This window comes from Polypterus senegalus, chromosome 2 (assembly GCF_016835505.1).
Source record: "Polypterus senegalus isolate Bchr_013 chromosome 2, ASM1683550v1, whole genome shotgun sequence".
NCBI lineage: Eukaryota > Metazoa > Chordata > Cladistia > Polypteriformes > Polypteridae > Polypterus > Polypterus senegalus.
The window spans coordinates 85,975,586-86,101,673 of record NC_053155.1 but is presented as its reverse complement, the minus strand read 5'-3'; the positions used below and the strand labels follow the sequence as shown (position 1 = coordinate 86,101,673).

The 126,088-nt window shown below is 38.9% G+C and overlaps 1 protein-coding gene across 2 annotated transcripts; it reads left to right on the top strand.

Annotated features, from left to right (window-relative positions):
* Window positions 1-18,265: 18,265 nt before the first annotated feature.
* gramd1c (GRAM domain containing 1c) lies at window positions 18,266-123,757 on the top strand. Of its 2 annotated transcripts, none has more exons than XM_039744098.1 (18): window positions 18,266-18,418; window positions 31,275-31,379; window positions 64,749-64,833; window positions 68,896-68,999; window positions 74,276-74,371; window positions 77,428-77,508; window positions 91,682-91,800; window positions 94,848-95,016; window positions 99,755-99,893; window positions 104,864-105,004; window positions 106,211-106,329; window positions 108,223-108,365; window positions 109,093-109,196; window positions 115,086-115,268; window positions 115,511-115,580; window positions 120,230-120,349; window positions 121,569-121,674; window positions 122,241-123,757. In XM_039744098.1, the coding sequence occupies exons 2-18, from the start codon at window positions 31,299-31,301 to the stop codon at window positions 122,307-122,309; spliced, it is 1,929 nt and encodes a 642-aa protein (XP_039600032.1). In that variant the 5' UTR covers window positions 18,266-18,418; window positions 31,275-31,298; the 3' UTR covers window positions 122,310-123,757. The 2 variants fall into 2 exon arrangements, with proteins under 2 accessions (XP_039600032.1, XP_039600033.1); XM_039744099.1 differs by lacking the exon at window positions 18,266-18,418 and adding an exon at window positions 22,136-22,309.
* The last annotated feature ends 2,331 nt before the right edge of the window (window positions 123,758-126,088 follow it).

Here is a 126,088-nt window from a genome sequence, read left to right as displayed (position 1 = left end):
AGAAGATCCTGTAGCAAGGGAAAAGTAAAAATAAATGAATTAAAAAGTCAACCAGCTACAGAGAATGGCTTATTTCTTTTTCTTTTTACTATTTTTTACTTTCTTTATGTTTCTTTAGTTGGACTCAGAAGTAATTTGCAGCCAGCATTAAATTGGCATCTCTACCACTCTGTCTACCATCCAACTTCGTTAAAGCTGGCTCAGTTTAGTGTATAAAATAAGAGTTTTTAATTAGAAAAAGAATATAGAAGAATAAAACGGGTAACAAAAGACTTTACACAATCAGCATGTCTACATTTATAGTCTATTGCTAGCTTTCTGTTATTGTGTGCCCACGCCAAATGTTTTCCTTGTACCTCTGTTTCCCATGATTTTTTATTTTTTTCTCCAGCCTTTGGAGTTTTTTTTTTGTTTTTTCTGTCCACCCTGGCCATTGGACCTTATTCTAATTCTATGTTAATTAATGTTGACTTATGTTTATCTTTTATTGTGTCTTCTATTTCTCTATTCATTTTGTAAAGCACTTTGAGCTACATTTTTTTGTATGAATATGTGCTATATAAATAAATGTTGATTGATTGATGATCTAGCTAGAGGATACATAGAAAGTGCATCTCTCCTACAACTAGTGCCAGTATTCAGCTTTGCCTCATCTTAAAACGCCAGGTCTCAATGACTGATCCTGAGCCTTCCTTGTTTAAAGCAGACTCTTTAATGCCATCTGGTGGTCAGGAAGAATAGATATCCACTGCATTTAATTTAGCCTGGTACTCCTGCAGAGTTCTTTTCTGGGACATCATCAGTATGTTGTACGGTTAAAATACCCTAATAGCTCCCTTGTGCTGATACTGCCACCAAATTACAGTTATCAGTTATCAAGTGACCTACACATGCCTTTGGTATATGATAGGAAAGCCCACACCAGCAAGAAATAATGCACATCCTTTAGCTTTATCAAGACCAATGTTATGAAGCAATTATCATCCATTTTTTGAATGACTAACTATGACTATCTTCTTAATTATAGTGGTCTCGGCTTAAGGTTTTGTAGGTTGAAGAATTTTCTGTCAAACTGATAACTGATCTTGATGCCGCAAATAATGTTCATAGATGACGCAGAATAATTCAGTAAATGGCATAAAGGGTCCTACTTGTTTGACTGTTGTTTGGATGGTGAAATGAATCTTTTCCTGCTCATGGAAGGCCCAGGTACAGTCATACAGTCATACATCATGCTAATGATTATGAAGACTATGATAGAACATCTGAGTCTTGATAGGATCTCCTGAATGATGTAGTCGAAGGTCTTTTTTAGGTCAGTAAAAGTCTTGAACAAATTATGTTGACGCTACTGGCATTTCTCTTGGATTTTCCAGGCTGCAAACATCATATCAGCCATTTCATCTGGTTGTTGGGAACACACTGAAGGAGGAAGGATTGTCCACATTAAGTGGGACCATATGATTAACAGGCACATGAGTGGGGAGTTTTACAAGTAATGCCTCCACAGTTTCCTTACTATTTTTGTCTTCCTTCTTGAACATGGTGAAACCTTTGTCATTTCGAATGTCCCATTAAATATGTGTGTGCGTGTATTCAAATTTTTCTAGTGGTCTTTTGAAACTTGCAAATCCCTCACCACAAGTTCTCTAAGGGGGAGCGAATCACACTCCAGACCTTATTGTACTTCATGTGTTTGGAGCAAGAAGGCTCTCTTCTTGGGTTAAGGAGTGTCATAAATATGAGACAGAGTCATTTGAAGGATTGGGGCAGCCATCCGTATAATCTGGTATCCTGGCTGCAAAAGTAATGATTAGCAAATACAGCACTGATGTGCACAAAACCAAGTCCAAAACAGAACTGAGGGACTAGGGAAAAGATGCAGGTTTTTAAAGGAGAAGACAGGAAGTGAGATCATATGGATTGGGCTCATGGTCTTCAGCCATTGGTTCAACTCCGGATGTGACATCACAGGGGCTGGGGCCGGCAAGGTCTTCTTTCATAGGCTCTGTCCTGGAAGTGACGTCAAAAGAGCCAGGTGGGATCTCCCGTGAATGGTCTACAGGAAAGGGAGAAAAAGAGTCAATGCACTCTGCCACATCCCGGCATGCTTCGGAACTGCCCTTACTTAAGCCCTTTAGCTGCCTGCCATGCGCACGTGTGTGACAGGAGTTACTCAGAGATGTGTTTTCTTGGTGCCAAGGAACCTCTCAAAAGGTGTCAACTGTCACTTTGGATTCAAGGTACTGAAGTTACAGGTTTGCATGATGACAGCACCAACTTCTAGGGATATTCCTGGAGAAGACTGGGATCATAAGATCTGGGTCTCTATAAATTCTTTAGTATTTGAAAGAAACTTTGTAAAACTTTGTACCCCTAATCCTTCAATTTGTTCATAATTCTGCGGTTGTTTATCTAGATTAGGAAGGCAAGGCATCAAAGATCTGTAACCCAAGGAAAGTGAACAAAATTTCAGTATCTTCAGAGAGGCCAGCTGGGCATAACACACTCCTGAGTCAGTATACATGACAAAAACCATGAACTTGGACTTCTAAGGGCCTACATGTCTGCCTTTCTGCCCACAGTTATTTTCCTAGTTTGTGCTCAGCAGACTCACACACCTCGCCTCACTTTACTTTGTTTCTCTACAATTTGCTTATGAGTTTGCATGTTTTCTTAAAAAAAGTATTGTGAAGATGATCTTTTGCAGCAAACATATGCAGCAGATGAAATACCATAGAGCACACACTGGATTCTTGGGAAGGAAAAAAGAAAAGTATCGGTTGTGCACTCAACAAGTTAAAATGGGAAATTTAGCCTGAAAAAAAACCAACTGATGATAGGCACCAAGGTGGATTCAGCTTTACAAATAAGAAGATAGGAGCCACGCATGTAAATTTAAAGAGAGAGAACGGGTGGGCTTCAGCACAATCTGAATGCCATTATTGACATATGCACACAATTGAGACTGCAGTCTTTTCAGCTGCCTGTGGGTGACATTAAGATGTAAGTAGTGCAGAATTAGCTGGAAAAATACATAAGTAGAACACAAAATGAGAAAAGGTATCGAGGATGGGACCACTCACTTGTCTTATATTGTATGCCATAATTAAATGCTCATCTCCCTTTCTCGTCTGATTGCTCCCTACAAATAGCATACCATCTGTTGCACAGCAAGCACTTCCACAAAACTATCAGGAGACCCAAAGCACCACTAACTGGAATGCTAGATCAGTGCCCCATAAACACCCATTAACTCCATGTTTTCTGCTGTGAACCTCTGTAATCACACAAGCCAGCACATCTTCAGGGACCATAGCTTTTGACAGTGTCCAGTATGGGTAGCCTGACAGCAGGCTAAGTAATGGTACAAATTCCATCCTTAACTTTGGCCTATGGAACTCATAGCTCTTACCCAACTTGATATTTTCAACATATACTGCATTACCTAAATGTCCTTAACTGCGTGACACTGTTAATGTCATGACTTGCAGCTGTGGTCTCCAGAAGAGCCACTGTTGACTGAGAGTTATGTCAAGGTGCCCACAGTGATTTTCTTCTGCAAACAGTTCCTACTTGTAAGAGTTAGTGAGTAGTTTGTCATCCTGTAGCTTCTGTCTTCTGAATTTATATGAGGGTTCTCAAGATTACAGTTATGCGTCGATTTATGGTCGACTGAGTTGTGGAGATTTGTATTTACAGCCAAGGGCCACAGGAAAATAATAGGGTAATAAAGCTCTAGAAATTGTGAAAATCTGCCACAGTAATACATCATTCGTTATTTAAAATTATTATTTGACAGGGTCTCATATGTTTTTTGACTCTTGGAGGGCCCTTTAAGGTTTGTTTTGATCGGTGCTGCTCCACATGGCTAATTCTTTTTTATGCAGCCCCATACTGCCATCCTTGCACCAGCGTTTCTCAACCTTTATGGATCCACGTCCCGGTCAGAGGCAGCCTTAGGAGTACGCAGGGCCTTGGGTGAGTGTCATATGCGGGGCCGAGAATCATAAGTGTAGGCTATATACTGTACCACCACGCTCACAGGCTTGTCCGCCTCTAATGCTGAACACCTTATTATTGTTAAAAAACATGGTGCCTTATGTAGGTACCATTGGCCATTTGATTACATTACGTATTGTAATTGTTCTTATATTTGTTTAGTGGCCTTTAACCAACTTAATTAATGATTCAGAAACATTTTGCACGCAAAATTAACAAACTAGATAACAGTTTCTGCCGAACCCGCTGTATTCGGCAAATTTATTTAATTACGGAGAACCAGAACACTTATAATAAAACGAACACTTACCAAATAGCTGCTTTGACAGTCACAGACGGAAGTCCACTTTTCTCGCTTTTCGCTGAGCAAAATCGTTGATAAGATCCTCATAGTCCAATGTTGAGACAAGTTCCTTTTTGATTGACGATATGCAAGGACCGAATTCCGAAGCCAAACTGAAGTGCTATAAGCACAAGGCATGCAATAGAAGCTATTTCTTGGAAGCGATGACTCAGAGGCATCCATTACGAACACCCTGCCGAGGACCACTCTTTTCACCCAAAAGCAAGAAACATGATTTCTCACTCTATATTTGGACAAGAAAGAAGAGTCGAGGTAAGGCCATTTGGAGACACCTGCATGGTATTAGCGTCGCCTCCTTTGCTGACCCAGTGTAAATACGAAACTGAAGGGCATACTTATTACGGTATTTTGAAACCAAAAATGTCGTGCTAAGAGCTTTCTTGTTTATAGGTATAGATGCTGGGAAAGGCTTCTAAAGTAAAAAGTCTTTGTTTATGAGTGGTTTCTGAAGAAATCCACCACGTACCGTATTTCAGTCTATAACGGATTTGAATGTTTTGCAGAGGCCCCGCATATTTGTATGATGAGCTGACGGTGACAAAAGAATCTCCTATCACGGGGCCCCCCTCAGGTAAGGGGCCTGCGGCGATTGCCCTAGTCGCCACCCCCAAAGGCCGCCTCTGCCCCAGTTTTGTCTTTTAACATTCATTCACCCCAAAGCAGAAATTGCAAGCCACCCCCTTGGTGAAACAAGCGTAACTGGGGTTCCGACTTGGTGAAATGAGCTCACTTAGAAATGGGGAAACATAACATGCAATACTGCCAATCACTTAGGTGGGCCACTCAGAAACCAATGAAGGCAACCTGAGACCCACTAGAGGCTTGATCCAGTCGTTAAAAAACACTGCCTTACAATGATCTTCTGTGCAGCCACTGAGATGCAAAGTTTGGTTTGTGCTACTCTGTACTGGCAGTTAAAGTATGTGTGCCACACCAGACCAACAGAGCCTCAGTTGCAATGACCTGTACTCTTTGTGACCAACAAACAGCCAAATGGTCAGTTCCAAATGGAGCGAGCAGTGAGTTAGTTCATGACTGTATATACATTTTGATGGACATGCACATGGGTAGTGTCCTTAAGTGGACGGGAGGCCAGCCCTACAATGGCACAAGAAACAGAACCTCAGCCGGAAGACAGGCTGAAGATGCCAGTATGGCTATGGGTACACAGTTGGACCAAGGAAAAATACACTGCCAGAAGGCCAGTGTAATGGAAGGAAAGGGGGAGACAGCTTGACAGGATTGTATGCTCCCATTAAATGCTAGGTGTCAGCCTCCCTAGGTGAAGATATCTGTTAGATGCCCGCAAGGCACGCTGGGAACTGTAGTCCCATAGGATACCATTATCGGGTTCCCTGGGGGCAGGCAGGGGACCTGAAGGGATTAAGAATCCCTACTTTTTGGGACTTCTGATTGACCTGGATGTACTCACAAGTGTGGCATAAAAGAAGCTGCTCGACAAGTTGGAGTAGGGTGGAAAGAGGACAAAGATCACCTGGAGGAGTGGAATGAGAGAGAGTAAGTGAAAGAGACGACTTGCATTGCACTGTATGAGTTTTTCAGAACCATTGAGTAAGGTATTTTGCATAATAAAATGTTTATTTGAACTTGGGACTTGTGTCTATAAGGTGGTGAGTAAGGTCTGGGGTGCTGCAGTGCCTCCTTGTGGTCACAACATACACGCAGGTAGGAAGAGGTAGACATAGGCTTGTATACACTTCACATATTATGACTGCCAGAGTGTCAAATAACACGGCAAGTTCATCAAAATAATCCAAATTTGTCTGAGAACACAAACTTGAGAGATAATGCAAAAAAATAATACACTTGTTGGAAATAAAGGTAAATACATTGATAACTGAGTTTTGAATATTTGTGTCATTTATTAAAATAAATTTCTTAACACTATTTGGAATTGCGTAAGGAAGTGAAACACACAATGGTGAGTAGGAAGTTACATGTCCTTTAAGTCTGTCAGGGCTGATGTTGACTTTTGTCAAAAGGAGGAGTTGACGATGGTAATCAAGTATAAACTGTGACAAAACCAACTGTTATGTTGGACTCTCGTTGCTAGAAAGAAAGTTAGATTCATTGGTTTGACCGAGATTCCATGTGCTCATGTGAGTAGCAAGGCGCACACAGCGGTAAAAATGGCACTGACATCTGGCGAGAGATCAAAGCGAATGCGAAAAGCGAAATACTCCATGGACGACGTGGATGCCTATTATCTCTGAACTGGACTATGACTGGTCAGACTCAGATTTTGATATAAGTGATTGAAAACGAATGTGAGGTTCCAGCTTCAGCTGATCGGTCCCCAGCTAGCTGTGGTACTGGCAATGTTCACCAGGGAGGAATGCCACTTAAAAATCAGATTGTAATGCACTGCGACTGTGACTGCTGCTGCTGTCCCAGCCACACAAAGACAGCCTGGCAGCAAGCCTGCTGCTCATTCTTAGCAAACTGGCAGCCACAGACGTTTTATGTTGATTTCTGTGCGAAGCCATCGTTTTTTTGGAAAACATATTCAGCCCTCAAAGACTTAATGTATGTAAATAGACTGTAACAATTGTTTGTGCTTTACCAAATATCAGCTATTTGAAAGCTGCACGTCACAGAGCCCAGTTTACAGGAATTCAACATAGCTGGAGGAAGTAGTAATTACAGTAGCTGTTTAGTGATGATATTCTATACTCTTGATGTACCACAGTAATCTTCTCCACCATGTCATTTCACACTCACTGTTGAATTAAATGCAGTGGATAAGCGCCGTTGCCTGAAATCATTTTGCTACCACTAGTGCAATGTATGCTGAAATACAAAACCAAAAACCAAATGTTTAGAATTACGTAGAGGCTTAATTGCTAAGCTGAATCTGCACAGTAAAGCACTCTGAAGCATTTCAATTCCTCAAAGCTTTTCTTATTGGAGATATTTTACATTTTAAAGTGAAATCATTGAATGTTTAGGTTTAGAAGGCAATGTACTTGAAGAAGATGTTCATTATTTTAGAATTAAATTGACCAGATGCCAGAATATATGATTTCTGTCCCAGTAAAGCACAAAAAGAACAGCAGGTCTCAAAAAACATACACACAAGAGGCCAGACCTGCCACCTTTACAGGTCTCAGCCCACTGGAATTAAAGGCAGTCTACCTCAAAGTAAAATAGCAGGCTTCCTTTGGCTCAAAAATGGAGCTGAGGCTTTGAAATGTCAAAGATTCAAAATATCCAGAAAGGATTAGAGGGAAACAGTAAAAGCTCTCTTTCTAAAAGATAAAAAAAATGTTTCATGGAATTAAAAAAAAATAAAAGGTAAGGCAGGAAAAAAATGGAAAAAATAGGTTTAAAAGGCAAAAGTAACGGCAAACAAGTAATCATAAACCAGAATCGGTACTTTTAATCAATCATAATAAAGCAAATGGTCTGAAAAACAGGAGAGTAACTGGGGTGTCCTTCAATAAGGGCACGTAAATAAAGGCGAGCTTCAAAAGGGCGAAGTCAATTGGGCGCAGCGAATAAAGGCAAACGCAACAAAATTATTACAGAAAATGTATTATTATTGTTGCTCTTCACATATTCCAGAGCCATTTGAACTAAATTATCTACGAACGCCTTTATTCGCCGCGCTCAATTGAGGTCGCCCTTTTGAAGCTCGCCTTTATTTACACGGGCCTTTATTCGTCGCGCCCAATTGAGGTTGCCCTTTTGAAGCTCGCCTTTTTGTGCGCGCCCTTATTGAATAGAGTCGTAACCGGAGCTTAGCCTTAAATAACAGTTCGGGCATTACCATACTGCATAATCAGGTGGCCTTGCCTCCCTTGGCGCAACATAAAGGAAACAGGGCAGATAAACACACAAAATTGTACAAAAAAGAAAAATAAACAAACAGCATAACATCAAATAAATGAAACACAGATAGATCAACACCAAAAACAAAGTTAATAACACAACACACAAATGAATATTTAAAAAGTAACACAAAAGATCAAATAAACAAGACTTAATCTTGAGCCAAGAACACTACATGGCTGCAGTGTGTTCATGCATATAACAAAGGATGGCAATCCTGCATAAATACAAAACTAAATGCAATCTAATTGAAATGACTAAAGGCCAGCTTCCCTGTAGAGGTTGAATGGTTTTGTGCGGGTTCTCTGGCTACCCGTTTCCCCTTCTCTTTGCACTGATGTGTCAGTAAGATGAGTTCAGAACTCTTAACTGGTTTAGTGTGAATAATTGTGTGTGTGTGTGTGAGTTTACCTTCTGATGGCATCAATCTCAGTCCAGTGTTAGTTCCCACCTAGTGCCCAGTGCTACTGTGATAGTGATCACCTACCTAAAAACCATCAAATCTGGAAAAGAGGTCAGTACCAGGCCAGATGAATATATCACATCAGACGCATAACTTGTGACATGTGTACAAATTGCAGTTTTTAATGAATAACTAAAGAGACAGTTAAAGTATTTTAATCAGCCCTTGAAATACATGGGAGGAAGCTGGCAGCACAAGAGTTAATATATCTGGCCTACAGCCCCTACAAACAAGACAGGGAAACCCCTAGCACAGTCGCACTGTATTTAAGACACAGAGAATCTCTCAACTACTGGCAGCCAGGATCTTTGTGCAGTCATTCCTGTGCAAGAGCCTTTGGCTTAAGAAAATCTAGAATAGACTTAAAAATAAAAACGACAGCACACAATAACCAATGACCCTGGTAAGCAGATGTAAACTTGTGTTTAAGATTTCAGTCACTTTTATTTTTAAATATATCTGTACTGTTATATTCTAATATATTTACTGACAAGTGTGTTCAATGCATTTCAGTTAAATTAATTCAAATGTATAGTCCCAGGTAGGAAATTTGGTTTATCAACAAGTTTTTTGCAGAAAAAAAAACATTAAAAGCAAAGCAGGCAAAAACATAAACATAACTCAGCGCAAATAAATAACATATAGCAGTGAACATAATACTTATAAATGATGAGATATCAAATCAATTGTATAGCATATAAAAAATTAAACCAACACTAAGACACAGCCAATGATTGACAGGAATAATTATTATTCAGCCCCCAGGTTAAACCTGTTGATGTTTTTTAAAGGAAATGTATTTAGAAGATGAATATCAGCCGAACTTGACGCTATGACCAGACACGATGGCAAACATGGGCATTGTGAATGCAGTGGGTGAGGTGCGTCTGAGAGAATACACTCTGCTTTCTGCAGTGCTTGCTTATTCAGTATGTCTTGTTAGATTTCCCTGTCAGACACTTGTGATTTTACTGCTTCCATTCTTCCTATTTGTGTTGCGAATACGTAGATTTTCAAACCAAGTCATATATATTAGACTTCAATATAAAAAGACAGCCTTGTCTTTGTCCTTATTTGCAAACTGCTTTGTCATTTTGATTAATAGTCACTTTTGAGTCCATGAATGTCCCAAGACATTTACAGCTTTCACTCATCTCCTCTACCTGGTCTTTGATGGACACTTCTTCTGAGTGATTGGGGTTTCTTCTGAAATCATTTTATCAGTACTTTGCTTTTTAAAACCTTAATCTGTACAAAAAAGACTCATTGCATCAGTTAACCAAACACTGGACCACAACTCATCTCACTCTAATATGTTAACTTTGAATCGTTTTGTTAAGAGTAGTAGATTCTATACTCATGGCATGTTAGCATTATTTACCCATTTAGACAAATAAGTATTTTTTGCTACTTCACATTAGTGCAAACCTAGCATTCAAAACTTGAAAATGGCTTAGTAATTTATTCACAACTCTGCCACTGCTGCTTTGATCGAGGTGTTGTGTCCAACAGCTTTAATTTAGATATTTACAGTAAGTCATGTGTGATCTTAAAGTGTTTTAGCAATATTTTTATTTTGTCTGACATAAAGAGTTTGAAATAATATTGTGAAGGGCACTTTTAGAATCGGGTCCACCCTGCGTGGAGTTTGCATGTACTCCCCGTGTCTGCTCCGGTTTCCTTCCACAATCCAAAGACATGCAGGTTAGGTGAAAATTGTCCCTAGTATGTGCTTGGGTTGTGGGTGTGTGTGTGCCCTGCGGTGGGCTGGCGCCCTGCCCGGGGTTTGTTCCTGCCTTGCGCCCTGTGCTGGCTGGAATTGGCTCCAGCAGACCCCTGTGAGACTGTGTTAGGATATAGTGGGTTGGACGATGCCTGACTGACTGACTGACTTTTAGAATCAACATCATGACATTTTTTAATCTTAAATAGTACAGTATTGCATAATTCAAGATAATTACCATACATTACATACTTTATTTACTGTTTTCTGTACTTTATATCTTCTGTTTACATCTGCAATGTATTATAAGTCTTGCCATTGCATACAGGGGCAGCATTTTTGAGAAGGCCACTTGAAAGGCAGCAAAGGAAAATAAACAAGGTTTAATTAAAAAAAAATAAGAATATGGAGTTGAAGATTGCAGTACTTAAATACAGGGGATGCAAGAAACGTACTGCCTTGCTGGACCTTCTTATACAGGGGTTTGAACTTCATCTCCTGGGTAGGCTGGCTGGTCCACTTGCCTGCCAGTGTGGTGCCTCTTACAGTCTCTTCCAACCTTCTACCGCTTCTTCTACCACCGCTGAATGTGCCCTTGCATCTCTCTTCACTCCTTTCTCCAAACCAATATGGCCAATGACCACAAACTTTCAAGGGTGAGGTTTCCAGCTATCATTTTCAGGGCGAGGAGTGTCATTTTGTGAGAACTTACCTTTGCAGTTCAGGTTATTATCGATCCACCCATCCATTTTTTTAAACTGCTTATCCAAGGCAATGTTGCTGGAAAGCCGGAGGTAACCACAGCAAGCATTGGACCCAAGGCATTTTCTGCAAGAGTGAACAACTGTATCGAGAGTTAAATTATTCTGGTTACCTGGATATCAATATTTCGTTTAAAAAAAATGGTTCACCACTTATCTAAGCAGTTTTCTCAGTTCTGGCTTATCCGCTGAGTATTTAAAGTGTTAATGGATCAATCAAAATCCAAGATTGAGCTTGTAATTCATCAATCACATAATGGATGAAAACCATTCCTGATAAAACACCCAGGGAGGCCCTGAGATGATTCTATTGTAGGCTGAGAACAGATGGGGTCTTAATCTTCCTCTGTGGTTTAATGAAGGCCGTTCTTTCTTCACATAAATTGCTCCTTACAAAAAGGAGAAATTCATGTCCAGGTGACCAGAATAATTGAACTCTCGACATTCTGCCACTCTGGATGGCTGAGAATATTCACGGAAATTGTGAACCCCAATCTTCTCTGATGGCCACATCCAGGACTTGTATATTCTAGCTGGAATTTCAGAGCCACCTGTTAGCTTAGGAGACTCCTGGTATTATGCCACGATCTAATGTCATCCGTACAAATGTATGCCTCTGGGGTAATTAAGGTTATGGTGGGGCACTCTATTGGTGCAGTGACACTAAGCCAAGTCACTACTGCCAGCACACAATTCACTAGGGCTGGTGTGATACTTTGATACAAGACTTAAAAAGAAAAGTATCGATATGTATTCAATACCATTTTCAATACCACAGATGGGGCAGGGACCCTCACATAACTGAAAATCAAAATTCTTAATAATAAAAAAAATATATATCTCTGTATTATATAAAAAAATCTTGAGTCAAGACATGATTTTCTCTGAGACACTTCAATGTGAGACAAGGAGGACAGCTGCTGTACTGGCTTTTAAATGTTCGAAGTGCAGTGCGACATACAGATCACGCACAATGGCACCAGCAGCAGCAAGCCAGCTGATTGAGCAAAGAGGAGGTAAAAAAAATGTATTTGTTTCCCATTGTATCACCGTTTAAGAGGGGTTTCGGAGGAACACCCGCATTTTCTTAGCCTTTCTTTCAGTCTCCCACTTCACAATGTGAGAGGCTGAGATGCAGAGATACTAGTGTGAAGTGTGCCCCCCTGGGGCTGGTTTATGGAAGGGGGTGGGCAAGCGAAGCGAGCAGGGGGCAAAGCCCCCTAGAATATAAAGATAACTAGATTCCTTTTCACAGAGTGAAAAACACTCTGTGTAGATTAGGATATTAAGCAGTTAATAACATGCCATACAAGAATAGCTGTCTTGCGTAAACATTAACAGTAGTTTAATTATTATTATTTTTATTTACAAAAATATTGTTCTTGAGGTAGTGTACATGTTCAAAAGCCTCTGACGCTGTTGTGCATTCTCAAATCTGTAAAATGTAAGAAGTTCAGTGTTCTGTAACATTAATGTAGCCTAAAGCTGTGCGTTCCTGACTTTTTCCATGGTGACCCCTCCTCAAAGACTGTAAAATTCTGCTCCATTGCCCAACATAATAGGCAGGGAAAGTATCCGAGTCAATGTTTAACAAAGTCAGGGACCAAGCATAGAAAGTGGATGAGTATATTTCTTTTAGTGGTTTGTCTTTTAAATGTCTTTGTGCAGAGTTCTTGGATGTCAAGAAGCAAATCATTATTACTATTGTTGTTTAACTATGCTTTCATCGTATTTGCACAGTGGTGCAGTGGTAGCACTGCTGCCTTGCAGTTAGAAGACCAGGGTTCACTTCCCAAGTCCTCCCTGCGAGGAGTTTGCATGTTCTCCCCGTATCTGTGTGGGTTTCCTCCGGGTGCTCCAGATTCCTCCCACAGTCCAAAGACATGCAGGTTAGGTGCATTGGCGATCCTAAATTGCCACTAGTGTGTGCTGGCACCCTGCCCAGGGTTTGTTTCCTGCCTTGCGCCCTGTGTTGGCTGGGATTGGCTCCAGCTGATCCCCATTGCCCTGTAGTTAGGATATAGTGGGTCGGATAATGGATGCATGCTAATAGAACACAGCATGGGCACCAGTCCAGTTGAAGATAAAATCAAACACTTTCTAAAAATGGCATTTTTCAACACCCATTAATAAAGTTGGCTGTCAGCTATCAAAAGAGGAGTACTTAGCTAAAATGAAAATTAGCACTTGTAGAGTGCAGACTCAAGGAGCAAACAGCAGAGGAAGAGCTTTACTGACAGAAAATGCGGAGAAGGAGAAATAATGTGCAAAGGTGAATGAGCACAAAGGCGCCTTAATGTGCCAGCGCTAAATCAGAATGGGGCACTGAATTCTTTCATGTGAAGGCTGTAGTTTTCAGTGAGGGAGAGGAGATGGAGCTGCTGGTTTGTGTGTGACGTGCGCCAGTCTGCGGCTTTGAATGAAAGCACATCTGATATGGATAGATAGGACTAATACTACGGAAAATGAGTATATAGAATCGCTAAATCTATATTTTGGACAACACTACCATTCCCCAAGGCCCCTTACTGTTCAGCTCCTGCACTGCACAATGGGAATCGTTGTTCAGTTATGTTCTTACTGGGCCCTCCATCACATCTTATTTTGAAAAGCCATTATTTGCATTTGGTAGTGCTAAACCTATGGGTAGAGTTTGTTTAAAAATGTTATTTAAACAATCAACATATGTATTTATTGTACATTTACAATATTTATATATATTAAATCACCAATAACCAATTTACGCTAAAACATTGACTTAACTGCATCTGACAGCCTTGCACGATGATAAGTAGTTGTGAAAATGAAGTCTCTAATGCTTAATGACCCTTCAATGAATATCGGCATTCATAAAAAGAATGGTATTATTAGAGTCCACAATTTAGCAATTATTAAGCCTTTTCAGGTACCTTATTCCCCTCATGCTTTGTTTTTGATTTTAAAATCGTGTTGCTTGTTTTTAAATCTTTACATGGGCTTGCTCCTGCCTATTTATCTGAATTGTGTGTTTTACACCAGCTATCCAGAGTGCTTAGATCTTCTGGTCAGTTGTCTCTTGTTGTCCCTCATACTAAGTGCAAAACTAAGGGGGACAGGGCCTTTGCAGCTGCTGCTCCTCGCCTGTGGAACTCTTTACATAAAGGAGTCGTCTACAATTGAACTGTTCAAAACAAGATTAAAGACTCATTTATATTCACTTGCATTCCGTGACCTTCAGTAATACTGATGGTTTTCTCATTGTGATTATGTAACATTATTTCTATTTTTTATGTATTTTATTTATATTCTTATATTTTATTTCTATTTATGTTATTTGCTTGTTTTCTTTAATTCTACTATTGTAAAGCACTTTGGCCACAGCATTCCTATGTTGTTTTAAATGTGCTATATAAATAAATTTACATTGACATTGACATTGTCATTCTTCCTTACTTCCATGAACCAATGCTGCCATCCACTGTATATTTGTCACTGTATTTACAACAGCTCCCTCTGTATTTCTGAAATAATGCCCTCTGTCGTCTTTGCCATTTCCAGGATATACCTTACAGAACAACAGAGGTGAAATGAATCACTTGTGAACTGTTTTAGTCTGTGCAGTTCCATGATTGTACTGAGGAAATAAAAACTGGGTTAAAAATACTTTTTAGTGATAAAAAATTATCTTTCCATTTTTTTTAATTTTTATATATCAAATTTCACTGAGAACACACCTTCAGAAAGACATTTTCATGTAATTTGCAAAGTACAGAAATGAATGTTAAGGCAGTTCATCTTAAGCAGGTCAAATAAAATGGTCTGGACCAATATAGGAAGCAAATGGCAGGATCTGAACCGGTGATCCTTGGGCTTCAAGTAAGTCGAACTCTTCAACCTATAGACCCCTACTGTTATATCTCAGCCAGTGTTCCTCCCCTGGCTGGGGTTCAACGTCTTGTTTTATGTCCTTTTTGTTCTTTGTTGAGCCAATTATTTATGTTAATGTTACTTTTGTTAATGATCTGCTGCCTTTTCTTTGCCTGTGTTATGTTCCATGTGTTTTGTGGGTGGTCCCCCAAGAGGTGGGGACACCTGCCAATCACTGCTACGGACTATCCTAAGCCCTATAAATCCAGAGGGTCTCCCGCAACTCCTGTAGTTTTGGTGAGCTTTTGAATTTCCTTTCTGCATATTGTGAATTACTGTATTTCTGAATTGTTGGCTCTGACTTTTGACCACTCTTTGAATTCTTGTTTTGTGACTTTGTTTTCATTGGCTTGTTGTACTGTTTTAGGTATCTCCATTTTGTGTCTCTGTGCTCTACAGAGCTTTGTTGGATTTTTTGTGAAGAATAAATCTTAGATAGATAGATAGATAGATAGATAGATAGATAGATAGATAGATAGATAGATAGATAGATAGATAGATAGATAGATAGATAGATAGATAGATAGATAGATAGAACTTTGTTTGCCCCAGGAGGAGGTTAGGAGCATGTGCTGATACAGCAAATTGCCGCACCCACCAATAACAAACCAACTCAGAACCCCAGGTTAGGACCTGAGTGCAGGAGAAACCTCAACACCACACTAATTCAGATGGAATGGAACCAGTGTGAGGTTTGGAGTGCCAATTTCGAGCTCCTCAAATAAATACATACATAGATAGATAAATAAAATACACATATTGTGACAACTCTACGGGGCGTGCCAGCCACCCAACCCGACACAGACAGACACTAGAGGCACACTTTCAAAACCACACTTAATTTCATTTGGTGTCTTCACTTGTGGGCACGTCTTCTCTGTTCCCACAAGTACACAATACAGTCTCCCCACAAACACAATCACAACCTAATCCTTTTCTTTTTCTCCTCAACTCCTCCTCAGCAAGCTTTGTCTCCCTCCCCCCGACTCTGGCTCTCAGAGTGATGGCTGCCACCTGGAAGTGTTGCAGGTGTTTGATGACCTATTTCTGGCAGCACCTTTGGGTGTGGTGAAAAAGCTGCTTTCCAGGGCTCAGTAGCAGCTACAGCACCCCACTGGCAGCACCCATAGATCCCAACAGGGCAGCACCAAACTCCAACTCCCATGAAGCCCTGCAGGAGTCCTAGGCACTGCTGTAACCAAGGGGGGGCTGCCATCTAGCATTCCAGGCAAGTTAATGTCCTGACCAGGCTTACTCCCCAGGTCCTCCAAGAGAAGAGCGTCCTGGTCGGGCAAGGACCCCGGCCATCCATAACAATATATGCACACAAACTATGGTCTGAACACAGAGTAGGATGACTAAAAAGAAATAAAATTTAAAAAGAAAGAAAACCCCTGACTTGGCTGTCGCAGTCACAGTGAGGCATTATACAGGAATATTGTTGTTGGTACAAAGGAGCCCCAGCAGCATTTCTTGATACACTTCTGCTGAGTAATTAATTGTCTGAAAGTCCTCAGTGTTAGTGTGTCAGAGAGAGGATGTGCAGCATTGTTCATAATGGCCCTCAGTTTTGTTTTAATTCTCTATTTTGCTACTGCCTTCAGGGGGTCCAGAATGTGTCCTATAACTGACCTTGCCCTTTCAATTGGCTGGTTGATTCAGTGGACCTCTCTTGAAGTGATCTTATCAGCCCAGCACACCACATTGTAGAAAATTGCACTGGCCATCACAGAGTTATTTTATAAATATTCTATGGGGCCCCTTATATGTCAGCCAGGGTTTTTAACACGGTTTCCCTCTCTAGTGTGCATTTTTGAAAATGCTTTAGGGACTTGTATACTTTGGGACTCCTAGTTGTAACACCTACAAACTTCCATCCATCTATCCATCCTCTTCCGCTTATCCGAGGTCGGGTTGCGGGGGCAGCAGCTTAGGCAGAGAGGCCCAGACTTCCCTCTCCCCGGCCACTTCTTCCAGCTCTTCTGGGAGAATCCCAAGGCGTTCCCAGGCCAGCCGGAGACATAGTCCCTCCAGCGTGTCCTGGGTCTTCTCCGGGGCCTCCTCCCGGTTGGACGTGCCCGGAACACCTCACCAGGGAGGCGTCCAGGAGGCATCCTGATCAGATGCCCGAGCCACCTCATCTGACTCCTCTTGATGCGGAGGAGCAGCTGCTCTACTCTGAGCTCCTTCCGGATGACTGAGCTTCTCACCCTATCTTTAAGGGAAAGCCCAGACACCCTGCGGAGGAAACTCATTTTAGCCACTTGTATTCGCGATCTCGTACTTTCGGTCACTACCCATAGCTCATGACCATAGGTGAGGGTAGGGACGTAGATCGACTGGTAAATTGAGAGCTTTGCCTTACGGCTCAGCTCCTTTTTCACCACGACAGACCGATGCAGAGCCCGCATCACTGCGGATGCCGCACTGATCCGCCTGTCGATCTCACGCTCCATTCTTCCCTCACTCGTGAACAAGTCCCCGAGATACTTGAAGTCCTCCACTTGGGGCAGGATCTCTCCCCCAACCCTGAGAGGGCATTCCACCCTTTTCCGGCTGAGGACCATGGTCTCGGATTTCATCTAGTGTAAAACCTGATTTGAATCTTAATCCACTGTAACCTCTTGTGAGATGTACAAATTACCAGTATTTAATTCACCTGTCAAACTGAGGTTAATGCCCACACAGGTTAAAAAATGTAAAAAAAAAAAGACTGCGGCACCTATAGGTGTATAGCCAAAGTAGTTACAGAAGAGGATATTGTTTTGGCATCCAACAGCAGGGGTATGCTAAACAGTTAACTAGCCCATCACAGAATGTGCAAATATGATTCTGTGGGGTTTGCCACTGTATATAGCTTATTATTGTGGATCTGAGCTTGTCTGAATTACTGGGAAATCAGCTGCAGTTGCATCACAACTTAAGGTGAGGGCTTATTTAAAGCAGGACAGTAACAAAAATAAAATATTAATAATTTAATTAGACGGAAAAAGCAACCCTGTTATTACATGAAACTGGAGGACATTCATCACCTGGGCAACACTGATCCATGGAACAATGTTTGGTGAAAATTTCAAACACGAGAGTAATTGTTACAGTTTACAGCTCCTCCCGGAGCAGCTTTAAGAAGAGTAGCAGACGTCTCTTTTTGGTTTTTGTTTGTTTGTTTTTTAGGGGTGTATCAGAAGGATCATCAGATAAAGCAGGAGTTGGTGAGAATTTTGAACTCAAAAGTAACTGTTGCAGCCTACATCTCCTCCTGGACCAGCTTTTAGAAGAGCAGTAGATGCAGAGATCTTTTTTAGCCTTTAAGGAGTGGATGTCAAGGATCATCAGACAAAGCAAAGGTTTGTAAACACCATGAAATGAGATTGGGAACTAAACTTTTTGTGTCAATAACCTTGAACCTGTTAACTTGGAACTAATTTGATCTGCTAACATGCTAAAGTCTCTCACAAAGCCTATCCATTATTTACACAACGTTCAGGCACATTTAAGATGTTATATAGGATGGCTACTGGATTAATTATATAAATATTAATTTATAAAGTTTGTAATTGTTTCGGCACTCTGGGTTTGAACTCTGTGAAGAGAGCCATACAAAAATAAACTGAACTGAATTGAATGTCACCTTTCACACAGCACATAAACCAGCTGTCTAAACAGACGCTTTGCAACAGTGACCAAGAAGAGAACACCAAAATAAAAAGCAAATACACAAAAAGTTAGCAAATGTGATATCACCAATCAGAATTTTAATAAAAACTGGGGAGCTTTGCCCCCTGCTCGCTTTGCTCGCCAACCCCCTGGCCATGCTACGAGCTAGCCTCTTTGTGGTTCTGCAACTCTCATATGGGGATGTGGATGTACAATTTAAACAGATTTTAATTTTCATGTGAAGTGTTACATTTGCATCCACGTGACATATAACTGCCGGAAATTGCATTTCGTTGCTTCCTCTCTATTAAATAAAACGACTTTTTCGAATGTTTAACTCTGAGATTTGTTAATTTTTATTTTAATTTATTTTAATTTTTTTCATTTTTTTCATTTTTATTACTATTTAATTTAATATTGTTTCTTTGTATCAGTATACTGCTGCTGGATTATGTGAATTTCCCCTTGGGATTAATAAAGTATCTATCTATCTATCTATCTATCTATCTATCTATCTATCTATCTATCTATCTATCTATCTATCTATCTATCTATCTATCTATCTATCTATCTATCTATCTAATTGTCTTTGCAAAAGCTATTCTAATGGGAAACTGTTAACGTTTTAATACGAATGGCAGATCAAGATCTCCTTTGGTGTCTAATGTTATCCGCGGGAGATGTACTACATTACCTTTCTTGGATACATCCTTCTTTCTACAGTAATTCGTGTGATGGAAGACCGGACAGTGTTAACGGTTGTAGATATTCTTTGTGATATTGTAAGTTGATGTTTTCATCTTCCGCACCAACTGTTTCAGGATAGTCTATTGATATTCATTTAACCATTTTGCCATGCTACCGATTGACATTTTTGGCGTAAATTCGTTTGACTTCCTTGTTTCTCGGTGCTAGGATTGCCTGTGTACTCATTTTTTCTGTTGATAACCCTTTGCGATGAAATTCTTCAATAAGATTTGGACATAATATGTCTCCTTTAATTAGGAACTTAAAGTGAGGAAAACGTTAAAATTTATAAGAGCTGAGAGCGCAGGAAGTGTGGCTGACAAAAGCATTCACAAGACTGAGAGGTGACAGTACCGTGGTCTTGTTTGAAAATGTTTGAGAGGAGGGTGTGACTTTTAAAAATATCATGGCAATATTCTCATCTCACGGGACTTGAAAAAATCTTTTCCAAAAAGTCTGGTCTCGTCTCCTAAAATGTCTCATCGCATAAAAAGATTTTTCTGTATAATAGAGAGACATAAACAAAACAAGAAACTATTGCAACCAGTGGCAAGAAAGAAAATGTTAAATTCATAATATTCCACATGGTCCAATATGTCTTTTCACACAAGTGATTTATTTCATTTTAATGTTAATTTACTTTATGTATTGAGATGATGCCTGGAAAGATTTTTATAGTAGTATAAAAAAAAAACAGACGTATTGAATTTCCTTCAACCAACCCTTATTGTAACATCAAAATAGTTAGCTTGATGTTCGACATCTTTGAAGCGTCATATCTCCGAAATGAAAAGAGCAATGTCATTTAAGCCAGTTGTGAAATAAAATCAAATTTTGCCACAAATATTGAAATACTGTTTTACATTATAACTTGTGATACTACATTTTAAATTATTATTATACAGTAGAATGACAACTTGCACATAATCCATGTAATACAGCAGGAAATATCTGCAAATTATTTGGTGGTTAATTTAAAAGTCACAGCTTAATACTACATATGGTAGTTCAAATTTTTTTTTTCTATAAGAACACAAAGGAAATTAGCAAACATTGAAAAGGCAAATTTCTCAGATGGTGTATTTGAGTTTCAACATTGTTGAAGGTAGGAAGGCTGAAGACATTATTTTAAACAGAATCTCTTTTCTGAAAGCTCTTTATCTAATTGATACTGGAACGTCAGTTCATAGCAGGGTCCACACATCCTCACTGAAGCAGGACCACCTTAAACTACTTGTACTTACCAACACGTATTTGGAAATGGGTGAGTTAAACTCACAGCAGGCATGGAGGGAACATGCAAACAACTTCTTCTAAAATGACTCATTTTTCGGTGTTAGTAAGAGGCAGAAATTTTTTAACATTCATCTTTGTCTTACTGCAACAAGAAAAAAAACAGATCCCCCCCGCCCCCCATGCAAAATTCTGAAAACAAAACATTTTAATGTGCCTGAGTCACTTTTTCCGCCGCCATAATCCATTGAGGGTTTAGGCAAAAAATTTGAAATGCAAATATTACAGGTTCAGCAAACCAAGCTTCGGTGCACTTCGCGCAGGCGCCGTTAGACTATTACCAAAACTTGTAGAATTCGGGGAAATTTGTTCTATTACCAAAAGTCTCAGAGTATTCGCGCAGAACAAATGATCGTATTGTTAATTACGGCGCATAGCATTCTAACCCACTCGATCCAATTCACGTGTGTGTGTGTCTGTGTGTGTCTGTGCGTGTGTGCGTGTGTGTGTGTGTGTGTGTGTGTTTGAAACCTATACTACAGATGGCCACAAGCTAGATCAAGAGACCTTTCCCCTCACGTAAAGGTAAACACTGCTTGCTCTTGAGAGACACGTAATAAATCGGTTACCGTAGCGTTACGGTGACGTCATCACCGCCCCAAAGTAAAGCGGCTGTACTTCTGGAGCTACATGAATATTGGTTCAGCTCAGCAGGAGATGCAAATTTTTCTGCGTTTGAAGTTACATTACCTTTGAATGCCCATTTAAGGATCGTGTAGTTTTTATTATTAAACATCTTTAGCATTGTGGGAAAAGCAAGGAGAGTATTCCGACTAAAGAAATATTACCAATATAAAGTTAGCTTGATTACCTTGGTTGAAAACTTGTCGGAGATAACTAGAACATGTCCATCTGTTTTAACTAAACCTACATAAATACAACGCAACGAGCTTTTAATGTGGGTTACGGTGAGAGCTTTTCTTAAAATTTCTGATTCTAATTTTATCCTTTATTTGTATCTAGTTCGCAGAACATCTTAACTGTCCTAACGGCCCTAACTGTAGTTAATCGCACTAACGGGGATGCCCTCGATTGCCACTAACAGGTCTCTCCATTTCGCGCCGTCTTCCTAATGATAGTTTTTGTTTGCACTTCGTAAACCCCATCATTAGGGTCTCAGGTTATTCTCCTACTACGCCTTTAATTAAATTTCACCTCTTTGTACGGTGTGTAACTCTATCTACACTCGGCGGATCCCGTTTCGTTACCTGCTGCCAGCACTCCAGAATGAGTCCCACCAGGATGAGCCGCGGCACTTGAGGGTGGATCGTACCTTTGCCTCTGAGGGAGGATCTTTTCCTTGTTCTTAGGCAGACAACGGTCGCTGTGTATTCCTCTGGAGTCTCTCCTTGTTAATGGGTATACGCTAGAGTTGTCGGTGCCAATCGGTGAACAGATGAGGGTGGAGAGGTAGGGGTGACACTTTTACCTACAAACTCCGAAGGTCGTCAGAAGACCAGAAGACGACTAACGTTAAAATCCACAGCTGCTTGGAGCGCCAGGCATCCCGCACTGTGGTGACTGGTTTGGGGTCCCAACAGGTTAGTGTCTGTTTAACTTTGTCAAGTAAATTCAAGATACAGACAAGGCAGAAATGGGGTCGCCGCGGGGCGAGTGCATGAAGACAAAAGGCCATTGTACATGCAAATAGAACATGCAAGACGGTCTCAGTCACGTGAGAATAGATAGAAGTTATGTTGTGCACGTTGAAGCTGTGACCTGCTTCTTCAGATTTATTTTCATCCACATATTTAAAAGTTCTATACAATAACATACCGGGACACTGCCTGTCACGCCGCAGGCGAAAAGACCCTGCGTTGCGGGAAACATAAAGACGCTTCTTAACTTCGCTTGATGCAGGTGTCCGGCTGTCGATAAAGACGATAAACATTCACTCCTTCTGTTTATTAAAAACAACCTTTTTTATTTAAATAAAACACTCACCATTAAGAACACCAGACCAAAGCAATCTACGTGAAGCGAGGACTGTTTACCATATACTAGGAAGGCAGGTCGAGCTCTTTCTGTTCCAGCTCATAATTCCCAGTAGAGTCCCGTTATAACCTGTTGCGAAATGAGGAGGGAAAAAATCTCAAGGTAGCGCATCGCTTATAGACAAGTCAATGCACACGATCCTCGGAATGGTAATGAAGTTGAAGACACGTACAAATTAACGGCAGACACTGTATTTGCCCTAGCAATATTCCATACACAAAACGTTACGATCCACGTGCTTATTAATAATACATCTGAAGCAATTCCATAAATATTCTCAATAACAAAACTGCATACAGAAAAAACATCACATACAAGCAGGGGCGCAGCTAGGAGCAGATTTTAGGGTGGGCGTTTGTAAAAGTGGGTGTTCTAGTTTTTAGTAAGATATACAAGGGTACTTTTCCAAAACATACAGTGGTGTGAAAAACTCTTTGCCCCCTTCCTGATTTCTTATTCTTTTGCATGTTTGTCACACAAAATGTTTCTGATCATCAAACACATTTAACCATTAGTCAAATATAACACAAGTAAACACAAAATGCAGTTTTTAAATGATGGTTTTTATTATTTAGGGAGAAAAAAAAATCCAAACCTACATGGCCCTGTGTGAAAAACATGCAAAAGAATAAGAAATCAGGAAGGGGGCAAATAGTAGTCCAGATACAAAATCTGTAAAGAGGACAGACGTCGGGGCTTTAAATTGAAGTAGTCTATGATTTCGTCACGTTTTTGATTTTCTGCAAGATCGTGTTCAGATGATAAGACAGTCAAGTTGCTGAGACGAACTAATGACACTGAAGATCTCAAATGCGTCTTGATCCTATTTATGGATGAATAAACTCCCTCAACACTGCAAGATGCACTTGGAAGTGTGGCCATTACTCGCAACAAATTATTAACATTAAAGTTAAGGAGAGCACCTCCTAAAAGAGATAACAATTTTTGCTGTCTTGTTTCCACTCTTCTGTTAATTTGTTGGACAAACGCTGCGCATTCTGCATCCTGGATATTTATTCCATATAGCGAAACGAGGCCTTCTGAAAAACCTTGATATTTCCGTTTGTTATATGTCAAAAACAATCCCTCAAAATAAAATTAAAAAAACTATCTCTTGATGCTCGTTGAAAATGCTCAAGCAACTTAAGGTTCTGTTTACTGTCTAATGACTACTACCAATCTGGTTACACATACACCTTGACACGTTTTGGTGTCTGTCAAAATTGACATTTACAAATACAATTATGTATAAAAGTCCTCATAATTGAATTTATTATATGTACCAGTTGAGATGGACTATTTTGTTTTCTTCACGAGTTACACTTTTAGTAATTTATCATGCTGCCTCGCAGTAAGGAGACCTAGGTTTGCTTCCCGGGTCCTCCCCTGCGTGGAGTTTGCATGTTCTCCCCGTGTCTGCCTGGGTTTCCTCCGGGTGCTCCGGTTTCCTCCCACAGTCCAAAGACATGCAGCTTAGGTGCATTGGCGATCCTAAATTGTCCCTAGTGTGTGTGTGCCCTGCGGTGGGCTGGCGCCCTGCCCGGGGTTTGTTCCTGCCTTGCGCCCTCTGCTGGCTGGGATTGGCTCCAGCAGACCTGCGTGACCCAGTAGTTAGGATATGGTGGGTTGGAGACTGACTGACTAATTTATCATCCCCCTCAACATTTATTTTGAGGGCAACTTGCTGAAATTTCAAAATCCATCAAAGTGCAGTTCAGTGCATTTTAGCCATTTGCAAAGCATTTGTACAAAGCTATACTGTATAATAAATAATAAGCTAAAGCAAATAAAAAATAAATATTCATAAATGTGTCTTGAATATCTTTAGCAAGTAAATTTACTTGGGCAACACTTTAAAATGGGGGCCACCATTTGCTGACCTCTTTTGTTACTGCTCTGCTATGTTAAAATGGACACTTTTTTGTCCTAGTCCTACCATACACCAAAGGTTACTTATCTGTGTTTATGTTAGATCAGTTCCATAAGACCTTTACAAATGCTCCAAAGTTCAAAGCTGTGCACACTGCATTAACTGGGTGGACTTTAAATTGCCCAATACACATGACACTATAAAATAGCTGGCATCTTTAGTGCATCTATAAATCCTACACTGGTATGTAACAAGTGTACCAAGTTTGAATTATGTTATAATACGCGACTATTAGTTGTACTACAGCAAGCCATTTTAGCCATTCTAAAGTGACCTATCACTCTGAAACCCATGTCATCCAACTCAGGGTCACAGGTGGCTGGAGTCTATCCCTGCAGCACCGAATGCAAGGCAGGAACTGGCCATGGACAATACAAAAGTCAGTAGCAGGGTCCACTTATGCACACAACAGGGCTAATTTGGAACTGGCAAATATGCTAACGTACAGAAAAATTGAAATATTTAAAAGAAAACCCATGGAAACATGGAAAGAACATGCAAACTCCACATTATACCAATAGCAATATGTCTGCATAATGACACACTGTGACTGTGACTACCAAGTCAGAACATTTCTCTCTTTTTAATTTTCTTGTTTTATAGTCATCCTGGTGTGTGTTCTGACCAAAGTGTGTGTGTATATATATTTTTTTTTTTCTATGTATGTATGTATTCATTTAAAGAGCTTCTGGAAAAAAAAAAAAATCCCCTGGGGACAAAGTAGTACTAGGATGTCGTACTGTGTTATCCATTATGAATGTAGTGATGCCTGAAGAAGGAAGGGGCCTGAGTTGCCTCGAATGCTTGCATATTGTAATCTTTTTAGTTAGCCAATAAAATGTGTCATTTTGCTTGACTTCTCACTACCCTGGGGACAAATAAAGTTCTATCTATCTATCTGTTATATAGTGCCTTATCTATCTATCTATCTATCTATCTATCTATCTATCTATCTATCTATCTATCTATCTATCTATCTATCTATCTATCTATCTATCTATCTACAATGAGGGAAGAGAGTTTCTTATTCTAAAGTGTTGCCAATATTCATTTATTAAAGCTCAAACCACTGTGCTGTAACTAAATTAATTTAGCTTTACCAAACCATCCTCTCCTTAACAATATTTTAAGAAATAATTAAAATAAAACTAAAGTTGGAGTTGGATTAGGACTGTTGGATGAAGTGTCAATCCATTTTAATTGTGACCATTGTCACCATAACGGTGACAACTTAGAGTGTAAAATACAACACAAATATTTCTTTATTTCCTATGTCGCATTTATTATTATTTTAGTAATTAATAATTTTTGGTATTTTAGTATTACCCACTGATGATGATGTTAATAATAATAATAATAATAATAATTATTATTATTATAATTGTTTGCACATCCTAACATTTCTAGCATCCTGAAATCAGTATGTATGGATTTTGCACTTTCCACCTACATCACCAAAGTCATTCTGGTGATGGTTGTGATAGGTGGTCCCAAATAAGCCCAAATGGGTGTGTGGGCTCTGAGGTGGGCTTGGAACCCTGTCCATTTTGTTTCCTGCCTTCTGCCCAGTGCTTCTAAGTGAACTGTGACCCTAAATTAGATTTAGTAGGTGTGAGAGTGTTTTTATTAATTAGTTTATGATGATTATTAATATTATTATTACTAGAGGGCTTCGCCCCCTGCTCGCTTCACTCACCAACCCCCGTGTTTGGTTTTCCAAATACACACTTTTAAGATTTTTTTTTCTTTGAACTTCTGTAAAAACAATATTTATAATCTTGCGAGTCCCATGGTGCTGAATCTTTTTAATGAGGTCAGTGAGACATGTGTTTAATGACTTTGTACCATAATTCAGGATAGGTTTCTCTGTTTGGAATTTCAGCACAGACAAAACGAGCTACATCATCAGCAGTTAATATTTTTTTTTACAAAGTAACCAACAACTGCATATGAGGTAAACTTCGTTTTTGAAATTCAAGATTTAAGATTCTTTATTTGTCACAAGCATAGTTATACAGGACAACACGCAGTAAAATGCATACGGATCCGCTTATCAAAAAACTGTACAAAGTTAGAAGAATATCAGTTAGATTAACAAAAAGTCATAGATTGAAAGACACCAGTATAGTAGAACATAATAAATAAGTAAAATTATGTGAATAAAGTAGAATTAAGTGTTAAGGTGCAATAGTGTAGTGATTATTGTGCAAAACCAAAGTTAGACGGGTGCATAGTTAAATGAAGCAGTTTGTTTGTTTGCGCTACTGCGATTTTTACTTTCTTTTTTTATATTTTCTAATTTTCCTACTTTCATATTCTTTATCTTTCTGCACATGTGTATCGTGCCAACGTTTTTTTTTTCTGAGCCTTTCTAATTTTACTGCTTTGATAATCTCCAACCTGCTCTGCATGTGTTTAGCGCCAATGTTTGTAAACGTCTTTATGAAGTTCTACTTTGTCTTTACTCTGTCTTTTAATTCTGAGCCGGATTGGACGTGCTTTTTTTTCCAATTACACTTGTTCCAGACTGATAATTACTTTCCTTATTTCTGAATTTGCACCTCGATTATTCTTTTTTGCTCTTTTTTCTCTTATATATATATAGCAAAATACCCGCGCTTCGCAGCGAAGTCGTGTGTTAAAGAAGTTATGAAAAGAAAAGGAAACATTTTAAAAATAACGTAACATGATTGTCAAAGTAATTGTTTTGTGTATTTGGCGGCAGCGTCACGAAGTTGTTTTCGGTAGCTGCATCAGAAAATGTACCACGTCTGACACGCCTCCTTTTTACTGTTTTCTCACAGCTTGGATTGCTGCTCTCATAATGGGTTTGAGTCTACACATATATATATATATATATATATATATATACATACATACATACATATATACATATATATACACATACATATCTACATATACACTTATATATATACAAACCCATCTACATTATATATACACACACATACATACAAACATACACACAGGTATATATGTGTATATATATATGTATGTGTCTATATGTGTGTCTATAGTACAGGTACATTGAGCCCTACTGGAGTGGTTGCGGGTAAACCACATTTTAAAGACGGTGTAACACAACAGGTAAGTAGTACTAACAGCAGCTAAAATGTATATGGATGATCTCTCGGTAGTAGATCCCTTTTGAAAGGCGCTACACGACGGCTGTGGTATAGAAATTACATTTTCCATGTGAACGTCCAAATTTCTGCCTCTGGTAATGTGCCTTACCGGCATTACCAGCAATTAAAGAAAATTAGTTTTGTGTCCTCTGCAGTGTTAAGAGAGAAAGGGTTTGGTTTGGGATAAAAGGAAAAAAGGTGTAAAGAAAGGAAAGTTGCCTTTTTCTTTTATATAGTATAGAGAGATCTGTTCGCTGACGTTATGATCGCCTTTTGGGGACAGTCGCGGTGGGTCTTGTGTAGACTGGTGAGACGTCCCTGCCATTAATCGGCTGTGATGGCACTGTCAGTCCTCCACTCCTGTGCGTGTCTTCATAATTCGAGCTGACAACCTCATAATCGTATACTGCAAAAAGAAAGTGCTGCCTTAATATTAGTTTGCCACGGTGTAGAAAAGGGGTCCCGTGTTTGCACTTGTCTGGGCTATAGCTCAGGGGGAGGAGGAAAAAAATTAAAAGTGCTCACTTTGACTTAAGGCAGAAGCGCAGTCAGCGTCTCAAAGGCCGGCACAGCTATGCACGCGCGCTGGCTGCTCGACTTTTGCAGGGCAGGAGACGCCACTTTTTGCAGACTCGTTCACGTGATCAAAAGTCTCAGCGCTCTTTGGAGGTCATTCATATATATATATGTAGCAAAATACCTGCACTTCACAGTGGAGAAGTAGTGTGTTAAAGAAGTAATGAAAAAGAAAAGGAAACATTTTAATAATAACGTAACATGATTGGCATTGTCATTGTCATGAGTTTTGCTGTCATATATATATACATATATACACACACACATAAACATATATATACACATATACACACATATATACAATATATATACATACACATCCACATATATATACATATATATATATATATATATGCACAAAACCACGCTTTTATCAAGGCTTTCGTCGGGTAGTCTTTTGAAATGAAATTTTCCTCCAATCAGTCGTAGCAACGCGTTTTCTTCCGACTGTTACATTTTTGTAGCTCTGATGTGTGCATCAATGTAAACGGTGTACCAGGAAATCATGCATTGACAGAAGTTCCCCTTTGCTTGGAATGCAAAGTGTGATTAAATGCTATTTTTAACGCGTTATGGAGCACATGCATCAAAGCTTCTCAGCTGTGCTTGTGCTAAGAAAAGGAAACATTTTTAAAATAACGTAACATGATTGTCGATGTAACCTTTTGTAAGTAGTGCCTGGAGGATTTAGAGTGTGGAGAAACTGTAGAGAGAGGTTTACACCGTGCTTTGTTTCCGAAGTAGCTGCACTCATGAATATGGTTGTATGTGTGACTCGCTCGCTTCTAATTGTTTCGCTGCCTTCTCAATTGTATAGTGCATGTTTTCTTCAGCGCTTTTTGGAGCTCCTCCTTGTTTTCTACGTACTGCGTTGACAGTCAGTTCACGTGATTACGTGGGAGGCATGATGATGTCACACGAAACTCTGCCCCCCACGGCCATTGAGCTGAACTCCATTACATTATATGGAGAAAAATAGGTTCCAGTTATTACCATTATTTACCATTCGAAATGAAACCTGCCCAACTTTTGTAAGTAAGCTGTAAGGAATGAGCCTGCCAAATTTCAGCCTTCTACCTACATGGGAAGTTGGAGAATTAGTGATGAGTCAGTCAGTCAGCCAGTCAGTCAGTGAGTGAGTGAGTGAGCGAGTGAGTCAGTGAGGGCTTTGCCTTTTATTAGTATAGATTGATTGTAAGTAGGGCGTGTCTTGCAAGAATCCCATGTTCCACATCATCGCGAGACGGACCTGGCACAAAGTCTCATGTTTAAGGTCCCCGGTGAGACGCTCTGCGGCCATGGGTCTCTTTTCTCCGCGCTTTTCTTTCTTCTTCGTTTAGTTGTCGACATACCCTATTCATTTCATGTCTACCCAATTCATTTCTACCGTATTTACCTTATACACTTTATATGCACTGAGAGTCCTGGAGCTGTGTGTGCTGCGTGACTGCCTTTACTCTACTGATTTGCTTTTTCTGCCCGTGGTCTTATTTGTTGATATTGCTTGTAAATAGGGCGTGTCTTGCAAGAATCTCGTTCTATGTTCCCGTGAGACGCACCGTGGCAAGTCTCTTTCGTCTCGCGGGTCTTTTAAATGTCTTCCGAGAAGATCACGTATCGTAGCTTTGCTTTTACTTTCCAGGACAGGATTTCTTTTTATAATAGAGAGATTATTATTATTATTACTATCATCAATGGGCACTAATGCTGGCCTATCTTTCTAGTGTTTTGGTTCAGAATTCTGACCCACTCATTGGCTTGATGGAGTTTGCATGTTCTTCTTGTCGGTATGTAGATTTGTCTTGTCTTATTCCAGTTTTTCTCCCTCATCTCAAAGACACGCATAGTAACTATTGACCGTGCTTTAGTGGGTCCTTAGAGCCAGTGAAGTTCTGTTCCAGTGCTGTTTTGTGGTTTGCCACCCATTGCTGCTCTCATAGGCTCCAGCTCCCCACATCTCTGAATTCACTTAAGTGTCTTTGAGAAGATTTGGCTATCCATCCAAACTTGAAAGATGTGTGCACTGGGTTAACTAGAGACTTTAAATGACCTCATATGAGAGACTTAGTTTTGTGCAGAAATGTTTCCTTAAACATAGGCTACTAAGTATATGTTTCCCTAAACATTCCCTAAGTATAAAACATACTAGCTGTATCTAAGATGGGTTGAAATCTAAGTAATCAAGGTAGACCTGATGTTTTTTATTTGATACACGAGCTGTCCATTTGGTCTGGTGTAATAATTTATACCTGATCCCTTTCCCTCGTGATGACCTTTTCTTCTTCGGATAGAGCCGCCTATTTTGGTCACTTCCTCTCACCATTGCTCATTGAAGTGACCACTCTAATAGTCAAAGTGTTTTGCTGGGAAAATGTGGGTGTGGTCGCTAATGCATTGGCTTGGTTTAGTGACCATAGCCTAGCCATGTCAGGGCTTTAGTTTCTCAGCATTTGTCGATTTCACCCATCCATTGCTTATTACGTAAAATCATTAGAATTATAACTATAAACTTGTTCAGGTGGCCTGGTACAAGAAATTTCACAACCATGCTACTGTTTCGTCTGACAACAGAACAAGATGAGATCAGTTTTCTTATTTGGTCTTTTTATCATCATATTGGATTTTTGACCCTTTTTCTACATGTTTTGCCTATTTAGAAATTAAAATTTGACTTTTTCATCTTCAAATGTGATACGGGTGCAAAAATAAATCAAAACATTTTATAGTGGTCCGGGGCATAGGAATTGTAATAACACAGAAGAAAAACTTTAAAAACTACAGTTAAAATGGAATCAAGAGTAATATTGTCTCTGCAGGCAATTCTGTCCATGTAATGCTTTCATTTTATGTAACCATCTGCAGGATACGGGTGTCGAAGGCGATTCAATGGCTCAGGTTCACAAACAGGGGGTGACTGCAAATGGTATGGTGGACCAGCGGCAGAATGAAGAAGAGCAGCCATTTGAGGTGAGAATTATCTCCTTTGCAAAGAGTTTATTTTGCAGTTATCTAGTCATCCAGTGCTTCCTATTTGTATTCAGAAACCTAATCTACAATAAGACTAGAATAGAGTGCAGGGTTATTTAGAAAGACCAAAAAAGATCATCTATAAGTGTGAAAGTTTGCCAAATACAGTTATGTTTCATTCCTCATTTTTGTCAGTTATTTTTAGTTTGCAGAAAATGTTAGAAACTATTCTCAGAATGAGAAGTTATGTTATAAAGGAAATGGGCTTTTCATCAGTATGGATGAAGTTGAGACCCAGCAAAGAGGAAAGCACATCATTGTTTGCTGCTGCCAATGTGCGCATGCTTAGAGGATAACTTGAACAGAAGAATCAGCCTCAGCAGAGACAGTGAAAAGTAATTAAACCCCCAAATTCAGCCTGAACTTGATGGTCTGGGGCAGCAGTCTGACCACAGCAGTCGTGTTGATCTCTGTCACAGTGTTAAGTATCAACTGCTGGTCCATTAGTGTGAGTCTAAGTAGCCTTCAGAAGGTTTATAAAGTAGGGTATGTCATTTCCTGTGGTGGGCTGGCACTCTGCCCTAGGTTTGTTTCCTGCCTTGCGCCCTGTGTTGGCTGGGATTGGCTTCAGCAGACCCCCGTGACCCTGTGTTAAGATATAGCGGGTTGGATAATGGATGGATGGATGGTATGTTATTTCACCTTTAGAAAATGTGTGTTAAGGGAGGAGAATATGGTTTCCTCTATTTAAAGCAGAGAGCCATGCAGCTCAGGGTTTCCTTCTAGATGGGCAAGACTGAAGAAGCTCATCAGATATGGGGTCTCCAGTAGTACATTGTTTTCCTTTTTTATTTAATTATATAGTAGTTAACACATTTTATTCAGTATTAATTGTGTGTTGTTTCTTTTTGCACATGTTTGGCTATTTGGTCTTTACAATGCTCCATGAAAAGCATCATTTGAAACAGGCTGAGTTATGCAGTTACTCTATTTGAAAGTTTGTCTGTCAGATGCTTTAAGGTCATCAGTCATATGGTCACAGTACATAGAGCCTGGGCACACTGGGCTCCTCAATCACAAACTAAAAATGTGCTCTGATTGCATTCACCAACACCTCCACTGAGGGGCACTATGTGCAAGTTGTGACTTTTGGAGCTTCATTTCACCAAAAACGTGTTACTGCAGAACGCATTACCTATGATGTGAGTTTCATAAGATCCACAACATCACGTAACACCTACAACATCAGTCATGAAGTGGCCATTGCGTGTCAATAAAGTCTAGGTACAGACCTCCAGAGCTCCGAGTCTACGTACAGACCTCCAGAGCTCTGCTCGCTTGAGGAGTTTGCTGATGTTACATTATATGCTGTGATACACCATGGTTAAGATTAAGGTTGTCAGATGGTTAACTGACCCAAATAATGATGACTGTTGAGTAAATCAACTGACATAAATGTGTTGTTAAGGATGACATCACAGGGCATTTTATGATTATCGTTGTGTGCATTCTGTGATGTTGTGGGTGACGTATGACTGACGTCATAGGTATTGTGGGCTGCAGTTGGACCCATCTTGATTTCACTCTGCACATCGTACTACAAATTTTTGGTAACACTAGTTTAGGTACCACAAAAATAGATTTCTTGCCCATTTTATTTTCTATTACTAGGGGGCTTCGCTCGCCCACCCCTGTGTTTAGTTTGGCAGATATACAATTTAAAGAGATTGTTATTTTTATGGGAATTGTTACATATGCATTATTTTCACTTTTACTTTAAAAACTTTTGTAAAAACAATACTTGTCCTTTATTTCCGGCCCAGAGCGTGGTTCCACCTTTTTCTCGCAGGATGTATAACGCTGCTGCTCGCGTTGTTGAGGGGTTGTGTGCGGGGTCGTGGCTGAACGCATGCTAAGGAGATGCCGTCGGATCATCTGCTTTTTTTCTGCTGCTGGCGAGCTTCATGTTCTGCTTGTCGCATATCGTTGTTTTAAAAGCTGGGAGCACATGAAGCGTGTCTGCCAAAAGCAATCCAACAAGTGCTAGGTTAGATGTCCGTGGACTTGTTTTAAATGATGACCCACTGCTTTGTCTCGCATGACACTGTAAAAAGAATACTTCTCCTTTATTTCCGGCCCTGGGCGTGGTTAAATGTCTTTCTCGCAGAACGTATAACGCTGCTCGCATTGTGAAGGGGGCAGCATCGATCATTTTAAAGCCTGTACAGCCGCTGTCCTTTTAGCCACTTCATGTCTCTGCTGCTCTCTTCTCCGTGATCATAAATATACATCTGACCGAATTGTGTTTTCTTTGAAATTAAACTTGTCGTTGTTTTAATTGTTGCGGCACCACAGATTCTCATAGCGTATGGTCCATTATTGTGTAAATCTACATTTTGTGCATTGAATGATGTGAAGGTGAAAAGACTTTGTATTCTGCTCTTTGCCTTTTATTCCTGACCTCGCTTTGTCCTGCTATTTTTTCAATTTCCTTTTGTTTGCGCTAATGCGATCTTTACTATCTGTTTTTTGATACTGTTGCAACTGATGCAATAAAGTGTCACAAAAGTTTAACTTGGACAATCGCCGACTTCATAACCCCAAACACAACTTTCTAGCACCCTCTCCAATCCCTCATCCCCTGCGTCTCGCCCCTCCTGTTACCGCATCAATCAATACCCCGCTATCAGTCTTCCGTGCTGTACTCCACCCTCCCTCAATCGGACCTAACAGTCACTTAAAACAGAAAAGGCTTCAGCCTGGCTGGGACGCTACAATACTTTCGAATTTTACTACTTTCATATTCTTTACCTTTTTCTGCATGTGTATCGCGCCATCGTTTGTTTGAGCCTTTCAAATGTCACTGCTTTCATAATCTCTTATCTGCCTTTTTTCTCTCCAATGCTTTTGGGTCACTTTTCTCCATGCTGCTCTTTCTTCTTTGCTTAATCGTTGACGTTTCATCTAGAACGTATCATCCTTATACGCTTTATATGTGCTGAGAGCACAGGATCTGTGTGTGCTACGTGCCTTTACACGACTGAATGTTTTGCTGGCTGTGCTCCCTTATTTGATATTGTTTGTGTCTCGTGGGTCTTTTAAGTGTCTTCTGAGAAGATCACGTCTCGTCGCTCTGCTTTTCCTTTCCAGGATTTATTTTTATAATAGAGAGATGTATTGGGTCTTGTAGAACACTTGTAAGAACATCAGTAGATAGGTGATTCATCTCTGAAATGTGACCTACTAACACAACTTCACTTTGGTTGGTCTCAGGTGGCTTAACTGAGACATGTTTCTCTTGACATTACATATTGAGTATAAGACCCATTACTCCTTCACATTAACAAGTAAATCTACTGTCAAGTCAATATGCTATACTGCACAGATGCAAATAACTGATGTTATGAAGACCAAAATAAGCCTTTGTTAAGATCTTGTTACATAAGAGGAAATGAGACATAGGTGTGTTTTTGCAGTACCTGAACTAAAGTGTTACCAGATTTTTTTTTATAAAACAGCTTCAGTATGCACGCCGGGCTGCTGGAATTACTGGAATACCTTGCTATATCCCTACAACCAATGTACACTGAGAAGAAAAGCCTTAACTGATGCTATACTAGATTATGCTTGCTACATTCAAGTCCTTTTTTTAAGGAGGACACAATATTGATGTTTTAGTGCAATGTTTGTTGGTACCATATAAGACTCTTCTAACATAACACAACATTCTCAAGCCCACCTTGTTAATTTAAGCGTCACAGCAAGCCAAAGTCTGCCCATTCGCACACACTCCCACAATACCAATTTAGAATCACCAGTTCACCAATCTAGTATCAAAGGATTAAAAATAATGTTCTGTATCTATCATGGTAAATTGGGACCCCAAACCCACAAAGTGAAGTGGGGTGAAGAGGGATGATAGCTGTATAGCTACTATATACTATAGGATCTGAGAATGGGTTGCAAATGACCTGTGTCCATGGTTGTTTCCTGCCTTACTTTCAGTGATGCTGGGAAATACTGTTGCCCACTAATACCCCAAAATGGACAAGTGGGTATGAATGAATGAATTAATGAATTTATAAATAAGAAAAGTTTTAATATATATGTATTCATAACCTACTTTGTAATTAAATCCTAGGATCTGTATGTGTGTCCAAAGTCCCTTGGAACAATCTGTTTGGTCAGTTTGGCTTTGGTGTGATTGGTCAGTTTGGCTTTGGTGATGTGATCGAAAAGAGAAATTCGAGTGTGAGACACACAAGGAGGAGAAAAGGCATAGGAGGCATGCTGAGAGAATCACCTTGAAAGATGGGAGATATAAAACTGGAGAGGAGGAGGAGAGAAAGGCGTCTCAAAAATAATGACAGTCTGAGAAGCAGACTATATGGGTACACTCAAGAGATTTGAGTTGGGGTGCCAGTGAAGAGAGGTTCAGAAACACGCGGATACAGAGGAAAGGTGCTGAAGGTACATATAGGGAATGAGATAGCAAATATTTTTAAATTATTCTATTACTAGACATTAAGCCCGTTAAAATAACGGGTGCTAGAACAGTAGTGCATATACATTTGTATGAACAGTCTATATTAAATGGCAAGGGACCTTGTATGTGACTGTAATATGTGTCATTTTTATTGTGTGCCTTTAATTTTTTCTCTCAGTAAAACTGGTTTGTATTTCCGTAAAATGCCTGTAATTTTGTCTGACAGTAATACAGTGGAACCTCGGTGAACCGAAGTAATTTCCCCCATAGGATTGTATGTAAATACAATTAATCCGTTCCGGACCGTATGAACTGTATGTAAATATATATTTTTTTAAGTTTTAAGCACAAATATAGTTAACTATACCATAGAAAGCACAACGTAAGAGTAAACTAAATGTAAAAACATTAAATAACACTAAGAAAACCTTGAACAACTGAGAAAACTAACACTGCAAGAATTTGCGCTATAGCCTTATGACCCGCTCGCTAAAAACTCTTTTTTTAATGATTTTTAAGCACAGGGAAAAAAATGAACATTTGAAAAATCTGTCATTTAATAAACAACCAAGAAAAGTAACATTGCAACAATGCACGCGTGCGCCTGTGTGTGTATGTCTCACTCGCGGGCCTGCGTGTGTGTCTCTTAAGCTTGCGCCTCTATGTCTGTGTGTGTGTCTGTCTGTCTCTCGCCTGTGTGTGTGTGTGTCTGTCTGTCTGTCTGTCGCACGTGCCTGTGTGCGTGTCTCGCGTATGCGTGTGTGAGTGTGACGCGCGCGTGCCTGTGTGTGTGTGTGAGACGCACACGCGCCTGTGTGTGTGTGTGTGTGTGACTCGCGCGCGCCTGTGTGTGTGTCTGTCACTCTCCTGCACAGGAAATGCACAGGAAGAGACTGAACACGTGCTGTGTGGCCCCGCACATGCGCACTTCTCCAGAAGACACACACACGGACACCGCACGCCTGTGTGTGTACGTGACTTGTGCGCCGCTGTGTGTGTGTGTGTGTGTGTGTGACTCGCGCGCGCCTGTGTGTGTATCTGCCTCTTTCTCTGCACAGGGAATGCACAGGAAGAGACTGAACACGTGCTGTGTGGCCCCGCGCATGCACACTTCACCAGAAGAGACACACACACGGACACCTGGACGCACACAAGGGTTTTATTAAAGAGGATTTGTCTTCAACATGTAACATGCTAGTAGGTTATAAATGAAGGATTCTTGTTAAACCAGTGAATGTGTAATCCAAGCTATTTTTAAAAAATGTACATACTGTTCTTGCAGCTTGCAACAGTACTTAGTAGCAGCAGTTATTGTAATGGTATTGTAACATGTTTATTATATGTAATAACATTATATTAAGTCTGAAAGGCAACTGATATTAGTCCTATATGAGCGTGGAAGTGCGAGTAGGTGGCATCCTAACCAGGGATGGTTTCTGCAATGCACATAATACTGCTATTTTCAAAAAAGAGTAACTCAATGTTATGAAAAATCTGGACATACTAATATAGCATGTACTGTAGCTAAAATAATTAGAGACCTCAGCGTTATGAACAAAATGAAATGCATAGGTACTATAATTAGAATCCTAGGTTCAAATTTGCATACTGTAGGAGTTTGCCTGCTGTTCTTATGTCTCCATAGTTGTTTTCCTGATTTAGGATTAAAGTAATTGGCCACTGCTAATGAGTTGTGTACGAGTGATGCTGGGTGTCTGTGTAAATGTATTTGTAGCACATCCGGGATTTACGCCTTCCCTCCTCCCTGCACTGCTGAGATTGACTTTGGTTCCTGCATCCCTGAAGTCAGTCATGCAAGTTGGAAGGTCTGATGGATGATGTATTTTTGATTGAGGCTGAGAAGCACAGGACCCATCCATCCATTTTCCAACCCGCTGAATGCGAACACAGGGTCACGAGGGTCTGCTGGAGCCAATCCCAGCCAACACAGGGCACAAGGCAGGAATCAGTCCTGGGCAGGGTGCCAACCCACCGCAGGACACACACAAACAGACCCACACACCAAGTACACAGACCATTAGATGAAATATTGCCTTTCATGTGATTTGTAAGTGTGCCAGCTGACATTTATTTTGAAAGGTGTTCATTATAAACCACAAAATAGAGAAAAGCTAAAGTTAAAATGTATATAGGAGATCCATATATACAGGATGGTATGGTGGTGCAATGGTGAGTGCTGAGCTCAAAACTTGTCCTGTGCACTTTTAAAAATCAAGGTGCCAGATTGGGTCTTGTGAGTGATGCCTTAGGAGAACTAATTTTGGTTCCCAAAAAGACCCATCCACATGAGATCTCTTTATTTATTTAGACTAGGGTGATACAATGGGAAACACATAGCTTTTTTTACCTTCTCCTTGCTCGATCAGCTGCTGGCTTGCTGCTGTTGCCGTGTAATGTTATCTGCATTTCGCGCGGCGCACTTTTGTCATATCACCTATGTCCATATATTTGATCTCTTTTCGCTTTTACCTTTTCATCAATATCACATTGAATTTTTATTCCGTGTTTGGAATTACATTGTGACAATGGCAACATATAACTGCCCGTGAGTGAATATTGTTTCTTTCTCTCTACAAGAAATGTATCTGACATAACCACGCAGGACTTTTCCATATCTCTTTGCATAAGCTCTTGTCATCTCGCGGGACGAGAAAGTGTCTCTGAGACAATCATGTCTCGTCTCCTTCCAAGATTTTTTTTATAATAGAGAGATAAGTAACAGGCTCCATAAAGAAAATAACCATGAATAGATGGTAACATATTTGTGAAATACCAATGGGTTATGATTTTAAAAGGACTCTTACTGCCTACAATAACACTGGCCAACTCCATGTTTTCTTAATCTGTTAACATCCTGCTAGGTAGCTTAGCATACATTAAAGACTTCATATGCAGATAACCTTTCCTACAATGAAACAGTGCTTTGTCAACCAATGATTCTATTGTGCTGGATCAGTCAGGACCACAATAAGATATGATTCTTGCCTGGTGCCTAACACAGATGGGATTCGTTCCATTGGAACAATCATGTTCAGAATATTAATTAATGAATGGCTGAAATGTTAAAAGGACATTAAATATCAAGAATCAAGCAGAGTCTGCAACAACTGTAATAGGCTAACATTACACTTTATCATGCATTCTTGAAGAAGTCTGTTCTCTGAATTGTTGTCTGGCCATTACTCTAAAGGTGTTTGATCTCTCTTATAGCTAGGGATTAGAGAAACTGAGAAGCAATGTCTTGTGTAGGTGAGCATATTAATGAAAATGATGCTGGCTGGTAATCCTTATTATTTTCCTCTCATTTCCATTCATTCCTGCTTATGAAAGACAGTATATCTATTAAAGATCCAAATATTTACAAATTGAGAGGCTGCAATTCCAATTTAATTCAAATGGGAGGATGTCCAAGTGATAACTGAAAGTAATCCCACTCATCCCCAGCTCAACTAGAAAGAAAGAGATTCCAGTGTCACAGATTTGCTATCACGGGATGCTGAAGTAACTGCACCTCACTTAAAAATAGAAATTGTCAGTTGGTCTGGTGAAGCAATGGAACAATGTGCTCTCTGAAATATTTTCTGATTAAGCTGATGAAATCAGACATTAAAATAGATTACTTTTAAGTTTTGCTTCACTGGGTTCTGTTAATTACCCAGTAGAGTGGAATTGTTGCCAGACAAAATAAGAGATTTTCTGAGATGCCAGTTTGGGGCCAGCCACTCTAGGCTCCATTACAATGCGGACACTGCACATTCAACTTTGATTACACATGCAGCCCAAAACATAAATGAATGTCATATTTCGACTCTAAAACTGACTTCAGTTATATTACATAGCAATAGGCAACCTTTCATAATTAGCACCTTCACAAAGGTTTTAACAGACCAGTTCAAGATTAAACGCAGGCATACCCATGAGTGCCTTGTGTTTAAAGGATATTTTTAGCTACAGTATATAATAAAGAATTGAATCTGGATTTGAATTCAAAAGCCAGGGGATTTTTACTAATAATGAGATAGGCAGTGAGTGCTGCAAACATGATGGGTGCTTACACCTAGATGTCAATTGTTATTTGCCTCGATTTTTTAAATGTTCGTAGCCCATGCAGCAAGCCAGCAGCTGATCCCGCGAAGACGTACTGAGAGAGTGTGTTTCTTTTGCATTGAAAAACTGTTTAAGAGGAGGTTTCTGAAGGACCGGCACCCTGAAGTGGCAGCAGTTGCAGTCTGTTATTTGAAAGAAAGCATTGTACATTACTTTGCAGTGTAACAGAGTTAGGAGCTCTCATGTGAGGTGTATCTTTAACGAAGATCCAGTCGTGAATGACGACCTCAGTGCTGATATTTATGTCGGAGTTGAAGAGGAAGAGGTGGAGCAGTAATCGTCTTTGGCAGAAGTGACGTCATCAGTCCTCTGGCTGGTTCTCCTCCATTCCATTGCAAATGGAAACTTGATTAGTCACGGTAATAAATTCAGACAGATACATAACAAACACTGTGCAGACTACCAATATACTTACTCCCTAAACAAATGGAAATTTTTATGTGAACCAACTTTGAGCTAATATTGTTACCTGAGTTTCTGAGTAGTAATGCTTCACTACTACCTTTTCTTAGTTTGATCAGACAACATGGCCTCTATTGGGGTTGATGGTGTTTCACCAGAAATCATACATTCAGCAATCTATCAAACAAATATTATATATTATAGCATTAAGTACAGTTTCAAATCTTGAAGTACTGTCTGATTTAATAACTAATAGTCTGAGTTCACTAATTTTAACTTGCACCTGCCACAGTTGTGTACTGGACCCTCACACACTATGACTTCTCTATTGTCTTTCCCTTTCTAAAAATAATCTTTGCCACTTACACCATTAAACTGTGTTGACTTGTTACTTCTAAAGGAAAGAGGTTAATGGCCACAACAACACAGAAACTCAAATAGAGCTTTAAAGATATAATACCACAGGTTTCTATCACACTTTTTAGAAGATCCTGTTACTTCTGTAATTCAACATCCTCTTAACTTTCCCGAATCACAAAAAGTGAACTAAGTTAAATTCATTATTAGCATGTTTTTTGCAGCGAGCTATCTTTCTTTTATATGGAACAACAGGAACATTTCAGCAGGGCAGCTTGTTTCTGAGTGAGACAGTAGGAGAAGAGTGTGGTTTGTGGAATGTGCACTCCACCTAACCTATAGGGCAAAATATTCTGTACTCCTGGGGGTAACCAAAAGGCAGGCCACAAGAGCAACAGTTGTAAAATCAACCAGAAGTTAAGAGAGGAAAACATCTGAAACATACAGAGGTTAATAAGTCATCTTCTTCTTCTTTCGGCTGCTCCCGTTAGGGGTTGCCACAGCGGATCATCTTCTTCCATATCTTTCTGTCCTCTGCATCTTGTTCTGTTACACCCATCACCTGCATGTCCTCTCTAGCCACATCCATAAACCTTCACTTAGGCCTTCCTCTTTTCCTCTTTCCTGGCAGCTCTATCCTTAGCATCCTTCTCCCAATATAGCCAGCAGATCTCCTCTGCACATGTCCAAACCAAAGCAATCTCGCCTCTCTGACTTTTTCTCCCAACCTCAACCGTCCAACTTGAGCTGACCCTCTAATGTACTCATTTCTAATCCTATCCATCCTCGTCACATCCAATGCAAATCTTAGCATCTTTAACTCTGCCACCTCCAGCTCTGTCTCCTGCTTTCTGGTCAGTTCCACCGTCTCCAACCCATATAACATAGCTGGTCTCACTACCGTCCTGTAGACCTTCCCTTTCACTCTTGCTAATACCCGTCTGTCACAAATCACTCCTGACACTCTTCTCCACCCATTCCACTCTGCCTGCACTCTCTTTTTCACCTCTCTTCCACAATCCCCATTACTCTGTACTGTTGATCCCAAGTATTTAAACCCATCCACCTTCGCCATCTCTACTCCCTGCATCCTCACCATTCCACTGACCTCCATCTCATTTACACACATGTATTCTGTCTTGTTCCTACTGACTTTCATTCCTCTCCTCTCTAGAGCATATCTCCACCTCTCCAGGGTCTCCTCAACCTGCTCCCTACTATCGTTACAGATCACAATGTCATCAGCAAACATCATAGTCCACGGGGACTCCTGTCTAATCTCGTCTGTCAGCCTGTCCATCACCATTGAAAGGGCTCAGAGTCGATCCCTGATGTAATCCCACCTCCACCTTAAATGCATCCATCACTCCTACCGCAGACCTCACCACTATCACACTTCCCTTGTACATATCCTGTACAACTCTTACATACTCCTCTGCCACTTCCGACTTCCTCATACAATACCACAGCTCCTCTCGAGGCACCCTGTCATATGCTTTCTCCAGGTCCACAAAGACGCAATGCAACTCCTTCTGGCCTTCTCTAAACTTCTCCATCAACATCCTCAGAACAAACATTGCATCTGTGGTGCTCTTTCTTGGCATGAAACCATACTGCTGCTCACTAATCATTACCTCACTTCTTAACCTAGCCTCCACTACTCTTTCCCATAACTTCATGCTGTGGCTCATCAATTTTATTGCCCTGCAATTACTGCAGTCCTGCACATCCCCCTTATTCTTAAATATCGGCACCAGTACACTTCTTCGCCACTCCTCAGGCATCCTCTCACTTTCCAAGATTCCATTAAACAATCTGGTTAAAAACTCCACTGCCATCTCTCCTAAACACCTCCATGTTTCCATAGATATGTCATCTGGACCAATGGCCTTTCCATTTTTCATCCTCTTCATAGATGTCCTTACTTCCTCCTTGCTAATCCGTTGCACTTCCTGATTCACCATCTCCACATCATCCAACCTCTTCTCTCTCTCGTTCTCTTCATCCATCAGCCTCTCAAAGTACTCTTTCCATCTGCTAAACACACTCTCCTTGCTTGTGAGTACGTTTCCATCTTTATCCTTTATCACCCTAACCTGCTACACATCTTTCCCAGCTCGGTACCTCTGTCTAGCCAATCGGTACAGGTCCTTTTCTCCCTCCTTAGTGTCCAGCCTCTCATACAACTCATCATATGCCTTTTCTTTTGCCTTTGCCACCTCTCTCTTCACTTTGTGCCTTATCTCATCTCCAACGTCATCCTACAGACCACCATCCTATGCTGTTTAACTATACTTTCCCCTGCCACCACTTTGCAGTCTTCAATCTCCTTCTGATCAACTCTTCTGCATAGGATGTAATCTACCTGCGTGCATCTTCCTCCACTCTTGTACGTAACCCTATGTTCCTCCCTCTTCTTAAAATACGTATTCATCACAGCCATGTCCATCCTTTTGGCAAAATCCACTATCCTCTGACCTCCTTCATTCCTCCCCTTGACACCATACCTACCCATCACCTCCTCATCTCCACGGTTCCCTTCACCAACATGTCCATTGAAATCCGCTCCAATCACCACTTTCTGTCCCTTGGGTACACTGTTCATCACTTCATCCAACTCACTCCAAAAATCTTCTTTTTCACCCATTGCACACCCAACTTGCTGGGCATTTGCACTAACAGCATTCATCATCACACCTCCAATTTCCAGCTTCATAATCATTACTCTGCCTGACACTCTTTTCACCTCCATAACACGCTTGACATACTGTTCCTTCTGAATAACTCCTACCCCATTTCTCCTCCCATCCACACCATGATTGAACAATTTGAATCCACCTCTGATTTACCTGCCCTTACTCCCCTTCCATTTAGTCTCTTGCATGAAAATATATCAACCTTCCTTCTCTCCATAATATCAGCTAACTCTCTCCCCTTACCAGTCATACTGCCAACATTCAAAGTTCCTACCTTCAGTTCCACTCTCTTTACTTTCCTCCTCTCCTCCTGCTTCCGGATACATCTCCCCCCTCTTCTTCTCCTTCTTCTTCTTTGGCCAACAGTAGTCCAATTTCCGCCAGCACACTGTTGGCTAACAGTACTGGTGGTGGTCTTTGTTAACCCAGTGCTCGATCAATCCGGTATGGAAATTTGTATTGTTGTCCACATATTGATTTGGCAAATTTGCACCTTAATAGGGAGTTGCATGTTTTTTTTATGACAAAATTTGGTTTGTCTACTGGATTTGGTATTGCTATGTATTATTTTACCCTTTAAGAGGTCAATAAGTCTTAAAAGGGTAAAAAAATACACAGCGACACCAAATCTAGTAGGCAAACCAAACTTCATTATTAAAAAAAACATACAACACCCTATTAAGAGGTTTGAAATAACAACACTTGAATTTTCATTACCCATTAAACAACAGTAATGTGATGAAGTCATGGTGTGAATGCATTTCTAGGATTCTTCAAACTCTGAATGAGGCACTGCCTCCAAAACTAGGCCTCAATGCTCCAGTGAGGTGTAGAATCCTGAATTAGCCTGGCCCCAAACTAGAGAGTAGACTTCATGGCCTGAATGGGCCAAATGATGCCTAAAGTAAGAAAAGAAAAAGAAAACAGAGATCTGTAAAACTCCCTGGCCCAAGAAATGAAATAATTATGCTTTTAATATGTGAACGTGTATTTATTAAACAAGATTTAAAAATAAGCCAAATGGAAAACTTAAAGGTAAACAACTCCAGTCTGTGAACCAGCATTTGTATTTTCAAACCAGAGCGATAAATCAAAAAAGAGGGCTTACAAGAAACAAAGTCAAAATTCAAGAAAGAGACGAACAGAGGTTTTTACAAGTGACACAACGCTAGCTATATCGCTAAGATATGAGATACTGTATGTAGTCCTCAGGGTGGTCCCACAGCTGCAGACAAGGGACATCACAATAAAATAACTAGCAGAAGCATCATAAAAAATATTTTTTCACGAGAAAGCTACTTAATGGATTTAGATCTGATTTTTTTCTATAATTTACTTGAACATTCCAGTTGATTTTGTTCACTTGTGGTACTGATTTATTTGCATGATACTGACGGAGATACAGCGGGCCGAAGGGAGCTGGGCCTTGGGAAGTATCTTACATCCGCTTAGCTGGCGAATGAGAGAACTACTTAACAGATTTAGATTGGGCTTTTTTCTATAATTTTCTTGAACATTCCAGTTGATTTTGCGACTTCTCTCATCGCGTTAAGAATCATAGTTCACTTGCAGGAGCGATATATTCACGCTAATCCGAGACGGAGGCTGCAGGCCAAGGGGAGAGGGAAGTGTGACATCAGTAGTAGGGAACCGGGCAGGGCCCTCCTCACTGTCCTGTTTCACTTCTGCATGAGCAGAGCTGCGGGGCACGGCTAGTTGGAAATAAAACAGCCATTATCTGAAGAAGCACAAGACGTTTAAGGCTGTGTTCACACTGCTGCTAAATCCTATATTCTGATTATATACTGATTTTTTCCTTAAATTAATTTTTTATTTGGCTGGTTAAATTAATTTTGCTCATCCGAACCTGATTTGAGTACGGATGTCTATCCTGAATTCGCTCCACATGCACAAAATGAATAAATCAATTTTGTCAGAGAGATGCTGGTTGCCACATTACTTTATGTTGTTTCAGTGCAGAACATCTGTGAATTCATACAGTATGCTTGTGATGGCAAGGAAGAGAAACAGGAAACAAAAGATCAGAGCTGTTGGTTTGTGTGCACATTTACTTACTGCTGATGTTCTATACATTGAAGCAAGTGGCCCAAATGACTGGTGAGAGTTTGAAGGGACAGGTTTGGTTGCAAAAAATGTGTTACATGAGCAGTGTAAATGCTTTCTGAAAAGTTTTCATTCTGTATCTTTTTTGCTAAGCACACTTCTCCAAAATCATCAGATCTATATTACATATGAGTGAACGACTGGGAATGCAGCCACAATGTTGTTGTCTTTTCGTTTCAAATATCAAAAACAATTGGTTGTATGCAGTGGTTTAACAATGGCGCAGTTGCTATCAACAACACAGTGGTGTTCATGAAAAGCAGTAGCAATCTGAAATGACAAAAAATACAATAATAATTACACAGATTAAAAATACCAAATCAGGGCTCTTCAAACTCATATCATAGCTATCAATGTTAAAAAATAGCAGTAAAAATACTGAAAAAACCCTTTAACACAGTAAATCCAGACCTATACTAATGGGATTCCAAGAAATCTTCACCACTTTCCCACATTTTTTTTTTGTTGTCAGTCCCTAGAAAAACAGTACAGTACATTGGTGTTCTGCTGTATTTCAAACTCGCCAGTCAGTAACTATTCAAACAAATGTTTTTTGATCATAAAATGTGGTCTGATCTCCTTGTATAGACAAACACAATACACTTAAGCTAATAACACGCAAACAATTAATCTTTTATGTCTTTATTGAACGTACCCATCAAACATTCATACAAGTCTTATATTTCTTTTCAATATGCGGAATGATGTTTACTTCTTTCCAGTTTTCATTCAGTGTTCTACTGTGCTTCTCTTTGAATACAGGCCACAGTCAAATTTTGTGACATCATAAATTTTTGCCAAAATGTAAAGATATATGGGAAAATGCAAAAACAGAAAATCTGCAGTGTGCATCTATCACATGACCTCTTAAGCTGTAATATGGATTATATTAAACCTATTAAACCAAATCATGAAATTGTTCATTGAAAATGAAAAATCCTGACTAATGAAAAGTTAGAAGTCATATTATAATGACACCCACCTACTGAAAAGGCATGAGAAGGGACATGTATGACCTGTTTATAGCATTTTAAGACAGCAACTGTGAACACTTGTACTTTATACGTCTGTGTGTATGTGATACTGTATATATACATATGTGTATGTGTGTGTATATAGAGTGGCAAAAAATATATGTGAACTCTTTGGAATTACCTGGTTTTCTGAATTAACTGGTCATAAAATGTGATCTGACATCACATGAGTATAGACAAACACAATATGCTTAAGCTAATAACACAGAAATATAATCTTTCATGTCTTTATTGAACATACCCATCAAACATTCACTGTACACTATGGAAAAAAGTAAGTGAACCCTTGGTTTAAATAACTAATCAAACCTCCTTTGGCAGCAATAACCTCAAACAAGCAATAACAGTAGTCGTAATCAGACCTGCACAATGTAAACGAGGAATTCTGGATCATTCTTCCTTATGCCAGGCATACACTGTACAATTTTTAGAAATCGCTGGCAAGTGATTGCTCAAAATGCACCATAGAGGCACTATATAAATAAAATGTATTATTATTATTACCAGTAACGGCGCACTGCACGATAACGTGCAGTGAATACACTTGATTTGAACATTCCTAGTTTTCCTCCTCTTTCTCTGTATGTTTAGCATTCATTTGCTCAGAGTTTGATGCGCTTGCTGCTTCCTGAGCGGCTCTTCTTTTCTCCACCCTAGCAGCCCACTTCTTCTCTTCTTTCGTCTGTATCTTTTCGCATTAAAACTGATTAAGTCAGTGTTTGTGTTGCAATTACTTAGTACATTTTCCTTAATTTTTCACTTAAGGTGGCACTTTAGTCTTCAGTCTGCATCAAGAATGATTTAAGATATGAAGAGGTTGGGGAAGTGACGGCGAAGGTGGAAGGGAATGACAATGGCGCCCATACACATGCGCCACATGGCCGCCCTGCTGCCCACTGCCGAGAGTTGATTGTACAATAAAATAAAATAAAAATAAAAAGAGTAATAAAAATCATCACCCTGAATGTGGACAGTAGAGGTCACGTAGTATACGTGTACCAAATTTCAGGTCAATAGGTCTAATAGTTTGCTAGCAACAGGTGATTTAAAATCCCGGACAGACAAATGAACAGCCACTGTGGCGTATTATATAGGAAGATTACAGAGTTGCCAGTAGAGTTGGCCATGTCTCAGCTTCTTACATCATTGCTGGTCTTACCACTGTCTTTAAAGCCTTATCTTTAACCTTCACCTTAATTCTTTAATCACACAATACTCCTGATACCTTCTTACAAGTACTCTCTCCACATATACTCTATGGGTTTTCTTTGCATCTAATTTTCCAATTTGGACTACCACTGATCCTAGATATTTAAATGTATCTACTCTTTTCAATAGCTCTCATTGCAGAAATACTTTTTATGTTATTTGTACCTGGATCTGGGACTCACAGGTTACTCTTTGCATCTTTATTAATAAGCTCATGGTCATCTACAATGGAAAGAGGTGGGCAAGGAGAAAATGTATCTTCTGTCAAATTCACCAAAATTCTTGATTTGTATGATGTACAGTAATTTCCGGTGATGATACTCGGTGGTAGTATTTCACCAGTTCTGTTTTCTACTGATGGATTAAACATAGATGTTATCTTAGGTATAATTTGGCAAAGGTTTGTTGTGCCAAACAATTGCTTGCTTTGAACAGCAATTAATTGCTTTCTTATTCTTATCATGATGTAGCTCTTCATTGCCTACATGCTAGCTTTTGCAGATCTCAGCTATTATTACACCCACCTGTTAACCCATCTGTTACCTGTAAAATCACATGGCACGATGAGGCATAGCAGCTTCTAACGGTTTTGTTTAACCTAAAGAACAAACAAAGATTTTTTCTTTTTTCAAAAATTAAATATATTTTTCTGGCTGACTTTGCAGAAGTCTGAAGAGGGGGCCCTTTGGATCTACAGGTCCCCTTGCCTCTGTGAGGGCTGTGGGGCATCCACTGTGCCACTGCATTAAAGTAGTACTGTGACATTAAAACTTTAAGAGAAGCTACTCTCATTTAATGAATCAGTAACGTAATTTAAATATTCAGAACAAAACTAATGTAAATGTCTTTAGGGCAAATAAGTGAAGTACTTGCTGAGAATGAACAAACACATCTTCCTCAAACTATCATGAATTATTGTGTTCAGAGAGACTGTAAATGAAGGCTAGAAGAATAGAAATGTTGTACGTGAAATGTACATGGGGTTACTATTGAACTGGGAAAGAAACATTTTGAGTCTGTCTACATTTTTTCTTTCAAATCAAAGCTTCTGCAACTACATAATAAATGAACACCATGATTTTTAATATCTCAATTTTACAGGAGGCTTAATCATAAATTACAGTTTGTCTGTTAAGGAAATGCGCCATTATCATTTATTCCAGGTTGCTCATACAGTATGTGTTGCTTATGAGGCACCTGCTTTTCAATGTCTATGAAAGTACAGAAATGAAATGCAAGAGCAGGAGCCTCACACTTTTGTCAAGAAGGACATCTTCACCTAAACCTCTACTTATTATCTGTTGGCTGTTAAGGACTGTATCATTATCTTAATTGCATACTGTACATTAGTGCTTCTCAGAACTGCAAACAATTCTTTTGAAACCAGATAGTCTTCTGCAGGAAACAAAAGCTGTCTTCGCTTCATGTATACAAAACTTATCACTGAAAACTGATCCCTAAGTTCTAGCAGCAATGCACTTGTTTAATTGAATTGTACAAAAGTTTCACTTCAGTCCTAAATGCATGGTCACTTGTCTAAAAACTGCAACTTTATAGCTTCTTCTTTACCTGAAAATCCTGTGATATCACACTAAAACCTCTACATTCCCCTTCAAATGAAACCTTCTGGTGTACTCGGGAACAGCTTCAAACCCAAAGCATAACTAAACAAATCAAAATCTTCAAAAAGTGATTATTGGGAGACAAAATATGGAATACAAGAAAGGGTGTAATGAAAGGACTTAAACACAGGGTGAACACAAATGAAAAGAACCGTGCATTAGCCTTTTCCTACTTTCCAGACCTCTTGTTAAACATCCTGGCCTTTTCTCCCTTCTCCTCATTCTTGCAGATTTGGGTGTGACTGACGATCCTAATGTGATGTGGGAGACTTTCCGTGACAAGACCTTGAAGGTTGCTGAGGGTTGTGTTGGTGTTGCCGGTGTTCCCAGAAGGAAGTGTTTCATCTTGCAGGGCACCCTGGATATCATCGAGTGGAGTCGCAGCACACAGCTCAATGGCAAGTCTGGTCTGTACCGGGAACTGAGAAGGACGGCTCGTGGGCTCTGAGAGCAGATAAAGAGGTGTTTGTTAGAGGAATCTGTGAGCAAGTGACACACCATCTATGGTCTAGCGACCCACGTCCTGCTTACAGAGGAATCGAAGCATTACGCACATCTGAATCTGTTCCTCGGAGAGTCACAGTCAGGGCGGCTGATGGAACGGTCCTTACGGATGACACTGCAGTTGTGACCCGCTGGGCTGGCTACTTTGAGCAGTCGTTCAAAGCTGATCCTCCGGCTAGGACATTGGATATCTCTGGGTTTATGGTTCTTGAGGCTGATCCTCCAATTAGCTGTGAACCACCCAATCTCACTGAGATGGACAGGTGGTGAACCAGCTGAGGGGAGGAAAGGCTGCAGGGATCTGTAGCATCCGGGGTGAACTTCTCCAGGCTGGTGGTAAGGCTGTCCTCCAGGCATTGCAAGCAATCTTTGCTTCCATTTAGGAAACTGGCATCATCCCAACTGACTGGAAAATGGGACTTGTCATCCCTATCTGGAAAGGGAAGGGTGATCGCCTGTATTGCGGCAACTGCAGGGGGATAACACTGCTCTTGGTGCCGGGTAAGGTCCTTGATAGGGTCATCCTCAATAGGATCTGTGATCACTTGCTCACCCACCAGCCACCGGAACAGTCTGGTTTTATGCCTAAGACGTCTACCATCAACTGCATCCTGGCACTGAAGGTTCTCATGGAGCACAATTGTGAATACTGTCAGAGTTTCTTTGCAGCCTTTGTCGATTTTCATAAAGTGTTCAACTCAGCTGATTGAACTGCCCTGTGGGACATCCTGAGGGTTTGCGGGATCCCCTCGATGTTACTAGATATCATTGCTGGCCTGTACACTGGTACTGTGAGTGCTGTGCAGAGTGGAGGCAGAACCTCTGAATTTTTCCCAGTTGATTCTGGGGTTCGTCAGGGCTGTGTTCTTGCACCTACTCTGTTCAGTGCTTGTATGGACTGGGTGTTGGACAAGGTCATGGAGTCCAGCGGCTATGGGGCATCTGTTGTTGAAGAAAGATTCACGGATCTTGACTTTGCTGACAATGCTGTGATCTTTGCAGAGTCAATGGAGGCTCTGATAGGGGTGCTCGAGAGTCAAGACACTGGGCTTGCGAGTGTCTTGGATAAAAACCAAGATCCAAGCCTTTAATGACCTCTTGAACACAGCCATCAGCAGTGTGTCTGTTTTCGGATAGAGTGTCGACCTTTTTGAAAGGTTTACTTACCTTGGCAGTCAGTAGATGGATTGGGAGAGCATGGGGGATCATGAGGTTGCTGAAAAGGTAAGTGTGGCGCTCCCGATATCTATGCAAAAGAACGAAAGGTCCAAGTCTTTAGAGTCCTGGTGCTTCCTGTCTCGCTAAATGGTTGCGAGACATGGACGCCATCCAGTGACCTGAGACGAAGACTGGACTCCTTTGGTACTATGTCTCTCCGGAAAATCCTTGGGTACTGCTGGTTTGACTTAGTGTCAAATGAGAGGTTGCTTATGGAGTCCTGAATGAGGCACATTACCTGCATTGTGAGGGAGCGCCAGTTACGGCACTACGGCCATGTGGCGCATTTCCCCGAGGGTGATCCAGCTCGTAAGATCCTCATTGTTGGGGACCTGAGTGGCTGGACCAGGCCAAGGGGTCACCCACGTAACACCTGGCTGCAGTAGATAGAGGGTCATTTCCAGAGGGTGGGATTGGACTGCATGTCTGCCTGGGGGGTTGCCAACCGGGATCCCGAGTCGTTTCGTCGTGTAGTGGGTGCGGCAATGCACTGTACCAGTGCATGCTCCCCAACTTGACTTGACTCCATTCTGCCATGTGAACCATTGTCAGTCATCCTCTTAAAGTTTGATCCAGAAGTAGTTCCAATTTCAGACTACTGTCTCCAAGAAGCACTTCCAAATCAGCCAAACGCCCAGGAAAATATGTAGAAGGAATCCTGGGATTTCCCTTCAAAGGCCCCAAGAATTCCTTCCAGTAGGACTTTCTTCCAGACCTGTAAGTCCCAGGTAACCCAAAGGAGTCAGTAACTTTACAGCACTGGCCTGCTGTTGCCATCTCTTTAATCTGTAAGACTAATGGTTGGTCCAGTTAGAGAGTACAGTCCTTATTTAGATATACATACAGTCCAGAGAGTGCTTCATACCCTCTTCTGGATGAATTTTTTGTATTTCATCCAGTGTATGGTGTGGAGCACACCTCAAATGGAACAAACAGATCAGTGCAGTGGTCTCCATCATCCTGTTTCCACTTACAATGCATGTATACAGTTGCAAGAAAGTATATTTACCCTTTGAAAATAACCATATTTATATATACATCTGTCTTAAAATGGGGTCTAATCTTCATCTTAGTTACAATAATAAACAGTCTGTTAACTAATAAGTTACAAATTATTGTATTGTTATTGTACATATTGAATACATCATTTACAGTGTTGGTTGGAAAAATCATGTGAACCTTTATGCTAATGACATCATCAACAGCTGACTGGAGCCAGGAGATGACAAACCTGGAGTCCAATCAACAGGACAAACCAACTTGGCATCCCGGTTGGCAACCCCCGAGGGTGACCTGTGGTCCAGTCTCACCCTCTGGAAATGACCCTCTATCTACCGCAGCCAGGTGTTACAATGAGGACCCTATGAGCTGGATCACCCTCGGGGAAATGCGCCACATGACTGTAGTGCTGTAACTGACGCTCCCTCACAATGCAGGTAATGTGCCTCATTTGGGACTCCCATGAGCAACCAATCATTCGACACAAAATACCAGTTGTTCACAGTTGCTGTCTTAAAATGCTATAAACAGGTCAAGTGATGTCTGATGCCTTTCCAGTAGGTAGGTTATTATTATGATATGAATTCCACATTTTCATTGGTCAGGATTTTTCAACTTTAAGAATTTCATGTTTGGGGTGAAGGTTTAATGAAATCAATATTACAACTTTAATTTAAACAAGGTGACAGGTGCACACTCCAGAATTTCTGGTTTTGCATTTTCCCATTTATTTTTACATCTTGGCAAATTTTATGATATGACAGTGATTTTCACTGTGGCCTGTATTCTGTGAGAAGCACAGTAAAACACTGAAGAAATACTAGAAAGAGCTAAACATCATTCTTCTTATTGAAAATAGATATACGACTTGTAATGGGTGATATAGTGGACAGGACAGGCAGTTGTAGTTAAATAAAGGTGGCGCAGGACAAGAGCAGAGACCAAAAAGGTCTGATAAACAGAAAGAGATAAGTGCTGGCTGTCCAGGCAGAAGGAAAGACACCAAAAGAAATGGTATATATGCAGCATGACCAGGGAAGGCATTAGTCAGATGAACTAACTTGATAGATAGAGAAGTGAATCCTGGGTGAGTACAGTTTTGTTTTTTCTTAATGTTACTAGAAGGCAGGAGTCCCATTCATTACTTGATTGTCCTCTAAGAAAACTAATGAGACTAAGGAGAGAACTCTAAATGTGATGGACTTTTTTTAGGTTCATCCAAGCCTTATATCAAATTTTCTCCGATTGTTAAGATCTTAGAGACTGTAAATCTTTGGTGATCTTAACAGAACATGACAGAGAATGTGAAGATACAGATTAAAACAGTACATTAGCGATAATAAAAAAATAAATTGTGATTCAATTTCATGGAAAAAGGGGAAGAATAAATTGGCCAATCCCATTATCTCCTTTCGTTATCAATTCTCTCACTTTCGCCTTTCCCTGATACGTTAATGAAACATTATATGAATTGTTATCCTCTCTTTTAAACCAGAAAGAGGAAATTTCATCCTGTTTGTAGTACTAACAGATGGGATGTGGTGAATTAGTCATAAAATACACCCCTTTGCGTTAACCCTTTACATGCTGCACAAGACGTTAAGGTGAGGCGCTTAATTATTACTAATAATTACTTCAAGGGGATGGGGGCTATTATAAGCTTTTGGTTGTAATTTTGCTGTTCCTCAGTGACCTGCGAATGTCTGTAATTGAGCTGCTTTTTTAATTTAGTGTATTGATGCTTTCTGGTGAACCAGGTATATTTAGAAAGAATAGGTTTCACAATTATGATTTTGAGCTTTCTAAGGATTTGAAAATTTTAGGCAGCCCTGACCTGTTTGAGAGGGATGTCTGTCTATATGTTGTAAGTCTGTGAAGTGAGAAAATGAATCACTTCAAGCGAATGAAACTTGCCACAGTGGTTATCATTATAAAATTCTAGATGCCTATTGATCAGAGCAAAATATTCCCAGTAGATTTTATTTTTCTGAGGTAATGATTTTGTATTTTTGGCATATTTTTGCACCAAATGCAACATAGCTGGGGAAAAGGAATACAAGTGATCCCTCTTTTATCGCGGGGGTTTGGTTCCGGAACCCCCGCGAAAGGTGAAAATCCGCAAAGTAAAAACCATATTTTCATATGGTTATTTTTATATATTTTAAGCCCTTATAAACTCTCCCACACTCTTATTAACATTTCCCGCACTGTTATACAGCATAAACCCTTTGTATTGTCTTTGATATTAGGTAAGATTCACTGAAATTATGTATGTAAACACACTGTTTATATACAGTAAAACCTAAATATTAAAGATATCGAGTGTCTCCAATATCACATATATTACAACCATTATGATTGACAGATCGTTTTGGAGCCATAATGAAGGGCTTGACTATGCTGAAAGATAAACACCAAAAGAGCACAAAAGTAAACTCTTTACACAGCGAATAGTGATGGGTCGTTCTTGAACGATGTGACTTGGGAAGAACGAACTTCCTATAGTTTCTGTATTGGAATTGATTCACCTATTTCGAGTCTTCGGGTTTTTTGAGTCGTTCGTTCATCGCGTGACAGCCCCATAAGCGTAACCTATGCAGTCTGAGCCGGAAAGAGAATTGAACGAAATGACTCGAAAAATGATTCGTTCATTTTGCTTAACGAGACTCAAAGGTCCGAGTCGGTAAAATGATTCCAACTTTCCATCATTACAGCGAAACACGTTGATGCTGAATGAGCGAGCCGAGACTTCCTGGTTAACACAGCGCAATCGAATTCGGCTCCGTCGCTGAGCCAATCAGCACACAGGAACGTAACTGCATGCTCTGATTGAGTAGCTTCTCAGCCATCCGCCAATAGCGTCTCTTGTATGAAATCAATGGGCAAAGCAACTGAGGAAGCATGTACCAGAAGTAAAAAGACCCATTCTCCACAGAAACCTGCGAAGCAGCGAAAAATCCGCGTTATATATTTAGACATGCTTACATTTAGGAGGTCACTGTGCACTGGAGAGATTCCAAATGACTGGAAAATGGCAAATATCATCCCTTTATATAAAAAGCAACTATAGGCCAGTAAGCTTAACATGTATCACAGAAAAATTAATGGAAGGAATTATTAAGGATAAGATTGAGCAACACATGGCAAGGACAGGAGTTATTCTGAACAGTCAGCATGGGTTCAGAAGAGGGAGGTCGTGTTTTACTAACATGTTGGAATTCTATGAGGTTGCAACAAAAGCATACGATCAAAGTGGAGCTTATAATAATATTAATCTGGACTTTCAGAAAGCATTTGATAAGGTGCCACATGAGAGGTTGGGCATCAAATTAAAAAAAGTGGGAGTTCAGGGTTATGTTTTTAGATGGGTGCAGAATTGGCTCAGACACAGGAAGCAGAGGGTGATGGTGCGAGGAACCTCATCAGAACTGGCCGATGTTAAGAGTGGTGTTCCACAGGGGTCAGTGCTAGGGCCGTTGCTATTTTTAATATATATAAATGATTTAGATAGGAATATAAGTAACAAGCTGCTTAAATTTGCAGATGATACCAAGATAGGTGGATTAGCAGATAATTTGGAGTCCGTTATATAATTACAGAAGGACTTGGATAGCATACAGGCTTGGGCAGATTTGTGGCAGATGAAATTTAATGTCAGTAAATGTAAAGTATTACACATAGGAAGTAAAAATATTAGGTTTGAATACACAATGGGCGGTCAGAAAATCGAGAGTACACCTTATGAGAAGGATTTAGGAGTCATAGTGGACTCAATGCTATCAACTTCCAAACAGTGTTCAGAAGCCATTAAGAAGGCTAACAGAATGTTAGGATATATAGCACGATCTGTGGAGTACAAGTCCAAGGAGGTTATGCTCAACCTTTATAATGCACTGGTGAGGCCTCATCTTGAGTACTGTGTGCAGTTTTGGTCTCCAGGCTACATAAAGGACATAGCAGCGCTAGAAAAAGTCCAGAGAAGAGCGACTAGGCTGATTCCAGGGCTACAGGGGTTGAATTATGAGGAAAGATTAAAAGAGCTGAGCCTTTACAATTTAAGCAAAAGAAGATTAAGAGGTGACATGATTGAAGTGTTTAAAATTATGAAGGGAATTAGTACAGTGGATCAAGACTTGTATTTTAAAATGAGTTCATCAAGAACACGGGGACAAAGTTGGAAACTTAAGGGTAAATTTCGCACAAACATTAGGAAGTTTTTCTTTACACAAAGAACGATAGACACTTGGAATAAGCTACCAAGTAGTGTGGTAGACAGTAAGACGTTAGGGACTTTCAAAACTCGACTTGATGTTTTCTTGGAGGAAACAAGTGGATAGAACTGGCGAGCTTTGTTGGGCTGAATGGCCTGTTCTCGTCTAGATTGTTCTAATGTTCTAATATAACATCCGCGACAGAGTGAAGCCACAAAAGTCGAAGCGTGATATAGCGAGGGATTACTGTATACATTTTATCAATAAGGTTTGATTCTACCATATCATTTTACATAATAAAATATTGGCCTGCAATATTGTACTGCTAAAATTGCATTAAAGCATTAAATCTTTAAGTAGGGAACATCAGCTCCAATTTTTAACACCAAAGTGCATGTTCACCCAGCTTCAGAACGTTGTATTTTAATCCCAGCCTGATCACATTCTGTGTGGAATTAGTCACTTTTCCCTGAAAATATCTTTATTTTCTTTTTTTCTCAGGGAGCTCAGGTTTTACTCCCCATACACTAAACACTTGGGTTAAGTTACGCCGATGTCACTTTGTATGATGTTTCGTTGTGGGCCATGTCGGTTCCCCTGATGGTTAACAGCATGTTGCCCTGATTTACAAAGGGTTAACAGCTGCAGGGAGTTCAGCAGCAATCTCTGCTCTTAAATTCCTTTTTTTCCGTTTTGTTATGGTATGTAAAATATGAGACCTCAGACGAGCTTCTCATGTATTCGTGAGGCTCAAAACACGTGTGTTTCTTATTCCTCATTGTTAATTTTATTCATTATACCTCCGGATGAGCATTCATTAGTTGCACCTCTTCAACCAACTAGTTAGTTGCAGTCATTAGGTATGTGACATTAGACGATAGACTTGACAGGAGTGCACTGGCAGCTGCATCTGACTGTCTAAGATTATGAAAATGAAGGCTACAACTTAAAAAGTCGTCTAATGAGACACAGCCAATAATTGATCACAGTATGGGTGACTGCATATTATGATGGAATGTCTCCCCATCTGTAACTTGCCAACTCATGTTGGATCCCATGTTGTTCCCAGGCCATCTGGCAGATATAATCCTCTCAGCGGGCACTGGGTCTTCGTTGGGGTCTCCTCTCAGCTGGTCATACCTGTAAAACCTCCACAGGGAGGTGTCCAGTAGGCACCCACTTATGGTTTGGTGCTTGTAGGCAATGCTTTGTCCCAATTCCTTCTCTGACACAATTGGAAGGACGTCCAACACACTTTTTCTTTCTTTGTTCAGAGGCTGCTGTCCTTCTTCATTCTAGTTGCATCTTGTGGTTGTGGACTCTCCTGCAGTTTGATTTTGAGGTTTCACACACAGTTGTCTACTTTTGCCATCATAAAAATGTTTTGATGATCAGTCAACTCCTGTCTTCAGCAAGACGAATGTATTGCTTTATGTGCAGCCCCTCTTGCTTGTGCACCTTGCTTGATTTTAACAAGATTTGTACTTTCCACGGCACCCTCATCCATCTCCATTATAGATGGTTGTCCATTATTAATGCCCAGCACTAGGCTACCATTCATAGTAAAAGGGATCACCCCAGCCTTTCTTATGGCCACATTTTAGTTAACAAGGGGTCCTGTTATGGAACAGACATCATGTTCAGGCTGTGAACACTGAAATCATATAAAATAACACAGATCTTGTGCTTGCAGTGCGTTATAAAGGAAATCGTGGACATTTTGCCAACCTTTTGGTTGACAATTGGTGCAAAGTTTTGCCCACTGAAGTTAAGAGTTGTTGAGTTATTTATCGTTGTTCATTGACCAAATTCTTACTGTAAATGGTACATCATGGAGACATCTTTGCATGTCATTTGCCTGTGATTTTTAAGTCTTATCAGATGAGACACAGAAACTGCATTCCAAAAAGAGGGTGGCCCTGTAAGGAAAATTAACACTTTAGCTGAAGTTAAGAGAGTTTGGCAGCTGCTTCTTAAGCAAAGCAAACTGGGTAATGCCAGTCTGTCCTACATTATTGTAGCCTCTGAACTGAGCATGTGGTACCTTTTTGGAGGACAAAGCAAGCTTCTCCACTAAAAGCTAAATATATTATTTGGATTGAGAAAATGTTACATTAGCAAGTCTATTACCTGTATTACCTGTATGCATGGAGGCTGTGCTGTAGGCTATGCCTTTCAAAACAAGTTTATATTTCTGTGTTGTACTGTGCCGCAGGCACATGCCTAAACGCTAGTAGTCGGTGTTAGTAGCACGTAAGAAAAATGAACAATCCATTAAAGTGCAGGCAGTTTATGCCCTCCAGGATCACTGCTCAATCTTGCTGCACATTTCTGTATTTGTCCCTCACATTTTTCCACTTTTTCAATCTTAAAGACAAACAAAAATGCGTTTCAGGAAATGTATAGTTACCAAACAGACCAAAAGCGAGTTTGTAGGAGTTTGTGTAGGGGTTTTGAGGAGGTGTGTGTCAGGTTATGTCGTAGGTATGAGATTGGCTAAGTGTGTGACGACATACCTACAGCGTAGGCTTGACACAGAAGTATAAATCAGCCTTAATAAATGGCGGAATTCTGATAGGGAGCATCAAGACTGAAACCGTTGTATTTCTGGCTTTGTCACCCCTTCATCCTAAGCATCAAACTACATCTACGAGAAATGCAGGAAACTGAGCTTGAGCATCAGCTGTAGGATTCAAGGTGCTCAATGCCCAGGGCTTAGTTAAGGGGCACATTAATGGGTGTGTGATGCAACATTAATTGCAAGTGTCATAATCCCTCCTTTTCCATGTTACATCTGCAATCTTTGTGCTTAATATTTTGAAAACAGGCTCTATTCAGTTCTGTTTACACCAATGTTATATGTATGTTTTTGTGTAGTTTATATGTTATACTTGGAAGTTTCAAGCTTTCATCTTAGCTTACATTTTAAATGTGTTGCTTTTGGTTTATATTTCTGCCAAGCCATTTTGGTTGCACATTGTCATGTTCTCCTTATCACATCATTTGGATCTGTGAAGTCACTGTCCAGTATAGTATGCCTTGGTGGATATTCCTTACAACAAATCCAAGTAGGCCCTATCATTAGGCTTCTCTAGCATTGACTTCCATTTCGTTCTCTTGTACTTCTTTCTTGATTTTGCACCTTTGGTTTTATGCAGTTCGATTTTTTGACTTCTCTGTTTTGATCACTAACTCGGTCCTGGCCTGTTCTCTCAGCTCACTGATTTTCTCACATTTCTACCTTTTTGTTCAGATACATCTTGGGCACCTTATATCATAAACAATGCCTAACTACACGCTTTCATTTTTTTCCCCAGAATCTGCTTAATCGGAATTTTTAGAGAGCCACGGGGGGACTAAAGCCAATTCTAGAAGTTCTGAGCACAAAGCAGGAACTAATCCCAGAAGCAATGTAATTAATAACTGGACATACTCACTCAAATATTCACACACACCCATCTGTCTATACATTTCTCAATCTGTTTATCCAATTCAGGGTCATGGAAGGTTGGTGTCTATCCTGGAAACCTTTTATGGGAACGAATGCTGGACAGGATGTTATTCACACACCCACTCTTACTTGTATCGGTCCAGTTTGGAGTTATTAGTCAAACTGTCCTGCATATTTTGACGATATGGAAAGAAACCAGAATATCCGGTGAAAATCTATTTTGAACACTGAGACTAGGCCATAATTTGAATTCAGGATTCAGGAGCTTACAGATGAGATGGCAGCAGGAAACACTGAGTCACTGACCCATTCTGGAATACAATTTTATTACATTTTTTTTAACGTACCATCACATTTGCAAGTAAACAGTATCTGTTTTCTGTATGTATTGCTGTTTTAATTCCTTGTAAAGCTGCTTTGTACAGCATTGTTTTTCAAAGGAGCTATATATTAAACTAACTTGAACTGTTTGTTCGACTGAGTTTGATCGGTTCTGCCATTTTTCCATGATTAGCTAAGTTTGTAATTATGGTGCATAACAGGCCTTATCTTTATTGCATTTTGTCACTCGCCTCAAGGTTGAGCAACATTAACAAATGGCAGTCTCTGCACAAATCCTTTCTGACCCTGTTTATGATTTATGGGTAAACTCTCACTCTGTTGGCTGGACCTCTGAAAAAACTCATCTTTGACAGCACAACGTTGATGGCAGAGTCAGCGTTAAACTCCATAGGTGTGTACCTTTGACTGCTTTTCAACTGCATGTGTGTACTTTGGTTTCTGATAACTATAGGAAAGAGGAATCAGCCTGAGGCAAAAAGGTGGGATTTAAGCTGAGAGTCACAGAAGATGCAATGATTTTAAGCTACCAAACATGAAGAGCTTTGGGTTTTGCTGCTCAGCTCCTTCTGCTGAAACTGGCTGTAAGAGCCAGCATTGTGAAGATAAAATCTTGTCCCTTGTGCTGCAGGTCATTGATGACAGACAGGGTCTTTGTTGCCTAAATCTAGGGATGTTAGCTTGTCCCATTTTCCATTCATACACGTATTCCCAGTTATACTCAGTCCTTAATTAAGGATGTATGTCTACTTCACCTATTGATCGCAACATAGGGGTCATCAGCTTTCATCCTGCAGGGGCTTCAAGTTTTCACTGCCATCATTCTGCTGATCGGAGACTCATTCCTTCTTTCAGCTGAACAGTTTGATTAATTTGGCATTTTGTTTTGTAGCTTCTGCACAGCTCTTAATCTTTATGTTATATGGCATCTTTTGGAACAGTCACAGATCTCTTTACAAAGTAAATACAGGTCACAATTATGTGTACAAATTTAATAAATTTGTATTCAAATTATTGTGGACAAATTTGTTGGTACCCCTTCACAAGAAAAGAAGAACCCACAATTATCTCTGAAATAACTGACAAAAGTAATTGGTACCTATCATTGTTTCTTCTGTATTTAACAAGAATCAGACATTGCTTTAGAGTTTTATTTCAGCAGAATATTTTCAAATAATAACATAAATGAAAAGGGCATGGACAAAAATGATGCAATCCTTTAGTTAATATGTTGTTTTACAACCTTCAGAAGCAATCACTGTACACAAGCGATTCCTGGAGCTCTCAGTGAGACTTCTGCACCTGTCAACAGGTAGTCTGGCCCACTGTTCCTGAGCAAACTCCTCCATCTGTGTCAGGTTTGAAGGGGGCCTTCTCCAGGCTGAATTTTTCAGTTCATTCCATAGATGTTTGATTCAAATCAGAACTCATAGAAGGCCATTTCAGAATAATCCAGTGTTTTCCTCTTAGCTATTCTTGGGTGCTTTTAGCTGTGAGTTTTGAGGCATTATCCTGCTGGAGGACAGAGTTTTCTGATGCTAGTCAGTAAGTTACGCTCCAGACTCTCTTGATAGTCTTATGATTTCATTGTTCCCTGCACAGACTCAAGGCACCCCATGCCAGATGCAGCAAAGCAGCCCCAAAACATAACCATGCCTCCTCCATGTTTCACAGTAGGTATGGTGTTCGTCTGTGGACATAAAGCTGTGACTTGCCAAAAAGCTCCAGTGTTCTATTTTCTGTCTAAAGGACATTCTCCCAGAAGCAGAAGACTTGTCAATATGCATTTTAGTAAATTCCAGTCTGGCTTTTTCATGTTTTTCTTTCAACAGTGAAAGTGACAGATGGTGTGATCAAACACTGATAGACCTTGACCTTGGAGTTCAGCTTGTATTTCTTTGGAAGTTGTCTTTGGCCTTTTGTCTACTAGTCTTACTATCCTGTCCATTCTGGAGTCAATTTTCCTCTTTCTGTCCAAGGTGGTTGGCTACAGTCCCATGAACCTTAAACTTCTTAATAATAATTGCAACTGTTGTCACAGGAACATCAAGCTGCATGGAGATGGTCTTATAGCCTTTGCCTTTAACATGCCTGTCTATAATTTTCTTTCTGATCTCTTCAGACCACTCCTTTCCTTTCTCTGGACCATTTTTAGTGTGGACGCACACTGATACCAAACAGCAGAGTGACTACTTTTCTCCATTTAGGCTCAATGACTGATGGAACAATTGGAGACATGTGTAACATGAATTCAAGAGACCAGTTAGTTTGAAAAATTACTGTAATCCAATTATTTATGATCTTTTTCGGGGATACCAGTAACTATGTTCAGGCCATTTTAGAATATCTTTGTAGAATAAGCAAAACATGATCCCTTTTCATACTTGCTTTGCTTTGCTTGATGACATATCAAAGACATGCAGGTATACATAGGACAATTGCTTTTAATTTAATCACATTTCAGGAAGCATAAGGCACTTTTTCAAAGAAGGTGGTACCAGCAAATTTGTCCAAGCCTATTCCATGTCACACCATTGTGACATTTTGACAATGTTGTTCCTTTAAGAACCTCTGTTCACTGGATAAGTTTTTTTGTTCTTTATTTCGCATTAAACAATTTCTCATATTAGGAATTTGTTACTTTTCACATACCCCTTGGGGTCAGAGCGCAGGGTCAGCCATTTTACAGCGCCCCTGGAGCAATTGAAGGTTAAGGGCCTTGCTCAAGGGCCCAGCAGAGTAGGATCTCTTTTTCAGTGACAGGGATTTGAACCAGCAACCTTTGGGATACCAGCGCAGGTCCTTAGCCTCAGAGCCACCACTCCGACTTTCTGTCCTTCTTTTGTGCTTCTTGTTACTTTTCTTCTTGGAGCTATGGAGGAGAAAAGAGATGTTATTGTTGGTGTTGGCGTCCTCTCTTACCCCAGTGGAGTATTGCATACCTTACCTGAGCCTGGAAGGTGATCCTCAGGCATCCATGCATGACAAAATATATATTGTCCTGACTTGTCATTGAGCTTAATTTAATTTCACTTAGTTTCACTTCCACTACTCCCTTTTTCTCTTTAAAATGCAGGCCTCTTTTTTTAAATTTGGTCATGTTCCCCCAAGACTTGCCATAATTCTGAGAGGTTTTTAGGTTCTTGCCCTACCCTTCAAAAAATCCATCTTTTTCAGTGAACCTGTTAAAACTGGTGCTCACCGTTTATTTCCCCCATCTTATCACAACTGGATTTTAAGACCCTGGGTGGCCTCTTTGACAGCTCTGCTCTGTTAATGTTATTATATCCAAGGTGTGAGATATGGCCGGCCATTCATCCCGGCCAGTACCTCCAGGCCACCAGATGGAGCCCCTCCTTGCAGCATAGATGTGCCCCGAATGCCAGCAGGGAAATATGGACCGTGGAATTATAATGTACAGCCCTGCTAGGTACCAAGGGGGCCGCCAGGAGTCGCTGCAGGGAGGCCCAGGTCCCATATAGCCCGGAAGTATTTCCAAGTCATGGGAACGGAAGAAATTATATACTTCCGGGCTGAAGAAAAAGAGAAGTTTTTACCTGACCCGGAAGTGCTGGATGATCACATGGACTGAGGGCTCGGAAGCACTTCCGGGTCGAGAACTATAAAGGACTGTGGGAAATCCCAGACAATTGAGCTGAGTTGGGAGGCAGGGTGGCTAAGCGTCTGGGAGTGGAGGATTGGATTATTGTATTGTTTATTGAGTATTTGGGAGTGGAGGGTGCTTTGTGCACATTATTATTATAATAAATCAATTATTTTGACTTTTATCTGGTGTCTGACATGGTGTCTGAGGGTTCAAGAGAGCGAGAGAGCCCTTAATCTATCACAGAGGTCATCCCCTTACTATCCAACTTTTTTTTCTTCTGATTTCAATTAAGATCAGTCCTGAAGCATGTGATGGACAAAGTCCTCCCTTTTCCCTTTCTTGTCACCTCTCAAAAATGCTGTTTCCAATGTTACACTATTCTAACCAAAGCTTTTTATCGCCCACTCACTCCTGAACTACCTTCTGCTTCCCTATTATCTAAGAATATCTCATTGGCCTCTAGGAATCCTAACCATCATATAGCATATGCTGATATATACAGTATGTTTAATTTCCTGCTACTATAGAGCTAATATATCGTACATCACTAAAGGTGAGCATTTTGCTTTTTGTTAATGTGGGGCGATGAAAACTGTTTAAAAGAGAGAGCAAGAATCCAGATAGAGTTCTTTGGGTAGACATCTACTTGAGTGTTTAATTACAATGATACAAAGTCCAGCACAGAGAGAGTGGCAGAGAAACAATTGCTTCTTGTTTTTAACTTAAATAGTCTGTGTCTTAACTAGTTTATACATTTTCTCAGTTCTTTTGGGATGTCTATGCCACTTTACACACCTCCCCACCATCATGTGTAATGAATCCAACAGCTACTTGTACTGCTTGTTGCTGTTGCTGTAAGAAAATCTTACTATAATGCCCTAAATGGTTAGGTTGTTAAACTTTAAACATTTTATGATGGTGTACAAATTACTGCGTATACTTTATGACTGTGTTTGACACATTTGTATGTTATATTTTACAGGTTTCCATTGGCACCTACAAACAGAGAAATGATGAGTTTAAAAAACTCTTTCGGCTCATTCCAGAGTGTGAGAAGCTAATCGTTGGTAAGCAGCCTCACCCAATACATGCCATCTCACCACAGGGATGACATGACTTTATTCCCTTAGTCATTCTAAATACTGTAAATTCTCCACAACAGCCTGTAGACATATTATATTCCATGGATTCTGGGTGTCCTCTTTCCAGCCATTGACATGTGAATCTAAATGGCAGTCATTGTGGACTAGTGTTTGGCTTATTATTACACATTGTTGTTTTCTAAAGTTACATTAACACAAGCTCAGCAGCAGGAAGAACTGTGGGCCATATTCGTTGCCACCAGGCAGAGTGATGTGTGACCATAGGTGGTCTAATGTGTGTTGGTGAAGATGTTACAGGGATGTGTTAATGTGCCTTCCAGCTTTAACCTTTGTGTTAATTTCTACTCTTAAAATTGCATCTGAGACTGAGGTGAAACTGAAACCTTATTTGCTATTCTTGTCTCCTCAGATCTTGTGGATGTGATTTATAGTTGTTAGCACTTTAAAGGGGTGAACTCTTTTTTCTAATTGCTGAACTATACTGGTATGTGTATGCATGAGTATAGAATTGTGAAGTGTAACATGAGAGTGTGTGTGTACATATCATTTACTGTTTGCTCATGCATGTCAGTCTGTGGCTGCATACAGTATATTATACAGTGTATGTACATGTGTGTGCCTTGAGTACACCTTGAGTATGTGCACAACTGTGTTCATCTATGCTTGTGTTTACTTAGGTTCAGCAATAGCTGAGTATAAATATATGTGTATATGCATTCATGTATGTGTTTTCCTACCACATCATCAAAGTTTTTTCATAGGTGATTACAAATTGGCCCCACTCGAATGAGAGCATGGATTTGACCACAAGTGGGTCCTGTGATGGACCGGTGTCTTTTCCAGGGTCATGTTGAACCTGGGTTGAATTAAGCCATTTTAAGAATGTCTCATTCATGTACTGTATGTTTATGCACAGTATATGTGGGCATTTATATATACATAGCTTATATACTGTAAGTCAACTCAGCGTAACAAATTGCCAGGAGGCCATCGTAAAGGAAGAACTGGGGGAGCAGATGTGCACAAGGCACTGCCTCCCCTGGAGAGCTAGAAGCCAGCTCCTTGGGAGTTGGAGTTTGGCACAGCCCTGTTGGGTTCCGTCAGGGCTACTAGGTGGAGCTGCAGAGTCGTAATTTGGGCTTCCACCACCCCTGGGAGTGCTGACGGACCACCTAAAGAGCTCCCAGTTGCAGCATAAAATGGACCACCTCACTTCATTCTAAGAGCCAGAGTTGGGAGGGAGAGGACAATGCTTGCCAGAGGAGTGAGGGTGGCAGAAGACAGAGAGAAAGGAAGAGAAGAAAAGTGCTGAGTGTTTTATTATTGTGCTTAATGTGACTGTGCTTATTGCTGTGGGAAACTCTTGCTTGAGGAGTTTCCCAAATAAAAAGCCTTTGTGTGTGCTGGACTTGTACCTTGCACCTGCTTGTGTTAGGTTTGGCGAGCTGGTGCACTCCTTGGTGGCCACTCTATATATTTTTTTATTAGGTACACTGGTTCAGCTGATTGTTATTGCAAACATCAGCCAATTACATGCCAGCAACTCAATGCGTTTAGGCATGTAGACATTGTCAAGACGATCTGCTTAAGTTAACATGGCATGGTTGTTGGTGCCAGTTGGGCTAGTCTTTGTATTTCAGAAACTGCTAATCCACTGGGATTCACACACACACACACACACACACACACACACACACTCCTTTGGCATTCAGAACATAATTCATTCAAATGATCATGGAATCTACATGATGCTACATACATTCTGGAATGCAGGACCATTCTAGAAATGATTGTGTTACACAATTGCTGCAACCTCCATGACTACATTGTCTGTATAAAGAGCACTTTTCACCTTATTTCAATCATTCCAATAAGGTTGCGATCCGGACACTATGCAGATCACTGAAGCAATGAAAACTTGCTGTCATGTTCCCAGGACCATTTAGGAATGACACATGCCTTGTGACATGGTGAATTATTGTGCAGGAAGTGATCATCTGAGGGTGGAAAAACTGTAGTCATGAAGGAATAAACCTGGTCCATAAGGATATTAGAATACACCTTGCAATTCAGATATTCTTCAGTGGCAATCAGGGTCCCTAATGTATGCCAAGAAAATATTTCTCACACTCATGTTGCTTGTACCAAATTTTGATACTTTCATCATTATGGTATAAATGGAACCTGGTCCAACCAAGCAACTTTCTCCATGCTACAATGTTTCATTTTTGATGCTATCATACCCATTGTAGATGCTCCTTCTTGGCTTTTGCTAACAGCACCATCACCTGACATGGTATTTGCTATTGTAACCCAAAGTTTGATAATTGTTGCATTCTGTGATCATATTCTGAACAACGAAGTTGAATTTGGATGTTATTTACCTGTCTGCTTCTGCAAATCTTGCTATTCTCCTTTAACACCTCTGATCCATAAGCTGTTTTTCTACCACAGAATCCCCTGTCACTGGTAGTTTTTGCTCTTCACGCCATTCTTGGTAAACTTTAAAATTGTTTAATGTGAAGAACTCATAACAAAGCAATTTGGAAGATGCTAAAACTATCATGCCTAGTTCCAAGTCAATAAGGCCACTCATTTGGTTCATTCCCACACTCACCTTGACAGTATCTTGATGCTAGAAATGCTGGTCTGCCTGATTTACACCTCACATCAACATCAAGTAACATGTTGTTTTTTATTATTCATCCATTGCATAATGAAGAGGACCACTCAAGTCAATTGATGTGCACAGTCACTTATGTAAAAGTGAGGAAAAGTTGAACTTCATTAACCTTACTCCTTAACCAGTAGCAAGACACAGTCAAAAATGGCTGGAGTTGGAATCAGATGCAGTGGATGATCATGACACCCTTGGTGCCTCGTCATGCTCTAAGCACTTCACAATTCCTTGCTTAGTGTAATTTCCTGCCTGTTGAAACAACTTAAGGTTTCTTCCATGCCACCTGCCAGGTGCAGACTTCATATGCTTAGGTTGTCAATCCCATGATTCACTAAGGGTAGGTGACCCGTCAGTTCCCATCACCTGGTTTAGCCTGCGCATCATGTGGCCACTACCTCATGCTCACAGCAACTTGTAGCCATGGGTGACAGCTGGGCACCAAATGGGAACAAATGGTAGAGGAGTTACTTCCAACAGAGCATGATGTGTCTCTCCTACCAGAGGTACTATGCCTCCCTGACATCCCATACACCCCCACAAATGACATATGACATGTTGAAATGTGCAATTTCTGTGACGGTTTTGAGTGTACCTAATAAAGTAACAAGGTTTGTATATGTGTTTGTTGGCAGTATGATGATACAGAGTCCTCTCTCTTATATCGTAGGCCTGATCACTACTTGCATGACATCTGTACATTCTCCTTATATCTACACACATTTTCCTCTATAAATTGAGGTTTACCCATACATGAAATAGACCTGTGGGTTGTTTTAATCAGTAAATATAAATTAGTTGGGTCCCCAACTTGTATCCAGGCAGCATCTCCCATCCGTGGCCCTTAACTGAAAAACTGGGTTAGAAAATGAATGAATGAATGCATGTACAGTATGTATGCATAAAAGTGAGTGTCCAGTAAGCATACCACAAATGTGAGGTTGGACATAATAAGTTGTGTGTGAGAATTTATTTTTCTGTGTGTGTATAAATTTGCACATATGTGTACAAAGTATTTATTGTATGTGTATGAATGTATTTGCATAGGTATAGTTATGTATATGTGTGTGGTTGTGTGTACACTTGCAATTTACTGACCTGGATAATAAAGGACATCAAAATGTTATATGTATTCAATATTTATACTGTATATGCCCTTTTTCAGTATGCAGTGGTAGATTTTACATGTATACTAGTAGAGGCCACTAGCGCTTACTTTCTTGTCTCTGTGGCTACTCTTTCTACATGCAACTAAACCTACTGTATGACAGGAGCACTGGTCTGGCTGCGACATGTAATGCCCGCGAGGTACCACCTGTTGACTCTAGGTGGATGTTTTATTTTTGTAGACTATGCCTGCGCTCTCCAGAGAGACATCTTGATGCAGGGACGGCTCTACCTCTCCGAGAACTGGCTATGTTTCCACAGCAACTTCCTTCTGTGGGAGACAACGGTAAGAAGATGAGAGCACAAGGAACATTAGCTAAGTAGACACTTTGACATTCTGCCAAGTGTGCTAGTTGGTACATATACTGTATGTGCCATTATTTACATAAATACTTACCTCACTGACACTAAGTGGATGAAGCTGGTGGTTTCTCATAAACATGATAGGAGGCTAAGAAATCTGAGACAGTCAGTAGGAGAATGCTAAAGGTCGTTAATAATATGCTATAATAATAAATCAACATGAAGCCATGAAGCAAAAATCTGGCCCTTTAGACTACTATACATTTTCAGAGGGTTAATAAAGTTTTGTTCATGTTTACCTTGACCTAGGTACTGCACATATAAGGGTCTACCCATAAAATTACTATACCGGGCCCCATAAGTACAGACTTGCCCACCAACGAAATAGACCCATACCAGCAAGAATGACCTTTATCTGCATAAGACACTTAAGTCGGGTCTCTCAGATTATTTATATGGACACCAGCCTAAAGTAAGACTGAACATTGTACGTGTCAAGCATATAAATGTGTGTGCGTCAATGCCTCTGTTCTGCCGAAGTGTTTTTGTAAAATGTTGAAGGAGCCACATTCCAGCAAATGAACAACAGTGCTTCTGAGGTTATTACCTTGGAGATTCTGATCTCCAGTGAGGTAACACCAAGGTCTAGTGATCTGGCCAATAATAACTACTTATCACATGTGTTCCACTGTCAACAATGTCACAGACAAGGCCGGACATTTTATACATTGCAGTTTCAGACAGATTTGTTTAGACAGTGCTGAGCAAAAGGAGTAAATAAAGCCAAATACTTAAGCTATCTTACGGCCTGACTGAGCAGGTGAATGCATGGAATGACTGACCTACTTCGGCACTTGAGCATCTCCACCATCGCTTTTTGTATTTGAATAAGTAATTTCCTTCGTTTAACCATTTACATTTCCTGCTTATGGCCTCTCAGAAGGACAAAAGCTTATTCATTCACCTGTTTTCTGAATATACCTTTTTCAGTATCGGTTTACAAGATGCTGGAGAGTATTTAGGAACATTCAAGTGCAAGGAAGGAAGAATGTAGGGATGGAGCAACGGAAAATAACAGGATATACTAAACTCACTCTCATTTGTCCAATTTATAGTTACCCTTTTAAATATAAAGATTTGGAAGGAACCTGTAATAACCAGAGACAGGAGGAAAAATCTAATTGTGGAACAAAAATAACACTTTATGTACCCAACCTGGGCTGGAATATATCAGCAAAATCTGATCTACCAGGCTGCAGGATAGCTTTTACCCCCAAGCTGTCAGACTCCTTAACACCATGCTGCCCTCTGGGATCTTCCACATGGCCTCAACTACCTCTAAAACAACTATTATCATACACTGATAATTTCTGTATTATCTAAATCTATTATTTATTTATTATATTACATATCTATTGACTATATTTATGTATCTAGATTGCAAATACCATACATTGCATCAATGTTCATATTGCTAACTACACGTTAATATTGCTGCTACTTCTTTGTCTTGTCTTTGCACAATGTCTTATCTTGTCTGTGTTAAAATTTTGAATTTTAATTTTAATTCTATTTTTTAATTATTTTTAATTTATTTTTTGTACTTCATGTTGTTACACTGTGGACCCTGAGCTTCACAATTTCATCTATCTGTATACTTGTTTATGGCTGAGATAAGACAATGAGACAATAAAGTTCGCTTTGGCTTTGAAAAATAACTGCTGCAGCACTGTCTTTACAAAAAAGACACACAGGTACCTCTCTGCTTAACACAATCATAAGGAAGAGTTAGGCGGACAGTTGGCCGAGGTCTCCGGGATTGTAACTTTGTTTAATCTCCTTCATGTCAATTGACTATACTTCATCAATAAATTAAGGGACAGATTATTACTGGTTTCTAATTATATTTAATCAGTTTTTACTGTGTTCTGTGTGCTTTAAAAAATCTGTATTTATATGTGTACCAGTTCTGTATTTAGTTATTAGTATAATCTGCTCTTGTATTTTGAATGAGAATTGTTCACAACGCTGTGCGCCTGCACTCAGTGAACGGCGCTATATATAATAATAAGTTGTAGTTGTATTCTTGTTTATTCTGCCTCAATTCTCTTTTGAAACTGTTTTCCCTCAATGGGTTATAAAAACTAATAGCAGCCACAGGACCAATATCAGTGATAACTAAGAAAATAACGTCAGTTCATAAACTCGACAGAGAGCACCAGTCAGTATATATGCAAGCATTTGTAGCTAAAGCAATGTAAATCAGTTTAAACTCAAAATTAAGACGTGTGACTATCAGAGGGCACTTGACCACAATAAACAAACTGGGTGTAAACGTGATAATGGCCGAATACCCAGAGCTGGTTAGAAACAGACAGCAGTCACATTTAACATTAGAGGAAATGCAAATGTGTTTCTATCCACATACAACAATCAAGTTAGTGGAGAAGACAAAAAGAATTATGAAGAGCTGTGGTAGCAGTCAGGTAAAGCTGCAGAATGTTGGCTAGCTTTAAAAAGTGACCGGGAGTGGTAGTTTAGGTGGAAAGCTGAGCAACAGTTTTATTCATTAGACTGTCATGCTGAAACACAGTTATAGAAGTGTGGCATGTCTCCCTTGTTTCACTTTTTTCATGGGTCATTGCAAGCAGCGGCGGCATTAGCTATGCTATATGTGGCCAGACTGTGCAATAACCACTGCGCTGATTCTTGGGATTTTGATTCTGCCAGCTCAATATTAGATCAGTGGCATAACCTGTCTGCTCTTTTCTGGTGATTTAGTGAATATCAAAACAGCCTTATTGTTACAAGCCACTATTTTTTCAAAGTGCCCACATGAAACAATGTTTTGGTATTAAAAGGTAGAACTACTCCCCATGACTGCTCCCCAGTTTGACATGAATTGAACTCGTAACTTTGTAGTTGCAGGTCCAATTCCTTGAGTCGTACACTATGTTGCAGCTGGAGCTATGCCACACTGCTGACAGGTAGAAATTGAAATAGAAGACATAGTGTCCCCAGCAGTATGGTCTTTCAGGAGCCAATGGTGTGAGACTTCCATACTGCCAATGATAGTTTTCCCTATCCCTTGCCGGAGAAACATCCTGACATACCTAAATCTTTTTTTCTTAGCTCTGTTCCTTGTAGAAGTGTTCTTCACTATTTTTTTGAAATGTAATCAGAAAATCATGTTTTTCATGAATATCGGCCCTATAAGACAACGTTGGTTTGATCTCATACTTCCAGGGATTTCCAGTCCTGCTTGGATTATTTTGTTCTATCCATCAGACATCCAAATTTGCAGTGCCCGTGAAAACCAGAACATTAAATGGTGACACCCACACAATTACAGAAAATGTTGGAAAAATAACCTTACAAAAAGGCTCCATTTGGCCATCATATCAGTAAAATTATAAACAAACAATAAATTAAGATGAAAAAAATATGTATGTATTCATTCCTGACACACTACCCAGCAAAGCCAAATGAATGCTATCACCTACAGTTGTATGAGCCTGATTGCTCAAGTATGTAATCAGATTTCTGACAGTAATGAAGCCACGCTACTCCTTTTTGTGCTTTTAAAGCACTTTTAACATTTGTTTTGTTTTTTTGTTTTTGGACCACTTTTGCCTAGCCCTCTGCTTGAGATCCATGTTACAAATTTCTCCTATTTTCCTATATTCCCATTATAAAAATACAAGTGTCTGTGTGTCTGTGTATATATGTGTACAGTTGCTATGTCATTCCAACAAGATGGCACATCACAAATATTTAAATAGACAGATTTTGTAGTAATAAAATGCATTTAGCTTGTTATTCCAACAGATGGTGCATCACAAATATTAAAAGCTTTTAAATCCGATACCAAAAGGCATATGGCAGATACATGTGCATTGCATATATTTTTCCAACAGGTGGTGCCTCTCAAACATTTGCAGTAATGCATTTTATTACTATAAATGTTTGTGATGTGCCATCTGTTGGAATAACAAATGAAATGCATTTTATTGCTACATGCATTACCAAATATATTCCGATAGATGGTGCACTGCAAACGTTAATGCTGAAGTCTATATTGATTACCCTCCACTTAATCTGTAATGTGATGTTTTATTTGCATATTGGCAAGATTTTTGCATCCTTCAGTTATCAATATCACATTCTCCAACCTGCCTTTAAGTATTGTAACCAATGAACTGCATCTTCTTGCATTACCACAGGGCCTCCCTACTTATTTAAACCTATAGACTCATCCAAAGGGAAAGACTGAAAATCTAGTATGGAATGTCCACTAAGGGTTACACGACAGGGTTGCAAGACCTAAAGCTATCCTGCTACAGCCTCCACCTGGATTTTCTCCATACAGACATACTCACAGGCTATTATCATTTCTTCAGTAACATCTTCACTGCAAATTTTACATTTACAAAGACATGCCTGATCTCCTGTAAGAAGCTCAGTTAAACTTTTAGCAAACTGTGCCTGGTGATCTGTAAAGTCCTCCATGTCCCCCATTGTGTAGTATCCCATATAGCCTCAATTTTGGAAGATATACATGACTTCATTCAAGGCAGTGTCTCCTTTGTTATCTGGTGACCCTCGTTAACAGTCTGTTCTGCTGTGAGGCCTCCAATCTCTTTGTACAATGTCCCATATAGTTTATGTGTTGAAATGTCAAGTGTACAATCTTTGACTACCACCCACTAATGGCTTTCAATCTCAACCGAATATCAGGGAACATAATTCCCTGGCTTGACACACTCCATACAGAATCTTTGGCAAGTGACTTAAGATGTCCCTTCTTTGGCCAAATGTTTTGCATTTTTCAGTGGACTGTCCTTTCCCAGAAATACTAGTTGTAGTTACATGTGGTTACATGACATGATCAATTCTGAATTCTGTCTAGGTTTATCTGCATTGATCTAGTTGCCACCAAACAGTTGGTGACATGTTTACCAATGTGAAGCCATCCATTTACGAGTTTCTAATGAATCTTGGTGAGAGCTGAAATACAGGACTTTACGTTTGAAATACCATTAATTAGTTTTTTTCATGTAATTGCTGTACAAAAAATTGTACTGTATTTTTATGTTGCTGCATTTTTAAAGAGGATGGTGCCATCCTGAACTCTGCTTGGCAGATGATGCCCAGACTAGGAGTACCTCATGGCAGCCTTTCAATTTGAAAGTGTGACAGTTTCTCTCTAAGTCTTGAGTTATGTTTATGCTGAGACTTCTGTTTTCTATCACCTTTCAGCTCACAGTTGCTCTTAGTGATGTCATTTCTATGACGCGGGAGAAGACTGCAAGGCTCATTCCCAATGCCATTCAGATTGTAACAAGCAATGAGAAGGTGGGTGTCATTGAGCAGAGATAATCAGTCATTCAAAATCCTTGATGGTTACTCCTGGCTGTGCAGAATTCTATGTGTTGTATGACCAATAACATTTAAAAAATTGTTTCTATTAAACATTTTATATCATGCAATGTACTACTAAATTATCAGCAAATTGATTATCTTGAAGTAAAGGACCCCTTTCTAGATCATAATGAATCAACTGAGGGGGACTTTTAAAAAGAGTTACCAGGAAAAGGTGAGTTTTGGACAGGCTACACTAGATCACTTATCTCGGGTGAGTCTCTGGATTCTCCTGGAATTCAAAGGTATTTAGCTGTGGCACACTAAAAGTATGACAATCTAGAGAATCTAAGTGGCTTTCTGGTTTTAGATGGATGTTTCTCTATTCAACTGGAAGATTTCACTGTACTCTATACGCATGACAGTAGAACTACTACTACTATTATCTTCAGTAATAGCATTCTGAAAGGCTGCATTAAAATCCAAAACTTTTTCATTATGGTTCTGATGGCCTTGTATGGCTGCTTATTTTGTTTCTACACAATGCTGTAGATGGAGATCATATCCTAGATCCTGCCTAGATTAAAGTCATTACCTGTCGCCCTGGATTTCATTATACAACAGCATGTAAGCTGCACATAGGAACTGACAAGGCCTCAGATTTGAACCTAAAATCCTGGAGTTGCGAAGTACTAGCTCCAAATACTGTGCCACTGTACTGCATCCATTCTATAATAATCACAACAATAATAATAGTAATAATAATAATAGGCACTGAACAGTACACTATTGGGTCAGGTCAGGTCAGGTTGGGGAGCATGCACTGGTACAGCACATTACAGCACTCACCACATGACGAAACAGCTTGGGATCATGTTTGGCAGCCCCCCAGGCAGACACGCCGTCTAGTGTCCCCCAAACCCCCGCCACACTGGGAAAGAGGATCCTGTCCGCTATATCACTCTTGGGGAATTGCGCCACATGGCTGTAGTGCCGTAACGGATGCTCCCTCATAAGGCAGATAATGTGCTTCATTCGGAGCTTCAACACAAAGTCATACCAGCGGTACCCAAGGATTCTCCGAAGAGACACAGTACCAAAGGTGTCCAGTCTTCGTCTCAGGTCACTGGATAGCATCCATGTCTCTCAACCATATAGCAAGACGGAAAGCAACAGGACAGGACTCTAAAGACTTGGACCTTCATCCTTTTGCATAGATATTGGGAGCGCCACACACCCCTTTCCAGTGACCTCATAACCCCCCATGCTCTCCCAATCTGTCTACTGACGTTATAGGAAGAGTAACCAGAGACATGAAGGTCAATGCCGAGTTAAGCAAGCCTCTCGATAAGGTCAACTCTCTGTCCGCAGACAGACACACTGCTGACGGCTGTGCCTAAGAGGTCATTAAAGGCCTGGATCTTATCAATACAATACAAAACAATGCAATTTATTTTTTTGGCCCAAAATCACACAAGGAGTGCTGCAGTAAGCTTTAAGAGGCTCTGCCATTTGACAGCCCCCAACCTTGACTCTCTAAGAAGACAAGGAAATACTCCAAAAAAATCCTTATAGGGAAAAAAAATGGAAGAAACCTTGGGAAAGCCAGTTCAAAGAGAGACCCCTTTCCAGGTAGGTTGGGCGTGCAGTTTATGTCAAAAAAAAGGGGGGGTAAATACAATACAATACACAGAACAGAACACAAGTAATCCTTAATACAATACAATAGTATAATAGAAATATTATAAGTACAGAGCAGAATTCAACAGTAGATGATATCACATAATAGGATTGGTCATCAAGCTGCCCCCCAGCCCCCAACATTGGCCATTCCACAGCTGAGTCAGCATTGGGACAGCCAATCCGATGAAAGGACCCCTCTACCCTACGATTCCTGTGATCCTCAATCATAGATAAGTTTTCCTTAGGCAGGCAAAACAACTTGGCAGTAGGGCAGTGGCAGCAAGTGCCACATCTGAGTACCGAGAAGAGAATTAGGATAGTTGTGGGTTAGTAAGTAATTATAACTATCATATTATGTTTTAGTGCTAATGACTAACATCAGAGATGCAGTATGTACAGTTAATCAGCAGCTTTAGTCAGGATATGCTATATCTCTCTTAACATATCTATGCTGAATCAGCTTTAAAAATTGCAGTAAAGAATTTCCTAGTATGCATTTATACAGATGTTCTTACAAATATCTTAAGTGTTTTTGTTACTCTGTCTTGGTAACATTATTAAAAACTGACCGACCTGACTGCAATGGACTTGCCTTGTATTAAGGTTGCTAGGGTAGACTGTGGCTCCATTTAACTCTGTAATGAAAAATTTGGATTATGGAAGTAAATAGATGGATGGACAATTGATGTGGCTACCCATAGGTTGCATCTTAACGTAGCCATGGCAACGGTGCATCTAGCTTTTGTGAGGCTTTCAGTGGCATTTAGCCCAGTGCCTGCAGAGTAACTTCGGGCTGTAGTACTCACATTGGTTTGTTCAGAAATTAATGCCAATAATATTCACACTAATTAAATTGATTTCCTTGTTGTCTCACTGGAACTCCTCAAAGGCAGGTGGTTCAAAGCTTTAAAGTGAAATGTCCAGATTGCATGTGACTTTGTGCTGGGGTGGACTAATGTTCCATTTAGGACTATTATGTTTCTTGGAGCCCATGCTGTTGGGATAGACTCTGTCCCCCTGCAACTATGAGCTAAATAAAATGGGTTTTAAAGTGTATGGATGAATGAATGGATGGATGGAGGAAGGAAAGACTGATAAATCCTTTAACATAAAAAAGTCGATATTATCTCAGTGGTATCCTATAAGCTGTGCATTTATACTATAAGTTAAACTCCTTTTAGCTGCATTTATGTATTTTTGTGTTCTTCCTTTATTTGTCTACAGCTCTCGCCTGCTGTAACATTTGTGTCACTGTACTTCTAATGCATACTTCCCAGGATGAGCAAAATAAAAATGCTTGTCTACAATATGTGCACTGTAAGTTATTTCACAATGATAACCTGACTTTGGAATGCTTTTCATTGTAGTATTTCTTCACATCCTTTGCTGCAAGAGAAAGAAGCTATCTGAACATCTTCAGGATGTGGCAGAACACACTACTAGATAAGGTGAGTACAATGCAAATAGCAGACCAGAATGGTCCATTTGTGATATGCTGCTCTCTCACAACTCTCACAACAACAGTGGGTGGCAGTGGACTGTTTGCTGGCATAATGGGCAGTGGATGATAAATTGGCGAGCAAAAGGTACATCATAAATGTGTAAGGAAAATCTCTCCATGTACAATCTTTGCCTTAGACATGGGTTCACACAGTTTAGATTGACAGAAGTGTAATTAGGGTCTGGCATATTATTCTTGAGTCCCTCTTCCTTTGTGGATAGGATATCTCAGTGGGATGTACTTAAGATAGACCAAAGATTTTACAGTAGGGGGTGATGCAGTAGGGACTGGCAGTTGTCAGCACCATTAGACAGATGTATAAGGTTACCTGACCAGGAGATCTATAAAAGATAGGAACTTGGCACAATAAGATTTTTCCCATGTCTCTATGGGGTTTTTTAGGTTTTGTGCTCTGTGAGGACAGCATTTGCTCCAGCTCTAAATTTTCTTACAGTCTGATTCAAAAAATGAAATAATGGATGGATATATTGGCCAGAATATTGATTTTCATTTACAGTAAATTGGATGTGAGAACCCTGTCATTTCTGCATTATTTTTCTTTTTCACTATTTTACACTTTTTTTTAATGGTTGCTTGATACACTCTACATTAGATCTGGGTCATGTTTTGATGTCACTAAGAGAGGAGTTTACAGTTTAAGTGATGGTCATTACACACATCATTTGTCCAGTGAAAAAAAAACCTTTGTGAGGGGCCATCCATCCATATTCTTCATTCAACCTCTTCATTTAATTTGAGGCTTGGAAACGTGAAGCCTGCTCGGGCTGCATTAGGTGCAAGACAGGGACTAGTTTTGGGTGGGGCATCATTCTATCACACAGCACACTTACACACACACACACAAACACCCTAACTCACATTGAAATATGGAGGGTAAATTCAAAGTTTCAACAGAAAGCCCCTTATAGATATGGGGAGAAAATGCATGACTGGTACCAACAGTGACCAGGCTAACCACTGTACTGAATCTTTGTGCCATCCATTTTATGTTAATGGGAGCTGGACTTGTGTTACATTTTGGATTAATACCGAACTGGATAATTAGATAAAGTTGCAATGGTTTGTGTGAAAGTTGGTATAGACTTACTGGAACTAAAGTTGCTTCACGGCACAATGTGTACAGTACAAGTCCGAGGAGACTATGATCAAGCTTTATAAAGTTGTGGTGAGGCTTCATCTGTGCACAGTGTTCATCTCCAGGCTATACAAAGGACATAGCAGTGCCAGAAGAAGTTCAGGGAAAAGTGACTAGACTATTCCAGGGCTACAGGGGATGAATTATAAGGAATGATTTAAAGAGCTGGGACTTTTCAGTTTAATCAAAAGTAGATTAAAAGGTGACATGACTGAAGTGTTTAACAGTTGATGGGAATTAGTACAGTGGATCAAGACTATTATTTTAAAATTAGTTCATCAAGAACACAGTAGGAAAGTTGTTAAGGGTAAATTTCACACAAATATTAAGAAGTATTTCTTTACACAGAGACACTTGGAATAAGCTAGCAAGTAGTATTGTAGATAGTAGGACTTTGGGGACTTTCAAAATTAGACTTGATGTTATTTTAGAAAAAGTGGAAAGGACTGGCGAGCTTTGTTGGGCTGAATGGCCTGTTCTTGTCTTGATTATTCTAATGTTTTAGTATCCTAATGACAACACCAAGAAAACTTTAATAGAGCAAGTCATAGACAATACTGAGTCAAACATTGTGCAGATTTTGTACCCCATCATAACTTTCCCATAAATTTAATTAGCTTATTTTAAGCTAAGAAAACAATGTCCATCCACTTAAAATATTTAATCAACTTTCCCTTCAGCAGTGGGCACATGAAAGCCAACAACTCATTACAAATCTTGTAGGATAAAGATAGTAATTGAACTCTACAGCTACTTTATGCACATAGTTCAAAGGGGGCAATAGGGTTTTAATATTTCCTGTAGTTATAGTCGGGATTAATCTGAGGAGAGATGCTGTACAACACCATCCCTTTTTAAACAAATAAGCAGCAATGCAACTCCCTCTTACCATCCTTTTGGAAAGAATGCATGCCCTTTGTGATCAAGTTCACCTCATCTATGTATCATGTATCTTTCTGTCTGCCATCTATTTTCTAACTTGCTTTCCCAGGTTAGGGTCACAGGGACTGGTGTATGTTCCAGCAGCAATAGTTGGAGTGCAACTCCAATCCAGGGGACACTCATGCACATGCCCATGCTTCCATTATTTACTCCCATTTTCATTTGAGTTACATTTTAAGCAAGTTTAATTAAATGCCACGTCAGGTATGAAGTCACTCCACCTTCTTAATTATCATCTTGGCACACCCAACTGTAGAATGACTCTAAAATCTCAGGGATGTGCCTTCACTCCCCTGTTACTCCCATATCCCTCCCAAAATGTCTAAAGACATATCTTTGGACTTGCCAATCCAATGAAATTTCAACAGAAATGCTTTGCTCCGTGTGGTGACTACTTGTAATTGGCTAAGGTCATCAGCATTTAATATGTGGGCGAGGAGCAGAACAGCAAGATTTGATGAGGACCGTGTGGCAACATCAGTGCTTTCTTAATAATCAAAATGCAGCAACAGCAGTATACAATTGAAGCTTCTCTGCTTTCATAGGTGTGTTGAATCAAATCAAAGCTGACTCAATTATGCTTACAAGGCTCCAAGAGTTTTGAGCTTACTTGGTTGACAGCAGTTTACAATTATTACTGAAGATGAAGCCTCTGAGTCCAGTACATTACTTTTATACATACTCAAGGACTGAACTTTACCTAATCCCATATGCTGCATCCATTGGGAAGTAATATGAAGCCATAATCAATTAAAACTTCATATTGCTGAGGAAAAAGATGATTCCCTCTAAAGTCTTTATGTAGGTCCAACTCTTCAGACATCATGAAAGGATAATCACTCCCACCCATGTACAGCACCATTGACAAGAAATCATCTCACCACTCAACTGAGTGTAAAAGTCAACGCATTTGAATGAGTTGTGACAACTCGATCCACATTTTGCAAACCTGCAACACTGGATTTGCTACATGCAGTTAAGAGTCTGCATAGAATGAGAAAAAAAGAAAGTTGAAAAGCTAGTTTGACTAATTGAGAAGGTGACATTTAGTGTGGGCTACAGCCTTTCCGTAGGAATGAAAAGGTATCAGTTTACTCTTTAAATAAACTGCCCTGTGTGATTTATTTTGGCATCAATAGTTCTAGCTTTGTTTTGCAGTATATAGTATGTTTTTAAAATTCTGTGTTGGTCTGTGTGATGGAGAATGGACTATATAATTAATATAGCCCTTGTTTAGCAGCTCAACACAACAGATGCATGCAATTGCTCGAGAAGCATCATACTGATGCTAGCCACTGTTGGTATCCCTTGTTTAGCCTTTTAAGTGTAGCAGGTAGTAGAAAACTGTTCATTACAGTGGTAAAGCCTACTAGTACATGATACTGTATATAACACACACATCTGTAAATAGTGTAGAAAATTGAAATCACTAATAATAATAATAAATTTTATTTATATTGCGCTTTATATTTAACAATCTCAAAGTGCTACAAAATAAGAATTAAAAACAAACAAGATAATCTATATAAATAATTTAACAAAATGCCTTTCTAAAAAGATAAGTTTTTAGGTTTCGTTTAAAAGCATCAGTTGACTGTTGGGCTCTCAGGCAATCAGGGAGAGAATTCCACAGCCTCGGCACCACTGAAGAAAAGGCCCTATCATCCATACTGCTAAGCTTAGTTCTGGGAACTTTAAGAATGTTAGTATGCACTACTGTACTCAAAGACTCATAATTGTGGGAGAGCCTAGCTTTTTCATTAATCATTTTTGTAATAGAAAGAAAATACTGTTTTCCATTTTAAATATATACTAGGGGGCTGTGCCCCATACTCGCTTTGCTCGCCCACCCCACAACCCCCACCCCCGGTGGCACACTTAACGCTAGCCACTTCGCGTCTCTGCTGCTCACGTTGTGAAGGGGGGGAGGGGGGGCGTGATGATCATTTAAAAGCCTGCACAGCAGCTGTCCTTTTGTCTCACTTTCATGTCTCGTTGGACGTTAATGTGTGTCCGTGAAATTGTTTGTAAGTAGGGCGTGACATGCAAGAAGTCTCGTGGGACTTCAAAGTGTTTCGTTTCTCTGAGATGATCACATCTTGACCGAAGATTTTTATATATATATAAAATATATATATATATTTTTATATGATGTATATATATATCCATCCATATTCTAACCTGCTGAATCCGAACACAGGGTCACGGGGATCTGCTGGAGCCAATCCCAGCCAACACAGGGCACAAGGCAGGAACCTTGTTTTCTACAGGGAGGGACAATCCGGATCCGCGTCCGTGGCAGGAGCACGCCGGGCCACGGGCTGTCGGCAGCGCGATGGTGGCAGCAGAGGAGGCTGCGAAATCGGAGCCGCTGCGGCTCGAAGAATCGCCACAGCTGCGAAGCTACGAGGAGGCACGTCACCGCACCCAGAACAGGGGAGACAAGATGGCCGCGGGCCGGATGTCCCGCCCGCTGACAGGCACGGGATTGGCCGGTGTGTCTTGTGTGCCCGCCAATGATTGGATGGAGGCGGGACCAAGGAATGCCAGTCTCATGCCTAGGAGAGACCCGATTGGGCCAGAGGGAGTGGCCCAAAAGAGGCAGACGATGAGTGGGGCTGATCGACAGGTAAACCCACTGCCGTCTGCCTCTCTGTTTCCGCCAGCGTGAGACGGAGGATCAGTGCGACGCTGGAGCCTTTGGCAAACAGGACACCGCGGGGAAGGTAGGTTGTGCCGTTCCCGTAAAGCATAAAGGAGGATCTGCCGAACATGGCCGCGAGGAGGACCGGCATCAAGTAAGCAATCCCCCCACAGCGGACGTGACGGTGCAGACGGTCTGCAAGGCGAGGAGAGCGAGAACGCAGAGGCTGGCAGGATCGGGGCTGATGAGTACCCTGGGTCCTAGCACCCTGCGCTCCAAGCCCGCAGCAGTCTCCTGTCGCTCTGCATGGACGCAGACGGGGCTGGATTTAAACTTTCGCCATGTTCAGATCCAGACCGTCAGGGCGCCCAAGAGAAGGAGGAACCGAGGAGTGAATGCCGGTTCCTCCAATAGGAAGGGACGCGGCGCTGGGTGCGCGCGTCTGGTGAAGGGCTGTCCTCTGCGGAGGCAGAGGGAATCCCCTGGGCGGCTGGGCGAGCCGCCTGTGAGAGAGGTCCCACTGACATCGGAAGGACGGGCATGGAACCTGTGGCGGAGGAGCCAAACAGGCAAGTCGTGGGCTGTCGGTGGGGGGGAAGAGCACTGCCGGTATAGAGACCGACAGGACGCTCGGGGTGAGTGTCCTGGCAGTGCTTCTGGCCCTCCCTTTTCTCTTTTTACAGGCCAGAAGCCCCGATGAGCGTTGGAGCCGACGTCGGAGGGGTTGCCGAAAAAAGGGTGTCCCAGGGGGCCGTGTTGGACCCTGGGAATGTAGTAGGACCCTCTCTGGGGACGTGCTGCCTTTTCGGGGAGTGTCGCTCGGACCCACAGAATATCCTGTACGGGACCCGGCCGGGACGCCCAGGAGAACCCCAGGAGGGCTTGTGCCTCCTCCAGATCGTGAGGGGGCGTCCATCCTGGTTATGTAGGGGGCCTCGGGTAAAGGGCTTGGAAGCCCAGCCTTGTAGGGACCCGTGGCCACCGCCAGGCGGCGCCCCAATGCCTGCATATCCCTGGAGCCCAGCACTTCCGCCGCACCAGGAAGTGCTAGGGGGAAGACGACAGGGGACACCCGAATGGCTTCCGGGTGCGCAGCCGGCACTTCCACCACACTGGGGTGTGGCTCGAACTGATTGTCGGGAAGCAGCTGGAGCCCATCCGGGTTCCCATATAAGGGGCCGTCTCCCTCCAGTCAGCAGTGGATGTCGGGTGGAAGAGGACAGAGCTGGAGAGAGGACGGGAGGCGGCCAAAAGAGAGGCATTAGACTTGTGAGGCCTGGACATTTGGGGGAACGGTGCAAGAGGCACTGGGGGTGCACGTGAGCACTATTTGTAAATAATTTGTGTAAATAAACGTTGTGTGGTGAAACTATGTTGTCCGTCTGCCTGTGTCCGGGTCCCAGTTCACAATATATATATATATATATATATATATATATATATATATATATATATATATATATATATATATATATATATATATATATATATTATATAGACACAAACATATACAGGTACACAAATATATTTATATACTTATTTCAAAGTATGTATGAGATGTATTTATATCATTTATAATGTACATACTGTACATGTGATGTCTGCCTTCTGTTGCTGAGTATGCCATTAACAGTCTCTAGCATTTGATTAATATAATATTTGATTAATATGGCCTTATACTGTGATAGTTTCCACTGTGGTGCTTTGTTTTTTTTGCTGGTTGCATTTTTGTTATGAACTATGTCTTCAATCTAGAGCTTAATAAACATCACTGCAATTCATTTAATTCAAATTAAATTGACATCAATAGTTTGGTCATGAACTAGGAGTCCCAAGCACTAAAGAGTTCCAAAGCACTTCCAATAATGCAAATTAGAGGGGAGTATCACCATCAAACCCCAGGTAGTAAGAAGGGCAAGGAGCAAAACTTTATAAAAGAAAAGATTTATTCTTCACAAAACAGTATAAAAATCACAATGAAGCTCCATGGTACACAAAGGCAAAATGGAATTGCCTATAACACAAAGGCAATCCAAATCAAACAAGTCCCAGTGCAGATTCCAAAAGCAATGTCAAAAAACAGAACAGAAAGTCGAAAAATTACCCATGCTTCTTCGGAAACCACCTACCAAACACATACCGTGTTTCCCTGAAAATAAGACCTACTCCAAAAATAAGCCCTAGTCAAGATCTTCAGCTGAAAAGTAAGGCGTCTAAGGCCAGGTTTATACTTCACGCGATGTGACGCGTGTGCCTGAAACATCCATTAAATTACGAGGACATCTTGCCACAATATCTCTAAAAAAGGATGTTTAATGATTACATCAATCAATTCGGGGATGCGCCCATTCCAGAAGCATTGGCGCAAGACAGAAACAAAATCCCTGGACAGGGCATCAGCTAATTGCAACGTGAACCCACCCATACACATACACTGGCGTCATTGTAGCTTCACCAAACATGCGAACTCCAGGCAGGGATCAGAAGGGACGCGACTCCGAGATGGTATGTGAGACTTTTAAAATGTATCATGTCATTACTTTAGGGTATATGCAATGTTTGAATATCAAAGCAACGTGAATACATTTGTATGTCGCCATTTTGCTTCACCACATCGAACCATTCATCAAACATTGAAGCACGCACATCGATCCTGGAGGACCCGGTCTTATTTTCAGGGATAACAAAGGCAGTTTTTATACATAGACCAAACCATACATAAAGAATGATGCATATAAACGGCATAAATTAAAGACTCAAAAATGAACGAAAGAGACATAAAACATGAATTTGAAACCCAGCCGGGGAGAATAAAATAAAAATAAACCATGGAATTAAGACTGGCTTTACTTTATTGTCTAAATGCCAATCTTAAGATCTGGTTTGGATAATGGGTCTATTTTTTAAACCACTTGGTCCAGTTCAGGCTGAGAGGGGTCTAATTTGGCAACATCAGACAAAAGGAAGGAACAAGCTCTAGATGCAGTGCCAGGCCATCACTGGGCACACTCACACTAACATCCATAATAAAGCCAACATAAAGGCGTTAGTTAACCTGATCTATACATCTTTGGAATATGAAAAGAAATGTTGATTATCTGGAGAGAAACTGTGCACACAAGTGGAAAATGTGACAACAGAAAGTACCCAGAAGAATATTTGAACCCAGACCTTTGTTAAGCAGCAGCAATAACTACTGAGCAGCTCTGAAGGACAGTGGCAGAGGATCTCCAGAGTATGACACATTGGTATGGGGCACAATGTACATCCTGCCTTCACCCTGTTTTTGATGTCAGGATCCACTCTGACCCGTTATGTGTTTCATCGGAAGGTGTGGAGGTCACTAAGCACCTCCGCTCTAATTTCTTTCTAGCCCTAAAGCGATTTTCAGTTAGTGATGTGTACTAGGGCTCCTAGGACTCTCACAGATGGGTTTAAAACAGGCTACATCCATCCAGTAATGTGAAAGTAAATTATAAGTGGCAAATTTAGGAAAACATACTCCTGTGGGAAATCAATACTGAAGAAAACAGTACAAATCTCTATTTTTTTTTCAGGGGTCACGTTCCAAACTGAAATAAAGAATTAAATATTTGCCTCTTTTTTGAGCTATCAAAGTGCACATTATATGTGCGTGTTTTTTAGATTGAAGGAAGTTTTTCACGCCTTACCTAGCCATTCCCATCCCTTTAAGGCCTCATGCCTTAGCAGACAGCATGATACTTTTGTGTTCTTAATGCACTTTAAATGTCAACCCCCTGTAACTGAGGAATGCAAGAAGTCATACGGAAACAGTGGAGAACGTCTGTGTGACTTATACTTGTATATACCAGGCTTGAAAGCAAATTGTGAATGTGAAAGAAAGAGCCATAAACAGCATCACTTAATTAGGTTCAAACTGATACACTACTCAATATTGAGAAAAGACTAAGCTTTCTGTGGTGATTGGTCTATTTATTTCTAATGGGTTCCTCTAGTGACTACTGACTTGTTCCTACTAGTCTCTATATAAAGATAAATTGAACAAGTTATCTTCCGCTTTTCAGTATCTATAATCAATGAACAGTGGGGCATTTTCACTGTAGTGCCTTTTACAATGCAGCTTTTAACCAGTATAAGCCAGAATCACAGCAAATGTCAGCAGTACGGTGCACAAATTTCAGCCATAATAATTAAACCACACTCTTAAAATAATGGTTCTTCTCTGGTACTTTACTGGGTTGTGTGGTTCCTCCTAAGAACTTTACTTGACAGAGAACCATTTCATTCTAGGTAGGGCCATTTGCCTATAAAACAACTTTTTAAAATCCCAAAGAACCAAAATATGTGAACAAAATAAGACATCTTTAAGGTATGATAGGATACTAAAAGCTAAAGAAAATCTGAACTTAGTCTTTGTCATTGTATGCAAAAACAGTCCTTTTAAAATCAGGAACCCATTTGTATTTCACAAATATTTTATCATCTGTTTATAGTGATTTATGGAGCCTATTATGGCCCCACATAAATAAAGGTTCTTTATGGAACCTTCACAAGAATGGCTCTTTTGGCATTGCTCTAAAAAACCACTCTGGTACCTTTATTTTTAAAAGTTCACAGGGCATTTTTAAAAATCATTTTGCAAATAAGATGCTGTAGACAAAATATTCACCAGTTCATGCCAGAGCCAGCGCCAGTTTCAGCAGCATTGTTCATTAAGCAGAAGCATTTCTGGACTCTATCATGCACACTTAACATGCCAGGCTCAGCCCTAGCTGAAACCATAATAGTTTTGCCTCATTCACCGAGTAAATGCTTACAATCATTACTCAATCAGATTCAGAAGCCAATCAGAATCAAATCAATGCTAGTGGAGACTTAAAATGATCACCTGGGTCTGCTGAGAAAACAGACACACAATCCCAGAGGGACCTGAATAGCAGTTGTATCCTAAAAAAGAAGCTGTATAGGCAGAGGATCAATTCCTGGTCAAGTGTCTCCCGACAGTGACAGATCCAGGCCAATCACCAGCTTACTGAACAAAGCCTGGTTTTTAAGAAAAGTCCAACACAATAAAAGTTATTGCCTAGAAAACCTAGCTTATTTTCCTTTAAATGAAATAGCATACAAATAAATAAATGTAACTTGTTTTCTGAACTCATTTTTTGGCACAGTCTTTTAAGGCGCTAGATTCAGTATGGTACCAGAGCCAGGGCGTCTCCATTGATGACATGCCAACTTCTTCTAAATCAGTCTGGAATTGCCAGTCGACTACAGCATATTTTCTTGTGTTGCCAAATAGGAGTGCTGGGACTAAATTTAGCCAAACACCATACATAGGGCACCCCAGTCAGGAAACAAATCTTACCACACTAAAGTTAATATTAAATGTGTTACTGTACTGATTCATATTTACAATAGAGTATTATAAAAATGTGCATAAAAAGGGTATGGCAATGTCTTAGGGAGAAGCTCCAGTTCCTTCAATCCTGATTTGGATACTGTTGATACAGATTACAGATGGACTGATAAGACAAGTATGCTTTACAGATTTGAACAAACACCAGAATTGGTTGCCATGTATGCCCAAGACTGATCATAATAACAAGGTAAAAACGAGGCGACCTACAATAGGTGTCACTCGTGTTAATATGTATGAACCACTGGCTGGAATCATATATAAATTGAAATCTTTGTTAACGTAAGACTCTAACGAACAATGAGAAAGACTGAAGGTGTTACCCAGTCGTTAAAAGTCCCAAGAGAAGTTACCGATTACTCGGCTCAGTGCGATGTGCACACTTTCACCGTGTCCAGTGGCCGACGTGAACAGCGACGCATTCGTTAAGCTCCACCTGTTCGAGTGGCATTGAAAACAAGGAAACGGCCAGAAGGTGCGCAGCACTCCGCTGTCACGATCGCAATGGCAAAGGTCGTATTTTGCTGATGAAAAGATACGAGTGTAATTTCCTGGCATACATGGATACTTTACCTAGAGGTTAATTGAAGGTAATGATATCTCCGCACATTTCGGCTGACTTCGAGCAACTTTTAAATAAGTGCAGCGATATGAAACGCACTTGGCTCTTTAAACCGCGACTCGGCTAGACTCGCCCTCAGGTCCAGACTCGGGTGGACTCGGCTTGGCTTCGGTCCTCTGCTCCACGCTACATAAAGTCCACAACGAGCTGACAAAAATGACCTCGCTGTCTTTTTAAGAGTTGCCTGGGCGGGGCGCAGGGAGACAAGGGTCAGGTGTCTCGTTGCGAAACAGGTTTGGAGAGTCGCATTTGTGTTGCAGGACGGTGTCATTCGGAAGGTGAGTGTCAAGCAGGTGTTACAACCTAAGGTAGACGTCTTCGTCGTCGTCGTTGTTGTTATGTTTTAGTGTTCGACCTCGAGAGTGAGAAGCTTGGAGAGAATATGTTATAGCTTGGTGGGGCGGGAATGGTCAATCAAGACTGTCCAGAGAATAACTGGGGTGCCAGTTGCTCTTCTGTGTAGTGAGGTGTAGTATCGGTAAGTGAATGAACTGATTGTTGCTTTTCAATTGTCAAGATAGAGTGGTGGAAAAATCAATGAATTGTTCTGCAAATTTTTCTCTCAGTTCAATGGCATAGTATTATTGGTTAATTTGCTAAACTTGCCATCCAGTCCAGTGCGTTATGCTGCCGGGAGCAAGTGAGCTGCTTCGACGTCGGTTGGTGTTGCTCTCTATTCACCCTACACTTCTCAAGTTTAGAAACAGAAGTCTAATTGCATTTCTGTTCTTTCAAGTAATTTTGTGCACAGGGCTGTGAGTGGGCTTCGCTACTGTTCTTCTAAACTGTTTCCGAGCGGCATCAACTTTTATTGTGTCGTATATTTTCTGCGTTAGTATAGTCGGGTTAATGATATAAATCATTGTTGGAATATTAGGGGGCACAGTCGATACCTTATACTTTCAGAGACCTGAGCTCATACGTACGTACGTACACAAATGTAAAAAGTTCGATTTTGATGACTAAATTGTGGTTACAGGGTAGCATAGTGTAAGCTAAACGGAAATCGCCGCCTCCGCACAAATCCAGTTTAAGTCCCTTGTTCTGGTGATGCGCCTGTAGAGTTTGCAGGATACCTTCATGTTCATTTCCACATTGGCCCTGCAGTTCTGCTCCGTGCCAAGTGGAGCTGAATAGGGTAATTGAATGAAATAGCTTTTAGAGTGTAATGTTATTTTAAAATGTGATTACAGATATCAGTAATTTGAATGTTTAACAGTCCTAGGCAATGGTTTCTGTTTGTGTAGATATTGCACATTCTCCCTTTGTGTCTATGAGTTTTCCTCCCATATCCCAAAGATAAACATTTTAAATTAATTGGCAAGTTTGAACTGACCCAGAATGAATGATTTTGTTCCATGAAGGACTGGTGCCCCATGCATATTGGTTTCCAGTTTCTGCCCAGGGCTGTTGGGATAGGTGCCATGCTCCCTTGCACTGGGCCATGTGTATTGTCTAATTGATGCATGTGTGATTGCCACTTTGCTAGTATAAGCTGATTTAAAAATTTTATGCCATTCATAAATCTTTCCAGTCTTTTTCTACAGAACAAGTTTTGGTTATGTGTTGTATTAAAAAAAAAAAAAGTTTAACGCAGGAGGCCAAGACATTTATGGATTCATCATATGTATTTTGGTTTTCAACTGCCAACCAAAAATTATTGGGATTATAGGTAAAAATAAAACGTGGTGTTAATATCAGCCCCAACTCCTGCGATGAGTGGAATGGATGGACAGAATAGGATTTTAATGAAATGGTGTGAACCTTTATCTCTCATTGAAGTGCCTCAGTGTAAATGGAAGCGAGTAAGTTGGTGAAGTGGACTGTTGATCAAATTCTCTTCCAATGTCTTATACAGCTGGGAATTAGGTATTCTGCTCTTGAATTGCATCTTGTGGCTCCCTGCTGTTTTACTGGATTTAATAATCCAGTCTACTGCTGTCGCTCCCCAGTCAAGTAAATGGATGAGCTAGAAAGTTAATGTAATGTGCACCTGTCTTTCTCCTTCTGTGAATGATCTACTGGTGAGCGGCTTTTGTGTACTGGGATGTGAATTAGTTTCACTGCTGCTGAACTCGCTGCTGTACTGTGAAGCAAGTGAAATGGCATCTGTTTTTATTGTCGATAGGCTTTTCAGTCTAGTGGCTAAGATACTGGACTTTTGTTACCGCTTGCTTCAATCTCTGCCTTTGACTTGCTGTGTGAAACCAGGCAGGTTACTTGCCAGTGTTGCATTTGTAGAAAGAAAAAAAAAATGAAATGAACAGCTGTATTGTGCTTCTGTCCTTGTAATGCACACATTGTGATGACATTTGCTTTGGAAAAGTGATATATAAAATAGAGCCTTGTGTGGGTTTTTTTTTTTTTGCTTTTTTTTTGTATAAATGAGTTAATAAACCTGGTTTAGTGTGGTTTCTCTAAAAAAAAAAAAATGTCATCTGCTATACCTGATTTTCTGCTTCTACTCTTATTTAGAGAGATTAGTACAAAGCAAATGAAACAATATATTGCCTTTGCTAATTTAAGGAATATGAAATGTAAATATGATTTCCTTATACAGTATATGGCTCTAAATCATAGAAATCAGACGCAGTAAATGTTCAAATTTAGATTAGTACAAAAAGAAATTGATGCATATCAAAAGGTTTGCTTTAAATTGTCAAAAGAGGGAATGCAAGGAAGCCTAAGCTACGCTTGAAAATGTTAGTTGATAACAGGAGAGAGGAAAACAAAGACCGTTTGACACATTTCCAGGACATAATTAAACTTTGGTGCGGACCAAGGACTCCTGGAATTGTCAAGTCAGAAATTATGACTTAAGCCTGAGCTGCTCAGCCCTTCCCAGGGTTGCCTAAGAGATGTCATGGTACACTCTTGTACATAATTGCAGTCAACTCATATGATACTTTGAACACTGTATCTGTCACACCATATATGCCTTTGGTCCTCCACTACTCTGGTGTCTTGTTCCATAGGCCAGTCATGATAACTTGCTTGAAACAGAAGTTTGGCCAGATGCATACCAAGAAAAAAAAAGTCCATGGGAAAGGGTTTATATAGTTTTCTCTGGAAGATCATCACAGTTTTTTGTTGGTTATTTATCTTTTTTATTTCTGTGCTTTGATGACCCATGTCAGAACTGTTCATTATGGGTAGCTGCTGCAAAGCATCCCGAGGCTGATTTAAGTGCCATGACTGATTGGGCATTCCTTGATCTGGGTTAGCATACTAGGAAGTGAACACCTGGTTTATTGCTGTCACACTCTATGAATCAAATTTGACAACTAGATAGTGAATATGTTGGTGTTATGAAAATGATTATAACTGCAACACTGTTTCCCCTTATTTCTATTTGCAGCAGCTCACTAAGCAGGAGTTTTGGCAGACAGTGCAGCAGAATTATGGGAGTGATTTGGATTTGAACATAGAAGACATGGAACCTGTCCAAATGCCCACAGATTCAATCATTCGTTCTGGGTAAAGCATATCTGTTTTTTTCTGTTGCATAAAAACATTTACACATGTAAATGCAGTAGTTTGAAAAGGAAAATAGATTTTTTTTTTCATATTGATAATGGAAAGTTAGTTGGGAAATTAATATATGATGTGTATCATTATTTTTTATAAGCTGTCTTTCTTGGACAAAATGATATTCTTCCAGTCTCCATCTACTTAAATTGTGCTCATGTTATCACTGAAATCAGTGAGTCACTTTTGAACATTGCCTTTTACATTAGATAAAAAGAAAGTGTTAACTTGCACCCTTTTCATGAAAGTAAATTTAAATGGTATATACAACACATTTCTAGAGTTCATTCTATTCATAGCCATAATGCTGCTGGCCAGTAATAGGGTAGACTGTAAACAGACACATTCTAGCCTTATATTGTAATAGCCAGCTGTAGCAGTAGTGGGATTTTCCGCTACATTGTGCTCATTTGAAAGTTGTTCTGTATGATCTGCAGTCTCACTTCAGATGTGTGATTAGTTTACCCAACCAGTCCGCATATAATGTTTTCAAATATGAGTAAAGTGAGTGCAATTGTTAAAAAGGAGAGTTTCATGATGTTTAAAGTCTAACTTTTTCCAACTGGCATGTGGCAGAGTTTTTGAGCCATGCAAGTGTTAGTACCAGTCCAGTCCTTCTTTGGAGATAATGCTACAAATGTTGGAAAGCTTAAAAAAAAAAAAATGACAATTGTACTTGAGAAGTGCTTGCATCCAGATAGGGCTGCCAACCTAACACCTGCTTGTGTTTCAAGCCCTGAAACTGCAAGAAGATGTTATCTGTCTTCACACTGCAAACATTGCCCTTTAACCTGTGAAGTATCAGTATTTGTATGTGTGCTAAACACACATACAATATGCATATATCCTTCTGAATAAAAGATCAATTCTTCTTTCAGCCTTTCTGTCCAGCTACCTTATTTACCCTGTCTGTCTTCCCGCTGTAACAATCTGTGTTTGTTTTAATTTGCACTGGAAAAATTCTTAATGAAAGGTTCTGTATAAAGTTTAACTGATTGGTTCAAAGGGCTATGGCTTCCTAACACAGTTCAAAATTTAACCCCCAAAATCTGAATTGATTTGTTTTTAATTTTTTTTCTCTCCATTCAATATACATACCTAAATTTTCTGTTTAAGAATTGGAGGCTGCAGTATACCCAGAGAGCTTCAAGTACAAGAAAGTCATGAATGGGGAATTCGTCCAAGGCAGGACACACACATGCACACATAGACTATCAAAACATCCAATTAACCAAACGTTCACATCTTGGGATAGAGGAGTAAATCCATATTACCAGGAGAAACACCCATGCAAATATATGGAAGATATGCAAATCTATACTGACAGTGACCAGGCCTAGTATTTAAACCTAACCTAATGCAGCTGTGAGGCAGCAGCTCAAACCACTGCACTGCCACATCACTACTAGATCGAATGCTAATGGTAATACAAGATGATGTGGGAGTGTGTTGGAGTGTATAACTCCCAAAATAAAGTGCATGCTGAAAATAATGAATGCCTCTTTCAGTCAAGTCCAGGTTAGATTAGCTTAATACTTAACCTTTTTTGTGGTCTTAATTGTGATGCATACCTATAGAGTGACTGATGTTTCATTGGCTGCGGTGGGTTGGCACTCTGCCCGGGATTGGCTCCAGCAGACCCCCTTGACCCTGTGTTTGGATTCAGCAGGTTGGAATATGGATGGATGGATGGATGGATGTTTCATTGGGGTATTTCCCTTTTGTGCCCATATTTTTTCTGTAAAATTATTCATGTAGTGTTAGGTGACTTCAGAGTACAAACATCTTTTAAAAAAGGATAATGTATTTTATTTATCACATATTATGAAAATGTGTTTTTTACCATATATAGTTTGTTTATAAATAGTATTGAACAAAATCAACTGACAAAATATTGTGAATTGTGGGATTTGAAGATTACTGTTTATCTAAGCTTTGATTTCATATGTTTGTTTTTTTGTTATAAGATTTACCCAATCCGATTGTGTACCACAGATATTATCGCAATAAAGCCCACAGGTAGAGCACTGGGCCACCGCAAGCTACCAGAACAGTTTTTGTGCCATTTGACATTGATTCTATAAGAGTGTGTACTTATATTAGAAATAATGGGTGCAAAATTTTATCAGTTGGTGGTTTTTTATTTTTTTTATTTTCTTTTATTAGGTCTGGCAGATATATTACCTTAATGTGGAAGAAATGAGTATAAGTCTCCCTTTTAGCAACTGAATAAAAAATGTACTTGATTGATTCATGTGTACAAATGAATACTGTAGCAGTAGCACATGACTAGCATTAAAAGTTCTGCCGAGGCAGTCTCCACATATACTTTTCCTGTCAGAACAAGGGATATACAGATTAGGTATTCCCTAATTTATAACCAGTCAAAAGGTTTTCTAATTGCATAACTTTCAATGACAGTTTCTCCTTACCAGAGTAATACAAATTTTTAAAATGTCTTTTTGTTTTAGGAGAACTGAACATCATTATCAGTATACAAAAGGTAGATGATCTCCAATAAAAGTTACAAGAGCTGTTTTATTCTTGTCTTATCTTGTAGAAATCCTATAAATGTTTAGTTTTCTAAAACACATTACATGCCACATAAAGGTCACAGCAGTGATGTATGCAGTATGATGCACCTCTGAATAATGTTATAGGGAGCACAGAATGAAGTTGTGTTAACCAGAATATGAAGAACATTGGAATAAAGACCAAATTTTACCTTGGCAAAGGAGAAGTCCCTTTCTGTAGAGGGAGCAGTGTTATTTTCAGTCTAACAATGAAACCATAATTCCAGCAGAAGTTAGTTTAGTGTTTTCAAAAAGTGCTGAGCATGATTAGGTAAAATTAATGCTACGGGAAGTTTATTAATTTACTTTGAAGATGGAAAGTGCAACTACATTTTTTTTTTTCCAAAATGATTACAGAACAAGGGTGAGACTCTTTAAAAAGGCAATGTGCATCTGACTCGGTTCTCTTCTTTTATGGTTTAGGTGTGTAGGAGAACTTGGCAGCAGTGAAGTACCAAAGAGGATGGAGAGAAGGTTCAGTTTAAAGACTCCAGTGGTAGAAACGCCCTCTTCAGAGAGCCCTCCAATGGGTGATGGAGAGTTATCTCTGCCCTCATCGCCAGTTGTGATCAACGGAAACTCATTAACAGTGGTAACACGTTTTCTTATGTTTTAGTTTTTATTTACTTATTTGTTTATCTTATGAACTTTTTATTAAGTGTGTTTTACCTTAAAGAGCATCTCCAAGCAGTACATGTTTCAGTGCAGACTCAATACAATCATTGTGTATATCTGTAGATGTCAAAACCTAGAGAAAAAGGGCATAATTTATTCTGCACCTTGCCTCAAAGTGAGCACTACTATATTAATCCGAAGAGACATTGATAAAAAAAAAACTGCATATCAAATCAGTTGTTAAAAACCTAAAACAGTTTTACTAATAGCAACCATACCTAATAATAATATTAGTTATGTATTACAGTGATATATATAACTTTTCAAATGTTTACAAGATGTTGGATGAATGGTTCAGGTTTGAAGTACTGGTATTGTCAGAACCAGTTTGGCTTTTGCCAGATAATGAATGGATAGATGAGATGATCCCTGTCCACTTATTAGTCTGCAGAGAAAATCTGGTACTTCACTAATTCTGTTATAAAGGAATCCATCTAAAACTAACTACTTCTAATCAAATTCACGTGGTGTAACCAAAAGACAGAATGAATGCTTCTAATTATTACATTGTGTGACAACGCATATTGTCCTACAATGTCTTATTATACTGTATGCAGGCAGTGCCTCTATACTTTTCTGCCTAGCAAAAACTAGAAAAGAAAAATATACTTGGATACTTTTAGATTTTAGAATATTTACATATACATAATGAAATATTTTAAGGACATCCTTGATCAAGTAGAGAAGTGCAGCCAAACCAGGTAAATGATGACTTGTGTGTGTAATAATTCTTATAACTGAGCCATTATTATATTGTGCTTAGACATGACAAGCACATTAAACCTCAAATGTGACAAATGTGATCTACAGATTATCATCCCTTTTAAGAGGGCCAATTGTGCGTATTTGCGCTGAAGAACTTTTTTTGGTTTCTCATCAATTTATATAGTTGTCATTTCAACATATATATGTTGTCATTTCTTAAAGGACTGGCCGACACTGGTCAAGAGAATCTCATTAAAGCTTCAGGTCCATCATGCATGCTTTGCTGGGTGTCATTAACTGACTGATGAGGTGCCATATTTATTTTTCATATGGTGTAGGTGTACGTCTATAACTCATCACATGTTTTACCAACATAAAAAGGCAATTTGCAGTAGTGTCTGTTTTTTTTCTAACATAATTGGAGAAAATATACTGTACTTGTGTTACAGTAAGGGCATCTAGGGACAATTTCTTTTTTCTTCCAAGAAATATATGATTTAATGAGGAATAGAAGTTGACTTTTTATTTTCTATTGATCAAGATACTACTGCTTAAAAATTCACTTGCCAAAAAATTAAGGGAACACTAAATCACATATCAGATCTTGACGAACAAAATATTCAAATGGAAGATATTTACTAAGTAATACTGTTTAATTCGTTGATAATAAAATGATGCAACAATGGTCAATGGAAACCAAAATCGCCTACCTATTGAGGGCATCAAAAATGTAAATCATAGACTGATCCAGCTTGCGTGAGTTTCATCACAGCAACTCCTAATGTGACTCAGTAATGTGTATGGCCTCCATGTGCCTGTCTGGGTATGATCCTGAGGAGATGGTGGCTGTTGTATTGGGGCATCTCCTCATAGACCTGGATCAGGGCATCAATGAGCTCCTGCACAATCTGTGGCTCTGCTTGGCAGCATCGGATGCACTGATACATAATGTCCTAGTTGGTCTCAGTTGGATTTAGGTCTGCCTTCGACATTCAGGAACTGCCTACACATTTCATTCCAGCACCTAACAGCAGTCAGGGTACCGTTACCTAGCATGTGAAGGTCTGTGTGACCCTCCAAGGTATACCACCCCAGGTCATCACTAAACCAACCATCAAACTGGTCATGCTTGATGATGTTGCAGACTGCATAATGTTCAGCATGGTGACTCCATATGCTTAGTGTGAACCTGTTCTCATCCATGAAGAGAACAGGGCAACAATGATGGAGCAGCCAAGTGTGTATTCTCCGGTAAATGCCAGTTGAGCTGCACAGTAATGGGCTGTGAGCAAAGTTCCCATTCGAGAACATCAGGCTCTCATGCCACCCTCTTGGAGTCTGTTTTGAATAGTTTGGTCAGAAACATGCACAACAATAGCCAGCTGGAGGTCATTTTGTAGGGCTCTGGCAGTGTTTCTCCTGTTCCTCCTCGCACAAAGGAGCAGATGCAGGTCCTATTGCTGGGTTGATGCCCTTCTATGGCACTGTCCAGCTCTCCTTGTGTAATGGCCTGTCTCCTGTTGTCTCCTTAATGCTCATCAGACTGTGCTGGTAGACGCAGCAAACCTCCTTGTGATAGCACATATGGATCCTGGAGGAACTGGACTACCTGTGCAACCTGAATCAGCTGGAGGTACTGCCTCATGCCACCATTGGTGACAAGGACACTAGTAAAATGCAAACCTAGAGAAGAATCCGTCAGAAAGGACAAGGAGAGAGCACTAGTCTATGACTACCACCTGCAAAACCATTCCCTTTTTGGGGGTTGTCTTGCTGTTGTCTCTCCAGGGCACCTGTCACAGTCACTTTCATTTGCAGCAGAGCATGTGAAGTTGATTTACAGTAGTTTATGCTTCCTAACTGGACAAATTGATATCACTGTAGTTTAACTGAGTTGGTGTTAGACTATGATGATTAAATGTTCTCTTAATTTTTTTTGAGCAGTATACTGTATATATGTTGTGATTTATTTGCCATTTTCCATTTAAGAACAAATAACCTGGTGGTCTCTGTCTCTGTGCAAATTCAGGAATTGATCTTTTGTATGTCCTACAAATTAACTATTTGCTAACGTGATTTTTCAATGCAACAGACAATCTAAATCACTTTCTAGTACAAGTTAAAAGAATACCTCAAATATGGAAGTCTGCAGATTCAGGCAATTCAAATGAATAGTATGCAGAAGACAGCAAGGAATATTGTTTTGCTAATAATATAATCTGAAAAAGCTTTATATACAATTTGCACTTTATTTTATCTGACAATGCTGCATGGAGTATTAATAGGAAGACTTCTCTGCCTGGCATCTAGTGCACCCAGCATGATCGGTCTTTAGAGCTCCATTTTCTGACATTCACACCTTGGCAATGTGGCTCACCTGTAATTGAAGATCCTTTTTAACTAAGAATTAATGTACCTGCTTAGTGACACCCATCCAGGTTTCTGTTGCTTTCTGGAGTTGCACTTGCAAAATAGTCGGAAGGCATTAAGGATTAGATCTGTGTACAACCTAGGTTTAACCAGACCAGTTACAGGTATTTAGGTAATCCTCACAGTGATAAGGGCATTTTTTTTATCTACTGACTTGGGATCACAAAGTGGAGAGTAGGAGATGGAAAGGGCAAAGAGCCAGAGTGAGGCTTAAAGTAATGTGCAAAGGTTTCAGAACTGGCTTGTCTCCATATACTGTAGCAAAGAATGTTTGATAATTGCCATATATATTGCATCAGATGGTGTGTCACAGGGAGTATGGGTACTGTGGTGTTTTGTGTATTACAGAGAACTAGCATAAACAAATTATTCCAGATGCTATTTTAATGCTGGATGGATTTCATTTGATACAATCAGGCAGAGTGGGGGGAAAAAGCAGAAGTGGGGACTAGACATCTGTGTGAGTGAGCAATGATGAAAAAGCGAGCACATTACTATTAAATCTGAAATGAGTAATCGAGGCATTGAAATACTGACCATTAGAATTCATAAATGTTACTGCCTTGGGGGACAAATAATATCAAAATGATTATTGTTAACATCCCCCCCACTCAAAATATGGGGAATATTAAAAAAAATGACTCTGTCTGTTACCAACACTCTAATGATGAATCATTCCATCTCTAGAATGGTGGTGACTTGAACCAGGGGAGCTTTGGAAGGAACAATCAAAGACCTCCATCAGCATGTGTTATGTTCCATTTGTGGACTCAACATGCTGGGCCTGCTTTATTTAAATGTTAATTGCTTTTAAATGTAAATATATGGCACAGCTAGGAAGATCTGACCACATCTTCGTCTCTCCTACAATATTGTTATTAGACAGCAAAAACTTTTATCAAAACTGGAAGTTTGGGGAGTTTTTTTGTTGTTATAATATTTATTTTATTGAGCTACTCTAAAATCTTAATTTCCCCTTCAGGACAAATAAAGCATTGTCTGTCCGTCCATTGAATCATCCATCCACTGAGTGTGTTTTTTTGTTTTTTGAGGTCCTGAGCCACCGGTCAGTGCACTCTACGAGAGTTTCTGAGTAACCTAATTGCACAGATAGCTGGCTGGCAAATGCAGTGTATTTCATGCAGTATTTTCCACTGCTAAAAAAAAATCCTAGGGTGTCAGTGTAAATTGTTTTTTGTCTTCATGTCCTTGGGTTATCGGATGTAATTGTTACCTTGTACATAATCTTTGCATTTACCTATAACCACTGGTAGTAATTCTGTATTCTGTGTCTAGAAAACAGCCATGCTGGGTAGATGAAGCTTCTTGGGCTCATCTCTAGATTTCTTGGTGTAGCACTTTATTGCTAGTTAATAAACATTTACTGATGGGATTATTACTGTACACTCCAGCAGTCCAATGTGAACAGCTTAGTGTAGCTTTTTTTATCTTATGTATTTTTGAAAGCCATGCTTTTCAGCACATCTCCCCAAAATGTTGAGCAGAATTTATTTGTTTAGGAGAACCGCAGGAGCCCTTTGCCTTTATCGGGGAGGAGCTCTCCTGAAAGGATGAACAAGACACCTGTATTTCCACTAGATATGAATGGAAATGAAGACGTGCATTCTGAAAAAAGTGGGTCTGATATTGGGGAAGAAGGTGAGCAGAACCATTTACTTTTTCTTATTCATACCATAAAATGATTGCGTTAATGGAATTAAGCAATTTCTTTTTTAGAGATTCCTCTGCTGCTTATAGTTCCGAACTTGATGAGAGGCCACTTTAGAATGATGTTAATATAACCCAATTTTTTTTTCTGGATTTAAGGTTTGCTTCAGTGATCCTTTGCTCAAGTAGTATTTTTAATTTCTAATTTACAGTGAAGTAATTTTATTCTATAACTTTCGTGAAAGATGTGAAGGCTAGCCTCAGTTATCCTCATCATAATATGGACTTTTTTATGATATAGTAGCAACAGGCTTCTAGTGTGTGTGTGTGTGTGTGTGTGTGTTTTTTTTTTTTTTATATATATATATAAGTGCACTTGAATTTTGTATCATTTTCCAAAGTATTAAATGTCTTACCTGCTCCTACTTAAATACATTATTATTCACTATAAAACTAATCATTTCATGTACTTCAGAAGTCTTTCTGGCAGTAAAAGGAATAAGGCTGCTGTTCCCACACACCAGGCCACTTAAGAAATGACAGTGAAGTTCATTACTTGTCACTGAACTATTAAAAAAAAATGAATTAATGAAATTCCAGTCTAACATACTGGGGAAAATGCAGCCTTCACAAAGAATTTAACCCAACTAGGAATTAATCACACCGAGTCTGTCTGTTAATTTCTTCTACCATTTGCATTTGTGGCAGTGGTGAGCTTATTGAAAGATTTTTTTGAATTTGTGGGGTGGCCAGGACACTATATATAGTGCTATGGTGTACTAACTATGAATCTTATTCTCTGAAATAGTTAATGAAAAAATCATATATTGTTTTGAAATATTCTGTTTCTACTGATAGTAGAAATGAAAATACTTTTCTAAGATAATTTTAGTTTCCCATCCTGGATAAAAACCTCTGTACTGTTTTTTTCATTTACCATAATTGTCTTAAATAAGGAACCATTTTCTCTGTAAAATGAGTAAAAACAGCATGACAAAACTAACCACCTTGGTCAAAGGATTTCGAAACTACAGTGCATTGTGAAGTCTTGCATAAATGATGAAATAGGGCAACTTCTTCTTTTTCTTTTTTTGGCAATTGTTTTTCTTAGGGTAAGATACAGTGGTGCCTCGGTATACATCCTTAATCTGTTCCAGATCCTTTGACTTGTACCAAACAGGACGTATACCAAACAAATTTTTCCCATAAGAAATAAAGGGCAAATGATTAATCCGTTCCCATGAAAAAAAATCCTATTGTCATTGGCATATTATACATTGATGGGGTTGTATAAAATAATTTAAACACTGCTTAATACTAAAATACTGTACATAAATATGAAAGCAATTAGATGAAATAAATGAAAATTTAACCTCACTTTACTTTTTAATAACGTCTTTGTTTTTCACAATCGTAGATACCATCGTTCTTGGCATAAGGTATGCAGCAGCCATGTCCCGGATACTCATGCCACCTTCATACTTTTCAACAATCAATTTAAATTTACGTGAAAAAACACAAAATCACGTGAAAATTCACAGAGTTATAGCATGGGTTTTTCACTGAATGCTAGCAACTGTCGTACTGATGCTTGTGGGCAGTTGTGGCTTTGTCTCGAGAGAGGTAAACAAGGGTAGCGCGCGGTGTTCTAGCACTCGAGTCGTATTCCAAACAAAGATCGTATGCCAAGCAAAATTTTTCACGTCCAAACAGGACGTATACCAATTTAGACTTATTCCAAAGCGGACGTATACCGAGGTACCACTGTATTCCTTTCTAATTTTAAATTTAATACACTTAATGCTTTGATTATAACTAATTTGTGGTGTCATGTTGGTGTAGTGGTTAGGGCTGCTGCTTCATATATTCAAATCCAAGTCCGCATTCTGGACTCGTATTGTTTGCCATTATAAACTTGGCACTGTGCCTATGTTGGTTTTTTTTTGTGTACTCCAATTTTATAACCACATTCATAAAGATGTGCAGATTAGGCTAACAGACAACAACAAATCCGTGCCATTGAGTATGTATGTGTTTGAGTGTGCCTCATATTGGATCTATTGCAGCAATTCTAGGCTCCTCCTTCTGTCATCCTGAAGAGAATTAAGTGGATTTGAGAATGTATATAGGACATACTAATATTTGGGTTACGCTTTTATAATAACTCAATAATTTTAAAATACCCATGTAAATAAACCTTTTACAGTTTACAATTGACAGTTACTGAGTGCTAAATGCACCGATGCTTTATAAGAATATATTCTTATCATCTGGCTCCTAGAGATGTGTATTTTTTAATAAACCTAATTTTGCTTCAGCCAGATTTTATAAATTTTAAAAAGGATATTTCCAAATTGCATTACATTTTTCACGGGCATACTTGCCAATTAAAAACAAAATGTTATTGTGTTCCCAGCATTTTGGTGTATACATGCATGTAGAGCTGTGCTAATTCGCTTCTCATCTCTGCTTTCCTTTTGGCATCTACATTGGGGTACAAGGCTCCAGTCATTTAAAGTGATCTCTGGATTGTGCTTGTTATCTTAGATATGCTAACTTGTTTACCACCATTTTGAAGTAAATGTCAAGGATGATCGGCATTTAATTTCTGTTCTATTTGGTAATCGTTTTGAAAGTGTTGATCCACACCAATTACAGTTTTGTGCAAATATTTAGTTTCCTTTTGTCAATTGACATGTTTTGTTGTTTTTATTTTTTTTTAATTTAACCAAATTTTATTTCACAAATTTAACAGATTGGAAAACATAAAATGAGGCACATGCAAAGGTTTGGATACTTTTCAGTTGGTCCATGAGTGATTTTCTGTTGGGTCTCAGAACGTCATTGACTTACTAGGTCTTAATTACGTTGTAGATTAGATTAGATAAACTTTATTAATCCCATGGTGAAATTCCGATGTACTGTATACATTAGCAGAAACACTAAAAAAAAACAAGGATATGTATTCACAGGAAAAATAATACAGCCAATCTATCAATCGATAAGTAAGTAAGAATAAATAAATATATAAATAATTATATTATTATTATATATTTCAAAATGGCATTTGAAAATGAACTTAACAAGTGGCCTGGGAGGCAGCATCGAATTGCCTGATAGCAGTGGGCAGAAAAGACCCCAAGAGGCACTTCTTAGCACACTGTGGTAGAATGAGCCTGTGGCTAAAAGTGCTCCAAAGGAGTGCCTCCTGGAGGGGATGAAGAGGATTTTTCATGATGGCATCCAATTTTGTCTCCGTTCTCTTGTCTAGATCACCTAGTGATAGAGCAGGCTTTCATGATACATTTGTTCAGGAATTGTGTTTCTTTTCACCTCAGGTTACTTCCCCAGGAGACAGCAGTGTAGAACACCACATGGGCTACTATGGAGTGATAGACAGTTTCCAGCAGTTTGCTACACACATCAAAAGACCCGAGTCTCCTTGTCAAGTACAGTCGTCTTTTGCTCTTCTTGTACAGAGCAACTTGTGTTGTCAGACCAGTCTAGTTTGTTGTTTGTAGCTTTGCATCACTTCCACATCCTCCACCTGGATGGTTACTTGGCTCCGCCTAAAGTCCACCACCAGCCCTTTTGTCATACTGATGTTGGCAGTTGCCCTTGTACCACAAGGCGAAGTCCTCCAGAAACTTGTCTCCATTATTAATGCAGCCTATGATGGACGTGTCACCTAATAATTTCTGTAGATTGTGGAGCATGAACAGGAAGGGAGACAGGACAGTTGCCCGAGGTGCTCCATTACTACACACCCCCATTTCTGACACACAGTCCGTCTGCCTCACAAAGTGCTTTCTATTGATCAGGTAGTCTGTGATCCAGGAAATTGTGGGAGCATCAAGATTCAAAACCATAATCTTTTTCCTCAGTCATGAGCTTTTTCCATAGTTGATAAGGCAGAATGGTGTTAAAAGCACTGGAAAAGTCAAAACATTGTCCTGAATGTGGTGCTGGCTTTGTCCAAGTGGGAGTAGGCTCTGTGGAGCAGGTAAATGAGAGCATCATCCACATCTATGTGTTTGCTGGGCAAACTGCAGAGGATCCAGATGTTCTGAAACCAAGGGTCATAGCTGTTTAAGGACCAGCCTCTCAAAGGCCTTCATGATGTATGAAGTAAGAGCAACTACTCTGAAGTCCTTGGGTTCAGATGAAGACAATTCCAGAGCTTAATTATTTCAGAACTTTTAACTACCTGCCTATTCGACCCACTCCGGGTGTTGTGCTTCTCTAAGCAGCTGTCTGAGGTTGTCAAAATAAAGATAAATGAAGTTTACAAAGCAGGGGAAGGTTAGGAAAAGTATTTAAATGCTTTCTGTAGTGAAAATGTAGTTAAGAAATAAAGTTTAAGGAGAATTGCAGAATTCGAGACAAAATCCGGAAAACCAAGGAAAATCTGTAATCGAATTATTTGTAGACTGGTCAGTTATACAAAGAAAAACAGTTGTATTCATTTCAAAGAACGCACATCATGGTTCACAGTAATGCAGTTCACTATGAAAGTATTGAGTGCACAAATATGATAAACATGGAAGAGTAATTGGAAGGAGACATTAAATATAATTTCATCACAAAAGTCAAAGTCTGCAAAATAATACTTTGATAAGCCAAAGGTGTTTGGGAACCATATGTTGTTGTCTGCTGAAGCAAAAAAACCCTTTATTACAGTCAATAGTTAACAAAGACATTGCTGGAAAAAATGAGAAGCATTTGAAAAGAATAATACCTTGCTAACTGTTAAGTATGTTGTGCATGTGTTAGTCTTTGGTGTAGTGTGGCAGCCATTGGCACAGGAAATTTTGCATGTTGAGGGAAGAATTATTAATTAATTTTTTTGACCAGTATGTGGCAGTTGGGTGTGTGTGTGTATGTATATATATATATATATATATATATATATATATATATATTTTTTTTTTTTTTTCATTTTTTTGTTTTTGCATGAGAAGTAGAGCGACTTTCTGCAGAAACGATACAAGGACGACTATATGTCAACCGGGTATTCCACATCAGTGCCTCCAAGATGTTTGAGTTGCTGTTCACAGACTCGGAATTTGTACAGCAGTTCATGGATGCAAGGCGGATTTTAGGTAAGGTAGACCAGCGGGTTTTCTTATGACTTTGCCTGCTTCTCGGAGTGCACAATCAACACAGAGTGCTTTTTTCTTTTTCTATATTTGACAGCTTTATTAATTTCTAGATTCTGCTTTTTATCACCCAATGTTGTTCATTTTCTTTTGGTGCCACTTCTTGAAAGGAATATGCTAAAGGGGATCTTTTCTGAAAATTATACAAATATATTTTGAAAACCTCTATTAATGTAGGAACCTGGTAAAAATATAGTATGTATGGACAAATGGAAACCTGTAAACTCTCGCAAATTCATATTTTTAGGTATATGCTTAGGCAGTTTTTGATTAAAATTTGATAAGCGGGCCTGAAAATGTGGATAGTGACATACTTTGGCTCAACTTTTGAGGCCAAATAAAATATCCCTTTGCACTACAGAATATTTCTAATTTGGTAGAAACCACAAAACTAGATTTGACAGCTGTTCAGGCATCACATGGCTGAGGTGAGGTAGCTTCAGTTTGAATAAGAAACATATTTGAAACACTAGACAATTCCGAGTGGATTTCAAGATACAAAACTGCTACATCTCTCACAGGAAAAGTGAAGAGATATAGAATTTTGTAATGCACCTGTGTTATGACTATGATTAAAATAAAAAAAAAGAAAACTAAATATAAGTGAAATCTTTTGGCAACTACAATGAACAATCTGAAAGTAAATAACAATTAGGGAAAAATGTTGACATTTTTTGCAAGTTTATAGAGAACTGATTAGTAATCTTCTAAGTATTTAAGAGTTGCATGTGTCATAGCATTTAGTAAAATCTATTGTTTTAAATTTCATGCCCTGTATGAGTTTAATAAAATTACTGCTTATGAATACATATCTTTTCACTTTGATTAACAATGGACTGTTCTATTTAAGATGTTGTTTTCACTGGCTGGTTTGTCATGTTTAACGGTTCAAGCCACTAGAAAAAGACTTCCTAAATTCCTTGACATATTTAGGTAATGGTGTGTGTGGTGTGCACTTTTTCTTTTCATACTTCATCATATCTTCATTGTTAACTACCTAAAATAGCCTGCATTTCCAGTTGCTCAAACAGTAAATATAAAATCCCAAAGGTATCAATGAGAACGTTAGAATACATTCTGTTTGTTTTACCTATTACTGTACTTTGAGTGGAGTAATTTGAGATGACATTGCATTTAACCACCTTACAGGTATGGTATCTACTCCGTGGATAAAAGAGGCATCTGGGGGCTGGCGGAGAAAACTAAATTATACAATAACAATTAACAATCCACTCATCGGCAAGTTCACCACAGCAACAGAGACACAGGTATGGGCCAAATGGCTAGAATTAGTCCTCAACATTCTGATTCATTCTGCCTATTATGTTATTGGAATGGTCCATCACTCTGCAAAGCCTCATGACACATAACTGGCTTTCATGTTAAGAAGGTTAATGAATTTAAATTTTTAGTCCGTACTGCCCAGGTACCGCTATAGAAACACCACCAGCCCAACAAAATATACAAAACACAGATATTTTGTAGTAAATGGTACTCTATAGTGAGAAAGATGACTGCACCACTAGGAACTTAATATATTTTTATTGAGAAATCTCTAATAGGTGGGGTACCTTCCCTGTTTACTCGTTTTCTAATATGCAAATGCAAGTTGGATATCTTTCAAGTCAAACATTATTTCTTCACAATCATGGCATATATTAATTGGCTTCATAAAATTGTGTTATAAAGTGAAGTACTTTTTTTATAAAATATAAAGATACATTGTATGAACTTACTGCTTACAATTGGGTCAAAGGGTGCTTGGGTCCATTGATGAATATGAAATACTTAAAACCTCACCAAATACCTCCACTTTGAAGCAACAAGGTTGGTTGTGAAGAAACAACTTTGACTTGAAAAATCTTAAACTTATACGTTAAATGCTTTTCTTCCTTCCAAATTCTTGTTGCATGAACTTCCTGCTGTCTGTTTTTGCCATTATATCTTGGTCCAGTGGTCTCTCACAAAGTATTGTTGTCACCTGGCAACACTGCCTTCTGGCTTCTCTGGGATTTTTCATAGCTGTTACCCAAGTGTGGCATTGGCTCATTGTATTCGGCTTGGTATCCAGCAACAAATATCTCAAGTTTAGAAGTGGAAACATACAAGTTACACTGCTAAATTACTCCACTACCCCAAAGAAGTCACTTAAAATACCTGTGCTTTAAATTAAAGTATATATATAAATATGCTGTATTGTTTAACTGAATCTTTCAGTTGTGTTCAACTGTGTTGGTAGCTTGTTTGATTTAGGGCTCACTGCTAGTGCACTGTGAAAGCTCACTCCAGAAGCCGTCCGCATATAGTAATCTGTACTATCATAGAAAAATACCCTGCACTGAATCTGAGGGATTTTTCACATTGAAAGTTATCATATAAAATTATTTATTATGTATTTAGGCTGTTTATAGAAAGGTAAATAGTGTTGTTCAGGTAGGACATGGCATTGCAGAAATAAAAGAAGAAACTGCTGACTTGCTGTGATTTAATTTGTCTTTGCCTTGTAACATGTATGGGAATTATTTCATATCTAAACATAAGTGAAGGTGGAAATAATTGAAGTGGAATTTTTCTTATGCTTTAACTCCATCTGCAGGAGTTCATGGCTTGAATATTTCTCACACAGAAGACAGGGTGGTCACATTTGACTTGACTGATAAGCTTCAATGCCTTGAAAACCTCAGTTATGAATTTGTAAAACTGATGATAAAATATAATAAAAGTTATATCAGTAGAAACGTGGATGTATTTTTGACATTCCAAAGGTCTTTAAATTAAACAATAACTATGATGTTGCTTTTCCAAAATCCTGTATTTCCTAATGTTACTGTCTTCACTGCCCAGATATATGCAAGATTGTGTGGTGTTTTTTGGTAGTGCTCTGGGCAAGGGATTCTGTGTAAAATACCGATTTGATAGTCAAGGACTTGTTTAGTTGTATATTCATATGGAATTTTACATATTTGCATTTAAATTTTGTAAAGAATTTGGCTGTGTGCTATATAATGTGTTTCTAATGTTGTTCACAGGATGTTGCCTGCCACACAAAAAAAAAAAAAAATTTGGGCAAGAAAATTTTGTGGAATGCTTTTGCTGGAAAGAAAAAATTCTTCTTTAAATATATATTGTAATTTTTCAGAATTTCATTTTTTTTTTCCTAGGTCATGCATAAAGAAAGCAAAGATGGACTGTTTTACCTTATTGATGCAGAAGTGATCACACATGATGTGCCTTACCATGATTACTTCTATACTGTCAACAGGTTCTGTATTGCTCGTACGTCAAAGCACAAGTGTAGATTAAGGTATGTACACAAACTTTGTTTGTTCTGGTGATAGAACTCTATCTAGTCATCTAGTTAGCATTTCTGAAAAAGTATGTAAAGTAAGCTTGGCTGCACCTGTTCATAATGTTATGAAAAAGTGGTCTAGCTTTTTCCCCACTTACACTGAGCAGAATCTTTTTAAAATGATTGGAGACAATGGTCTGCTTCCCTTCAGTGCATTTACTTAGCTGAAATATTTAGCCATGCTCACAATATATTAAATGAATTGTTCATTGAACATAGGGACTGACATGATATCACTGTGGTATGTAGTTCAGTTGTACCCACTTGTCCATGGTGTTTTGCTGAATTTTAAAGAGTGTTAAAAAAGTCTGTATTTAAAGTCAAAGCGAAATCATGTGGTGAATTTATGGTTACTTGAAGATGGTCTGCAGTATTGAATTTAGGATTCAGTCAAAGGTATAAATTACTTTCTACTTGACAGTGAGAATAGTTGAAATTTATTGGACATTGAATTACTGCCATCTTGTGGATAGTAATGAATCTTTCAGTCTCTTGATGTTTAGATTTAAGTAGAGACAAGACTAATTCAACAGTGCTAAAGAGGGGATGCATAATTGTAGATATTTTAGCCTTTTGTTTTCTTCAGTATTTTCAGTATTAAAATTTTTGAGCAGTTAGGGTTATAATTTATGAACTTTATCCATTTATAATTTCATATATCCTCACATGCAATCAATTATAGGATTTCAACGGATGTCAAGTACAACAAACAGCCCTGGGGTCTGATTAAAGCAGCCATTGAAAAGAACTCGTGGAGTGGCCTAGAAAACTATTTCAAGCAATTAGGTAAGTGGATTTCGGCAGCTCTTCCAAGATCCAAATGTAAGTGGTAGTACCTTAACAGACAACTAAATTACTTAATGTAGATCTTGGCTAATCATCGCATAATGCACAAAAAATGGGTAAATGGGGAAAATGCCATAAGGAAATACTGTAAAACTCATCAGCAAGCACACAAGATCAAAAATGGATAGAAGTGGGTTGGGTATAACATGTGTCAATGGAATCATAAATTGCTCACTAATTATGCTCTCTTTAGGACATTGAATGCTGGATAATTTTTCGCAGGATGCTACAGTTATAGGTCTTTTCATATATGATAAATAATGAACTCCATCAAAACTAATTAAAAATGTATTAGAAAGCAATTGTTTTATTATCAACAGTATCTCTGTCAAAAATGTAAAAAAACCAAAAAGTGAATTCCTTTATTTTCAACAGTAACATGACAAAGTCTGCATTTGAGCAAGAAAATTTGGAGTATGGCACTATGCAGAGGGCAGGCTTGGAAGCACATGCACATAGTACATGTATTTGATCGTTGTTGTCTGTTTGCACTGGTAGCAAAATGTCCACGTACTGCTGTCCTGAAAATTGTGACGAGTTGGACACCTTGTAACGAAGAAACGCCTTTGGGGGCAACTATCCAGATCAGTGCCTGATCAAACATGTGCTGCATCATCCAATTGGTTGTCACTATCTCAATGATTGAAATTATCAAAATATTCATTTTGCATAAAATCTAGTTGTTTCAAAACATTAGCAGCTTTATATCTTTTTTGCTACAACATAACTACTTTCTATTCATAGCACTATTTTCCACAACCTTATTTTACCAATTAAAAAAAAATGTATGGCTACTACTAGATGTCAGCACTATAGCAGGTTACTGACACACATATCATAGGGGTCATATTTTCTATCATAGTAACCTTTCATAATACCAGACACAGATGACAATATACAGTATTCTTGTCCAGGACCCAGAGGATTAAATGTGGATTTAGCAGATAGATTCCTATAGTGCCTGAAGGACTTAAGAATGTTATGGAAAAAAGACATAGGTTTATTCTTCCTATAAAATTTTGAAAGTTTTAAAAGAATTGTAAAGCTATGTAGGTACAAATGATAGAGCATCCTCCCATGTTCAGAAATATTATTAGACTCTCACCCGATTCGATTGTTGAAACTTTGGTGGTGACCAAGTTGTCCTTGCTTGTGGTTTGGAACAACATGTGTCACACGTAGTTGTGCCTCCTAAAAAAGAAAATGAGACAAAAGCAGCAACCTGTCCGTCAAACGAAGGGGATATCATAATAAGTGAGCACATATAATACTAGCGTGAATGTCTAGGTGCATGTGAAGTTTGATTTTAACCATTTATAAACTTAGCCAGAGGTATAATTTCGTTCATCCCTGGAGATTTTGTTTTTGTTTTTGGTCATTGAGTTCCTTCTCTAATGTTGTTTGAGTTTTATGTTCTTTGAGAATATAGTGAACCTCCACAGTTCTGTTTGTCATTGTTTTGCCTGACAAAATCTGCACTTTTAATGTTGGACGTTTCACTAGCAAAGTAAGTAACATTAGATCAAGTGAGCACTTGTTTAAGGTTGCACACAATTTGAAACCAAAGTGCAAATTATCAGTGAACGAGGTAGGACCCTTCTGAATGCAAGGCCATCTGGGTATTCTATTTTTTAAAATAACTTGGACTTAACGGGTGCATTGAATCTCACTCACTGTTTGCAATGTAAAACCATTTGCTAGTAAATTTATTAGTAGTGAGTGATCTATGAGTGCTGTATGTGTAGAAAATGAGACAGAAGCAGCAACCTGTCCGTCAAACGAAGGGGATATCGTAAAAAGTTAGCACATATAATACTAGCATGAATGTCTAGTACCCAGTGGTTCTTTTATCCTGTCTTCTGAGTAGCAAAAAGTATCTGTACTCTTCAAAGGTATATTGCCATTAAGATGGAAGCAATTGTGATTTGAATGAACTGGTGAAACGTTAAAACAAATAGTTTAGTATCATTATAAGTAACAGATCAATAATGAAAATGACTAAAAGAAAAACATTTCAATCTACAGATAAGGAGTGCAATTACACAGTTACAAATAATCGGAATTGTTAAATATGTTTGCTAGTGCCAGCAATCTCCAAAAAAGGTTTAATCAAGTAGACAGAAATCCACAATTTCCCAATCATGATATGCTGCACTTCAGAATATTCAGGTAAAACACAGTTGATCTTTGATAAATGTTTCTCATTGTTGTTTACATATTGATCTGTTACTTATGTTGTATATAAGGTTGAACTCCTTGTGTTTGTGTTCGTCTGAGAGGTTTAAAAATTATAATCCTACATTAGCTGTAGTAAATATTCTTAGATGATTATTCTTATGTCACATAACAAAAAACCTTTTAGATAATTTTAAACAATGTTAGGAACAGGATCAGAGTTTCAAATAATGATTGGAAATTAACCTTGAGATGCACTTGTCAATCTGTGCCAGATAGTACCGTATATACTCATGTATAAGTCGGGGCTTGAAACCCGAAAAATCAATCATAAAATCAAACACCGACTTATATGCCAGTTCAAAAATACGACACTTTTTTTTTTTAAACATCATCTTGGTTCCTCCAATCTCGCACCAGTTTCTTAGACATATCGAATTTTGTTGCAGCCGCGCAGTTACTATTTTCTTTCACTTCAATGACTTTTAATTTAAAACCAGCTTCATATTTTCGTGGATCGACAGCTCCATCGTATTTAAGGGATGATCTTACGATAAAGGTGTGTGAGATACACAAAACAGTGCAAACGTTGCTTTGGAATAGTTGGGTATTACAGTGTGGTCACGTAGGCAAATACATAGGAAAAAAGGCAGTGTGCTCCATGGTTACTCTCTCAGGTGGGCGTTAGCATATCATAATCTCTTGATCAATAGCGTGACTTTTCGATTTTATACGACCGACATTATAAAATATTGGAAATTATATGGTAAAATCAAGCCCCGACTTATCTACGGGAGAACTTAAACGTGAGTATATACGGTAATTTAATTTAGGTCAAAAGTTGCGCATATCAAGCATTTGGAGGGTGAAAGTTCAAGCTTAAAATTATTGTGATATGCAGACAATATAATGAGATTCTTGATTGTGTGCCTGTCCCTGACTTTTACAGATTATTGAAAGTAGTATAAAACAAAAATTTTACATTAAAACTTTTTGAAACTTGCTAATCAGGAAAGGGGTTCTGGGACTCCACTGCACTACGGTGAGAAAAAATCATAATTTCCAAATGTAGAATATTTGAAACCATAGCAAATATTTCTAGAGGAGGGCAGGTGGCACAAATTACCCCAAAGGCACAGCTACAGTGCATTCAAGAAGTCACTGAGGCTACCAGTGGACCACATAAAGAACTGCAAGCCTCTCAAGCTTCAGTTAAGACCAGTTTCCATGACGCCACAATAAGAAAGAGACTGAGGAATGGGATTCATGGGAGAGTTTGGAGTTGGAAATCCCTGCTATCCAAGAGTAGTATCAGCATAGCATTTGCAAAGAAAGACCTGGATGGATCCCTAAGCCTTTTAGAGTAATGTTTTTTGAACAGACAAGTCAAAAGTAGAACTCTTTGAGCAACACAGGTCCCACTATATATTGTGTAAATCAAATGCAATGGTAAAAGCAGCATACCTACAGTTAAATATAGGAGTTGTACCATAATGATGTGGGGATGCTTTGATGCCTCAGGATCTGAAAGACTTCCCAGTACTGAAGGAACAATTGAGGGACATTACACCCACATTTCAAGCAGGAAGGAATATGTTAATTTAGACCAAGAACAAAAGTTCTATTTTTAGTGTCCGAGAAATATGCAGATACTTTGTGCAGTGATATTTAGAAAAGCCTGAGTTTCAACACTAAACAAATTATTGAAAAGAATGAGTGAAAGAGGTTTGAAGCTTTGCATTTTTGGTTTAAAGGGAAAAAGGCAGATTTGGGTCAGTTAATTTTATAATCCAAGACAACTCTCAGAAGACCTGAACCTCCATGGGAGCATTTTAAAAAAAAAATCTGAAGCATAGTCTGAAAGAACATGTAACTGTTGTGAACTAAGACTTGAGCAATAAGTCCAGAATTTCTAATATGCACAGTCAGTGCACTGTTTGAAAGTTAAACTGAAGGGGTTGGAAGAGGAGGTCGGGAAAGTACAGTCCTAGCCTTGTATCTCTTTGAACTGGGAAGGGGCACAACACATGATTTTTTCATTATGTTTTAATAGTACAGTGATTGGTTTTAACTTAAAACTGGAGATTAGGTGCTGGCTGTAGATTGATTATTAAACATGTTGGATGGGTGCTGGGATGGATATCTCAAAATGTGAAATGGAGGTCAAGCGATATTCTATCAAGCTCCAGGATTCTCCCTTCTTCATTATTACAGGGAGACTATAAGCAGGGGAAATCAAAAACACTACATTAAACGACTATAAAGAGAAATACATTGTAGTAGAAAATTACAATACATGGCATATTAAACAAAGCCGTATATATATGAGATAAAAATATAAGTAATAATAAGCCATTTATACAAATAAATACCATGAAAGGGCAAACAAAGATAAATGTTTATGGGATAAAAATAACTTGTAGAATAATAACAAAACATAGTGTCCACACAATAAATAAACAGCTACAATTGTAAATAATAATAAGCTTCGTGCGTAAACAAAAAAAGTGAGACTATTTAAAATAAAGTTTTAAAATTAAGCTCCAAAAAAATATATAAGCTAATAATGGGAAAAATTCATAAACTGTAAAATTATAATTTTTAGGAATGTCCCCACATTTAGCTATACTCTCAATTTTCTATAAATAATTTTCTACCAAGATTTGCTCTCATGTTGTTCTTCCACTTGACACTGTCAACTGTTACATATTTTTTAGTTGTTCTTTTTTGAGCTCCAACAACTGCTTTGTCATTCACATATTTTCTTGACATTACATAAAATAAAAACCTCATTATGAGTATATGGTTCAAAATGTAATTGTGTTTGTACATTTTTCTTTGTTTTTTATCATGCCCTGAGGAAGAGGTTCACCCACTTGAAATGTATGAGTTGTTAATTAATTTAGACATTTTGGATTATGTGCTTTGATTTTTCAAACACTTATTATTACAGTCGTGGCCAAATGTTTTGAGAATGACACAAGTATTGGTTTTCACAACGTTTGCTGTGAAAGAAGGGCCAACACTGCAAATATTATAAACTTAATATAATTGTCAATAAAAGCCTTTAAAACTTATGAAATGCTTGTAATTATACTTCAGTATACCATAGAAACATCTGACAAAAAGATCTAAAAACACTGAAGCAGCAAACTTTTTGTGAAAACTAATACTTGTATCATTCTCAAAACTTTTGGCCACGACTGTACTTCTCAGGACTTGTGCTTTGAATTTTCCTTCCTTTTTGGTGACAACTGTAGTCTAGCAACATTAGATTTAAACAAAGTATTTTTACTTTTAGTAAAAGGAAAAACAGATGAGCTGGCATGCAGGAGCAGGGAATTAAATAGTCTCATTCCATTAGCAAATAACTCATTTAATTGGTTCCTATATTGAATTTGACTGCAGGAAAGAAAATCTTACAGATAAAGATGGAAATGTTTTTTGTTTGAGCCAGCCACATCAGGTAAAAAAGTAATTCTGTTTTCTGCCATCCTAGCTCTCATTGCATTTGTTTTGAGATGGTGAGACTGCAAGCCTACTGTGCAATGATGAAAAAAGTTAGATCTTTTTTACATGTCAAACAGTGAAAATTACAATGTGTGAAATGCTTAAAAGGTGTTCTTGCCTATATTTCCCACTGACTTTTTGAAGAGTCCAGGTTGCTTGCTGAAGAGGCAGGTGTAAGCCAGGTGCCCAATGATGCCAGTAAACCAGGATCATTGCGAAGAAGACGAAGGACATGCAGCCGGTCCCTAACAGAGCATCTCTCTAGACAGTCAGACAAAGCTCTGTTGGCTGGAGATGTGAATGCTGACAGTGGGACAGAATATTCACGTAAGTACTATGGTATGTGCATTTAAACGCGTGGCTATGTTTATTTTATTTGTATGCGGTTTCTAGCTGGTAATGTGTATGTTTTTGCTTTGTTTATTCTAAAGCTAAATATCTTTAAAACTACTTTGAATTTACAGTCTTTTCTCAGATATTTTTATTGGTTAATATCTCCTAATAATGCATTCATACTGAATTCTTGATGGTACATTGCAGCATTTTTAGCCTGTGTTTTTACTTCACAGGGGTTCATGGACGGTTTCAGAAGTCACACAATTGGAACCTGACTTGGATTGTTCTAATAATGAGCTTTTTGTAAGTTTGTTTTCATTATTTGAATAAAAAAATCTTTATTATAGTTCTGCAATGGATTAGTGTCCTTAAAGTTTGTGCTTGTGTGTTATGCAAAGTGCTGCTATTGTAGACTCTGGCCTCTGTGATCCTGAAATTAATGAAAAGACATTTCATAATACAGGGTGCCCATAATGAATGTAGCAGCTTCAACACATATTGAAGGTTTTGCTAAATGGTGATAACACATTTTTGCTTTGCAATAGGAAGCGCATAAATTTAATTATGACAAAAAAATAATGTCCCTCCACCATCTCCCATTTTTAAAAATGAATGGCATCGAAAGCAATAGCAAAGATTTGTAAGGCATGAGACAATCTGTTAGTCATATATAAGTGTCATTTTTTGGGACTAGATTATGAAGTGAATGCATCTGGGAGAAAGAACCGGATAAAAGTCTAAATTGTGTTTAGTTAAAGAAGGTTATTAATCAATTATTCATTATTTTATATAGCACCATTTACAGTGGTGATTAATGTAAACCCAATTTACTGTACATAGTGTAGTGCTGTCCATGCATTTCTTACAGCTGGAGTTTAGTTTGAACATTAAGGCTGGTGGTTATTGATACACTAGCTTAGCTAGTCCGGTTCAACATGCATTTTATAAAATTTTTTCATTAGGATATGGCTTTGTTTTTATTTTTTAATGGTGAATCCTGTTGGTTTATGGTGGCTTTATTATTCATTTTTTTCTTTAATATGTAAAATTTTATCTTTATTTTTTTACAGTCCCATCTTGAAAACGTAATTGGAAAGTTGATTTGAATCAGTATCTGGCAATTCAAATTTAAAATTGAATTTCCTTGTGCAGATAGTGCCCTATATGAGGCAGTACTGCTACTGCAGACTTTAAGTTATGAAAATTAGCTTTAGTGGCATTATTAAAATGCTTACAATCAAAACACAATTTGACAGAACTTGCTCTGCCAAATCTGTAGAATAAGTTAAACTATAGGGTTTTGCCAAGAAACACTTGCTTATAAACTGTTTCTTGTACCGCCTTTTCATTATTCATTTTCCTGCTGTCTTGTTATAGCAGAAAGTGAAATAGCTTGCCTGGTTGTTTCCGAAACACCTATAGCTCTTGTGTTCTGTTGCGACTTACATAGTTAGCACAAACATCAATAATATTAGTCCTTCAGTTGTCTGGTTGCATCTTTGATATAACAAAGTATTCACAATGTTGAACTGACTGGTTATGAGTATATTATACTGTATATACAGTATGCATTCTTTGCTGCATTGGATGTATTTTAGTGAGGGGTTTTTTTTTTTTTATAAATCTGAATAATTGTACTTCGGCTACAGCTTATTTTATGCCCTGTGTACAAATAAAGTAGTCAAAGAGAACATAGATACACTCCTGTTCTGCTGAAAACTTTATATAAATTAGCTAGAAACTACATATTGGCAGAAGTAACTAAAATGAGCTTTTCCAAGAAAGGTAACCAGCTGTCAATTTGGTTGTTGTAAAATCTGTTTTAAAAGTATTAGTTTGACTTGCTGAATTTTATAACAAACAGAGGTGTTTAAAGTAGCATAAAAATGCTTCAGAAACTCCAGTCGTAGTAGTAGTATTAGACTTGCAGCTTAATACTGCAGACAAGACTGACACTGGTTCTGTGCATATGCAAGCAAGGTGAAACCTGTAGAATGCAAACGGGAGTGGGATTTAAAAATTCCAGATCGCTTAAAGGCTTAACACAGTAAAATACATTTTGATATTTTAAGAACATTTTTTAGCACTGTGGCTTCTAAACATATTTTTAGGTGCTTATATACAGTACATAAAATAGGAGAATATAACACATGGGAAATTTAATTAACCATTTCTGTTCTTCTCTGATTTAGTCAGTCATGCTTTATTTAGACCTCTTATAGTGAACACTGACTTAACAGTTTACAGATCAGCTTCACATCCATGATTGTACCTGTTTGTCTTCATTTAAGTATACTGAAGAGAGAGATTTTTATTGTTTTGCAGCTGAAGTAGAAATTAGTTTAGATTTTAATGTTCAAGGCTGGACATTGTATATTGGAATATAACTTTATAGGTTTATGGGGCTACAGTGAAAGTTATATTTAATTGTACAAAAGGAAAATAAAATGCTAGATATAATGCCTTAGAGTGGGTTTTTCAAGATATAATGAACGATCTTCTGGAGGAGTTCTGTAAGTCAGTTATATGTTTGCCTTTTCAGTGTGATACAGGCACGCACTTATTGTCTATCTATTGTGGTAAGTAATATGTTAGGGTATTCTGAATTGTTGAATTTTTGTAGAATGTGGTTCCTGTAAGTCATTCTGTAAAAGGCAAGCAGCCAACATAATCTGGCCATTTGAGTGGCTGCATGTTTACAATAGCTGATAGCTTTCAGAAACCTAGAAATTGTATTTTAAACCGGATGGAGTCTTTAAGGTGTTTTCATTTGTAGCAGTTGTTTCGAACTCTGTAGCGATTCTCCCCAACAGTCTTGTTTGTGTAGATAAATGTGAACATACCTGTGGCACTATGTTGCAGATCAAAACAACTAGACCGAGACCCTTTGAAATGATGGTGCGGTAACAAGTGAAACTTGGAGTAGTCCTGCTACACCATTGCTGCCAGTAATTCATCAATGTCAACATAAACATACATACACACACATACATACAAATGTCACATGGAACAACTTGCTCAAGTACTAATAATCATAACAAACCTAGTACCAGATTCAGAGCCTTTCTGTTTATCTACTGTAATTATATTAGATAGAAGCTGACAAAAGTTAAATTTTACTTGTGATTGGATCAGTTGACCCATGTACAGAGGTTGTGATAAATGAATAGCAGTACCCTCTGTGACCAAAGATCAACACCCATAATCGTGCACTGCAAAGGATGATGCAGACACTGGAGAAGCATTAACTTTGATACTATGTGGTAAGCATTAATGAAACATTCCAAATGAACATATTAATAAATATTTGCAGGCCTAAAGACCATAGACATGCACATTAAAATAAACTAAATAGAGGTTATGTTTGTATAGTAGGCTGTTAGAGAGTAAGTACGCAACATCATACAGTAAAATAAAACTTGACTGATGCTTTCACTGACTAAATGAAATTGAAGCAAATCACTGTATGCTGTCAGTAGCAGTTGCCATCTTCTGTAGAGTGACCTAGATGAATCACATGCAAAGTAGTACATAATTTTCATGTCCTCTTCTAGTTACTAGATGATTGGCATAATTCTGTTCACAGAGCTGTGTTTGTTATATATGCAGCAGTGCACAAACATGGCTGTTGTTGACCCTCCATGATGATATTTCCTGCGAAAAAAAATTTTGCCCAATGAAAGAAGTCAACAACATGCCCACAGGGTGTTATTTTGTTGGGTTATAGTTCACTTGAAAGTTTATTATGTGAAACATGACCAAACTAACTGGAGATTGGAACAAAGTAACTGATCATCTCTCTTGATTCAGAACAAATAAAAATGGACTGAGTGTGAAAATGCCTTAATTCCAACTTTTAGGAAAACTAATATATGGCTACATATTGGCATATTTAATGCCCGAATAGAAACGTTTACTTTTGTACAATGATTAGATTTATTAAATATTAACCACAGCCTGTTCTAATCACACATGGATTGCTGGATAAATTTTGTCCCTTTTTATTTACATTGCTGCAGATAAAGTTTATGCCATATGAGATGTAACTCTGGATGATATTGATGCATTTATATTGTAACATTTTATATTCAGAGGAGAAAAATGTATACATGAAATGTATTTTAGAAAGTTGTATAATGGTAAAAATAAAGAAATTTAGCACTTTAGAATGTCTTGATTAAGGTAAAAACTTCAAGAGCTCTGACACTTAGATGCATATCATAAAATGAACAGATTATGCTCAAAAATCCACATAACGTAACAGTTATCAGAGAACTTAAAAGCTGCATAACAAAATATAAGGATAATTGTTAATCTTTCCTGTTTTGGCTAAACACAAATTGAACTGCTTGCATCTATTGCTACAGCTTTACGCTTCAAAGAGGAAACAGATTTCATTTAGGTGCCGAGAGAGAGTTTTTGGTTGGGTTGACTTGTGTTATACCTGGTGAAAACTGTTTGCAGAGGAAAAGTACAAATAAAAGATTATGTCACACAAATATAAAATTTACGCCAAGAGAACAAATTACAACTATTACTATAATCATTATACAACTATTTCTTCAGCAAGAATTTTGAACTCCAGCCATATGGAGTGATAACCCAGAGTTCACTAGGATCCCAAGCAGTACTAGAGTTTTAAAAACTGTATAGCAGTTATTGATTCCATTAATTTTGATACTTAAAAATGTAAATCTACTGCCTTATAGCAAAAAAAAAAAAAAAAGAAACTTAAACAAGGAATTTCTACTATTTGACAGAATAGAATCTGCATTCTTTCTTTGTAATATTTTAAATAGACTGTCCTGTCAGTACAGGACTCTATGATGTATTTTCTCTTTCCTCATGGTTTTTCTTACACAAGGATAATAACAGTCTATTTATAGAATGCTTTCACCCATGGATGTCAGTTTTATTCTTATTTCAGATTTATTTATTTATTTAATTTGCAGTCTAATAGTCTTGACGGTGCTGAATGTGAGTCTATTTCTTAAACTGTGGGCCATAGAAGATGTTGCACAGCGTCTTCATAGCACCAACAGATACAGAGGCTCAGAGGGATCAAATCTGAAGTAAGTCTAGTAGAAGAACCTAGTATATTGTTGAATGATTTTAGTTTATTCAAAGGCAAAATCCTGTTAATAAGCCAAACAGTTTCTAATTGTCCCATACTCCGCAGACTTTCCAAAAAAAGGTAGAGGTTGTCCTCTCCGTTCAGGATAGGGCATTGGCTTCATCTTATTATATAGCAAACGTTTACTCGGTGCATAACCTAGACCAGGATGAAAGTCTGAAAATAAGTAGATCCATTTGCTCTTCAACAGCTTATGTTGTACTGAGTCAACTCTAAATCTGCCTATAGCCTTTTGAAAGACCTTTATTATGTAGCTGAAGTATTCAAAAGAGTTTTAAAATGTTTTATTTGAAGGGAATAGTTAGCCAAAAAAAATCTGTCCTATTAAATGTGGTGTCTTTTGTCTCATTGAAACATTAGTTAACCAAGTAAGAGACCAGACAGTTAAAAACTAGCAATTATATTGTCTAAAGTTTCTTTTCAATGACGTCATTATGCATTAAAAGTAGTGCATCATGTAGACAAGATAACAAAGCTAAACTCAGTTGAGCCTGAAGGTCAATATGTGTTTAGAAAGGTGGGAAACAATAGCCTTTGTAGTAGGGAGTGATGCAGCAACTGCTGAGAATTAATTTTGGGCAGCCTTATCTAGTCATGAAATTAATTAAATGTTTAAGTAGGTGAATTATTGGTGGTAAATTAGCTTTTTTTCTTTAAACATGAATCACCTGGGTACTTTATATTATGAATCAAATGAAGATTCCTTAACCCTACACCCAGTATTACTTGGTGAGGCTTTTCATTTAACAATTGCATTATAGTGGACGCACTGTATTTATAGTTCTCACTATAAGATGCACTATACAGTATTCCGAATGTCTGAAAATTAACTCTGTATTTAAATATTCACGTTTCTGTAACTTGTTTCAGTTCAATTTTAGATTTAAAACATTAAATTCTTGTATGTACTTTGTTTATTCCACATTTCAACACAAAATTGTGTCTTTTAAATTTTGAAAGAAAATCAAATGTAATTAATAAGCTTCAATTAAACTACAGGAGTATTTTGTGTAACATTTATGTTCAGACCAAGAAATAATGAACAATGTTTTAAATAAGCATTTGACTAACTGACAGGCTGGGTGGTAGTGTTCTAGATAATGTCCTGTTTTGAATATTTATGATGGAAATAATAACCCATAACTGCCTGTTTGCAGCCTAACACCAGAAATCCCATCAAAACAATTGCCACTACAGAAGAGCAAAGAAGAAATCAGTAAATTAAAGGGAGCACTTCAAGAATCTATCCAGCTACTTGAGCAGGTAAGGCAGAGAGGGTTTCTGTGTTTTCACCACACTGCTATCAAGTGTCAGTGTTGAGACTTAATGCTATATTCAGGCCAGACAGAATGAAGTATTTGTAAATGCTTTAACAATTGTCTCCCCTGCATCCATTCAGTTAAGACCAGACAGTGCAACATAAATTGTGAATGTTAAACTATCAATCGTATAAAACAAATTTTATATGGGGAATCTTATAGTATACATTTTTTTTTCTTTTGTCCTCCTATGTTTGGTCAACACCTTTATCCAAGGCAGTTTTATTAAGTTTAGAACAAAGTAGTTTTTTTTTTTTGATTGTTTTTTTTTTTTTATAATTTGAGCACAGGCAGGTTATGTGACTTGCTCATTTTTACAAAGTGAGCTAGAGGCAAGATTTAAATTGGCTACTTTGAGTTTTAAAGGCCAGTGGTTCTAAATGGAATATGTTATTATGTAAAGAAAAAAAAAAACATTGTCATTGGTAGTATACAACTGGAATTTATTTGTGTGCTCCTTGACTCCAGAATTTTGTGATTAACGTTTTTTTTTTTTTTTTGGTTTTCCAGTTAAGAGGATCATTGGTACTTCTCCAGAGGAATTTTGAGTCACGTAATGAAACATCAAATAGCCCTTGAATGATTTTGGCTGTTTGTGGTTCAAAATAGTCTTAACTGTTTTGAGGTGTGTGCCTTCCCAGCTTGGAATCTCATGCTTTGAATCTGGCTTAGAAATGTCAGCAGGTTAGAAGCCATACTAAAAGCCACCAAAAAAGAAACAAAAGTCACTGCAGGAAGTTTAAAAAGTGACCACATTTGAGTATATTTAGTTTTGAATGAAACAATATTTCTTGGACTGTTTTTCCTTCAGATACCACTAAGAGTTTATTTGCTGCTAAAAAAAAATGTAGCTTCTTATGACCGCCTTTGTTTTTATTTGCCCTAGGCATTTGAGAATGGGCAAAAAATGCACTAAAATTAAGTGAAAAACAACAGTTAAATACACGACTATATACTTTTATTTTAAAATTGACATTTTAGTTGAAATAAATGTAATAGTCCAGTGGTTACAAATATACATATTTTAATTTCATATTTTTTTTCTAACAAAAACACATATAGCAGTAAATGTGTTCAGGCTTTGTAGGAGTAAAGGGTCTTTGAGTGTTTACATTCAGGAGTAATGTTTTACATTAAATACTGGAGTTACCTCCTGAGATACCAAAATCTTATAGGCATTTTGAATAATGTAAAACTGGAGAGTTTATTTTTTTTTTATGCAACTACATTTTATGGCAGGGATTCTTGTATAAAGAGAAGATATCAATCCTTTTTTAAGTGAGTGAGGAGTAATGTAAAAGTGATACTGTGACAGGATTGAAGAAGCACTTGAATACCCAATCTGTAGCACTTATTATCCATTTAAAGTACTGTTTTGTTTTTTTTTTTTCTTTGTATGGTCTGAACTGTGATAGCTTGTAAAAAGGTATTATTTCATATTTGTATATGATGTACCTAAAAGTGACTTACAGAGTACTGCTTTAAATTATTCTTAAACAGGGCAATCCATCCTGTCAGATGCAAAAGACGTCAATGCTCCAGCAGCATCTTGAAGTTCCTTCCAGTATTGAGTCAATTGTCTGACTTACAAAATGTACCCTTTATTGGGGGAGGGTGGGGTTGGTGGTTGGGCTGGTGGAGGTGGAGCAAATGTCACTTTATAAAGGGTGCACTGTGGATGGTCCTAAATCCTGTATTGCCTTTTAGTAACTAATTTCTGCCAGTTATGATGGCCATGTGTTTACAGGGATTTTGTCCAGGTTTTGCTCCATAGTTTTTTGCACATAGAAGCATAAAATGTAATTTAAAAGGTTTCTGTAGCATAAAGAATACTGAAACATCTTTGTTTGAAAAAATGTATATGTGTTACACACTTAGCGGCTGTCTATGATTAAAACAAGCAGTGTAAATGAATGTGCTGTTCGAATAGGTTTATTTTTCTCTACGGTTAATGTTGCCCCAACATTTTTGTTCTGTAGTTCATGTGTGTAACATGCCGTTGTCAATAAATAATTATTCAATTCTTATTCTCGATTGCACCTTTTCATGTTGATGTCTGTAACAGCTGTATCATACACAAAATAAATTACTTATGTGGGCTCACGCAAGAAGATTGTGGTGGTATTGCACATTAGGCTCCAACTAACTTCAATTCAAGTCCATTGCCTGTAAATCCATGCTTCTTGCCTATGTTAGTCTAATAGCTCTGAACATTTAATTTGCCATTGCAAACTTTATATGGTATAACTAGAGGTGAGGTGGGTACAGGTGCTTTGAATGTTTTATTTCTTTGCTGAAAATCCCAGTCCAGCAGGACACCTAATGTATCACACACTTTTCTATAGTAACCAGCCAGCCACTGGAAATGATCCGAGTCTCTGGAACATCTGAGACATAAATGTGTAATGATCTGAGCTAAGCTTATCTGGCACTGTTGATTCTTTCTGTGCAGGCTGTTATCCAACTACACATCCTCATCCTCTTAAAGAAAAATTCCCTGGAGTGGAGAGTAACAGAAAAGTTGTTTGAGTTGATTTATGCACAGATAAATTACAGAATATCTTTGACATTTTTGTTTTGCAGACTCAATACATGTACTTTAAAAATGTATATTGTATAGAAAGAGCAATGCAAAGAAACGCCAGACAATTAAAAAGAGTGGCTGTATTTATTTCATTCTAAAAGCCAATATGCAACTTAATTCATCATACAGAAAGAATAAGTCCTCTTCCCCAGAATGTAGAATCCACTTTTTATGTACAGAATTGCCATAAGCAACAGTCTAAATGAAAAAGGAATACATTGAAGATTTTCAATAATTTTGAATGAAAATAGGCAGGTGGGATTCTTTGGGCCTGAGGAAAATAACCATAGGACAATGTGTATGGCAGCTTAAAATATGGGTTAGTGGGGAAGTTATTTGGAGTGGAATGAAATTCTGCTGACTGTATTCCTAGGGAATGTCACTTTTAAAGTTCTGAAGCACATTGTAACTGGTCATGCAGATTGCACTTTTCACTGACCTTTGTAAACATGCTCATTCTTCAACTTCCTTGCACTCTCTGCACAGTTAAATTTACTTTATCATTTTCAAGGGCTGTTTCACAACCATTCTAACAGGTTATGCTATGCTTTTTAAGCATAAGCACCAAGGAACCTACCATTGCTCTTTGCTAAAGTATGCTCATTCCATCAGATCACTGTGAATGGTGAATTCACTGTCTCACTGTATTAATTGTGTTGGTTTGTCCATAAATACATGCAGCTTCAAGGTATAAAGTTTGCATCAAACACCTGTACCATACAGTGGAAAACACTATTTCTTTGAGAAACCGAATGCAACTTTAATATAGGGCTAGGTGTGTTAGGAAAAAAATGAAAGAATTTTGTTTACATTAGAATTGGCTATTTCAGGTATTCCTGAAACTTTGGCCACCATCCAACCAAACTTTGATTTTTCTCTGTAATAAAATGTAAGTTGTGTCATATTAGAGGGAAATACCTGGACGAAAATGAAAACAAATAAAGAGGTTTTATGTTTTGCAAAAGAAGAGTGAGGACTGGGATTGTGGGAAAAGGGAATGGCCTGATGAAAGAAGTGATCCAGGGGTGATTTCTAGGGAGAAGAAAAGCGGAAAGACAATTATGACAATTTTAGATGATTAGAAAGGAAGGACATATCAGTAGATAAAAGAAGAAAAATGGAGGATAGAATTTTAACTCGGACATGTACAAAAAAACAAAATTTTATGATGATGAATAAGATGTGAATTCTGTTAGAAGTTACACTACCAAATTAATTGAAATTAGCCCACATTGTTGCCCAGTGATGGATTGGTGTCCTCTCCAGGATTGTTTTCCAGGGTGCCCAGTCCATACTGAACTGGATTTAATGGGTGTGAAAATATTGCATATGTAGTTTCGGTAACTGCCAACTTCATACTTAAACATCTTACTGCATTCTGCGCCACCTCTTTAGAAGGTTTGTAAACCTAAGTGAAATCTCTTCTTCGATAATAAGCTGAAAAATGTTAGAAGGTACATGTTTGAATAAGGAATTATACATTCAGCGTAATTGCATTGAACATGTCACTTTTGCATTTCCAGTTTGGAACTTTGTCCATGCTTATAATATGCCTAAATTTATTGCGTCTACACAAATAAATGTTATTCATGCTAATATGTGTACTTTTTTGCAGGATGCACACACAAAAATATTGTTCATGTTAATTCGGAAAGTGGGAAGATCCTTTCAGCATGGCCATCTGTTACAATCTGCAGGGAATGCAGAAGCACTCTTGCTCAGTTCCGGAGCTGTAACTGAAGAAACGTGTGGATCTTGTGACAAGCATGCACTG

Excerpts from the sequence above, each read along its gene's own strand:
- gramd1c (XM_039744098.1), top strand. The coding sequence starts at position 31,299 with ATGGCTCAGGTTCACAAACAGGGGGTGACTGCAAATGGTATGGTGGAC. Across the intron at positions 95,017-99,754 it reads ACGGAAACTCATTAACAGTG|GAGAACCGCAGGAGCCCTTT; the intron begins GTAACACGTTTT and ends TTATTTGTTTAG. Across the intron at positions 121,675-122,240 it reads CTATCCAGCTACTTGAGCAG|TTAAGAGGATCATTGGTACT; the intron begins GTAAGGCAGAGA and ends TTGGTTTTCCAG.